Here is a 144,179-nt window from a genome sequence, read left to right as displayed (position 1 = left end):
GTAAGCAGAATAATTGTTCCCAAAAGATGTACATGTGCTAACCCCCAGAACCTGTGGATACATTATCTTACATGACAGTGAAGACCTTGCAGATATATTACATTTAAGAATCTGGGTATGGCAAGATTCGCCTGTATTATCTGGGTTAGCCCATTGTCATCACAAGTGTCCATGAAAGTGGAAGGAGTTAGCAGAGGTCAGAGTGATGGGATGTGAGTAGGACTTGACCTACTGTTATTGGCTTTAAAGATGGAGGAAAGAAGTAGAATCCAGACATGTAGCTGACCTCTAGAAGCTAGAATATTCAAGGACACAAATTCTCCCTTAGAGACTACAGACGGGAAGACAGCCCTGCTGACACCTTTATTTTGACTTGGACTCCTGACCTACATAAATGAAAAACAATTTTATATTTTATGCCACTAATTTTGTGATAATTTGCTATGGCAGCACGGGAAACCAATATCACAGAACAAAAGCCACTACGGATATCAAGGAGCTGACCTGGTGCTCATAGATAGAGCTCAATGTCCTGTTGAACACAATTTCTCAGAACATCAGCATTAGACAAGACCACTCTGTGAGTGTGATAGATTGAAACAAATGAAAAAAGACCACGTTATAATCATGTCTGAACACAGACAAAATTGTGAATCACATACCTAAGTCATAAAAATGACTAACCATGCTCCTTATTCTGGTTAATATGTTACAGCTTCTCCTTTTTGAATTATTATGTTAATTTTGCTTAGCCTTTGCTTCTAGATAAGTTCCATTAAAATGTTCAAAAAATTTTACTTCATGACAATATGCTATTCATAGTAAAGTCACGTCTTTAAACGTTCCCCCAAGTCACCTAAAACAAGCTCAAATCTGTTAATAGTCCCTTCTTACACACTTACTGAAATGTCTCTCAGTTGTTGATGAAAATTGTTTATCTTTCTGGAATAAATTTTAAAAAAAATTTGTTCAACTACAGATGTGATCCCAGAGGACTTGGCCGGGAGTATATAGGCTAGAAATACACACACACACACACACACACACACACACACACGCATTTTTAAAGCAGGTAGGTTTTTTTGGAATTGATTTTTATCCTATAATTAGAGGTCCAAAAAGTAACAAATTCTGTTAACCAAACTCCATAAAGAATAGCAAGGATTTTCTTGTACCTACTTTCTTCCACTCATGCAGATGTTAGTTTTGTGTCACCAATGGTGAGTAGGTTTGGAGTACACTAATCTAGTCTATGGATATGTCCTTATCTTGGAAAAAAAAAAAAAAAAACCTAAGAAACTACACCTATGAGAAGCCACAGTTGTAACTCAAAAGTGAAGACATATTTAATCCTAAAGTTGAAGTAAAGGTGCTAAAGGCAGCCAGATATCAAGGCTATTGGGCAAGAGAGTAAAGTGCTGTGGATGAAGTTTGATGCGGGTGTTGCATTTACTTTATTTGTTCAAGCTAAGAGAGAATTTATAAAGAGAGGTTGTATATTTGTGTGCCTGGTGATATGGTGCTCAATAAGTGCTACTGAGATAAGCTCTACTGCTCAGGGATATCAGGATGATGGCCTAAAATCCTACTGTGTAATGTAGGTCTCCATTGTAGAAGTCAGGTATCCCTAAATTTTTATGAAAGTATTCATCAGTCCAGTAGAAAAGATTCTGACTGTATAATATAAAAAGTAGATAATAGGCTACTAGTGCTGATTAATTGCAGTTCATATCTCATGTTTAAGAATGTGCCCTAAATGTTAACTAATTTGTATTTATCAGTAATGTCAAATGTTACTACAGTATATGCATAGTTTTAAGATAGTATATAATACCTCAAATTCAGCTATTTTAAAGAAAAAGATCAAGAATAAGTAAATTTTGAAAATATACAGTGGCTTGAGGAAGACAGTCATTTATTTCAGTGACATACCAAGGGTGGGGGTGTATGAATGGTATGCCCCGGTGGGAAGTAGTTTCCTCCCTGACATTGTTTAGTAATGCAATACACGGTGACTTTTTTTTTTAAAGGCAGATTGGATTTTAGTTGATTTTATTGTTTAGACATTCACTACAAAATATGTACCCCATTCGTACCTACACTGAGTAGACTAAACACATTGCTTACCCCCTCAGCATCTCACTGTCCATCTGTTTTATGGAAAAGAGCCAAGGTAAATAGGCCAAGCTGGTGGGAGATTATGGCCCAATTCGGGGACCAAGTTTATTCCCATATAGTTGCGTCTTCATCCCTTAGGGCGTTGTCATCATCTGCATGATAAAAGCTTGCTCTTATATATGTTGCAGGTGGGAATCTAAAATGGTACAAGCACTTTGGAAATTGTTCTGAGAGTTTTTATAATAGTTAAACATACTCTTCCCATAGCCCAGCAATTCTACATATTTGTTTGGGAAAAGTGGAAACATATGTTTATACAAAAATTTTAACAAGAATATAGTATAGTAGCTCTTCTCATTATAGCCATAAACTAGAAACAACCCAAATTCCCATTAATAGGGGAATAGATGAAAATGCTCACACAAAGAAATAAAAAAAGAACCTACTGAAACATGAAACCACATGGATGAAAAAGTGGCATAAGAAAATTTTAGAAGTAATGAAAATGTTCCACATCTCAATTGAGTGATAGTTAGATGGGTGTATATATTTTGTCAGAATGCTCCACTTAAAATTTATACATTTTACATTATGTAAAATATACCTCAAAAGTCAAAGCTAGATCATAGGCACATTACTGTTCTACTTTATGTAAACTAAAAAGAATGCAGGCAAGACCAAGCAATTTAAAACTTTTCATTTATATTTAATTAAATGAAGTCATAAGGCCCTACTTAGCTACAAGGAAGTGTGGGAAGAGTTTTCTCTAGCTGGGGAACATATGTCCAGAGTGAACTTTATGATCTTGGAAAAAATCAATGACAATTTTAGGTAACTACAAAATTTAGTAACTATACATTTATATGTGTGTAGATTTATAAAAACCTCTGTAGACTTTTTTTTGTTAAAATAAGGGCAATTTGTTTTAAGAGACCAATAGAGATTCATTTTGCCCTAAATAATATTTTGTGTACTAACCACAAAATTTAGTATTGATCTATTTAAAACAGACATTTCTAAATGCCTCATAAGTTAAACACTATGCCCTAGAGATCTTGTTAAAATAACATTTAAGTTTTAGCTTGTTTCAACAACTTTAGCTACTATTGTTTTGATAGATATATCTACCTTCCTTTACTTCATGGTGCCAGAATCCTGATATTTGCTACTTTTCAGAAGACTATGAAAATAATATTTATAGTGATTTTAGTTTAACTATGTTCAGATAGGTATCCTAAATAACTTTAAAGTTTTGTCTTCAAAACTGGCAAGCTGAGTTCTACACTTGGATGTAGCTTTTCTTTTGCACAGTGGGAATTCTTTTACAAAACTAGCCTCTACTGTTTTTATAATATTTAGAGAAAATATACAGAAAAAAGAGAATCAGTAAGTTTTGATAATTATGACTTTTATTTTTATACTTTAAATGTATATTTCAGATAACCTCATTTTTATTTCATAATAATGAATGTTCATCCCTTTGTTGCTTTTTGTGTTAGCTTATTGAAAGTTTCCTCTTCTGCGAGCTGTCGTCACTTCTTTTTTTTTTTTTTTTTTTTTTGAGATGGAGTCTCGCCCTGTTGCCCAGGCTGGAGTGCAGTGGCACAATCCGGGCTCACTGCAAGCTCCGCCTCCCGGGTTCATGCCATTCTCCTGCCTCAGCCTCCTGAGTAGCTGGGTCTACAGGCGCCCGCCACCACGCCCAGCTAATTTTTTGTATTTTTAGTAGAGACAGGGTTTCACCGTGTTAGCCAGGATGGTCTCGATCTCCTGACCTTGTGATCCGCCCATCTCGGCCTCCCAAAGTGCTGGGATTACAGGCATGAGTCACTGTGCCCGGCCGCTGTCGTCACTTCTTAGTCTTCCTTCCATTCCCCAGTTCCTTGCAATCTGTCTTCTGTTTTGGTCACTCTAAATAAACTACTTTCTGTTAGTTGCCTGGGAAAACCCTTTTAAATCTAAATCATGCTTTTTAGTAATTTTTCTTAATTGCAGTTGGTAGCATTTAACATTTTTTTTAAAATCTCTCTTTAGCTTCTTTTACTAGCACTCTTCCTCTCCTCCTAGCTGTCAGAATCTTTCTGCAGATTCTTTCTTTGGCTCTCCCTTCAGTCTTTAAGTGTTGTAATTCTTTAGGATTTTATTTTTGGCCCTTAGCCTTCTCTTATCCTCCACATGCCCCTGACTTTCTTTCTGGTATAAACGTGATTGACCCCACATCATCACCCTTGACCAGTTCTTGACCACTATCATCCAATACAGATGTTTCAAAGTATCCCAAGGTAATCTTGGATCTAAACTAGTTTTCTTCATGTATTTGTTGTCCATGCTAATTACATAATTTTCTCTTAAGTGTATCAACTAAAAGTCTAGAAATATCAACCCTTATTTAACCCCTAATCAAGATCTACCTGGAAAACTACGAATTTTTTTTTTAGCTGCTCAGTGTTCTCATTGCTTCTGTGCTATTTGAGGCCCTATTATTTTGTTTAGATTATTGCAACAACATCCTGTTTCTATACTCCCCAATTCATTCCTCAAACTATTAGAGCTATCTTTCTAAGATATGAGTATAATCTATCACAATCCTTAAAGATATTACTCAGAGATTATACATTTTAGGATAATATACACATGTAGTCATATTTATTTGATTAAGATTATTAAGAGAAACAGGTCAAAAATATGACTCTTGTGGCATTAAAGTGCTGTATTTATTTTCCTGGCAACACTTGAACATATTTCTTTTTGGTTTGAAGACTGTATCATCAACCATGAAGACATTGACAGGCAATGTGCCTCTTGACCCCCATGCAAGAGTGCTTCTGATCTCTGCAGCCTGACAGATAAGAGAGAAAAAAAGATCAACATCAAAACTTCTGAACTGTATTTATTGGATTTATAAAACATTCAGCATCAGTAAACCTGAGCTTCAGCAATGGGTAAGCAAGTTTCTCTTTTTGAAGAAGACAGCAAAACTCAGAGACGAGGTCAGAAGGGAGTTTGAGGCCAGCCAGAGGTTATATGTTAAGTATCTTACACGTGTGTGTGTGTGTGTGTGTGTGTGTGTGTGTGTGTTACAGGTTATATATTATCAAGGAATCATATCTAAGAACACATAATCTGGCATCTGGCACGTAGTAGGATCTCAGGGAGTACTTACAGATCAGAATCTGAACAGGAAAATGAAAAATGGTCATCTTCTGTTTTCATTTCATTTCATGCAGCCATGCATAAAAGGGATCTGGTTAACTCATTTCGGAAAAGAATTCCAGCTCTGGGAAACTCTTGAGTCATTAGGCTATAATTGTCTTCAGAAGCCTGTGAAAATAAGCCAGAAACCACTGTATGCTGGCAAGTAGCATCTCCCGTACAGGGCACTGAAGATGATGTGCATAAAAGCATGAACTAATGTGTAGGGTCAGTTAAATGCCATGAATTTTACATCAGCTAAACATGAAGTACTAAACAGCTCGGATAGACAGATTTACATGCTGAAAAAAGCATTTTATCAGGATAGAGAACTGTGCTGTACTTGTGCTAACACTTCCTAGATTGTAACAATAGGCAAGACTTGTCACTTTTCACACATGAAGTGGGGATAGATATAGAGTTCTTTTGAAGATCAAATGAGATAGGAATATTAAAACATGCTTTGTAAAACTCTGGAAAAGGGAATTACTGTGAACTGGTCCCATGTATAACAGTAAAGCTTGCATGTCTTCAAGGTGATTAGTAATGCAGAGATGAAAGTTGCTATGGAATTCTGTGCTTTAAACAAAAGATACTCTGTGATTTGATGAGCAACAAAGAAAGTACAAAATGTTAGCACATTCACCTCTAGGCAGGGAGATAAAGGGTAGAGTCTTCACTGCACTAACAATAAGCTTAAAATAATCGCCTAACAGCAATGCCTGTATTTTGAACCTATCATAGTAGCTGTTTGCAGTTTCATAAGTAGATGACCATTATTTCCTTCAAATGTTACATTACCGCCTACAGTTACAATGAACTGAAATCTTAAAACACAGCCAGATCATGGTGAGCAAAGAAGGGAAGACTGAAGTTCTTTTGGGTAAGCTCTACTGTGTATGTTCAGAGTCTTGACAGTGAGCCAAATAATGAAAGGCATGCTGATGTCCAGGAGAAAAGTCACAGCATTGATGGGAGCCATGGCAGTGTGCAAATGAGTGTCATGGGAAGCAAATGGCAATACACCTTTTCTTCAACAAGAAAGACAATGATGGGCCAGGCGCAGTGGCTCATGCCTGTAATCCCAGCACTTTGGGAGGCCTAGATGGGCAGAACACTTGAGGCCAGGAGTTCGAGACCAGCCTGACCAACATGGCAAAACCCTGTCTCTACTAAAAATACAAAAGTTAGCCAGGTGTGGTGGCGCATGCCTGTAATCCCAGCTACTCGGGAGGCTGAGGCAGGAGAATCACTTGAACCTGGGAGGTGAAGTTTGCAGTGAGCTGAGATCGTGCCACTGCACTCCAGCCTGGATGACAGAGTGAGACTCTGTCTCAAAAACAAAACAAAACAAAAATAAAAGTGGCATCTGCAGGCATTTCCAAAGCAGCCAATGAAATTATTGGAAATTTGGTGTATATCCATTGCGTTCTGTTGAGTACATTTAGGAGAAGAACCTCTCCATTTTTACACATATTTAGTTATCTACGTGGTTGTAACATTAGGAAGGCAGCCTGTCACAAAGAAAGCAATAGGCCCAAATAAAAAAAATCACTTTTATATAAAAATAGAATAGTCTTACTTTGTGTTTTATTTTTCCATTTATAACCCCAGGTGGGTATCAAGTATCTATCATCTAACATATGTATCTTCTAATGTTATATGTTGAAATGGGTAGATAATCTCAAATTTTGATCAGTAGAAAACTGGATCAAGATCTTGACTGTAACGGGAATTGGATTGAGATTTTGGCTGTTAATATTTTCTTCATGCAAATGATATCTTAGAGAAAACACTCAAAAACTTAGCATTCAAATATATTGCATAAAATATGCCATAGGATATGTTTAAAGGGTGTTTGAAGAACTTAGAATGTATACCAGAAACGTAAGCAAAGTCAAGGATCAATTGTTTCATTTTAGGTAAGAACTAATGTGGTTCTAACCTTTTGATCCATTCTGTAAAAATGTATCAACTCAATACTAAGATTCTGCCATACATGAGTTTCAGATTAAATTTAAATTCTATATACCTCTAAGCTCCCTATTATGATGTAAATTATGTTTTAAAACTTTTATCCCAGCTATTTAGTAGTGAGAATGCTGCAGGAGAAATGATATATTGTAAAAACACAAATTCCGTTATCTGTACTTCCTGACTGATCTCAATTATTTTCAAATTCTGCCAAATGCAAATTATTTCTTGCTTTCTAGATAGTCTAACACCTCACTCTCGAACCCCAGCATCACCCCAAATTGTATCATACAACTCTAAAATAAACTTTCCTTGTCACAAGCCTTTTTATTAATAGCACTTCACTTAAAATTGCAGTTAAAGTGCTATAGCAATTATCTGAGTGATAACTTGAATTTACTGCAGCTTTTCTTCATTTGGTAACCTTTCAGCACATGCAATAGACGGATGGCAAATCTGGCCAATTAAAATTGAGACAATTTTTTTTTTTTTGCCTTTTCATAACTGAAATAGACTTTGCTTGAAAGAGGAATGCTAGCCTTAGTTCCTGTCATTGCTTACTTAGGACATAGTAGCAAGTCAAATTTGAAAGAAAAAGCATAGGTTATAGTGAAAGTTTCCAGTTTTCAATGTGGACCTGTGCCTTCTACAAGCAGGTGGGGCTACATGTGTGGCTTCTTCCAGCCGAATGTGTGTTTCTACAGCTGCTAGTCTTTCACACCCGTCAAATGGTTCTGACATTGCTAAAGTTTGTTCTAAAAGAATAAATGAACACAATGATCAAATATCGTCCACCACATAAATCTTTCTTTATTCATTCTCTATGTGGTAATATCTCAAAAACTCTCTTGGAGAGCCAATTCCCAAGCAGAAAAACTTGGCTGTGAGAATTTTCTTTATTGGTAAAAACATATTTATTTAAAAATGTTTAGTTTTATCATCTTTTGATTGAAGTTAAGAAAATTTGTAGAACCCATTTGCCAGATTATTCCTACATGTTCTAGACAAGACATAATAAAGAGGTCCCCTGATTCAAAATTATTCTCCTCCTTATGCAAAGAATCATAGTATGTGGAAATTTTTCAGAAGCACTAACACTTTTCTAATTCAAACTGGTGTTTTCAAAGATGACAAAAGTGAGTCATGGTTAGAATGAGTGACATGGCGGTCAGTTTCATACAGACAGCTTAGACTGAAACTTTGTCCTATATGCCAGCTGCTTCTCTAATGAGTATAATTTAGGTTAATAATCTCCTTGTTTTAAAATAAAAATAATTATAGGGGTAGTTGAGCCTATCAGCCAGTCATTCTCTAATATGAATGAATTTAAATTATTTTCTTCTCAAATGATATCAGTTGCAGAAATGAGAAGACTAGCAAGCACTTTTCATGTGAGGAGAGGGTTGCTGGATCTTCAACAGAGAAAACAGAGTGTCAAAATCAGAGGAAGGGAAAAAGGTTGGAGTTTAAAATCTATCATCTATCAGTCTATATAGATATCTATATTTGAATCTATCTATCCATCTAAATCTATATAGATAAAACATTTTGCAAAATTGCAGAATAGATCTATATCTATCTAGATAGATAGATAGATCTAAAAAGGAAGGGGCCAGCCAAGGGCACCCAACACTAACTTAATCTATTTTGCAATTTCGCCAAAGGCTCTGATGGAAAACATATTTTCTGTTGAAACTTATTTATCAAATTGCTTTAACCACATGCTTGTCTTATAATGATACTATTCAATACCAACAAACACATTGTCCTTCTTAGAAAAGGATTTGGGGAGGCAGGCGCGGTCGCTCACCCCTGTAATCCCAGCACTTTGGGAAGCTGAAGTGGGTGGTTCACTTGAGATCAGGAGTTCAAGACCACCCTTGCCAACACAGCAAAACCCTAGCTGGCTGTGGTGGTACATGCCTGTAATCCCAGCAACTCGGGAGGCTGAGGCCGGAGAATAGGTGAGCCTGGGAGGGAGAGGCTGCAGCGAGCCGAGATCGCACAACTGCCCTCTATCCTGGGTGACACAGCAAGACTCCATCTCAGGAAAAAAAAAAAAAAAAGGATTTGGAGGAGAGGGGTGTAGACAGAATTAGGAAAAAATGAGAGTTCATGACACATGGACACAGGGAGGTGAACAACACACACTGAGGCCTGTTGGGGGGTAGGGGGCAAGGGGAGGGAGAGCATTAGGACCAATACCTAATGCATGGGGGGTTAAAACCTGGATAATAGGTTGATAGATGCAGCAAACTACCATGGCACATGTATACCTATGTAACAAACCTGCACGTTCTGCACATGTATCCTGAAACTTAAAACAAAATGAGAGTTGATGATGGCTACGGTTGAGTAGGTAGGGAGGATTGGGGATGACAGTGTAGAAGTACTGTCGTGGTGGGGCTCAGAACACAATACCCCTGATATGGTGCTTTGGCATGCTGAGTACTTTGAATTGAAGATTGAAAGGACCTCAGAAGCAAGAATTTCTCTTTCACCTTCTCCCAACCCTCCTTTTGTCTTTTTCCTTTTTCCCATTAAGTAGGTTATAGAAACTAGAATTCCCCTTTCTCAAGGTGAGTCAACTAGAACTCTTCTGTCCCAAAGCAAACCATAAAACCAAGAGAGGTCACTCTCTGCCCTACCTCCCTTGAATACTTTCATTATTATAAGGCCACATGACCCTCAATACAGCAGAGTCCTGTCCCATACTTGGGGAAGGAATGTTACACAGGCCAAGAAGAATCTGAACAAATAGGCCTTGCTGAGCTTCCCTGAGTTTGTCATCATTAGAGCATATACTTTTTGTCCAACCACATATCTACATAGCTGTCCATCCTTCATGAAACCTAAGCATAAAAATAGTTTTCCCTGGGTCTTTGGGTCTTCATTTCTAAAGGCTTGGTGTCATACAAAACTTTATTCAGTAAATTTGTTTTGCTTTCTTCTGGATAACCTGGATAACCTGCCTTTTGTTATCTGAGTGTCCACCATGACTTTTGTAATGGGAGCAAAATAAATAAATAAATAAATAAATAAATAAATAAATAAATAAATAAATAAAATAAACCCTTTATTATATACATACATGTAACAGCAGACCCTGAATTTTGGCATGTCTACATCTCATAACAATCTTAACTAAACAGAGCAGTTTAGAACAGTATTTTTCTTTGTGTGCTGTATTGAACAGTTAGTATTAATCACTAGCCAATTAATAAGTAACACTGAATCTGCTACAAAACTTAAAGAAAATTCATAAATTGAGTTTGGCTCAAATATTCCTGTAGTGGAAAAAAATGTTTTTTGAGAACTCCAAATATTTACCAAAGCCCTGATCTGTTTTCTTGTCTGTTTTAATTTTCATAACCTATTTAGTCTCCAATGTAGATACAACCACAGATAAGATCTTTTTTTAACTTAAAGGTTTGTTTGTGACTACTTGTGTTTATATTAGTGTCTAAAGAAATAACTTCCTACCTATGTCAGTTAACATGTGTTTGGCTGTAAGTAGCAGAAAGCCAGATGAATAGTAACTTATGTTAAAAGTTTAATGAATGAAAGCAGTCATTTAATTACTTAATAAATAAGACCATGGTTGGCAGTCCAAAGCAGGTCTCTCTATCCTTCTACTCCTCTATGCTGGCCATGTAGGCCTTTTGGGTTTGTGCTCATCTCTCCTTATAAAGAAAAGATGGTGACTATGGCTCATGACATCAGCATTTCATCCATAGGTGACAAGTAGGCTGCAAAACTTTTCTGGAAATGAAAAGTCTCCTAAATGATTTCTTCTTGAATATTGTTTGCCACAACTAGGTATATATCCAACTCTAGACCCATCACAGGCAAGCAGCATAGGGCCATAGTACTGATGGTTTTAATCTAATCGTAAACCATTCTCTGAAACTGGTCAAAGTTAGGTTCTACCTGCTTCAAAATTAGGATGTTAGTAGAGAAGAAGACAGAGGTAGATATAACCCCTTATTAAGCCATGACGTATTTACCATATTATTACTGAAAGGAAAAAAAGTAGTAGTAAAGGTAGGAAGTTTACTGTGCTTTGAAACAAATACAATTAAAATAAATGCATTAAGAGTTGAAGTTTGAATTCACTTAAGCAATTTTGATTTATCAATAGATTGGTTTCAACATAGATAAATTATTAGAATATATAAAATGTAAAAACAGTTTGAAGGTTGGCACTGCCTAAATATTTTATGTATCTTCAGGGATAGTTGATTATAGCCTTGTGTATACATAATTTAAATAATTGTTCACAAAAACAGCCTAGAATTAAACTGTGCAAGAATTACAAAGAAAGGAAAGAGCCATGTGTTGTAACTATTGTAACAAATCATACCTCAAAGCTGTGGGCGTGGTGGGGGTGGGGAGAGGTGCAGGAAAGAAACAAATTACCAGAAACTTGGTGATTTAAAACAATATGTTTATTTTCTTCCAGTTTTATAGAACAGAAATCTCATGTAGCTCTCACTGAGAGAAAATTAACATAATATCAGGACTTTGTTCCATTCTGGGTGCTCTAGGGGTGATATGGTTTGGCTCTGTGTCCCCACCCAAATCTCATCTCGAATTATAATTCTCACATTCCAGGGGAGGGGCCTAGTGGGAGGTGATTGAATCATGGGGGTGGACTTCCTTTTTGCTGTTCTCATGATAGTGAGTGAATTCTCATGAGATCTGGTTGTTTGAAAGTGTGTGGCATTTCCCCGTTTGTTCTCTCTCTCTCCCCTGTTCCACATGGTAAGATGTGCTTCTGCCATTATTGTAAGTTTCCTGAGGCCTTGCAGTTACACTTCCTGTTAAATCTGTAGAACTGTGAGTCATTTAAACCTCTTTTCTTCATAAATTACCCAGTCTTAGGTAGTTCTTTATAGCAGTGTGAGATTAGACTAATTTATGGGGAAAGTCTGTTTTCTTGCCTCTTTCAGGTTTTAGGGGTTGCATTCCTTGGTTGGTATCCTTCCTCCTCTGTCTTCAAAGCAAGCAATGGCAGGTTGAGTAATTTTCATATCACATCACTCTGCCATTTCTTCCATAATCATATTTCCCTCCCTGGCCACAAGTGAAAATGGTTCTTCAATTCTTCAATCAGACCCATCTGATTAGATAGGTCCCACTCATATAATCCAGGATGATCTTCCCTATCTCATGATCCTTAATTTTTGGTACAAAGTCTCCATTCCTGTGTAAGGTAACATGTCCACACAGGTCCAGGGATTCAGGCACGGATATATTGGGTGAATAGGGGAGTGGGGGTGGGCACCATTCTGCCTAGCACAATTGATTTTTTTTTTTTTCTAATCTCAATGAAAAAATATTTACCATTATTAGTCCATTTTCATGCTGCTGGTAAAGACATACCTGAGACTGGGCAGTTTACAAAAGGAAGAAGTTTATTGGCTTCACAGTTCCACATGGCTGGGGAGGCCTCACAACCATGGCAGAAGGTGAAAGGCACATCTCACATGGCAGCAGACAAGAGAAGAGAATGAGGAAGAAGCAAAAGTGGAAACCCCTTAAAAAACCATCAGATCCCATGAGACTTATTTATTACCATGAGAACAATATGGGGGGAACTGCCCCCATAATTCAATTATCTCCCACCAGGTCTCTCTCTCACAACACGTGGGAATTATGAGAGTACAATTCAAGATGAAAGTTGGGAGGGGACACAGAGCCAAACCATATCATTCTGCCCCAGCCCCTCCTAAATTTCATGTCTTCATATTTCAAAACCAATCATGCCTTCCAAACAGTCTCCCAGAGTCTTAACTCATTTCAGCATTAACTCACAGTCCAAAGTCTCATCTGAGACAAGGCAAGTCCCTTCTGCCCATTAGCCTGTAAAATCAAAAGCAAGTTAGTTACTTCTTAGATACAATGGGGGTACAGGCATTGGGTAAATACAACCATTCCAAATGGGAGAAATTGGCCAAAACAAATGGGCTTCAGGCACCATGCAAGTCTGAAATCCAGCAGGGCAATCAGATATTAAAGCTCCCAAATGATCTCCTTTGACTCCATGTCTCCTATCCAGATCATGCTGATGCAGGAGGTGGGTTCCCATGTTCTTGGGCAGCTCCACCCTTGTGGCTTTGCAGGATACAGTTTCCCTCCTGGCTGCTTTCATGGGCTGACTTTGAGTGTGTGCAGCTTTTCCAGGCGCAAGGTGCAAAATGTTGGTGGGTCTACCATTCTGCGTTCTGGAGGTTGGTGGCCCTCTTCTCATAGCTCCACTAGGCATTGCCCCAACAGGGACTCTGTGTTGGGGCTCTGACCCCACATTTCCCTTTCGCACTGCCCTAGGAGAGGTTCTCCATGAGGGCCCTGCCCTTGCAGCAAACTTCTGCCTAGGCATCCATGTATTTCCATACATCCTCTGAAATCTAGGCAGAGGTTCCCAAACCTCAATTCTTGACTTCTGTGTACTTATAGGCTCAACACCATTTGGAAGCTGCCAAGAGTTGGGGCTTCTGCCCTTTGAAGAAACAGCCCAAGCTGTACCTTGACCCCTTTTAGTCACAGCTGTGGAGGCTGGAATGCAGGGCACCAAGTCCCTAGACTGCACACAGCAGAGGGGACCCTGGGCCCCACCCACAAAACCATTTTTCCCTCATGGGCCTCCAGACCTGTGATGGGAGGGGCTTCCATGAAGACCTCTGACATGCCCTGGAGACATTTTCCTCATGGTCCTGGAGATTAACATTCGGCTCCTCATTACTTACACAAATTTCCTCAGCCAGCTGGAATTTTTCCTCAGAAAATGGGCTCTTCTTTTCCATCGCATTGTCAGGCTACAAATTTTCTGAACTTTTATGCTCTGTTTTCCTTACAAAACTGAATGGCTTTAACAGTATCCAAGTCACTTCTTGAATGCTTTGCTGCTTAGAAATTTCTTCTGTCAGATACCCTAAATCATCTCCCTCAAGTTCAAATTTCCACAAATCTCTAGGACAGGGGCAGAATGCCACCAGTCTCTTTGCTAAAACATAATGAGTCATCTTTGGTCCAGTTCCCAACGAGTTCCTAATTTCCATCTGAGAACACCTCAGCCTGGACAGCATTTTGGGCAAAGCTATTCAACAAGTCTCTAGGAAGTTTCAAAATTTCCCACATTTTCCTGTCTTCTTCTGAGCCCTCCAAACTGTTCCAAATTCTGCCTGTTACCCAGTTCCAAAGTTGCTTCCACATTTCAGGTGTCTTTTCATCAACACCCCACTTTACTGGTACCAATTTTCTGTATTAGTCCATTTTCACACTGCTGATAAAGACATACCCAAGACTGGGCAATTTAAAAAAGAAAGAGGTTTGATGGACTTACGGTTTCACATGGCTGGGGAGGCCTCACAGTCACGGCACATGAAAGGCACATCTCATGTCGAGCCAGACAAGAGAAGAGAACTAGTGCAGGGAAACTCTCCTTTTTCAAACCATCAGATCTCATGAGACTTATTCACTGTTATGAGAACAGCAGGGGCAAGACCTGCCCTCATGATTCAATTACCTCCCTTTGGGTTCCTCTGGCAACACATAGGAATTCAAGATGAGATTTGGGTGGGGACAGAGCCAAACAATATCACTGTTCCATTCTGAAATGATAATTTTAAAAGTGTGCTTTATTGTTTTGTCTTTAGAATCTGAAAAATATTTCATAATTTAAAAATAAATCTTATTAGATGCACATAACTTTTGAAATAAAAAAAGGTTTTCTCCCCCTGCTATGAATTATACTGGTATTTTATACACACATACACATACACAAACCACACAAGCATATACCACACACACATACACACTTCCTACCTTCACCTCCCACTCACACCTCTCACCACATATAAAATGTAAGGGCATAGATGAGGTTGAGCTTTATTTCTACATGTTTAATATGTTTTATGTCTTCTAGGCATTTATTCTGCATAGTAAGTCAGATTTCTGCTGTTGCCCAAATAAACAGAAGTGACTGTTCTATTGTTAGACATTGGAATCAAATAAAACATTAACCGTAAATCACCTCTGCCTTGTCAAATCAGGCCACTTGAAACATTCCAGCAGGTGATAACAAGTCATGCCCCATTGTGAGTTTAGTCTGCCATTTGGAGACACAGGAATTTCCTCATGTCTCTTTTCAGATAGTTTATCTTCAGAATTTGTCGCTCTGAATGCTTCTAGCCTTATTATACTTCTTGGGAAAAAAAGAAAAACAATTTTCAAATAATACAACATCAGAGAATAAGAAACATCATCATGAGTTTTGTTTTAGATGAAGTTTTACTTTTATTTATTTATTTATTTATTTATTTATTTATTTATTTATTTATTTTTTTGAGACGGAGTCTCGCTCTGTCGCCCAGGCTGGAGTGCAGTGGCGCGATCTCGGCTCACTGCAAGCTCCGCCTCCCGGGTTCACGCCATTCTCCTGCCTCAGCCTCCCGAGTAGCTGGGACTACAGGCGCCCGCTACCACGCCCGGCTAATTTTTTGTATTTTTAGTAGAGACGGGGTTTCACCGTGTTAGCCAGGATGGTCTCGATCTCCTGACCTCGTGATCCACCCGCCTCGGCCTCCCAAAGTGCTGGGATTACAGGCGTGAGCCACCGCGCCCGGCAATACTTTTATTTTTTATTTATTTTTAATTTTTTAAAAATGTGGCCAGAAGGGATAGAGTTTTATTTTTAAAAGTAGAATATTCTTGAGACAATAAATGTTTTTATTAAGAACATTTCAGAACTAAGATTTGTTTGATTAGATTTTCATATAAGACATAAGTGGTATTAATTTATCATGCCTTATAGTTAATGATTATTTGCTATATTTAATTGTGGGTTAGAGATGAATCCATATAGATTAAATTTAGTATTTTAACTAATAAGTTTGGATAAACATTCTTTATGCCTTTTTTTTTTAAATCTCTACTAAATATAGTAAGGTGAAATGGTTTCTTGCTTTTACATCTTGGTCAAAAACCACCTTTTCCCTAGAACATACACTTTTCAATAAATGGGAAACTGGGAAAATGACTAAAGTGCCAAACTAAACTGGAGAAATTAGCTTCTAGGTCATAGAGCGGCTCAGAGGGTAAGATTTATTTCAAGCATGGGAGAAGATAATTTGGAGTAACTTTCACTAAACAATCTGTATCAGAATTACTAGGAGGGAAAGTTTGTTAAGCATCCAGTATGCTTTATGCCTGGTTTCACTATACATAGTTTTAATAGCATTTGTCCCTCTAGTGACAAGTTCATGACAGAAGAAATACCACATGAGTGGTAAATTGTCTCAAATGAAGGATGTCAAAATTACATTCATCCTGACCTGTGTATGCCTCTCTTTTCATTAAATGATGAACACTCTTTCCACTCAGCTGGAATCTGGGTTAGCCCTGTGACTTGCTTTGACCAGTAGGACATGGTGAAAGCGATTCTGTGCCAGTTCTGAATCTGGGCTGTCAGAAGACTGTTAGCTTCTGCTTTCATGCTGTTGGAATCCAGCTGCCATGCTGTGAGGAAGCAAGTCTCAGCTAGTGGCAAGAGACAGGCCATGCAGAAGACAACCTGATGCCTAGCTGAAAGCCAGCACCAGCTCTGAGACATAGGAACCAGGGCTTCCTGACATCCAGACTTCCAGCTACACCATGCCTAGCTAAAGGCAGCTGCATGATTAACTCCAGCCAATACCATATGGAAAGAAGAACCTGCCACTGGACCCAACAATCCATGAAGAAAAGCAAAACAAAAAAAAACATTGTTTTAGGTAACTGTTTTGGGAGTGCTTAGTTACAAAGTAATATATAATTAATGTAACTAACCTGTGTAGTGGCAGCAATTTTCATTCTTATAACAAAGCCCCCTACCAAAAAATAGACAAAAATATTTTAAGAAAGCAAAACCTTAAAAATTCTTAGGCTGTTTCACCAAAATGTCTGTTATTATGCCATTCTCTTTGCCTCTTTTTATTCATATCAAACCCAATTCTCTCTTTTTGTGATTATTAACAATTTATATTATGGCTTATAGATTAGAAATTTGACTTTTTTTTCTGGTAACATGCTTAAATCATTAAAAGACTGAATAGATTTAAATACTGAAGTAAATTTTCCCTAAAACTGCATTTGAAACATAGTGACTATATAAGAAGGCCTAAGAATTTGCAAATAAAATCTCACTCTGAGACTAAAACAGAAAACAAGCAACTTACAGTTTTAAAAAGGCGGGCAGGGGAGGCTTAAGTTAGCAGCGCATACCCTAAGAGATGTTTTACAAGTGGGTTCATCGTAGGGACCTGGAATATGCCTTTGCCTGATCAAGGTGATCAGGGTTGTAGCCTCAAGTAGTCATGTCTGGAATGTGATTGATGTAAAAGAAAATTGCAAGCTATTCAATCGTGTCGTACCTTGCTTGACTTGACATAATGGTGCTTGTGGGCACTCGAAAAGAAAAAGAACACTGCAGAGCATGAATTCTCATTGTTTTCCCAACACTGTGCAGGAAAAGTAGTGCTCTAATTCAAGGGGCCAAAGTTCTTTATATAGAAAAATTCCTAGAGTGGAGGGCAATCCATCAATTCACAAAGCTTCATGCTTACACCCTGTGAGATCATCCAACTTTGCCTGTTCAAATTTTAGTTTCTCCAGTCTTATGACTTATACTATCAAATCTGAATGGACTGGTCCACTAACAGGGAGCTGTTTGTATACAAAATTGGCCCTGCTTTTGGGAAAGGGAAATATTTTTATTATGAAGAACTCTAAGCCATTGAATTTACTGGGTACGATTCACCCATAAAATGCCTCATGATGAGAGAAGAATAGTAGAGCCAATATTGAGGCATAGATGTGGTAAGCATAGTCAACTAGGATCACTGGCTAAAATAAATGGTTTACTCCCATATCCAGATTATAAATAAAATCTGTGGCTCAGCAAAACCATAATTTGATATATTTCATAGAGTGCTGGGGTCTCATATAAGTAGACAATAACATAAATGTTAAATCTATAATTACCAGAATTCTAGAGTATACACTGACATCTGATTGATACAAAGGCATGATTTTAAAATTGATTCGTGTTTCTTAATTTTGAACATCATCAAATGTATGCTTATAAAATCAAATTATACTGAATTGAATATTAATAGGACTTAATACTACCATTTGCCATCATCCTTATCTGACCAAACATGCAGTTGACACCTCTGTCTGCCTCTGTCCCTCTTCCCCACATATCCTTCAACATTGGTATGAGCATGATAAAATAAAAGTTTGACTTTTCTGAACTTCTATGCCCTACTTACCTATGTCTGAGAAGTGACAGTGGGTGAGCTGAAAACCTTTTGTTTGAGTCACATGAAATAAATTAAAATGCATTGGGCTACACTTTGGTCAATTAGATAATGGCATCAGCTTTAAGTGAGAGGGGGTTTAATGAGATTTCACAATTTTTTGGTGGCCAGGTATGAGCAATTAAATACTATGGTTATGCTAAAAATTGGTAGATTTGATTGCTTACGTATTGAGTGATTGTATACCCTAATTTGCCTGGGACAGTTCTGGTTTACACCTGCTATTCCAGCATAATATTTAGTAATGCTCTTTTTTGCTTTTGAAAATGTCTTATATTTGAGTAGATAAATTTGATGATCACTCTTGTTTTAGAAAAGTTGGAAAGTGGGTAAAGAGTGAATTAAAGTAGGTGGTAACAGTAAGTTATTGGTTTATCTTTCATCTATGTTAGAAAGTCATGCATGTGTTATGTTGAGTTAAATATCTTAAACAACTTAAGTCAGACTGTCTTCTAGGAACTCAACTACTCAACAGCTCATATTTCCTCCCAGTCAGTGTTTGCCCCATCAACACCTTCCCTTAGGCACTTCCAAGTTCTTGAAAACGCAAGCTGTTCCGACTTCTGATTTAAAGGTAGTATAGTCTAATACTGAATACTGAATAATAAAATAAGGGTTTCTTAACTTCTCACTGTATTAGACATAGGGCAGGGAGATGGAAAGAAACCAAGTAATAAGTTAAAAAATTCCAAAGAACCTTCTCTCCTCCCCTGAAACATGTAAAATCAGAGTTTATACATTAGATGACAGCATACTAATTTAAATTTCAAATTGCAGATAGTTGCAGGAATTCAAATTAAAGGCAGTACATATTTGTAATACTAACTTACCCTACATAATCATTTTTCATTGAATTTTCAAAATAATTATATTAACATTTCATTCTGCCCCAGCTTCCGTTTGTAGATGGTAGCATGTTGAAGGAATGGTGAAGCATTTTATGTAAGAACATGAATTCTGGAACCACAAGGCTCTGGTTAAGTTTCAGCTCTGCTACTTCTTCATGTATATTCTTGGACAAGTCATTAACCTCTGTATGCCTTGATTTCCTCACCTGTAAAATGGAAATAATAGAACCGCTGCACGGATTTGTTATAAACAATCAGTTAATATTTGTAAGAGGTTTAGAAGATTGCTTAGCATATAACATATATGACGGTCACTCTTTATCCATGGGGGAATATGTTCCAAGACACAAAGTAGATGCTTGAAACTGCAAATAGTAGTGAACTCTACGTAAACAGTCATGTGCCACAATGTCTTGGTCAATGATGAACCACATGTACAACAGCAGTCCCATAAGATTATAATGAAGCTGAAAAATTCCTATTACCTACTGGTGCTGTAGCCATTGTAATGTCATAGGGTGGTGCATTACTCACTTGTTTGTGGGTAATAAATCACATCACACTATGCATCTACTATACATGCAGTGCATATATACAGTAGATAATATTTGATAAACAATTATGTTACTGGTTTATGTATTTACTGTACTTTTTATTGTTACTTTAGAGGGTACTCTTTCTACATATTTTTTTAAAAGTTAACTATAAAACAGCCGCAGGCAGGTTCTTCAAGAAGTATTTTAGAAGAGGCATTGTTGTAGGAGATGACAGATCCATGTGTGTTATTGCCCCTGAATACCTTCCAGTGGGACAAGACGTAGAGTTGGAAGACAGTGATACTGATGATCCTGACCCTATGCAGGCCAAGACTAATGTGTGTGTTTGTGTTTTAGTTTTTAACAACAACAACAAAAAAGTTTAAAAAGTAAAATAAACAAAATAGCAAAAAGCTTATAGAATAAAGATATAAAAGAAAATATTTTTGTATAGCTGTACAATGTGTTTTAAGCTAAGTGTTATTACGAAAGAGTAGAAAAGTTAAAAAAGAGACTAAAATGTTTATAATGCAAAAACTCATAGTAAGCTAAGGTTACTTTATTATTATTTTGTATTAATTTAGTGTAGCCTAAGTATTTATAAAGTCTGTACTAGTGCAAAGTCCTAGGCCTTCACATTCACTTACCATTTACTCACTGACTCACCCAGAGCAACTTCCAGCCCTGCAAGCTCCATTCCTGGTAAGTGCCATATACAGGTGTACCACTTTTTATTTTTTATATTGTATTATTACTGTGCCTTTAAAGTTAAATATGTGTAGATACACAAATACTTAAGTACACTCTATGATGTTCAAACAGTGATGCATTTCTCAGGACCTACCTGAATCATTAAGGGATGCCATGAATGTACTTTTTTTTTTTTCATTTAATAACAAAGATGGCTACTAAGTGACTAAGGGGAATAAGTAGTGTGGACAGTGTGAATGTTCATGACAAAGGGATGATTCATGTCCCAGGCAGGAAGGAGCAGGATGGCATGAGATTTCATCATGCTACTCAGAATGATGTATAATTTAAAATTTATAAATTATTTTTGAAACTTCGTATTTAATTTTTTGAGCCATGGTTGACCATGGTAACTGAAAGCCAAACCAAGAAAAAAGAGGGATGACTGTACTAGAGACTGTTTGTTAAACAATAAAATAGCAGGCATTTCCCTTTAGATGAGCAGGGCGACTGACTGGAATTGGTTTTCGAGTGACACACACGTTATGGTTAATTTTGTGTCAACCTAACTGGGTTAAGGAATACCCAGACCGCTGGTAAAACACTATATCTGGATGTGTTTGTGAGGGTGTTTCTGCACAAAATTAGCATTTAAACCACTAGACTGAGTGATGTGTTAGACCTTGTGTCCCCACCCAAATCTCATCTTCACTTGTAATCCCCATAATCTGCACGTGTTGAGGGAGAGACCTGGTGGGAGGTGACTGGATCATGGGGGTGGTTTCCCCCATGCTGTTCTCATGATAATGAGTGAGTTCTCATGAGATCTGATGGTTTTATAAGTGTCTGACAATTTCTCCTTCACACACTTGCTCTCTCTCTTGCCTGCTGCCATGTAAGACTTGCCTCTTCCCCTTCTGCCATGATTGTAAGTTTCCTGAGGCCTTCCCAGTTTAATTAACTGTGAGACAATTAAACCTCTTTCCTTTATAAATTACCCAGTCTCAGGAATTTCTTTATAGCAGTGTGAAAATGGACTAATACACTGAGTAAAGAAAATCCGCCTTGCCCACTGATGTGAGCAGGCATTTTGAATTCATTGAGGGCTTGACTAGAACAAAGTCAGGGGAAGGGTGAATTCATTCTCTCTTCTGGAGCTAGGAGATTCATTTTCCCCTGCCCCCAGACATCAAAGCTCCAAGTTCTTGGCAGTTCAGACTCCAGGGCTTAAACCAGCAGCCCCCCTTTGATTCTCAGGCTTTTGTCCTCAGAGTGAGAGTTACACTGTTCAATCCCCTGGTTCTCAGGCTTTCAACTCAAGCTGAATTATACCATTAATTTTCCTTGTTCTAGGGCTTGACAGTGGAACCTCATATCTAGATATAGTACTCGTTTTATTTTTCTGAAGAGCCATAATATACATGTTTCTTCTTTTATCTCATTTTGATAAGTTACAAACACTATTTTGTAGGCAAATCAAGAATATAGATGTCAGAAATGAAACTGATAAAAGAGTATATAATATTAAAATGACAGATTTCTTCACTGCGGGTAGTTGCATTTTTTTATTTTCTGATTTCTGCTTATCTTTGAAATTAATTCTTATCTCTTTAAGGGGATTAAAAAAAATCTACTGATCAAGGTGTTTTATCGTTTTTGTTTTTGTTTGAGAAGAAGCTTGTATTAACTAAGTATTCAAATCTAACAAACTTTATAATTTAGAGAAATAATGACAAAGAGGGAAAGTGAAAAGTCTTGGCATTTTAACAGAAAGATATCAAAATCTTCTGAGGGCAATTTTCAAATTGAAGTGATTGCCACATTTTTGTTGATCAAAGATAATTCCGCCTTCATGTTTCTGCATGGTACTTAGCTCTCGGATAATGGTAAAAGGTATTACACACCCTCCCACCTGGTATTACAGCATGCATAGCAGTAATGAAGACGGATTAGTGCTATTTACCTACTGACACTGACAAGAGTAGCTTGTCTTTGTTCCTTTATTTTATCATGAAAGTCTTGTTTTTCAGCATTACATTGCCTGAAGACTGCATGCTGCCATCTTGAATACCAAAGGAAAAGGGTTTAACTAGCACTAATGGCCTGGATCACCCCCATTTGAAACCAAGAAAACTCAATGCTTTCCTCTGTCCATAACTTACATTTTTATAAAAATAAAATGGGCTTAAAAATCATTTTTATGATAGGGAGAGGTATACTCTTCTATATTATTATATTATTTTAAAAAATATTTTGGTGTATTTCATAGATCTCAACATTTCAATGATTATCTACATTCTTTTGTTCACCTGCACATTACTTTCTCACAGATGCCAGATAGGAAGGAGAGAAAGGTGATAGAAAACTTAAAATTTTGGACTCTGTTAAGAGCAATATTGGAAAAAAAATCCATTTTAATATTACTTAAAATTTCTTTTGGAGACTGCCAAATTTTACTGATTCATCTCTGATTACTCTGGGTGATCCAAAAATTGATACCTTTCTTTTTGTTGTTGTTTCCTCCCAGGAGAGTACCCAACTTACCTCAAACCCGTCTTTGATACAGAATATGAAAATCTTTGATAAAGCCCAAGTGTATTCTATCATCCTGCCTCATTCCTGTCAGCTGTCACTGTTATTTTCTTAAAGCAGTTAATCGGATATGTTCAGCTTCACCTCCACTTCTTTTTTTTTTTTTTTTTTTTTTTTTTCTGAAACGGAGTTTCGCTCTGTCAACCCAGGCTGGAGTGCAGTGGCATGATTTCAGCTCATGCAACCTCCGCCTCCCTGGGTTCAGCGATTCTCCTGCCTCAGCCTCCCAAGTGGCTGGGATTACAGACACACGTCATCATGCCCAGCTAATTTTTGTATTTTTAGTAGAAACGGGGTTTCACCATATTGGCCAGGCTGGTCTCAAACTCCTGACCTTGTGATCCGCCCGCTTCACCTCCACTTCTAAAACCCAGCTCTACCTGCAGAATTTTATACCAGTTCAAAAACTGTTTTGGCAAAGACAAAGTAGGCATTTGCCTGTGGGGTCAGGTTTATAGTAACAATAATTTCAAGACTTTAACTATAATTTAGCTACAATTTAGTTGGAACTATTGTCAAAGATCATAGCTTGAGGTGGGAAATTGCACTGACATTGTTAAAGTTCAGACTGACAATCAAGTGTTACACTTTGTCACAATTGCCCAATCCCTTTCTCTCTTCATTAATGATCATTGAACCATCATTTCCCCCTTTATTATATCGGTTTAAAGTTACATAGTTTTGTTGTCTGTCTTGAGCTTTATTTCAATATCTTCTTGATCACTTTGTGGTAGAGACTGTATTTGTTCCTAACATAAATCTTAGCATTCTAGAATTAGAAAGAACTTTATTTTTTCAATGGCTTTTGAATAAGAGTCTACATCATACCACAAGGGTGAGAATACTCTAGCCACACAAATTAAGGGTGGAATGGGAGGAGCAGATGGTCTTGTTAGCAGTGAAAGTTGGCTGAGTCACATGGCACCAAAATACGTTAGAGGAGGTGAATCCATATGGGTCTGCAGCAACCTCAATTCTTGCCTCCTCAGAAGAAAGAATTTGATTGAGGGACAAAAGGCAGAAAAAGAGACCAAGGCAAGTTTCAGAGCAGGAGTTGAAGTTTATTAAAAAGCTTTAGAGCAGGAATGAAAAGAAATTCAAGTATACTTAGAAGAGGACAAAGTGGACATCTTGGAGGTCAAGTGCCCCATTCGACTTTGAACCTGGGATTTTATATGCTGACCCACTTCCAGCATTTTGCACCCCTTTTCCCTTGATTCCTCCCTTGGGATGAGTTGTACACATGCACGGTGGCCTACTAGTGCTTGGAAGGTGAGCGTGCGCAGTGTGTTTACTGGAGTTGTACGCACGCCCACCTGAGGCTTTCTCCATTTTCAGGTGGAATGCCCCCAGAAGGTCGTAGTCCACCGCTCTGCCTCTTACTGCTCATGCTGAAGCCCACTTGCCCAATTTCTGAAAGCTGCTGATTCCCAATTCCAGGTATTTTTATGTATTTGGAAACTGCCTCTCCCTGGTGCTGGCTGCAACCAATTATTATTTTAGAGAGGCAGTGTGACAACTGCCTGACCATCACCTGATGGTTGCCTAATATCCTTGGTGTATAAGGGGAGCCCTCTCCTGTCCCTGCTCATGCCTGACTAGCTACCTATTGTAACAGTTTCATGGCAACTTCCTAATTGGAGCTAATGCTGGAAGTATTATTAGTTTATCCACAAATCATGTCATCCCATTTCAGGAGTTAGTATGGGTTCCTTCCTCTATAGTGGCCATGGAGGATAACACAGTCTTTAAAATTTCAGGCTTTAGACAAAAAAATCTTGTTTTAAATCCAGTATTTTATATCTTACCTAGTTATGAGCAAGTTATTAACTAATGTAAGCTCCAATTTCATGATCTATAAAATTTGAGATAAAATATTACTCACTTGACAAGACTGCAATGTGAATAAAAAGAGCTTTACCTGGTAAAGCATTTGGCACATTGCATAACACATACTAATTGTTTACATTTTAGTAATTGTTATTTGTTCAGCAATCATTTTACTGTTACTAACATTTTTTCTTGTAAACATAAAACTCTGTATTGTAGAGATAATATAATCAAACACATAAAAGGCCAGTTTACTCACCAAGCTACAGGCCATCTAGTCATTTTTTTTAGACTTGCTGTTAGACAGTAAAATGTTTCTTTTAACCTGAGTTTCAGTTGCATGTACAGACATAAAATGTCTTGAGTGAGCTATTCCCCTGCCTTCAGCATAACCCTAACCCATCACCTAACACTGCACACAAACTTGTCCTCCAACCCACATTCTCACCTTCTGAAAACAGACAAGAAAAATCCACTTATTGTGATGTTTTGTTTTGTTTTGTTTTTTACTTTTTCTTGGAAAAGGATGGCAGCAGATGAACTGCATTTCTTAAAAGGGCACAGAAGTGAGTTATATGATTTGTCAGATTCTCAGTATTTGGAAGGTCACATAGTAGAGAACAAAACGTGACTTATGCTACAAATCATAGGCATGAGATGAGTTGATGTTGAAAAATTGTTTTTATAAGGTAGACAATGAGAAACTTCTGGAGCTTAGTGGTTCTAGAAGAAGAAAAGAAATTTTTACTGAGTGGCCATCTACCATGTGCTTAAAGCTACTTAGTTCCAAAGAGATGACTGTAAAAATTTTCTTTTGATCTAAGTCATTTAAATGGGATATTTTTTGATATTAGAACATGTGGGGGACATAGTTTTACAAGCATTACACAGTCTGTAACTGAATATTTGAAAGAAACATCTCTCACACTGCAGAAACATGGAATAAAACATAGTGTCTGCAGATCTTCCCAGAAAGTCATGCCAGTAGTAAGAAAAGTAATATCATATCTATAAAGAGGGGTCAGGAAATAATTTACAAAGTGTGAGAAAAGATTTTTACACATGCGAAAAGAATTTTACAATTTAGCATGATGATGATAAAAGTGTATTTATGAAATCTCTTTCTCAAAGGTGTTCAGCTATTCGCTTGCTTTGAAAGTTATATCTGATTAATCACTGCTCCAGGGTAATGTATAGTCCCTTTCCAAGTTATGAGAATCTGCTGTGGAGGAGGCACAGACTGCGTGGGCAAATGCTATAATGTATTTTTCATCTATCCACTCACACCCTTTGTTTCTGATCTTGTTTTGTGAGATATATAATTTTTAGATTGTCAATGTAATAAGATTTGTGCAATATTGTTCTTTTTTTCCAACTGGTTTCTATTTACAAAACTTGAAAGAGATATGGTAGTCTTTAAATGAATTATAAATAAGACTGACTACTATAAGTGTATATTTTTATAAATTGTTCCCTTCCATCAATCTTTAGGAAAATTTAAATAATAAAGAAATACTGATTATGTTTCACAGCAGGATTGGTTGATTCAATCCCCTAATCCCTACCTTCTTTTAGAATTCTGAATATTAATCATGGGAGTAAATCACTGAAACAAATTAGTGAGACAGGCGTATTTTGAAACTGTATATTAAGGAAGTCCTTTGAAGACACTGAAGCAATATATTTTCCATTCCTAAATAGTTTCTTTAGCAAGACTATTTGAAATGGAACAATCTTAACCACAAGCAATGAGAAGCCGGATATAGGATCTCGCACCTCCAGGTCAGCAGTTCAAATCTGGCCTAGATCAATGAAAATTGAAAATCATTACCAGTGAATGCTCTCATAATGTTCTCAACAAATGAGTCAGTGGACTTGGTTGCACTCTCTTTGCTAGTTGACAAGTGCCCAGGTGACAAATCATGTTACACCATTCGTGACACACCCTTGATCATATTGGCACCAAATGATACCTTTGTTGGTTATTTTATTAAACTGGTTCAGTAATTACTGAAGTGAAACCATATAGTCATGATCCCTTCACAAATAATATCCATCAATGTATAATCTGATTTTGTTGAACTAACAATGTAAATATTTCATACTTTGGTGAGTATCCTTATAACCATGATACTAATCAGCCTAAATTAAATTTTCTGTTTCACTTGGCATACTCAAGAAAGACCTTGGCGAATTTCAGGCTTGGTTTGGATAACTGAAGTATTTATTTTAATTTATAGATTTATTTCAATGCATGGCATGATCTTATCATGGGAAAACTGCTTTTTCTGCTCATTTTCCAAGCTACAACAGGAAAGGAAATAAAATTTTTCCAAAATCTTTCCCTTGTTCTTTCAATAATATTTCAAAGAAAATGTTAATACCATTGAGGACTATTTTGTGGTTTTATGTGTGTAAAATGAGTTTCAGTGGAAAATCAAGGTAAGAGTTGTTTTTGGAAGACATCAAAATGGCACATCATTAAACTTCTGTGACGTTATGGGAAGGAAGGGTTGTGATAAGTTGAGGGCGCTACCCCATTTTGCTTCCCCTGTCCCAAATGAAACAAGAGTTCAAGCCAGGAAGAAGGAATCCAGAAAGCACACTGTGCCATCCATCACATACCTCCAAAACCGTGTTTCTCCAAAGAAACTGCCAGAGATTTTTAGCTTTCTTGATCACATCACATGGATTTCTCATCTAGGCCTTTTTTTCTCTTATACTTTGCCTTTATAACCAATTTGACATAGCGGACTTTTATGTATATTTTCTTAGTTAATTTTAAGCCTCACGAAACTAAAGGATCTAAGAGGTTAAGTAATTTGCTTCAAGTTATACAACCGAAGGGGAGCATATAATTCAGCACTCTTTTCTCTCCTGCTGTTTCCAAGTTGTGGCCTTCAAATATGAGGGTGTGGGTAAGGAAAAGAACTAAATAGCTATTTCAGGGAATGTTAGACTCTAGACAGATAGAAAGTATAACCTGTTGGGTGACTACACAATATATCCTTATCTGTACAAATTGTCAAAAGTGGATAGATCCTATTGTCTGATGAAATACTATTATACTTCAAAATTCTGGTGTGTAAAAATTTTGTAGTCATGTATTTTCTTATAAACACATCCTAAAACTACAGAAATTATGTGGGAGCTCATTTTTTTTCTTTCATGTTGTAAGAGTGTCATTGTATATTAATTGGTTGGGAACTCTGGCACTCACTATACCTTGGTGTCTCTCAGCTGTATCCATGTGTTGCCTAACATCGGCAGTGTCACAAAGAAATTCCAAACTGGGAGCTTATCTTGGGAAACTGTTGCTTTTGGATCTCCCTCCTAATTCCCCTCCCAACCTCTGCAAACCAGGTCATAGGAAGCAATCAGCAAAGGAGCAGAATAGCCTGTCCAGGAAAAATGTTCTGTGGAAGCAGTGGCAGAGACAAGGAATGAAAAACATTCTAGTTTTTGAAAGCAGTAGGTTGATAGCACCTAAGGAACAGAAACAAGCAGTGGGGACAATCTTACTGGCTTCTGCACAGACATTTGGGGTCTTATATCTAGTGGAATGAATTAATAGACCTTCTTCTACAACAGCAAAGATTAAAAAATGACATTTTAAGGGATGTGGGGTTAGAGATACATGATTGTCAAATGAGGATGGTAAAGTAATCATTCCCAAGTTAGGGGGATCCATCTTTGCTCAAAGGTATAAATGTGGTGGTGTTACACAGGCTAAAACATAAAACATATGTTCATAACTACTTAACAACCATGTGGAAATAGAATCCGAACTAGCGTTGTATGTGGAAGGTGGATTTGCAAAATAAGAAACTTGGTTGGAAAGAGGAAGAAAAAGATAAAATTATTTATTTGCTTGTGTTACAAAATGAGCAATTTGTATTCAGAGCACATAACTGAAGTGAACATGATTAAGGTTAAGATGTCTAGGAGCAAGGATTAGAAATTCAACTGGGAAAACATTAGGGGAATATAAAATATGGGTGTGGAGATAGAAATCTGTTATTCTAAACAGTAATATTCCATTAAGTAAATAAATAATCATTAAATTTTGATGTGATGTATAGACTAGTTATTAGGAGACTAGAAAGTGGTGGTTAATAAAGAAATATGTTTAATTTAAAAATATAATATTACTGAAAATTTTACATAAATATATGCTTTTAATTTTAATGAGAAATGTTGGCTTTTTATAGGAGATGAATGACAAACACAATGTTAAACTTAACTCTAACATTTGTTATTTTGTCAGCTTTCAGACAAGATACCCAAGAAAATGGCAGAGCTCCAAGGGTCAAAAGAGGGTGACAGTAGGGGGAAAAAATGACACACACACAGTTTGTGCAGCCCGAGGGGTTAGTCTGCACACAGTAACAGTAATAATTATTTACAACATTGATCTGCTGGGTTTCTTAAAAAATGAACTTGTGAGAGCAAAATGTCAGGTATAATAATAATAATGAGGGAAGTTTGTCACTATCATTGCACAACCACAAAAAATGAATTCTTCTGGGCCTTATAAACACTGCAGGAATAAATAGCTCTGGTGGATTTTTTTTTAAATCGTGGTAACATTTTTATGAGATAAGGGAGGAATCTGAATTTCTGTTAATACACTGAATTGTGTCCTCCTAAAATGTATACATTGAAGCCCTAGCCCCCAAAGTGACTCTGGAGATGGTACCTTTAAAGAGGTAGTTAAGGTTAAATGAGTTAATAAGGGTGGATCCCTAATCCAATATGACTGATGTCACTATAAAAGGAGGAGGAGACATGAGGGATGTGCAACCACAGAGAAAAGACCACAGAAAGATGAAGCAAGAAGGTGGCAATCTGCAAGCCGTGGAGAGAGAACTCAAGAGAAACCAAGCTGCTGACACCTTGGTCTTAACCTTCCAATTTCTAGAACTGAGAGAAAATAAATTTATATTATTTAAGCCACCCCATCTGTGGTATTACTTTACTGAAGCCCTAGCAAAAAAAAAAAAAAAAAAAAAACTACAACTGCAAATACACACACACACACACACACACACATTCATACATACATGTATATGATATAAATTGCCTTTCTCTTCAAATAGATAAATTATCTTGCTGTGCATTATAAAAATAAACTTGGATTAAAGTATCACATTATACTTACATTGAAATTATTTATATCATTTGGGAATAAAAAACGATGTCCAGTTTTAAAATTCTTCCTTCTACCTCATAATATGTTAATAGTGATGTGTATTTATGTAATTGGGGTTTGGTATTATGTTGATCCAGCTTTTGTAAATAAGTAAATATTTTCATCACAGAGCATTCTGAAGCCATTGATGTAGTACAATATATAAATAATAAATAAGTATTTGACTTCTAAATATCTAATTGTTAAACTTTCTTTCATTTGCCAGATAGTTTTGTGTATTTACCATTTGGCCTGAATTGTATTAGGTGACAAGACAAGGGGGCATGATATGGTTTCGCCATGTCCCCACCCAAATCTCAACTTGAATTGTATCTCCCAGAATTCCCATGTGTTGTGGGAGGGACCAAGTGGGAGGTAATTTAATCATGGGGACCAGTCTTTCCCATGCTAGTCTTGTGATAGTGAATAAGTCTCGCAAGATCTGATGGGTTTATCAGGAGTTTCTGCTTTTGCTTCTTCCTCATTTTCTCTTGCCGCCACCAGGTAAGAAGTGCCTTTCACCTCCCACCATGATTCTGAGGCCACCCCAGCCATGTGTAACTGTAAGTCCAATTAAACCTATTTTTCTTCCCAGTCTTGGGTATGTCTTTATCAGCGGCATAAAAACAGACTAATACAGGGCACTTGGGTGTGAAATTGATGGAACTCAGAGACTAGCACAGAAGATTGGTATAAGACAAAGTGAATGCATAATTAATAAACTGGTGGTATAGAGGAGGAAAAGTATCTTTCTTTCTATCCTTCTATGCTCTCAGTCAGGGCCACTGTAACAAAAGACATATTAACAATAGAAAAGCATATAAATGCATATAACATCATTTAATATCAGTTTTACATGACCCAGGAGACTTCATAAGAAACAGAGACCCAAAGAAACAGTTGAGCTGGAATGTGGTTATGCTAGGTTTGGTAGAACCTAGTATAAAAAAAGAAGAGTGGAGAGTCAAGGCAAAATGTGATAAGACCAGGAGCATGAGCTGAAGGTAATAAACAGGGAAACTTAGCAAGGGCTGTCTGCTAAGACTCCTGTCATCCTGTTGGAGTCCCTGTGTCTTTGGAGATAAGAATGCTCCTTTTCTCTGGGAATAAGGAAGGCATCTTTCACATAAGAATCTTATAATCTGTTTCAGGGAATAAGGGAAAGGAAGGGCAGAGTCTTCCTGCTACTTCTCAAATTCCTTCAGTTTAAAATATTCAATATATCAAGGTGTGTACATTTTGGGGTAGCATGTCCTAAAGCCCATCAATGGCAATTGTGAAGAGTGCATTAGGATTATAAATAGGGAATTCTGGTGTAACTTGAGGGTTAAGTGGAGAGGAAACCGAAGGAAACCATTTATGCTTAAATATGAAGCATAAAAACATTATAAAGACAGGGTTTGAAAATGGAGCTTCCAGAAGGAAGTAACAGAATCCTCTAGGCTGTCGAGTGGAAGTTCCTGGTGTTTTGGAAGACATAGTAGAAAAGTCACTGTGGCTAGAGTAGAAATAATCATAGGAGAAAGGCCATGGTAGAGAGTTGGACATCCTCCTATAGCAAAGGGAAATCACTGATCACTTATAAATAAGGAAAACCGATGAATAGATTTGTATTTGAAAACATCATTTTGGCCTCTTGTAGTGAAAAATGAGAAGGAAGTTTGAGTGGATGAAAGGATACTAGTTAGGAATTTATGTGATTAATTTATGTAGATGAATCAGAATGATGGGATGAATTTAGTATAAAGTGAATGAATTCACAATTTTTTTCGGCAGCAGAGCCAGTAGGACTTTATGAGAACACACACACACACACACACACACACACACACACACACACACACACACAGCCCTAAGGGAATTTTTGAGAACACAGGTTTCAATTAAAGGAAGTTGATAAAGGCAATGTATGGAGCAGAAATGAGAAAATGTAAAAACTAATAGCTAACGTTTATTTACTTCTTAGTAACATGGAGCTAAGAATTTTATAATGCCATCTAATCATCACAGCAGCCTACACAGTGAGTGTTTTGGTAGGGATTCTAGGAAAATATCCTTTCTGAGGTCCTGAGATCCCTTTCATCAACAGTTTTGTGAGACTTTCTCCCTTTATGACTGGACTGTTCCATAAATTAGTTGAATTCTCTATCCTTACACTAACAAGCACCGGATTCAATTTGACTACAAATAGCAGTTGACTTTAGACCAAAGGCTATATTTGGACTGTGAAAGTGTGATTTGCTTTTTTGAATTTATAATATAAAAGGATAGTCCATGGGTACCCTGCAAAAGAGCTATGGCTTTCTCTCAGAAACGACCCCAGGTAGTAGGAGATAAACCCAAGCCAACCTATATGGTTATATTTGCTGAGACCTGCCTATGGAATTCCTGTCCAGAGGAATCGCGGCGAGTTCTGCAGGGACGCACAAGCTGCCAGAACAATGCCCACTAGGAGATCTACAGCTAGCAGGAGTGAGAAATTGTAATAATGATTTCATTGGAGCTACAGATCCTGCTGTTTTCTATACACTGTCAAAGCATAACACAATGTGGCACCAAAGAGATGATTGCATACAAACTTACAGAGATATTTACATTGATATTTACATAAGATATGTATGTCTCCAGGTTAATACTTGCTTGTATTAAGAAATTAGACTATAATGAATACTGTTTATATTGAGCTTATTTGTTCAATCTTAGGTTCAGACTTAGTATTAGGTATCCAAAATAAAATTTGCCGTTAGAACTTGAGTTTCATGAAGACATGAGATACGTTTAGTGATTAAGTACATAGTCTTTATGAGGCAAATACGTGTTTAAATACTAGGTCAATCTCTTTACTTTTGTAAACTTTATTATTGTAATCTAATAAGTAAAAAGTTGTAATAGATTATCACAAAGGATTTATGAGATTTAAATATGAAAAAATATATAAAGTATTCAGCACAGTGTCTTTTACCTGCTATGCTGGAATAAATTATTGTTATTGATGTTCAATTATCTGAGATACATTAATAAGCTCCTAACTGTGATAAGACCAGGAGCATGAGCTGAAGGTAATAAACAGGGAAACTTAGCAAGGGCTGTCTGCTAAGATTCCTGTCATCCTGTCAGAGTCCCTGTGTCCGAGGAAGCCTTGCAGTCATTCTAACTTTAGCGTTTGTTCCTTTAGTATGTGATTAGCTTTATTACTATGAAAGTACCTGTAGTTATCGAGTCCAGGAAATAGTATTCAAGTTGTTTAGCAACATGTATCTAAAATATAGAAACATTTTTAAGCATTGTTTATCATATCCTTTTAGTACTATCTCTTATAATCAAGTACTTGTGATGTTTCTCTGGAATTATTACTAGAAAGTCTGTGCTTACAGGCATGAGAAATGAATCTTTAACACACAAACCGAAATTCATCCTCATATATTAAAGACCTGAAAAACAGCTGGTCTGAAAAACATCTGATTTTAGAGTCTATGGACTTTTCAAAGACTGTTCTAAATAGGTAAATGGTGCGGCTGTGGGAGAATAAGTTAGGGAGTGAGAGATATGGCAGAAAGTAAAATAAAAATATATCTATTTTCATTATTATCATTATTGTAGATGTATTCATATAATATAGTTCTCTTCACATATAGGTTCTTATTGCATATATGTAAATCGTATTGTGAGACAGAAATATCACTCAAGCCAGGTGTCTTGACAACCGTATTTTTTTAATAAAAAATCATAGACATAGAGAAATTAAAGTATATACATCATAAGTATAAAGCTCTGTGAATTTTCACACGTTGAATACGTTTTGTAACCTGCTCCCTGAAGCTGCCCGTCATCCTTCTTCCTACTACTCTGACTTCTAACGGCATAGATTATTTTCACTGTTTCCTTTTATACATGGAATCATATAGTATATAATCTTGTGTGTCTATTGTTCAATATATTTGTGAGATTCATGTATATTTTGTATACTGTAATGTAAAATCCATGTATTTTGTATACAGCAATTATCATTGCTGCACAGTATCCCATTGTGTGAATATACAATAATTTATTCTTCTTTTGGATTATTATGAAAATACCTGTAGTTATTGAATCCAGGAAACAGTATTTCAGTTGGTTATTATGAATATTGATGTGATTTACTATTCATCATGAATAGTTGCTTCATATGAATAATGATTCATAGTTTGTTATGAATAACCAATAGCTTTGGTTATTATGAATAGTGATATGAACATTTTAGAACACGTCTTTTAGTGAACACATTTGTGTGTTACCGATGCGTATACACCTAGGTGTGAAATTATTCAGTTATAAGGTATGCATAGCTTCACCTTTAGTAAATACTGGTGAATTCCAATATAGTTGTACCAATTTACACTTCCCACTAGCAATGTAGGAGAGTTTCAGTTGCTCCATGTCCTCACTAAGAGTTGGTTTTATATTGCTTTTTTCATTTTTGCCATTCTACATCACATTTTATTAGTTTTGTTAGCAGTTTCATGATGTCTAATAGAATTTAATAATTGTTAAGTTTATTTGCTATTTTGACCACCATATAGTAAACACAAATTATAGTACCTTATGAATATAGAATCATAAACAGCAGCAAGCCTGTGTCAGATGGACATTTTGTCTTTTCCATGTTTTATTTTTCGTCCCTTTAAGCATTCTTTCATTCAATATACCTATTTTCAGAAGCTGTTATTTTTATCTATACTTATTCTAATCTCAAATCTTTGATCCATTTATCTACCTAGATTTATATGTATTATGTTTCTGTAACTCAGCATATGTTGCAGTAAACTGTAAACTACATAAAGAGAAGAAAATGCAAAGAAGAGTAATGGAAAATGACAGTTCTATTTAAAATAGAATTTGAGGTTTTCATGAAGTATTTATTTAAACAGCTACTTAAGGATTGACAGTGAGCTTTCTTTTTCTGAATTCTATAACTGATGAGAGAATTCTGTTGTCTAAAGTCTATATTTTGTTCATATTTCCTTAGATTTTACCTGATTTTTTTTTCCTGTTCCAGAATCCCATCCAGAATATCACGTTACACTTAGTCATTACATCTTCTTAGGATCCTGGCTGTGAGAGTTTCTTTGATTTTCTTTTCTTTTCTTTTTCTTTTTTTTTTTTTTGAGATGCAGTTTCACTCTTGTGCAATGGCACAATTTCGGCTCACTGCAAACTCCGCCTCCCGCGTTCAGTCGATTCTCCTGCGCCAGCCTCCCAAGTAGCTGGGATTACAGGAGCCCGCCACCACCCCTGGCTAATTTTTTTGTATTTTTAGTAGAGACGGGGTTTCACCGTGTTAACCAGGATGGTCTCAAACTCCTGACCTCATATGATCCACCTGTTTAGGCCTCCTGAAGTTCTGGGATTATAGGCATGAGACACCACGCCTGTCCTAATTTTCTTTTTTTAAATAATTTTGACAATTTTTAGGAATATCACTCAGTTATTTTGTGAAATGCTACTCAATTTGGATTTGACTAATTTTTTTAATGAGTCATGATTTGACTAGAATTATAGGTTTGGGGGAGGAAGGAGGAAGACAACAAAGATAAAGTGTCATTCTCATCACATCATATCAAATATACATATTATCAACATTACTTACTACTGTTGATGTTCACTTTGATCACTGGGCTGAAGTATTATTTATCAGAGTTCTCCACTGCAAAACTACTTTTCTTTCCCTCCTTTTTTCTGTTTCGCTATCTAGAAGGAACTCACTATGTGTAGCCCGTACTTAAAGAGAAGGGAGTCCTGTTCTGCCTCTTACAAGGGAGATTTGTGTATTCTTCCCCATTTACTTATGTATTCATTCAATCATATACTTGTATTCACTATGGATGCATGAATATTTATTTTATAATTTGGTTTTTAATAGAATATTTCTCTATATATGTATTATTTTAGCCTTGTATCTTGGGAGGTCTTTTCGCTGGCTTCCCTTTCTCTTTGACATACTGTGGTAGGAGTTATTAAGAAATTATTTTAGGCAGATAGAGAGAAAAAGGTTTTGTTTCTTTTAAAGCTGTTCCAGAAACGTTTCTTATCTAGAAGGAAAGCCCCGGCTCTTAGAGCAAGGCAGGCAACCTTTGATATGCAAATGCAGGTCTTTGAAAACTGGGTCCACCCCACATGGCGATTCCCTTGTGTTCTTGCCGTTGTCCCACATGTGCCTGACAACATGGCTGCCCCCACGTATCCCCACGTGTGTAGAACAACATGGCACCCTACATTGGCATATTAAAAGGCTACGGTGGGAGGGCTAGTTTTTTCGAGGGCTACATGAATGTCATGCCTGGTCAAACCAATCCCCTGAGACCTATGCAAATCAGACACCTCCTCCTCCAGCCTCTATATATACCTGGCTGGTTTACCCCCAACTTGGGGGTCTCCTCTCTCTGCTTTGGAGCCCCCCTCCCTCTGTCTCTGTATGGGGGAGCCTCTTCCTTCTGCCTTCTGCCTTCTCTTTTCTTTCTTGCCTATTAAACTCTCCGCTCCTTAAAACCACTCCATGAGTGTCCGTGTGGTTTTATCTAATCCGACTGGAGACGAAGAATCTGGCATTCCTCCAGTCACCGGAATGTATCAATACTATTAGTGTGTGTGTGTGTGTGTGTGTGTGTGTGTGTGTGTGTGTGTGTGTGCGCGCGCGCACTTGTGTGTGTGTGTTGAGCACTTGCTTACTTTCTGATACTACAAAATGCTCCAGGCCCATCCTGTATATTTCCTGCCTCAGTCCTAAAATCAACCACTTCTTTTTTATATTGGAGGATGATATTAGAAAGATTGGGTGTTGATCTACTTTATAGGCAAAAATGTTACTTATACTTTAAGAGACTACATATAAACCTGAGAAATAAATTTGGAAAAATTAGTATAAGTTAAAGAAAAAATTTAACTGTGTTTTTCTCCTGGAATAGCAAATATTTTAGAATTTTTAAAAATAAAATGGACTAAATAAATATGCATAACTATGTTTCTAAAGTTACTTTTTACACCTATTAGAATTAATGGTAAGTATTTAACTTCAGCTAGACGTTAGTCCATTGATATGGCTTACTGATGGACTTTTTAATTAAAAATAGGTTAGGCTGAAAATATCACATGCTGTGAAGGGCATGTATATTCTGTTTGCTGAGATTTTCTTTTTTTCATCTTAATGGAACTGAAGAAAGGAAATGATTATGACTGTTGCCTTGAATGGTAAACATTTATCTTTTAAATTCAAAACTCAGTGGCTTGAGAGACAACTTTGGATGTACACCACCAAAGGAATGTATGAAGAGAAATTAGGGAAATTATCTTACTGAATAGATGCAGACGTAGAACTTTAGCTTCAGAGAAGATGGCTGTAAGTTATAAATGTATTTTTCTGTTAATTATGAAAAGGCCCATCCATGTTTATCTATAGTCTCTCAGATATGCACATAAAGGTCCACTTAATGTTAAAAAGTATTAAGTAAGTGTTAATAACAAATGTTTTTAGATTGTGGGAGGCTTAGATATCAACTGAAGGTGACTCTGAGTAGGACAGTAGATTTTACAAGAGAAAAATAAAGATAGAATTTACCTATGTGAAATAAGACATGTTATATCCTTTCCATTAAAACAATTAATTATTACATTTGAAATATTTTTTAGAAACATCTTCTTTCTCTATTTACTTACATTTTTCTGACTATCCTTTAATAATTTTCACATTCTAACTAAATAGCATTACTAGAGTTCATAGTCCTACTCTTTATAGCACTTCTTCAATGAACAGAAGTCACACCTGCACCCCACCCTCATTTTAAATGATAGCTGCATACACAGTGGCAAGGGTTGGTGGATCCAGTTCTTGGAGTCTGAGGTTTTCATAATTCGTACAGCCCTCTCAAAGAAAAAGAATAAAAGATTATTCATACATAATTAATGACAGGGCCTTGGAAGAGGTATATAACTCAGAAGTTTAAGCTTCATCAGATTCATAGTAAATCTGCCTCTCTGGGATTGCTCTGTTATCTACCCCTACCTGTTCAACCATATATGGGCTGCCCTTAAAAATGGAAATAAAAACTGTTTAATGTACCGCACATGGGTTTCTGACATAGAACCAGAAAGGGCAAGTTAGGAGACAGTTCTACGTGGGTTTCTCATGCTTCTGCAAGTCTTGCCAGCAGAGGCGCTAACTGCCTTTGCCCAATTATCTTTTTAAGGGTATCTGGACAGTGAACAACTTTGGAAGACAGAGGTACTGTTTTTCCTGGAGCAAAGGGCAGGTTTTCTTTTTTCTTTCTTTTTTTTTTTTTTTTTGAGATGGAGACTCGCTCTGTCACCTAGGCTGGAGTGCAGTGGCACGATCTTGGCTCACAAGAGCAGATTTTCTTAGAGTATTGACAGACAAAGTTTCTTCTCCCAGAGCAAAAGGGAAGGTGTGCTCCCTACTCATCTTAATATTATTGTTCTTGAAGCCCAGAGTTTCTCTTTTCTAACACAGCTCCCACTGCAATGTGCAGGTATAGCCTGGCCTTCTTGTGGGAAATTTGGCTCAGGAACTTACAAAAGTGCTGACACTCTCACTACTGCTTTTGCTGTGAGTAAAAAATTGACCTTTATGTTTGACGCTGGAGGCTTTTGTCTCTTGATAGTATCCAGGAAATGGCTCAGACTAACTCATCACTTTCTAAATAGGGTAAAATCTTAAGTCCTTAGCAGTTCTTGATGAAACACTCCTGATTCCCTATTCTCCATTAAGTTTATACCCAGCAAGTGATCAAAACTGTTGTAATGTTTGATTCATGTACAGTTGATCAGTTATTTCTCATCTGTATTCTTATAGTACATTATACTTACTTGAATTTTGTAGCTTATATTGTAACAGAATTTGAGTTTTTGTTTTTCTTTTTTCCTGCCCTCCATTTATTTTGCAAATAGTTATGATTCAAGCACAGTGATCAGTGCTGAGAGTCAATGGGATTCAAAAATACCCAACCCCTAAGGTTACAGAGCTTAGAATCGGCTCTATGAGCATGTCTCCTTCACGAGACATTGACGTTTGATAAAAGCTGAGTGTACTAGGCTGTTCTTGAATTGTTATAAAGAATTACCTGAGACTAAGTAATTTATTAAGAAAAGAAGTTTAATTGGGTTATGGTTCTGCAGGTGGTACTGGAAACATAACACTGGCATTTGCCTCTGGGGAGGTCTCTGGAGGCTTACATTTATGGTGGAAGGCACAGGAGCAGGCATCTCACATGTTGAGAGCAGCAGCAAGGAAGAGAGAGAGAGGTGCCACACACTTTTAAACAATCAGATCTAGCAAGAACTCAGTATTATGAGAACAACACCAAGAGGATGGTGCAAAACCATTCATGAGAAACCCACTCCGATGATCCAATTACCTCCCGCCAGGTCCCACCTCCAACACTGGGGATTTTTTTTTTTTTTTCATTAGAGAGCTATTGAAGAAAAAATGAGGAAGTAAAAGATATTATCTGACCTGTGTTTTGGGAGAAGTTACCCAGGAATCAATGTGAAGGGCAGATTAGAGGAGATCCGGTTTGGAGGCAAGGAGACCCTAGGGAGGAGTCTTCTAAAGTGGGTTGGTCAGTTACTGTGGAGGCAGAACAGGAAGAACACAGACACATTGCCAAATGAAAATCAATATTATTTGATGCTTGGGAACCTATACAGACAAAAAAGTAACAATAATAAGAAAATGTCAAAATGTATTTCCTTAAATCACAGTGCTACTGTATATGCCCTACCCACAGGAGATATCTGTGGAGTTAGAGACCTAGTTGGCATCTAGAGATAGTGAAATATTTCAGAATATTCACACTCAGTATAAAATATAAAGCAAACTTGGAGGGGAAACAGGATCCCTGAATGGCCCTGAGTGTACTACTGAGGTTGCAGTGTTCCTATATAATGGGAACAACTTGTGTGGGTATATGCTATTTATGAGCATCATTAACTAGTGAATTAAGAGAGACACAGTAATGTTTGGGAAAGAGTATGGACTTTAACTTTTGGCTTCAACTTTCACTAGTTGTGACTGTTAAGTACATCTCTTAATTTAAAGCCTAGATTTGTTTAAAATTAATGTGAAAAGTGAAAAATGCAATCTACCTAATACGTTGTTTTGGGTTTGTTTTTTTTTTTTTTGTCTGTTTGTTTTGTTTGTATTTAAATAAGAAACTACAAAACACCAGTCATAGAGATACTATACCTACTTAACCCCCTTGAAATATCTGTTTTATTCCTGAATGAAAAATGGATCTGAAACAATATGGCAAACCTTTCTAGTTCTGTGAATGGAGGAAACATTCTCTGAGAGGCCAATCCAAAATCCGATGCATGTTCTTGGGACTTGCCTTGTATAAATGACAAGTTTGAGGCGGCGTTGGGAAAGAAGCAAGACTGTGTTCACCTCAACGTTTTTATGTGTTTAGGTCTGCTGGTATTATTTTGTCACTACCATGTGGCAGGAAGCTAGCGGCATTTCTTCAGAACAAAATTAGCCAAGAAACATCAGCCTTTCCATACAAATCAAGATTCTTCAGATATAAAGTACAAGATCTACTTCAAGCCCTCAGATTTTTTCCACTCTGTAATTTTCCGAAAGAATAACTGGTGGTCCAAGTAGGGAGGTATAAGACTTTTTTCCCCCTCCACTGATCGGCACGCCATGTGAGCTTTAAATATCCACAACCTTCCTAGGACATAAATATCAAAACAATGTGAGGGCCATTGGGTCCCTGAAAATAGAGGCAGGAAGGTACTCTGGATGCATTTCCAGGAATGTTTCTGTATTTACTAAACCTGAGTATTTGCCTTTGAGATAAGCTCAGTTTTATGGCTGCAGGCGAGATACCGACTGGGCCATCATGAGGAGAAAGCCTTCCTGAAGGGCAGGTAGGAGGTGAATTTAGCACAGCAAGGACGAGAAAGTGGCAACTAAATGTGCAGTATTGCTCTTCCTGACCCACAGCCAATGTGCTCAGGACTCTTGGGGAACAATTATAATCAATGAGCTTAATTGCTCCTACGCATTTCTTTATAGTTTAGGAAGTATGGTCACATTAATTATCTCTTTATCTTTAGTATTTAATAGATCTCCATGTTTTTCTTGGATGTTCTCACTTGATCTTTACATCACTCCATAAGATAGGAGGCCAGAGTTTGTTATCTTCATTTGAAGGAAACTGAGGCTCAGATATCAGTAACTTACTTAAGGTCGCTGTGAATTTGCAATGAAGGCAGAATAAGAACAGATTTCCAGATTTCTGGGCTTGTCATTATTTTTACAGAAAGCATTGTTTTGAAGAAGCAGAAATGCGGTGCCTGACCTAAATCTATGACCACATAAAAACGACTCTGGAAAAGCATTTCCTTCTGGCCGCCAAGCATGAGCTGAGCTCCAGGAGGAAATGAAGGAGAGGAACAAATTGGTGCTTCTCGTTCCTTCGGTGAATACAATTTATGTGTTCCCAATTGCCACCTGGGAAGATTTTTGTTCATGAGAAAAATTCTGAAAGAAATCTTAAATATAAATTTTATTAAAAACCTAAAGCAAAAAGATTGATAAATTGTTCTGACAGCTCAGATAAAATAAATACATCTATTAACTTTCTGGGGAGAAAGAAATATCCACTTGGAAAAACTGAGGCTGCCTGAAAAAGTACAGGAGGGAAAAGCCAAAAAAGAAATGAACAATGACTATTATTGAATCCTGAAGAAATTATAACTCAGGGTGGCAGGGGGCAGGGAACATAATTGGAGGGACTGGAACATGACTGGAAGTTCCCACAGGAAATCAAATCCCTGTTCTCTCAGCTGGCATTGGATTTTTGCCCTTGCTATATTTTGTGTCTCTTGAGGGTTCCAGTGACCTAATGCCCCATGGCCTTCTAGCCAAAAAACAGTAGTGCCACAATTTCCACTTCAGTTGAGGAGGAAGCAAGAATAGCTAGGCTGTGGGGCTGAGGATGCCCACCCCAAGAAAGACGTTCCACTCCATTTCCGTACGCATGAAAGAGGGTGAGGGAATGGGCCACAGTGGCGTGACTGTCCTGCCCTCCTGAAAACATTCAGCCTCAGTGCAGTCTCCCCTGCTGTGAAAATGTGGGCAACCATCCCAATGAGAAGTGGGGCTGTAAAAACCCAAATTCCAACTTTTTCTTGCCCAAAGTTAAATAAGTTGTTTCTTATTTCTCAATGAGAAAAAGTCTAACTCTTTGGAAGCAATGGTGCATGTAGCATTTCATCCAACAACCAGAAAGGACAGTAAGTCTTAGAAACAAACGGCTACTACAAGGACCTTGATGTTCCCTCTGTAGGAGAGGGACAGTAACACCTTCAGGCCTACCCCCAGGCGATTGATTAAAATAAAGCTGCTGGCGTAAGGAGTCCCCAGGATGTAAAACTCCCCAAATCAAATCTCTGCAGTCAGTAGCTATTTACTCTAGGGGCAAAGAATTTGACATGCCTTAGTGGCTCTTGAGGGCATTATAACCTAGTACAATAAATGCTAATAAATGTTGTCCTGAGTTAGCAAGAAAAATACATTATGTGGTATAGCATATTAAGAGGATAAGAAAACACGTAATGTATTTTAAAACCACCCAAATTTTCAATCAAATCAATTCAATCAACATAAATTTGTTGTTGAATACTCTGTGGATTAACAAAAACAAAATGGAAATTTTCTCTTGCCTCCATATGCTTGCTGTTATTTTAGGGACAAAGACAGCTATACGTGAATACACTTAGTAGAAGACTGTCATAGGTGCTATGATTAACATTTAAACAATCTTATGACCGTATAGGTGAGGGGATGAATTTTGAATAGTGACGTTTGTGACTGCCTTGTAAGGAGGTGAGATTTTGTCTAAGTCATAAATAAATCTACTGCATAATTTCAGATGAATGACAAAACTTGAGTTAAGATCAATTAGGAAAAACATATTGGACAGACAGAAGGAATGGCAAATAGATAACAGCCACATGTGATTTGGTAGTTAGGGCACGCGAGAGTAGAGGTAGAGGGAGAAGGTTGAAATATAGGTTGGGTTCATATAATGGAGATTTTTAAATGTTAGGCTAAGTAATTGGCATTTATTCTAAGCAATAGGAAGTGAATGTTTTACAACAGGGTAAGGGCAATAACTCTAGCAGTAGTGTGTAGTATTGATTGGGGATGGAGACCAGTAAGGTGATCATTACAGCATATAGAAGAGAAATTAAGAAGGTCAGGACTAAGTTAGCAGTGGTAATAGAAAGATCTACACAAGAGATAGTTTGGAAATTATTCAAATTTTATAAATACCTAAAATCCCTCATAGGCCAAACCCATACAGGTGTGTTCAGTAGAATATTTTGATGGTGGTTTGAATGTACAGAATAAATTGTATTAGGAATGAAGCTTCATCCAAAGGAAGAGAAATAGGATAATAACTCACCATTAAATAAGTCATTTTAAAAACTGCATTAGACTGTGTGTGTGTGTACAGATAACAGGGTGTGTGTAAAGTGGGAAAAATTAAATTGCTTAATTACACATGATGATGCTTTGGACAAGTTCATTGATCTCTCTGAGTCTCAGCATCCACAAATTTGAATTAAGAGTATTGGGTCCAGGCACGGTGACTCACACCTGTAAAACCAGCACTTTGGGAGGCAGAGGCGGGAGAACTGCTTGAAGCCAGGAATTTGAGACCAGCCTGGGAGACAATGCAAGACCCTGTCTCTACAAAAATTAAAATAATTAGCTGGACATAGTGGTGCGTGCCTGTTGTCCCAGCTACTCAGGAAGATCACTTGATCCCAGGAATTCAAGGCTGCAGTGAGCTATGATCATACCACTGTACTCAGCATGGGTGACAGAGCGAAGTCCTGTCTCTTTAAAAAAAAAGCACTGGACAAAATAATTTCAAAAATTATATTCTAATATGCATATTCTTTGCATATAAGAAATAACTTTTTATTGAACAGGAAGAGAGAAAATCCTAAATTAGAATATCTTCCTAAAAGCAGAATTAAAAATGTTCAATAGAATAATTACCCCTAATTGGTCTCACATATTGGAGAATATGTGCATCTGGTATTTTAATTCTCCCCTGTGTCTATAACCCCAAAGCACAAGGTTTACATACATTTCTAAAGGGATGATGAAACCAATCTAGGAGTTTTTATATTTTAACTTTTACTGCTCAATTTTATGGTCAGATATATTTTATGAAAAGCATTACTCTTGGAATCAATACTGTGTTTACAACATTAATCAAATAAATAATGAAAAGACCCATTAAATAAGGCAAGCAGATTAAACAATTTATAAATAACCATTTTAAAGCTGTAGCTGAGTGATTGATTATGGCATAAACTTATTTTTGCCTTTAAAAAATGTTCTAGGTCTCCTAAAAAAGACTGCAGTTTTCATAAAAGAAAAATTATGTGTGTTTGTCAAAATATTACTCAAAAATTTCTGCAAAAATTTTAGGATGCAAATTATTAAATCATCCAAGCATTATTGACTTTTTCTGATATATGACCTGTTTGAGGCTAGTGTAGTATCAGGCCTTTAGAAGAACTCAATTTCATAAAAATGAAACAAGCAGGTAGAAAATATGTGTATTTTTGGAAATTGTTTCCCTGGCTTTTGTGTCTAAAATAATCCCAGGAAGTTAGGCATGTAGAAATAGTTTTGATTTGCAGGAAAAGTACCAGCATCGTATTTTTGTCTTTATAAAATGACTTCATTAAATGAATATCACAGGCCATTGAAAAAATATAGCTAGCCATTGGGTAGAATGAACAGTAGAAGATAAAGATAAGTCAATATTGTTTGCTTTGTTTATAATTTTTCACAAATTACATCATTTCCTCCTAACCTCTGGTTTCTTCAAGGATGCTGCTTATATCTCCAATGGTTTCAAAATTTAAAATAATGTGTTCCATGTCGTTAGTATACACAGTCCCCGAACAGTCCCCGGAATGAAAAGAGATTCAGCCATTTTTATTGTATATACAATACTAAATAAATATCTAGAAACATCTGCATGACTAATCAAATATTTCTCTTTCCATCCAGGTGTCTGGAATATAATGATCTGAGTTTAAAATGGAATATTTTAAAAATTCATTAATATCTGCATTACTGATTGAGTATATGCATTAAGTTGCAAAAGACAAATGGTGGTAGAAATATAATTTGATTCCAAGTACTCATTGCTGACCATACACTTCCTTTTAGTTGTGACTGTCCCCTGTATGGTTCTTAGAGCCACTGTTGCCCTGGGGCTTGTGGGTAGAGTTGTCAAAACAGACGAGACAACAAAAGTGGCAAATTTCTACCCTTTAAGCTCAAATGACCTGAGTCAGCAACGTCCCACTCCCTTCCCATAGGATATAAAATACCTTCTGTTTGGGGCAGATGAAAAGAAGAAGGTGGAATATTCCACAGGTTAGAGGCAGACATCCTACCTCCTCTCCACAACAACTACCTTCACTCATAGATAAGTCTGAAAGACAGAATAAAATTACATAGTATCCTTTTTAAGTTTGGGCATCACAAAGCTAAGATAATATGTGCCCACTTTCTAGATGAAAACTAAGGAGATGACAAGCTTCATAGGAAACTTTCATGTGTTGTCGTGGTGTGTGTTAGTCACAGAATAGAAAGGGTGTCACAAAATATTTAGGCACAAGAGGGTCAAAGGCAATCCCCCGTGTCTCCCATGAGGCATAAGTGGCAAGGGAACCGCACTCCACTGTTTCTAGGTGCAGCAGTCCCGCAGGGGATTAGATGAGGACATGGCTCACTCTCAGCCAACAGAAACTGGGACAAGTTACATCCAGAGCAATGGCCAACATTACTCTGGCCAACATTTAATGGTGTAAACCCATTAAACCAATTAAACACCTATTTCAGGATTTAGAGGTAGAGATTCCTTCCATATCTGTGACTCAGTACTATTTTCATAAAACTCCTAAACCCCTTACTCAAAGGTTAACAGTTTAACATCAACCCAGGGACAATTTTTGAGAAAAATTAAGTTTTACAGCCAAGATAATTTTAATATCTGTCAAATTTTCTGAATTTTTCCAGTTGTAGCTAAATTATCAGTCAGACTGAGGGCTAAAGTTAGATATTAAATCTTTTATAGAATAAATGAAAACATTTATAAAGTTGTACATCTCTTATTCTTATCATGCACTTCATATCTTTCATAAAAGAAATAGAGATATTGATCAGGGTATATATTTGTTTATTACATAAAACTTTTATCTCTGCATAATTAGATGCTCAAATTTGTCTGTGTCTGAAAAGCTATCTAGGTACCATTAAATAATTTGGGGTACAAAGGTTGCTATTTTCCACAATATTTGTAAATTTTCCTCATTCTCATTGGCAAAGCTGTATGGATCTTTGGATAAGAACTTGTTTAAATCACAGGTACAAGTTATATTGCTTTATGTAGGGAATGAACTGAGAGTAGGTTGCCTGATTTCACCGAACCTATGGAAAATAAGAATATCAATATTTATCTTATAATAGCTTATGATTGCTGTGAAATTAAATAATATTATGTAAAGACAGGTGTTTAATAGCTGCTCTTTTTTCTCTCCTTCCTTATAACCTGAACTTTAAGGCATACGGCATCTGGAATGGTGCTTTGCAAATGGTTGGATCTTGACAAATACTGTTGAGTAATTAGACCAGTGCAGCTCTCCCTAGCATAGTGTAGCTAGTGTTACTTTTTCCACCTTCACCTCTTTCAGTAGCCTCCCACTGTTAGCCTTTTGCTTAGCTGGTCAATCCATGATAGCCTTTTTACTTCGTGGCTTTGTTAAATATGCTGATGAACTCCTGCCTCACCTAAAATTTCCTGAAACAAAATTAAAATATTAAAGTGAGATATCAATTCACCCAACCCATTTTATTCTAATCTATTTGATAACTGCTTTCTCTACCCCCCTTTTCTTCTCTCTTTTTCTTTTTTCTTTTTTGAGACAAAGTCTCACTTTATCACCTAGGCTGGAGTGCAGTGGTGCGATCTTGGCTCACTGCAACCTCCGCCTCCCTGGTTCAAGCGATTCTCCTGCCTTAGCCTCCCAAATAGCTGGTATTACAGGTGCCTGCCATCACGCCCAGCTAATTGTTTTGTATTTTTGGTAGAGACGGGTTCACCATGTTGGCCAGGCTGCTTTCAAACTCCTGGCCTCAAGTGATCTGCCTGCCTCGGTCTCCCAAAGTGATAGGATTAGAGGCGTGAGCCACCGCACCTGGTCTCTACTTCCATACACTCTCAGAAGAGTCTATTTATTGTGCATGTAGGAATATTAGACTGTTATTTAAAGAAAAATAAAATATCTTCTGTCATGTAAAACATTTCAGCTCTATGCCAAGGTTTTACGTCCCTTCTAAAATTGACAAAAAGCCAACAGTACATCATGTTTAACTTTGGATAACAAATATGATTACTTCATTGCTAACAAGACTAATAAGTAAAATCTACTTATGTAAATAATGCGCCAGAGATCAAGTTAGAAAGCAATTATGACCTAATGAGGGTGTGGTTTTGTTTTCGGTCCCAAAATCGTTCCAAATTTAAAGTCCCGTGTGAGACCAAAAGCAAGACTCAACAAATAATTAATAAAAGCATTAATCATTGATTTATGACAACAAATATAATTTGCTCATGCAATTCTACTATAGCCTTAAGTCTAACAGCATAATGCAATGATACCTACTTGAGTTATAATGTAAGTCCTTACAAGTTTCCATCAGCTCTTTGCCCCTGTCAGAAGTTTCAACACATAATACCTAACAACTCATTTAAGGACAGAGAGCAAACACTTTTTATATGCTCAGGTCTTTTTCACATAGATTGAGAACAAGTCATAGCACTTTTTCAGAACATAAAGTACTTTTAAAAATAGCTGGCTGTACAAGTATAGCTTCGGTTTTCTGACAAATATATGTATTAGTTCATTTTCACGTTGCTGATAAAGACATACCTGAGACTGGGAGGAAAAAGAGGTTTAATTGGACTCACAGTTCCACATGGCTGAGGAGGCCTCAGAATCATGGCAGGTGGTAAAAGGCACTTCTTACATGGTGGCAGCAAGAGAAAATGAGGAGGAAGCAAAAGCGGAAACCCCTGATAAACCCATCAGATCTCATGAGACTTATTCAGTATCACAAAAATAGCGAAGGAAAGACCTGCCCCCATAATTCTATTGCCTCCCCTTGGGCTCCTCCCATAACACATGGGAATTCTGGGAGATAAAGTTCAAGTTGAGATTTGGGTGGGGACACAGCCAAACCATATCAATATATTTGTAAGGTGCATATTTATAATGCAGATATGAAAAGCAAAGACAAAATATGAATTACAATAAACATCATTATTTTTAATGCCCAAGAAAATGTTGGTTGGGTTACTTTAATATTTTCTTTTCCTTGGAATAAAACAAATTTTAAAATCTTTGCACAATATTTGTTATTATCCTTCAACCTAAAATCCCTCTTTTGCCCTTGAGATCCTTTAAATAATAGGAGCTGTTTTTCCCCCTCTAATAAACCACAAGAACCTTTTGTTCATTTTCTTCTAGTCTTCAAAAAGTGCCTCAGGAGACTCTTTTAAAGGAAATTGGGTAGATAATTACAAAAACAATTCTACTGGAATACAAATGCTCAAAAATCATTCTCCTGTACATCTTCTGAAAGAACTTTTCATTCGGCATGTTTGAGGGCTCTTGGGAATCACTGCCTTTGCTTGCAATTTGGATTTGGATTTGGACTTTAAACCATGTTGCAATGTGTGGAAGGAAAATCTTGGGGCCCCAAAACTACTAAGCTAAAGAGAAAAGTCAAGCTGGGAACTACTCAGTGCAAACCTTCCTCCCATTCTATTCAAAGCCATCCCTCTGTTCACTGAGTTAGATGCCTATCAGATTGCCTCCTTTGGAAAGGCTTATCAGAAACTCAGAAGAATGCAACCATTTGTCCCTCACCTACCTGTGGCCTGGAAAGCCCCTCCCTGCTTCTAGTTTTCTCCACCTTTCTGGACGGAACCAATGTACTTCTTACATATATTGATTGATCTCTCATGTCTCCCTAAAATTCATAGAACAAAGCTGTGCCCTGGCCTCCTTGGGCACATGTTCGCAGAACTTCCTGACACGGTATCACTGGTGCGCATCCTCAACCTTGGCAACATAAACTAACATAAACTTTCTAAACTAACTGAGAGCTATCTCAGAGTTTCAGTGTTCACAAATGCAACCAAAATTCTATGTAGTGCTAATTTGTGCATTTTTGGTATTGGAGGAGGAGAGGGTGGGCTGTAAGGAAGACATCTCCAAGTGAATGTGTGGTGTGGGTGCTGTGTCATTTTTATGATTTTCACAGGAATTCCATCTGAGCAGATTGGCGAGCTGTTAATTTCACCCCCCTCAGACAATCCCGCAGGCAGCTACCCCCTCTCTCCCACCACTTAGCTACTTGGGGTACAGTATTTCAAAACTTCACAACCTCAGGAACATTTTGGTGTTGTTTTCATTAGAAAATTAAACTCAGATGGGATGACCCTGTTCTAATACAATGGCAGTTCCTGGGATAAACTAGTAGGCTCCATCTATTAGCATCATCTAGTTTTGGATAATAAAATCTCTATGTTCTTTTTTGACCACAGCAAATGGAAGTCAGTCTAGCTTTCCCCTTGCTGACCACATCTATCTCCCATGATGGTGAAAAATTAATTTCTATTCTATTCAGTATTAAAAAGTTACTCTAACTTCTGGATCTACTAAGTAAGTAAAATCCTGCTCCTCACGCAGACCCCAACAAGCCACAGAATAGGCTTCACCTTTAATCCAGGATAAAAAGGTCTTTCAGTAGTTCATTGAGGATTTTCTTGGATTTTAGGAGAGGACATAAGACGGAAGATAAAGAGAAACATGGAGGGAGAGAATGGCAAGTAAAAGTTTGAAGAAATGTGAAGCTGCATATGGTTACTGTTGTAAATTGGCACAACAGTTTGTGGGTGGTAAGGGGATCAACAGAACTCTTTGTGTCTAACACAGGCAGGAGTGATTCAGTAAGGTTGGTTGTTAATTGTGTGTGAGTGTGTGTGTATCTGATTGTGTGAACATGAAAAATACAATGCCCTTAATAACGCCAAAAGGTGACCAATCTTCTGAGACCATAAGCTACTCAAAGGAAGTACCTTGGGCTATCATATCAATCCATGTTCAAAGTGCCTAGTATGCCTGATGAATAAGGGTCACTTATTAAATGTTTGTCAAACATTTAAACAACAGCTCAGAAGAGCTTCCAGACTTTCAGTCCCCAAGTGCTTGTACCCCTACCAATTCAAAGAAAAGAAATTTAACAAATTCCCCTTTGCCCTGAGACAACTTATTGCATTTTCCTTGTAGAGGAGGAGAACAAAATCCAAGGTGTGTAACGTGCCTGGGTTCCTCTTCACAAACTGACACCCCAGAGAGCCAAAACCTTGGGTCGCCTGAGGATCATTCACTGAGGGGGCAACATCTGAGTGGCTGCCCCCATGCAGCCTAATTTTTAAATATCTAATTTTTAAGATTTAAATTGGTAACTCCTAATTTTTGAAATGGTATTGACTTTTATATTTTCTTAAATCTGTAATGGTTTTTGAGATATATAATTTTCTTGCTTATGATGTCCACATTCAATCTTCTATGAACTAGAGTGAGCATATTTTCTGTAGATGTTCCTTGTTGATATATAAATATTAAACTATATAATTTTTATGCCAGTGCACTCAACCGTGGCAGAGAGCAATTTTGCTGACATTCAGACTATGGTGTTAGGGATATATTTATGCTGGAAGCTAGAAGTTGAACCTAATATTATAACATTGTAGAGTCATTTTCTATCTTTGGTATGCTTATATCTGGACACTTCCCCAACCTCACAGACCTTATCTAGTGCACATATCCATGAAAAATCTAGCTGGAGAATATTGCATTTGAATATGTTTAGAGTATCTGAGGAAAATACTATCAAACCCTGGTGTCTGAATTTCTCCAACTCACTGAGAGCATCTGCAGTTTAGCTTTCAGTGGAAACCTTTTCTAGTGTTCAGGTACATTGGTTGTTAGTTGAGAGCTTGTTTCTTTAACAGAGTGTTTAAATATAAGCTAAAAGACTAAAAGTTTTATCTTTGCCAGTTTTCTTATTTTAGAAATGTTTCCTTTCTACAACAGTTATTTGCTGACCCAAAAGATGTTACACACCAATGGACAAAGAAGCAAAGAGAAGAACAAACACCTTGCCGTAAAGGGAAATATCATCACTAAAATAAGAATGCACTGAAGAGAGTTTCAAGATTGTACATACAGGTACCTTAAGGAATACTAGTTTAATCCTTGGCCTCTCCCTGACTGTCAGACTAGAGAAGAATATCAAAGTTTCTCTTGACATGTTTATTATGCTCTCCCACATGACCTTCAAATCATCAGGGCCATAGCATTTCCGCCCACCACCCCATTTTTTTCCTCCTCCTGCATTACCCATTTCAGTAAATCATGACATATTAATTATATGTTGCCCCATAACAAATTATCCCCATAATCAATGACTGAAAACGACAAACATTTATTTCCTTCACCGTTTCTTTGAGTCAGGAATTTGGAAGCAGCTCGTTGGAGCGATTCTCTCATGAGGTTACAGTCAGGATGCTGTCCAGGCCTCGAGGCAGCCAAAGACTTAGAGATGCTATCGGATTCCATTCCAATGTGGTTCACTGATGTTGCTGGCAAATTTGGGAAAAGCCTCAGGTTCTCTTTACATGGAACTGTCCTAGGCCTGCTTTATTATTCTTACAACAGGTTGTTTGGCTTTTTCTTTAGAGCAGAGCATCAGAGAGAGAGATCCAAAAGAGAGAGAATCCAGTAGAAGCTATGCTCTTTGTGACTTAGCCTTGGAAGCCACACAGCATCACTCCTGTCACATTCTTTTCATTGGAGAGGAGTCCCTAGGTTGGGCCTACAACTAAGGCAAGAGTAATTAGGCTTCACCTTTTGAAGGGAGGAGTGTCAATAATTCGCATACATGTTTTAAAATGAGGACAGATGAGATTCAATAAGTCATGCTGATTTTACCTACTAAAGGATTTCTATAGATCCTTTTCTGTTCATCTGTTTTCTCTCTCTCCTACTTTAAGTCCTTAAGATACCTTACTTTTTAACAGGCTCCTTATATCCTATCTTGGGTTTAATATCTCCACAATGCACCAGGGAAATCTTGCTAAATCTGATCATGTCCCTCTGCTCCTTAAAACTCTTAATCTGGTCTCTGTGACACAAAAACAAACCACAAGCACCTTACCCTAACAGCCCTTCATGTCTCCAACCTATGACTATATACTCAAAAACTCTTCCCTTTTCTCCTTTAAATTTTATATTTTTTATATTTAACATTTGTAATTTATTGAATGTATGATAATATATAAGATACTGTTCTCTGTAAACCAGAGGTCAGAAAACTTTTTCTGTGAAGGCACAGCTAGTACATATCTTCACCTTTGTGGGCCATTCTGTCTCTGTTATGACAACTAAACTCTGTTGTAACAATGGGGCATGACTCTGTTCAAATAAAACTTTATTTGTAATATAGGTAGTGGCTAGATTTGGCCCATAGGCTGAATGAAGTTTGCTGACCCCTGCTGTATACTAGCCTTTTCTTGAATTACATGCCCTAAAATGACATGTTATTTTGTCTAGATAACATTTATGATTGACCTTCAAGAGGCACCTCAGGTGTTGTCTCCTATATGATTTTTTTCAAGTGCCTTTATGTTGGAATAATGGCCTTTGTTCTGTGGTCCCTTAGCAGCCTGTGTGTACTATTATGGCATTATCACCCAAAAATGAATGTCAGCTTTCTGAAAATCTTCCTCATTATGCTGGCAGATCTTTTTCATTTTTGAATTCCCATTGCCAAGCATAGTTCCTGGCTAATGTGTTGAACTGAATTGAGTCAGAGAAGGACTAATGCACAGAAGATTCTTAGCAAAATATAATTTAGAAAGGGATTATATCATATAACAAGTATCTTTTCATTTTCTGCCAAACACAGTTTGTTAATATTCCATTTTGTTTTATGCAAGTAAAAGCAATAGGGTCTGAGGACTTTGGAGTGAGAGATCCAGAGTTGAATATATGAAAATTTTCTACCTGTTGATTCTCTGTTACAAAGAAACATTCTGTGGTGGCTCACAGCTGTAATCCCAGCCTGTAATCCCAACATGTGGGGAGGCAGAGGCAGGAGGGTGGTTTGGACCTAGGAGTTTAAGGCCTCCCTGGGCAATACAGTGAGGCCCTGATCGCTACAAAAAGAAAAAGAATTGGCAAAAAAGCAAAAAACAAAGAAACATTCGGCCAAGGAGTATGATCTATACCAAGATGTCTCAACAGTGTCTGCTCCTTTGAATTAGGTGTAGAATTGGTGTGTGGGTCTGCATGCGCGCACCCCCTGTCCACCCGCACACACACCCACGCCCAGAGATTTCCATTCAATAGGCCTGTAATGGGGCAGAGAATTCTGATTCCAGAGGACAAGTAAGTAATTCAAACATACACTCGGGATTGAGAATTACTGAGTTATAGTTCACATCTAAAAGTATAAATCTTGATATAGAAAAATTGCAAATAATATTTCAGATATGATATCATAGAGGAAAAAAAGCAAACTGCATAGGAAGAATTAGAATGCCTGAGAGTGACTCGTGGATATATTATGCTGCATAATTGTATGGCTGTAAGTAACTTACTTGCTGTGAATTCTCCCAGGGTTTTCTCACCATTAAAATGAGATGATTGGATGATACTTCTATTCTATTAGTTTATCCCCTCATATTTCTATTCTACTAGTCCTTAATTGGTTACCAAGTATCATATAACTAACCACTCCAAAACTTAATGGCTTAAAACAATGACACATATACTTTGCTTACTCATATGTACTTTGGGCAGAGCTCAGTGGGGACAGCTTTGCTCCGCTCCAGTGTGTATCAGCTGTGATAGCTCAAAAACTGGAGTTTATAATCATCAGAAGACGCACTCATTTACTAATCTGATGATTGATACAGTTAATTGGGACATTTCAAGCAGCTAAGGCTGTGGTCAAAAGACTTATTCATGGTTTTTCCACACGACTCTCTTGCAACATTGCTACTAGGTTCCAAGGTCAAGCATTCCAAAAGAGAGAGAGTCAGGTGGAAGCTTTTTGAGCATTTGTGACTTAGTTTCAGAAAACCTTCAGCATTGCTTCTACTTCATTCTGTTCATCAAAATAGTCACAAAGACCCTTCCAACTTCAAGGTAAGGGAAATAGACATCCCCTCTTCAGGGAGTGACACTTTTCTGGAAGAATACACAAAACAAGAAATGCTCTTGCAGCCATTTTTTTTAATGCAATTTACGACAGTGTAAAGTTTTTGGTTTTTTAACTATGGTTGAACATATTCTTGCAGTAAGGTTTGAGAGACAGTACGTAGAGAGCTAAACAGGTTTTACCGAGAAGTTAGAGAGAACACACTGCTTAAATTCATAAATAAAAAGCATAATGTAACTCTAGTAAACTGCAAAGTAAAATCTTATGTTTAATATAATAGGTGAGAATGTTGCTCCCTAACTATATTAAGGAACAGGACCAGGGCGATGATAGTTGGGCTTCAAGAGTGGTATCAGTGGCACTTTGCAGAGGAAAGTATATGAAAGTTCTTGGCAGAGGTTCCTAGTTGCCCGCTCCATTTCCCTCTTCTTCTCTTAGGGAATCCCAAATTTTAGCTGTGCACATGACCTAATGGAACAAAGGCTCTATTTATAAGCTTCCCTTGTAGTTAGGTGTGGCAATATGATAAAGTGCTGCCTAAAAGTGCTATGCACAACATCTGGAATGTATCTGAGATGGAGGGAGACACACCTCGCTCTGCACTCTGTAACTGTCAGTCTTTCTGATAGCTTGAACGTTACAGCTGCCTATTGAAGAGTCATGCTGGAACATGAAGCAAAACACTAGGGATGGATCTCCAATGATAATAAAGTCACCGTTCCAATAAGGACCGTGTCCCTCTCCCCACATTTCATTTTCACGAAAAAACAATAAGACTGTGTCTTAGTCGATATTGTTACAGATTCAGTCACATTCTGTTGAACCTAATCCTAACCAATACAGAAACTATGTCTTATTCTTATATGTAGTGTTGACTACATTATAATTATTGCTAAGTTTTTGGTGTTGTCTTACATGCCATCACATTGACAGTACTGATTAAGGCCCACAGAAGCCTAAAATTTATGCTATACTATCACCATGTCTGCTATTTGAGGTTTTGATTGTTCTACATACAATCCAAAATTGAATACACTTTATAACTTTTGGTTAAATGGTTTGAGCTATTCACATTCAATTTGAGTTTTCTATTATGTAAAACAGAAATAGTCTATTTCATAATATTTTGAGGAAAATCACACGAGATAATAGAAGAACATATCTTGTGCAATTGCCTGAAATAAGAAATAGCTATTATTATTATTATTTTTGTGTTAGTAATGGCTGTGGTGATTCATAGCTGTTTTTCAATAATAACTTCTTTCTGAATTGATCACATGGCGGTTGTAAACATTGGGGAAACATATAGTTTCAAAGGAGAAATGATGACTGCAGTCAGGAACGCATGTCTGTTCTCTTTCACTTTCACTTCTCATCCTTTTGCAGGTAAATCATACTCCGGCTACAAGTCCAGGCACCTAACAGAGGGGTGCATGCTCATGAGTGGCTCAGAGGACCTCATGCTCATGGCCACAGAGACTGGTCCAGAAAAAGGCACATGCACATAAACCAGGTAGTGCAATCAAAATACTAATCAGGAATTTGTTGCAGGGGGCTGAGCAGGGATAGAGAAAATTCTTGTAATTATGTGCAAATAATCAGCCTCTGGGAGCCGCTATCTACCTTATATGGGAAAAGTCTATCAACAACAAAAGAAAATGAAACTTTGTGCAGAAAAAATATCCATGATGTGGGCATCTATGAGACAGACAGAAAGAGAGATGGGGACACACACACACACACTCTTGGTATTTATTAAGTCAATGATACCAGATATTTCTTTTATACCAGTTCACTGTGTACCAATTTTATGAGCCAAAATTTTTGTATTTTGCTCGAATTCCTTGCATTGAGTTTCTAGCTCTTGTAATTAAATGAGTCCTGGTTATGTCAATGAGGAATTAGATCAGATGAGCAGAGCTACTGGGAAATAAATATTAGGTGAATCTCATTATTTGGAGAGAAAAATGGGTTAGAAATATCGTCATTACATTTTGTATGTGTGCATGTGTGTGTAAGGGCAGATCATACAAATGGTATAAACACATCTAGTAAAAACAATGTTTCTTTTTCTAAATTTAAACTTTAGATTTTACCATATTTTCCTAATGTTCATTTATTCAACTACCTGAAACCACAACATGTAAGCCATGAATTTAAATTCCAATCAATCAACTTATCCAAAAGCCTGATTTGTGTTATAAACAGCAGCCTGTAAGGTTATTAAGGGCTAGTTACATACCATGCAAATATTAAGAACGTGCTCATATTTTCCTGCAAGCCTCATGCAGCAAGTAGACAGCTTGGCTTTGAAGATCAAAGTCAGTCTTATCTTTTGATTCTAATCTTTTATATTCCTCATAAAGCATAATCTTTAAAATTAAGAAATCATTTTAATTTTGAAACTTTTACAATACTTTCAAAATGGTTTCATAGAAATCAAAATAAGCCCTTTCTTACTGAATGGGGTATTAGTGAAGGAAGGCTTACATAGCTATTGTGAAAACAGTCTGTTTTAGATAAGAAGGGAGCAAATATTAACCTCAAAGATTTCATGTAGGAATTGCATGAATCAAAATCCAAGTATACAAATATATGTCAATTTTTAAATGTAGCTAACCCTTTTTTAAGGGGAAAGAATCTTGCACGCATATGGTGCTCCTCTTTCAGTGACGTGTGTGTGTGCATGTGTGTATGTATATACATACATACATGTGCGTATATTTATATGTAATTACAAGATATGTATAGATTTCATATGTATACATGTGCCATGTAGGTGTGCTGCACCCATTAACTCATCATTTAGCATTAGGTATATCTCCTAATGCAATACCTCCCCCCTCCCCCCACCCCACAACATGTACCCTAAAACTTAAAGTATAATAATAATAAAATTAAAAAAAGATATGTATATATTTCTTTTAATACACTGATTTATAGTTCTGTAAAACAAGTAAAAATATTTCCTTATTACCCTAAAATAAGTAAATTATCACTTTAACACTCAAACCTGGATGGACCACTGATGTTTTATACTCATAAAATGATTCAGTCTGGCCTAGACAGTTAACCAGTCTAGATACACACAGTCATATTAGCCATGAAAAATCCAAATGTCCATTAAGATTGTTACTGGGTAACCATTTTTCCCAGTTGTCTCATACTGAGACTCAACTATAAAATCTTACAGTTCTTTCTCATCCATTTCTTCTTTCCTTTCTCCTCTTTTCTCAATTTCTTTTTCACTCTCCATTTTCTACCTCATACTCGATTCTCTTATTTACTGTATTTTTGTTTTTGCCTTCTTCACCCCTTCTTTCGTTTCTGTAAAACTGAGTGTACTAACTTCTAACCACTTGAGCTTCCTCTCGAAGTCTTTTGTGATAGCTGCAAGCTGATTATGGTGCTGAGCTTTCTTTATGACTTTCTGATGTGCTCAGAGTTCTCTTCCCATTTTTTTCACTCCGCATCCCCATTCCTAGGGATTTACTTTCAGCTCTGTTCCAGAACAGATGCTCTTTTCCACTCCCCACAGAGATCAAGAGCTTGGAGCAGAAATAATAGCTCTCCTCACAAAAAGACAAGGTAAACTATAATAAACTAGGCAAGCCATTTAGCAAAATTCTGAATGTTTTCTGTGCTTTAATTGCTATGTAAAAAGCAAATGGTTTCTGCCTTGAATAAGGCTATAAATGCACGGAAGTGTATATAAGCCAGGGTTTGAAATGCAAAACACCAGTCATTGCAACACGTGTTTGATATAAATATCAGTACTAAACAGTACATTTTTGGAAGTTCTTAATTGTTTTTCCCTCATTGTGAGTGTTAACAGTTTAATCTTTAGTAAGAGATACAGATAAGCAGGTGGAATTTGAATGTGTAGTGGATTTAAAAGGGAATCCAATTCCTATGCTAAATTCAAACATCATTAAAATGGAAACTTGTCACTGTGCAGTACAAAGGCAAATACCACCTCATGGTTTAAAGAAATCAGTGTTTGTATATACTGCATGTTTGAGCATTCCAAGCTTCTGAAAGATATAAAAAATTGAGCATGTGGGGGTTCTATAAAGGGAGATGTGTGATATCTCTCCTTCAAGAAAATTGAAAATGACAGTATTGATTTAGAAGGTTAATGTGTTTTATGTCATCTCTCTTCTGTTATATATTAAAGAAAATATAAGTATTTTCCTTAACTAGATTTTTAAAAATTGGTTTAAGTACCATATTTTGAGGAGACACTTCCCCAAACATAAAAATGAGAGGATTTATGCAAGACAATGACATTCTCATCTCAAATAGAAATCTTAATAAGGCTCACAAAGTCTCAGAGGGAGTCAGGGGAAAAATTAGTGAAAAAAGTACAAGTTTGACAGATGGAATTCGGGTGACATAGGTAGAAGGTGACAAGATGATGCAGACATTACACCAGAATGGAACAAAGCCAGAAGCAAAATATGAAGATGAAACATTAAGTAACTTGAGACAGAAGCAACAAATATATAATATTGCAAATTGTTTCATATAATCGTTAGTTTCCTGAAATATTCTCCAAACAATGTCTTATGGTCAAATATGTTGGGGAACGTTGTATTTTTGTCTCTTTATTTCAGGTTCATGTAGTAAAATCTTATAAATTTTGAGGATTTTGGGAAAGTTTAACTTAGTTTAACTTAGTGTTCTTAGTAATCTTTGCATTTTATAGAGAAAACCACTCAAATTCATTAAAACAAAAAAAGACATATTTTAAAAACTACAAGGGTTGTAACATAAGGGTCGAACGTACAGTCAGGCCTTACAAAGATTTCTATTAGATATTTCAGTATCCCACTTCCAGTTTTTAGGAATGACAGTTTGACAGGTCTAGGTTGAAAGAAGTTTCCATTTCTTGTTTAGCTACAGCTGAATTTACATTTTCTGATGCTGAAACTTATTTCATAAACTCAAATATATCGGGATAGCATTTCCACATATTTTCATTATATTCCTACTGCTCTGTTTTAATATGTTTGTCTTTAAAAAAATTCCTTTACTCCATATCCACCTCTGACTATTGCTGCATTGTTTTGCAACTGTTACAATAAAATTTCTTAAATGAAATTTTTATCCTTATTATCCCATGTTATAATGCATTTTTTTACCTCTTTTGAATCTGGCTCCTCTCTTCAAAACTCCACTGAAGCATCTAGGTCAGCAACAATCTTCATGTCATGCTTCATCATAAACAACGTCTTAGTACTGTTGGATAGAGTTGATCAATCCCTCCTGGTCAAAAACAAACAACAACAACAACAACATTTTCATCATTTGCCTTCTCATAATATCATCATGGTCTTCTCTTTCCATCTATGTTCGTTTCTTCTTCAATGGCTCTTTGCTTAATATCCTGTCTTTCAATGCTGAAATGGGCCCATGTCTCTTTTCACTAAATGATTCTATGATCTCATCCATTCCCACCACTTTAAATCTATTTGTTGATGACTGGCAAACCTCTCCGTCTCACTTACCTCTACTTAGAGCTGTAGATGTCATATTACTTGACATCTCCAATAAATATCTATTCAACATTTCACATTTAGAATGTTCACAAAGGAGCTCATGATTTTACCACTTTATCTTTATATCAGCAAATGGTAGTAGCATCCACACAGCAGCTCAAGCCGAAAACCTAGGAGTCATCTTGAATTCTTCTTTCCCATTCAGAGAATGTATTGCCATCTTTTGTTTCCAATTCTCCCTTCCTCCACTCAAGAGAATGCATGAATAATTTCTTGATCTGAACCTCGTTAGTCTCAGAGCAATCACCCTGCTTTTCTCTTTTAGTTCTAGTTGAACGGTACTAGAGAGAAGTTGGTCCCTTTGCTGCTGTGACTTATTACAGTCTGCAATAATGGTCAACACATTTGGATATTGTCATATTTAGCCACCAAATCTCATAGAATATGATCTGGGGTCTACTAGACTCTTGGTAATAGATTAACTGCCCTTTTAATATTTTGCTAGCTCACACAAACTACCAGTTTCCCCTTTTGGAGCAGATGCTTATTTCTGGGTTATAGAAATTACCTGAGATTCATTTATATTCAAAATGCAATGACGCTCCTCCTTCCAGTTGTCCCTGAAGTGTCTGTCGTTTCCATTTTTTCAGCCACATTCCACTTGCTCTTGACATACTGCTCTTTTTCCTTCTCTAATCTGTGGTATATTCTTTCTACTCCTTTTTCTTTTTACTCTTAAGTCAATTTCTGATCTTGAATTTTGCTCCTTTTGGTTTGCATAAAGTTGTTTTTATGTGATGAAGTATAAGCCCTAGAAACAATACATTTTTACAGAGGGGTCATAAATATAGAGACAGGTTAATTAAAATTAATAGTTGCAGCTCTATGAGTAAACGGACAACTCATAGCAATCCATTTAGGAAGTTATCCCATTTTAAGGCTGTCAATGCCTAAGCAAGAAGTATTCATACATATCCATAGACCTGAGAATATGTACATTGCTTCAATCTCAAATATAGCAGGCAGGTGCTAGGGTGAGAAAAGGAAAGCAGAAGTGTCTAAGCCAGCAGGCCTGTAGGAGCTGGGGAAACGTTCTCAAACAGAGGAAGTGTGTGCATCCCAACCTTATGAGAACTATAAGCCCTCGAATTCTGTGACTTTTTACAAGAAGGTATTTGTAAGCAAACTGAAATGAAATGGACACATATGATATTATTCAGAAAAATAACTGCTTTTTAAAAGTTGTCTAAGTGTATCAAGTGATAATGGTGGCTCAGAAATTCCCAAAATAATAACTGGAAAGACAAGTCAGGCAAGACACAAGGAAAAAATTTCTGCTCACTGCAGTTTATATGTCATGTGGCTGCACTCTATGGAGCTGACAGAAATCATGTGCTCAGTGGAAATTTATAGATTATACCTCATTGCTCCAAAAAGTCCCAGGAGAAAATACTTGACACTAGGCAGTGACAACATTTCAACTAAAACCTTGATTGTGTTTAGATACAGGTGAATTTGTAAGGACTTTCAGAAAAGAAATGATCACTGATTGAGATGCTAAAATACTGTAAATAATTGGTAGGATAGCTATCTCGGTTTTCTTCAAAATTTTCTGCTAAATCTTTATAAGTCTTAATAGTATTAGGTCAGTGCAAAAGTTAACTGCTGTTTTTGCCTTTGAAAGTAATGGCAAAATATTTATTACTAATCTCACAACCAATGGCCCTTTCATAAACATTGACTAATGAAATACCAAAATGATTTTATGTCAGTTCTTTCAGATGGGTTTTTATGTATTTATCAAATTGGTTTTGAGACTGCTCCTGAGAAATGCTATAGGTACTCCCAAACAATCACAATTTTCCTGGCCTGATATCCATTAAATCTTCAAAACCATCACAGCCGCATATAGGCTTTATTTTCAGTTTGTTCTTATAGAATACCTGTGAAGATCTTGATGAAATGGATTTTACAGTTATTTCCTAAATGAGTGAGAAGGGGAAAAAATAAAAACTTAGATTTTAAATTTGCATTTTTGTTTAAGAAAATTGCAAACCTCTCGCATTATGCAATTGAAAGCAATATAAAAAATTCATGAGTAATAGAACTGAGATTTTTGTCATGGTTGAAAACATTTTTTGAAGTCCATATCAGCATGTTTCAAGTGAAATGGATAAATGAGACAGTTATACATTATTACTTTAAAAATAAAAAAAAATCACTTACTCCAACTTTTGAGACTTTTTAAAAACCTAACTTGTTCTAAATATTTTTAGGGGTCTGTACTTTATTCATCAATGACCTAAACTAAAACTATTACAGAGGTGCAGAGAATTTTCTGGTGGGTATTGGGCTATGGTGTGGGGTTGAGGGAGGCAGTTTCTTAACCTAGAAACTGGTACCACTTTTCATTTCACCTTCATTTCTACACGGGTTTTATATACCATTTGAATTTGCCCAGTTGGTCTTAAAGAGCACAGGTGTATAATATGGGCTTTTGCTATCTCTACTAAGCAATATATTTTTATTTTCATATTTATTCAAGAGTGGAGAGAACCACACAATGTCTTTAACTTTTGGGGGAAGAATCAAGAGCTCTAAGACAAATCACTTTATGCACCTATCTCTACAGTCTTTGCATACATGGTAAGTATGAATAAATTTCACCTCAGATATTTAGCTGAGAAAAGGATGCAGAGAGCACCAGGATGACCTCATTTAAAACAAGTAATACTTGGACACTCTTTTGTCCTTATGGGATTACTAGATTGTTGAATCAATATTACCTTGTGGGAGTGAGCTTATCGCCATATCATCTCTAAAATGAATGGTAAGAGGCACTGCTCCATAGAGCTACATGTTATTGAAATAATGAGATTTTGTTTTAAATTCAAACTGTTTTTCTCATTTGTTATTAGCAGAAGGAATTCTGAGATAGTTAAAATGATTGCTATAAAAATACAGTAAAAAGAAAAAAGGTAACTAAGAATTTTGCCATTGTAGACTCATAAGAAATGTAGTTGCTGTTTTGTACCTTAGATATGCAGATTTGAAGATGTTCCAAGTCCTATTCCTGACCATAGTTTTACAAAACTGTGGTGTTGGGAGAGAGCCAAACATTTTTGGTGTGGCTAAACCTCCTCTATTGATGATGGAAAATTAGTATCCAAGTGCATTCCCAGTTAGACAACTGTACGGTTTAGGGCTGCTTTGTTTGACATGATCTTCTTCTACCTTACAAGGCTATACAGAGGATCTACAAACTATTGAAAATAAAAATACTGAGTAGGATCATGGATCATAAGGGAAATAAATGGCATGTTGCCAAATCATGGGCAATTATTAATGAATACTTACACAGTTGTCTCAGGCCTTTCTGCCTGCAGAACAAACTTTTGTGTCACATCATGTCTTTTAACTAGGGGAAGAAAATTTACAACTCAATTTCCAAAAGTAGTTCTGCTTCATGAATTCTTATTCATTGTCCACATCCTGTCAATATTATGCTAGTCTTTTAATGTTGCCAAAATCTTGTTCTATGTTAAATGATTTGTCTTTCCTGGTGATGTTGACACCTTTAAATACTTGTAGACAATCATTATCCTGCACATTGTTTGGTGCTTAGCTCTACTTTACATATTTAATAGCTTTAATATTTTTTTCCCTTTGGAGACAGAGTCTCGCTCTGTCACCCAGGCTGGAGTGCAGTGCCATGATCTTGGCTCACTGCAACCTCTGCCTGTCAGGTTCAAGCGATTCTCGTGCCTCAGCCTCCGGAGTAGCTGGGACTACAGGTGCATGCCATCATGCCCAGCTAATGTTTTGTATTTTTAATAGAGATGGGGGTTCCAACTTGTTGGCCAGGCTGGTCTTGAACTCCTGGCCTCAAGTGATCTGCCTGCCTCAGCCTCCCAAAGTGCTAGGATTACAGGCATGAGCCACTGAGCCCAGCCAGCTATAATATTATTTATAAGTAAATCAGTCTTATATTTTTATTTCAGTGAGAAAGGTGCTTAAATATGACCTATCAGTTCAAGAAGTTATGGAAACTAAATGCTACCCAAATATAAGCCAAGGGAAATAAGTTAGAATTTGCAAAAAATGGGGTCATTCAATTGGCTTCAGAGGTGGTTAAAATATATGTAACAGATATATTCCTTGCTCATATTTGGTTTCAACAACCAATGTCTTCACATCTCAGGCAGATTTAGGGGTAGGGAATATGTGATATCAGACAATTTATTTTTTTGGCTTACAGTTTATTCAATTCAGTCATTTATATATGTTGTAATATAAACTTATTCTCTCTAATAAGAATGGGGCTTAGTGAGTACTCAAAAATTTTAGACTTGTATCACAAAAACAGGCAAATAAACAAAAACATCTGTTCTTAGAAAAGGGTAAATAAATATGATAAAATCTTGTCTAACTCTCTCAAAGAGAGAAGACTTGGGTATAAAAATCTATAGCAAGCTTACACTTTGCATAAATAAAAAAAGATTTTGAAGTTTCATTCTCAACTTTTTTTTCTATAAAAGGCAAGGTAAATGTATCATGTGAAATAAAATAAGACTGTCAGTTATAGGAAGTAATGAAAAATATGTAATTAAATGAATTAGTTATAATTGTTTGGAATACTTTCTTTATTTTAAATTCCACCAAAAACTCTATGTCTATTGTAAAATGACTAATAAAAATAATAGTGCTACTTCTCTAACTTTAGAAGGCTATTGAAATAATTTCTAAAATATAAGTGAGCTTTTTATGAGAAAAGTGTATTAAATAAGACAATGTTGCCTGGCGTGGTGGCTTACACCTGTAATCCCAGCACTTTGGGAGGCCGAGGTGGGCAGATCACAAGGTCAGGAGATCGAGACCATCCTGGCTAACACGGTGAAACCCCGTCTCTCCTAAAAATACAAAAAATTAGCCGGGTGTGGTGTCGGGCGCCTGTAGTCCCAGCTACTCGGGAGGCTGAGGCAGGAGAATGGCCTGAACCCGGGAGGCGGAGCTTGCAGTGAGCCCAGATTGCGCCACTGCACTCCAGCCTGGGTGACAGAGTGAGACTCTGTCTCAAAACAAAACAAAACAAAAAAACACCATGTTTACATCTCACAAGATTAACGAGGTTTTTTTTGTTTTTTGTTTTTTTACTATAGTATGTTTCTAGTACTACTGTTTTTTGCTTGCTTGCTTGTTTGTTTTTTGAGACAAGGTCGTGCTCTGTTTCCCAGGCTGGAGTGCAGTGGCACCATCATGACTTACTACAGCTCCAACCTCCTGGACTCAAGCCGTCCTCCCACCTCAGCCTCCTAAGTAGCTGGGTTTACAGGCATATGCCACCATGACCAGCTAATTTTTAATTTTTTTCTAGAGATGGGGTCTCACTACATTGCTCAGACTGGTCTTGAATTCCTGTACTCAAGTGATCCTCCTGCCTTGGCCTCTCAAAGTGCTGGAATTACAGGCATGAATGAGCCTCTCTGTCCAGCTAGTACTATTGTTGATAAACTTCTTTATTTTGAAAGCATCCAAATATTTCCTTTTAACAAAAGAATTTATATAATGTTTTCCTCCATTTTTCTAACATTTTATGTAAGTTTCTCAAATATTTAATTCAAAGTATTGAATTAAAAAAATGCAAGTATGCTTCTCTTCTGTATTAGAACTAGGTAACAGGAAAAAATGAAAAAACAAGACAAATAGTTTATACTGCTTCTACCGAAGTTAAAGATAAGAGAAATTCGTATTTTAGAAAGATAGATTTTCTTTAGAAGGATAATGTAAAAAATACCTGTTTCTTTTCTTTCTATATCATACCAGAAGACTAATTATTGACATAATTTTCCTTATCTCTCTCTCTCGTGGACCTACTTTTATTACCCCTTCTCTTTTTGAGGTAACCAGGTATCCAGGTTAATCACGCTACCCTTGGTTATCATCACATGTATTTCTGAAATTGTCTTTTACATATATCTTTTTACTTGTTAATGTAAGACATAAGAACAGCCTTTATCTTGTTGATTATGGTAATTAGCACATAGTAATTTTTCAATAAAAATATGTTGGAAAGTAAATGTTTAAGTACTGTTTTATGTGTAATTGACTCAGAACAGTAATTAATTCAAAAGTTTATATCCTAGATTGTTGTAATTTTTTTTTTCTTTATTTTCTCTTTTCTTGGGAAGGAAAAAAAATTCTTACCTAAAAGGTGGCATCTTTTCTGGTAATATTTTAGTCAATGTGGCACCTGAGAGGAGAGAATGTAGGCAAATAGCTTTCCATAAAATTTCTCAAATCCAACAATGTAGACCTCCTGTGCCTAACTTATTACTGTTTCAGGGTTAAATATTTAAAATGGCCATTTCTGCTACATTTTCAAGTCTATTCTGGAGTTCCATGGTTTTCAGATAAAGAGAAGAGAGAAGATAGCAAGGAATGGGTACTCTTGAAATCACCATAAAAAACTGTAGGCCTATCCAGCTTTGGGATTGTGGGAACTGGACATATTTAACAGTTCGTACCACTGATCTGGTCTAGTACCAACTGTTTGAGAAACTTTTAGAACATGTCTGCAATTGTACCATTGTAGCTCTGTTCTCCTATTCTTTCAAAGGTTTAGGTTAGTGATACTTCACTAGTGTAAAACATTCTAGATTATTTTTGTTTCTGTCATAAGTCTAATGCCGCAAATTTCTATGCATCTCATTTTCGTTCTCAGTTTGTACAACTAAATTGATTAGTTGAGAACTTCCTTGCAACTCTTAAGAAAATTCTTTACTTCCCATTGTGCTCAGAATAAAATCAAAGTTCATTTTCATCACCTGTAAAGCCACAGCTACTTCTCCATTAAATGAATGAAAACAAACAAATACAAAGTCTTTTGACTATGAAGTCTATATGTTTAAAATCTTCTTTTCCAATCCTGGTAATTGATTATATGGAGTCAAATAAGCCATAGCAATTAAGCTCCAGAATTCACTGGGGAAAGAAAAAGGGAACTGACTTTTACTGAACATCTACCATACTCAATTAGTGTCAGGCACGTTTGCGTACACATCAACCTTGTGAGGCAGGTGTTATCATTCTCATTTTCCGGTTAGGCTAATTGGGAATCATAGTGGTTGACTGATTTTTCAAGTTAACTAGGTGAGAAGTAAAAGAGCATGAATTCAATCCTAGATAGGTTTGAAGAGCCAAAATTTATGAAATTGAAATGTATTATCTTACAGGTATAGCCAGTGTTTATAATACAAAGTGTTTGATCCTTTTTCAAGAAGCTTATGATACAGTGGAGAAAGTAACTCCTATGTAAATATCTCTGGCCTACAGAACAAAGGTTGCAACTGCCATGAACAAAGAGAGGGAAAAGTTGCTAAATCCTGAAGAAGCTGGGGTGGGGGTGGGAGTCAGATGTTAGCTAGGGAAAGGTTCCTGGAGGAAGCACTAGTCTAGTTAGGTCTTAGAGGATGAGTAGTACTAGAATATTCAGAGGTGGGAGAGAATGGATTTCTAGTCTGGCATAGTAAAGCCTGGCATATAGAGGGTGCCATGAAAGAGAATAGTTATTAAAGAGGAACTTCATCCATGGGTAAAGATAAACTAATTCCAAATTAGGAAGTTTCTTTGAAGATGGCATTAAGTAGGGATTACTCCTGAAAGAGGGGTCATCACTAGGAGAACTCTACCCATAAACATGGTAGAGTTGCAGAAATGAGACTCTTTCTGGCAAAGTACAAAAGTACACCTGAAATGAGTTGACTGAGATTTGCATATGGAAATAGGCAGCTTTGGTACAATTGAAATCATTAAAAGGCTTCCTTTCTCAGCTGTGGGTATTTTCATCTCCATGTCCAACTGTTGGGGGAAGGAAGTGTCTTACTGCTTTCATTAGTCCGTTCTGGGGCACCCTAAGAAGGGAACAGTGCAAATAGGCAGGGATAGAGGTGGCGCGTTTCACAGTTCTCCCGTAATGCTCAAATCCTACCACATTATTCACCCTAGGAAAGAAGCACTTGAGATTTCCTCATATAAACCATGAGAGCAACTGCCCTTTGATGCCTCTATGGCTTCCAAGATCACATCATTCTGTTGCTGTGACAAAGGCTGGTGAGAAAAGAAAATTTGGGTATCTGAATGCTGGTTTTCATGTGTCTTATGTATTAACCACCTCCTTCAAGTTGTATACCCTGCCTTTCTTACTGGTTTGCTCCCTGTGGTTTTGAGAAACCTCTGTCTATTCTTCTTCTGATGCTATTGTGAATGTGTAGCATTTTCATTTGCTGATCACATTCTTCCTCGTCACAGTGGCCAGTATTTGGTTGTCTCTATGATTCTGGTTTTGCTCTGCCTGCACTGAGAGGTACAGATGAGTGCCATAAATGAGGTTCTTTTCCTCCCTTCAGAACTTTTTGATTTGGAACAATAAAGACTCTAATCTTCGGGTGACATCTTTAGATATAGTGTCTGTTTTCTGAATTCATCCCTTGTTTCTCACTTTATTTCTGTCTCATATGTTTAGCCTTTCATTTTCTCAATAGCTTTTTGAAATATTTATGATGTCTGGAACCTGTTTCTTAGTACTTGCTTCATGAACATTCAAAAAGTGCTGTCATGCTGTGGTAACAAAAATGTGGAAAAAGATGTCCACATAGCAGTTACCAATTTGTGCTCTACAGTTCTTCCGGATTTTAGTTTACCAGCCACCCACTGTCACCTGTCATTTTTCTAGGTTCACTGTAGCTTTTCCATGATACAACTTTTTGCTGATTTATAGCATCTAAAAGATTCCAGAAGAATTAAATGTGTTTCAAAAAAAATAATAATAAACAAACAAACAAAAAACCAGGGGTCTTTCTTGCTCTCTTGGGAAATACAGACATGGTAAGAATGAGACTGATCCTTTTTGTTTGAAGTCAGTTCTCTTCTGGGATCACTTTACTGGTCCCTCTGCAATTGCTTCTTTTTGCTAAGTGCCTCACTATTTGATCAGAAACAGCCTGCTTTTGATTCAACTGGAAAATGTGACTGCTTTTGTGCTTAACATTTAGTTTTGTGTTTTTCTTCTTATAGTCTCACATTGGCTTTCATTCATCCATTCATTTAACATTTAAGGAACACCCACAGGGGGCTGGCACCACTCTAGGTTCTGGAAGAAATGGGGAGAAGAGGGTCCTGTCCAACACAGAGGAGACACAGCTCCTATATTCAGTTGTTTGGGAGGCACTTATTCTTTTTTGGCGTCCTGGATAATGAAGACTATTGAAAGGGGAAGCTCCCTTCAACTTCAAAGGGCGTTTTGTGCATATGTGAGGCTCCCTCAGGGGCCAGTGAAAGAGAAATAGAGCTAGCATTAGAGTGAGAGTGGGTGAAGCTGAATGTAATAGAGAAAAAGTCGGATGTTAAAAATATCTCAACAGGAATAAACAAACAGCATCAGCTGTGTCTTATTATATTGTCGTGAAGACTGTAGAGGGCAGGCAGGGAAGAGAAGTGAAATAAACACTGATTAATATTCGGGAGGCACAGGGGATTCACAATCTAAATAGAAACAAAGGGATTATCTCTGTGCTGCTGGTTTTGGGACCAGCCAGAAATAGGAGAGTAAGCTGAAACCTCCCAATGCATTCATGGCTGTTAGCAAATCCGTTCCAAAAGCAGCAATATGACTTTTATAAACCAACAAAGTATCGCATAACAAATTTTTTTTTATTCCTCTGGGAAGCAACTTACAATTGCATCCAATTGTTACAAAAAAGCATTGCATTAGTCAAAAAAAAAAAAAAAGAAAGGATTTTTTAGAAATCTATATTTTACAAATCTATCATGGTAGATTTATAAAAATCCTTTCTTTTTTATAAAAATAAAATACTGTTGTAATGAAACAAATAAAACATTAATGGACAAATACTAGAATATAAAGTAATTTGCCTAGGATGTAAATATTTTTATATACTACTAGAGAATTGTAAGTATACATACTTTGAGAGTTTAAAATTAGTGCAAAGGTATCTGAGCAAGTAAGCAGATGTGTAAGAGAAAGTTTCAATTTCTTCACATAACCCATAACCCATTGTCAACAGTTACCTAAATTGCAATTCAGTATTTTGGCTTTTATGAGACTCTGTGACTGTCATTTGAATGTGACTATCGCATTTGCTTTCATACCTGAAAAAGAAACATTACATGCTTGTAACCTGGCTTCTAAAGAAAGTCTGAAAGACTTTTGTAGAGTTCTACATATTCTTTATATTTTGCAAAGGATTAGGTTTTCATTTTATTGCAGCAATGCCAATATATTTTGGTAATTTGAAGAAAAGAAAATTAGGAACTGATGCAGAAGCAAAACAAGTACATATAGAATATTATTAATTTGTAAAGAGAGAAGAACAGAGAGCTGGGAGTTAACCCAATAAACAAACTCATAATTTTGGTAAGCCTCAATGCTACCACAACTATGGAAATTTAACCATATACAATTTTACCTCCACAAACCACAGCAATTATAGTGAATATATTTTAAACCATCGAAATTTGGGAGACAGTCAAATACATTCAGACAGAGTCTGATTTTGATATTCTGAAGACTCCATTATAAAGTTTATAAATCTACTCATTTCAAGGAAGTAAAACAAATGCTGCAAATGTTGTAACTCCTCAAAATGTAACAAGTATATGTGGATACAAATCAAAACACATTTTTTACTTCCAAGTTAGTATTAAACATTTTCAAGTATAGGAATTTTTTTCTTTGCTCAGTGCACAAATTCTAGAAAAAAAATGTTAAATCTATGCAATGTATATTAGTTTCCTATAACAAATTATCACAAAATTCATGGCTTAAAGCAACACATATTGCATTCTATTATACTTTTGAAGGTCAGAGGTTAAAAATCATTATCACTTGGCGGAGGAATTGAGGTGTCAGCAGGGCCAAGCTCCTGCCTGAGGCTCCAGGGAAGAGTCTATTCCTTGCCTCTTCTAGGTTTGGATGGGTGCCAGCATTCCTTGGCTGGCACCAAGGTGCCACAACAGTTCAATCCTCAAGGCCAGCATCTTCACATCTCTCTCTTCTTCATCTTCTTCTCACATTCTCTTCTGTGCTTATGTGTGTCAATATCCCTTTGTTTCCATATAATAAAGATGTGTATGGTTACATTTTTCAGGAAAGTTTTCTCATCTCAAGATCCTTAATCACATCTGCAAAGACCTCTGTAGTTCACGTAAGTTAACATTTAAAAGGTGCAAGCATTCAGACTTGGATATCTCTTGATGGGCCATTGATTAGCCTACCAGAGATTTACATAATAATTGAAAAATGATCATTGAAACCTAGACAGAAGAGTCCAGATTTATGTAATAATTAAAAACCCTTCAATAAATATTTACTTGACAACAGCTACCATGGTAGGCAGAAAGGATAATTGCAAAGGAGACAGGTATGATTCCTGTTCTCACAGAGCTTACCACCTTGTGGGTATTGATAGCTTCCAGTTTTCCATGAACTAGTGGACAGACATCTTAAGAAACTGGATGATAGTTGGTAAACTGGAAGTTTCAAAACAAGTGAGAAAGTTGGAAATTGCTTTTGTGGGAAACAGAAGTCAAAGAGAAAAGATTAAGGACAAGTAGGATTTGAGGGATTCTCTGAAGATCCAGGTGCGGTAGCTATTAGCATTCTTCGTCCTGTATTTCCCCAGAGTTCTTCTCCCTCTGAGCCCATGGCAGACTTTCACTTCTTATTCCCCACGTAACTGTTTCCAGACAATGAATTTATTGAGTGTCTGAGTGCCACTTCTAGAAAGAAGATTTAAATGTCCAGTGAAAACCCTCCAAACCTCTCTTCTCCTGTCACAACAACTGACAAATGCTCCAAACAGTGGCTGCTGTGTCTTGAGTTTGACATGGAAAAGAACCCACACCAATGAACCTAAAGTGTGAAGAAGAAATATGCTTTGCTTTAAGCAATAGAGATTTTAGAGGTATTATTGCAAACTAACCAGGAATTTATAGTGACGTTCATTAAATAAGCTGTTTGATTCTTTTTGTCCATGCTCAGGAGCAGAGGCAAAATAAAGCAGAACGTAGGTAGCTCAGATCATTCAAAGCTGTTATGTGCCTAAGCAGGGAGGGCAGTGGGGGGTGTACAGGATAGAAGACATAGTTAGTTACAAAGTTTTTAGCTCTAGCATTTTGTATTGTTGTTGTTGTTGTTGAATCCAGTTACTTTAGTTAGTAACAAAAAGAATAACATCAAAGAATTTGGCATGACACTAAGGGTTTGCAGACCATGAAAATAATACATATCTCCTTTGATCTTCATATTAACGATTTGATCTAAGAAAATGTTTCCATTTTTATGGAAGAGTAATTTGTGGTATTTTGATAGAAAGTAAAATTTCCAAAATCTAATTATTTAGTCAACAAAGCACCTACTTATTCTTAGCTACTGTGCTAGCTGCCAGGTATGGTACCATGGTGCCCAGAAGAGTCAGCAGTAAGTGAGACAAGCTTAGTACAAGATCTCATGAAGCATATGGCAAAATGGAGACAAAATATTTTTCTGAATCCTGGACAAAACATCTTTCTTTTTATTTCAGATTTTGTGTTTTTATGATGCCATGTGTCTTATTAATGACTAAAAACTCTAATTCAACTACTAGGAAGAAGAAGTTTTAGAATGCCTTATGGAACAATCCCAACATCATTTTATTAGGTTTATTCTGTACTACATAAAATAGGCATAAAGCAATAACAGAAAGTGATGTTTTTTCCTTATCATTATAAAGATAAACATTACAAGTCTATGGGGAGAGTAAACTGCAAGCGTAGGAGTTACAGAAAAACCTGACACTTCTACTTTTGCACTGAATTCTGATATCTGATGGTTTCTATAAGTCTCTAAACGTACTGACAGAGATAAATAGCTGTTATGTAAGTCATTGGGTTATTTAGAGGTAGGCGCTGTAAGCCTAGGCCGCTGAATTTTCATGTCTTTCTCCTATAAGTGTTCCTTTCATTATCTCTTATAAAAACCAAATGGAGAGGAGGAAAAATGTTTTTTCCTTCTGCCCTTCTAAGTTCATGGCTGAGGCCTCTGTGACAAAAGACAAACTAACAAGTGAAAAGCGTAGTTTATTTAATATAAATTTTACATATATGGGAAGCTCCAGAAAAATGAAGACCCAATGAAATAGTTAAACCTGGGTATTTTTTAAACAATAGGTTTGATGAAGAGTGAACAGTTGTGAATAAACACCATAGGACAGAGTATGAACTAAATGTGGTATACTGGGGGAAACTTAGCAAGGCTGGTTGGTTCAGTTTCCTCTGTGTTCTTGGAGCTAAGGATGCTCCTTTTTTTTTCTGAGTACAGCAAGGACACCTCTCATATGCAGGTCTCATGACTTGCTTTGGGAAAACGTCAGAAAATCCTTTCTAGGTTTTATAACCTGCTTCAAGGGAAAGTGTCAGGGGAAGGTCTGAGACCTTCCTGCTTCTGCCATTTTCTCAAATTCAATATGCCATATGCCAAGGTGCCACATTTTGAGACAGTATGTCCTGAACACTATCACTAATATGATTTCATTATTTGAAATATAAAACTAAATTTCCTAGATTTGTTAAATTGCTGACATATTTCATTATAGAGAGGAAACAAGGTATTTTACCTACAGTTTATGCAAACAAACAACATTATCACCATCATCTGGCATTTGCTTGAGGAATTGCAAGCCCAAGTACCATTATCAGAAGCATAATAGTTGGATATACAAGATCTAGGGAAGCTTGAGATCTGAGCTTCAAATCTGAATTTGGGAGTTGTGTATATTTGGATGTTAAAAAAAGTATGATCACTGAGGTCTTTTTGAGAAACAGTGTTGCTTACAAAGAGATGAGAATCTAGCTCACATTTGAGAAAGTCCAGTAATTAAGACCTACTGCAAAGGATATTTTAAAAAGTACCTAGAAGGATCTATTTCAGAAAGCAGGAAGAAAACACTGCTCCAAAAGATCATGAAAATTGAGCATCTTTAGATTTTTATTATGTCCCTACACTATGGGGTCAGGAAAAAAATATATAGGTATAGGAAACTTGTCCCTACATAACCTCTCGGTAGTTAGCTTCTTGCCATGCCCTTGCTACAAATAGTCAAGCACATAGCTGCTTTTAAAATCCTTACCACACTTTGACATGAGCAAAGTATTATTAACTGACATTTTTTGTATGCTTTGTTAGTTCTTTTCTTATCTTCATAATTTCAGACTAAATAGTGAATATTTGAAAACTCCAGGGAAAAGTTTTTTTGGAAAAACCCATGTCTTAAAAGTCCCCTCTTAAAATAAAAGAAAATCCTATTTTGTTTTATTTTCCAGATTTTGTTTATTTTGGTTTTCCTTAGGCATTGAGTAGGAAAAACTTAAAAACTGCCTTGGGTGGCCTGCTTTTATTACCTTATCTGGACCCACCCACATCCTGCTGATTGGCCCACTTTACAGAGAACAGATTGGTCCATTTTACAGAGAGCTGATTGGTCCATTTTGACAGAGAGCTGATTGGTGCGTTTACAATCCTTTAGCTAGACGGAAAAGTTCAAGTCCCCACCCTTCCCAGAAGCCCAGCATGCTTCACCTCTCACTGGCACTCGCCCCAGGACTTTGCAGCACCTATCCCGGGCACTCTGGCAGCCCAGAGGGTGCTCGTCCCCCGCTCAAGCCCTGCAGGCGCCGACCGGCTGCACCGAGGGCGGGGCCCGCCGAGTCCGCGCCCACCTGGAACCTCCGCAGGCCTGCGAGGGCCGCGCGCAACCCCGGTTCCCGTCTGCGCCTCCACACCTCCCCGCCAGCAGAGGGAGCCGGCTCCCGCCTCGGCCAGCCCCAGAGAGGGGCCGCCACAGCGCAGCGGCAGGCTGAAGGGCTCCTCCAGCGCGACCGGAGACGCCGAGGCCGAGGAGGCGCGGAGAGCGAGCGAAGGCTGCTAGCACGTTGTCACCTCTCAATAGTTTTCTGGAAAGGTAATTATGCCAGATCCACTAGGTTACCACACTACTAGCTTACTAGTGTCTGTGTGAGTTAAAGAACATTACAATGAAGTTTTTGTAAGTACCGTAATCCTTCGTATTTCTTCGTCTTTCTACATGAATAATGATCTCTGTTTATACCTGTATCTAGAATATATTTTCTTGCTACAGTCTTCCTTAGAAGAAGAAAGTGTTAAAATAAAAAAATTTTATTTGTCCTTTCCTTATCTAATGATAAGGAAGCATCTAGTGTATGTTTATCATATCAGTGAATATCGTTTTCCAACACATAGCAATAAAAAATTGATTGTATATCATTACATGCAATTATTAGATATGCATTGTTTTAAAAAGAAATATCAAAGTGTTCTTAAATATTTGTCTATCATTTTTAACGAAAAATTCAGAGGTGAGGTACGTGAAGATTAGTGAAAGTGTACTGCTAATATTTTAGAATTTCAACATCTGTGTGTGTTCTGTTTCGTGTCTATTTTTAACCTTGTCTTTGGAAACATGATGTATATTTCTAATGTGTTACACATTCAGAGAATACTTTAGCAGATATGGAAATTAGCCAACCCCATATATCTACTTTTCAATTCCTTAAAAATTTTGTATTCATTAGCAGCCCTAGGAAAATACTAGGTAGAAAAAAGAAAAAAGATGACTCTTAATACTACTCCTTCCCCTAATTAAAAGAAATATTTGAGTAAGTAGAAAATGCCAAAAACAAAACATTGGTTTGAAGTAGAACCATGAATTTAATTATCTAGATTTTTTGAGCTTTCCAAATTTCATCCAATGACTTCATAATCACCTAATTCTGCCATCCAAAGTAGCACCTTTGTCTTACATGTATTCTGTTCTCACCTTTTCTTTAGACTCTTTATATGCCAGAAGAAACCAGATGCTCCACACATTCTCTCACTGAATCCTTGTAACATTTCTGTCATACTGGAGGGGTGAAATAATATTTTGTTAACAATATTAATCCATTTTTTTACCCGCCTGCATTTTGCCCTATTCTTCTCCTCTATTCAAGCAAATGGCATGCTGTAAGCTCTTACCTGAGGGAAGGAGTCTGGTAGAATAACATGCAGAGAACTATTTTGTTGATTTCAATACCTCAGCCTCAGAGTGTGAAAGTTTTCCCGAGCATTGATATATCAGCATTGTAGCTCAAAGCAGGCCGAACGTGAGAAGTGTTTCCACTCTTGGCTCTCCACTTTCTCCTTACTATCAAGCAAAGCAAAGAGAGAAAGGTGTGCCCTATTGTCTTGCACAACACCTAGAGAGGCAGCAAAACCCAAGAGAAGAATAGATCTAGACCAGGATTTCTCAACCTGGCTTTTACTGACAATTTGAAATGAACAATCTTTTGTTGTGAGGCTAGTCTATACATTGTAGGTTGTTTAGCAGTAATCCTGGCCCTTACCTAATAAATGTCAGTTTCACCCTCCACCCCACGTGTGACAACCACAAATATATCCAGAAATTACCAAATGTCTCTTGAGTAGGGGTGGTGTGGCAAAAGCACCCTTAGTTGAGAACCACATAAGACAAGGTAGATCAAACCTTGAAAAGTCCCAATACAAACTCCCTTTGCCTATGCTGCTGAGTGCTTAGGCCTGGTTCAATGTCTCTCGAAAATGCTTGAAGGACAATTTAGGTTTATAACTTCCCAGGTGAGCAAACTTATAAAGTAAGCCAGCTCTCAGTATGTCTTCAAAATGTGCCTGTTATATTTATCCTGCCCAGGAAGTCATTAGCTTTCTTTTAAGACTCACCAACAAGGTATGTTTTTCTCTAGTAACTGAAGACAGATTACTGAGGACTAAACACTATTTTTGTAAAGGGAATTTGTATGCATTGCCATATGAACTCTAGGGAGCTTAATACATATAATTTTAGCTAAGAGTTTTTGAAAATATTGTCTTGGACTGCGTTGTCCAATCCATTATTTTACTTGGTTTTACTTCTTAAAATTTAAGCAGTCTCTACCACCAGAGCATATTCAAGGTGATGACTAATAAAAACCACTACATAAAATAGCCACTCTAAACTGAAAGATAAAAAGAGATAAGAATTTGTATAGAAGAAATAGAAAATTACTTGTACCAGAGACTACAAGTTAGCATTGCCCACCTGAGTTTTCTAGAAGGTAGGGAAAAATAAAAATGAGACATTAAAAAGTTATCATCCCATAATCAAATCATTTTTATGGTGATCCAGGAAGGCTAAAGGGAGAGATGGATTTTGGCTGGTAAGACTTTTGGAATCTTTTTGTTTTTTTTTTTGAGATGGTTTCACTCTTGTTGCCCAGGCTGGAGTGCAGTGGCACAATCTTGGCTCACTGCAACCTCTGCCTTCTGGGTTCTAGTGATTCTCCTGTCTCAGCCACCAGAGTAGCTGGGATTACAGGCGCCTGCCACCATGCCTGGCTAATTTTTGTACTTTTAGTATACACGGGGTTTCACCACGTTGGCCAGGCTGGTCTCGAACTCCTGAACTCAGATGATCTGCCTGTCTCAGCCTCCAAAAATGCTGGGATTACAGGCATGAGCCACTGTGCCCAGATGGGATCTTTATAATCACACTGTTGTCTACTCTGAAACAATAGGTTTACCCATGTAACCTCATCTTCACTCCTATTTAAAAATAAATAAATAAATAAATAAAAGACAAGGATTAGCTGCTCTCTCATTTATTGACATATATATATATATAATATTTTTAGTTTGTGAAAAAGTCATTAACACACTGACAGCTCTATTTTGTTCATAATTAAATTTTATGAATTTTATGAATAGGAAATATGTGCATGGTAAAAATGTTCAAAAGACATAATTGTGTACAAAGTTAAAAATAAGTCAACTTTCCCTTCTTAAACCACTTCCCAGTTTCCTTCCCCAGAAGCAATCATTGTTACCAGCACAAGTTTCTTTCCAGAGATACTTTATGCATAAACAAATACACACACACACACACACAAACACACACATAATGTCTTTACACACATGGCATTGCCCTATATATAAAATTCTAACAAATGAAAAAGTAATTGGATTTTTGAAGTAAAAATTAACTTTGATTTATAAGCCAGATTTTAAATAAGACTCACATTTGACCATTTAACCCCGCTCCTGGGACACATTAATCTTGGGCATACAAAATAGGGACATATTCTGAGTCATGTTCCTTATTTTTCTGTTTTTTTTTTTTTTTTGCCAGCCTGAATTTCTGTGCTTCTAGCTCCCTTTAAGTCCATTTCACTTATCTTTTGTAGTCCATATGTGGTGTTTCACCTGTGTGGACAAACACATCTCAGCTTACCCCAGCCACCCAGAGTCTGCACGCTTCAGTCACTCCCATTGAAGCTGGGTGAAGAATTTGGACATTTCTTCTGTTGCTCACAAATTAGTCTCTGCACTTTCTTACCCTGTTCTCCTGGTAAAGACCTGTGTTGCCACCAGATGTTGTTCTACTCGCCGCTCTACTGGGGCATGGCTGGTGAAACCACGTGTCCTGTGTTCTCTGCAAAACTTAGAAGATGCTGATTCACCTTTTGGCTTCTCACAGGCTTTCTTTGCTAACCACCCAGTTTCCCTCCAGATTTATTCAGATTTAGTCTGTCACTTGGCAACAGCACTTGGAGGTTTCTTTTTTTTACTGGACATTTACAAACATCTCGGGCATTTTGGTTGGACAACACCTATGTGCTAGGTTCTCTTTCTGGGCTGTCCAAGGAGGCATGTTGTTCCTTCAATAAAAAAGCTCCTTATGCATTCTACCTCACTAGGCCACCAGCCATGTCTAGATTTCTGTGACACTTGAAATAAACACAGCTTATCCTCAAAACTAAATTTCCCAACTATTTACACAAATGACCTCCTTGCATTAACCTTCATGTCTGCCTCTTTCTTTTTCCTCTACTGTTTCCTTGTCCACTACTATTTGAAATAAGAGAAGAAGCCACAATAACTTTGGATTCTCTTCTTCACTTTACCTCGCAACTTCAGTTAAAACTCCTGGTTTTGCTAGATGTTTACATATGTTTATATTTAGACCACTTGATCTAACTTTGATTTCCTTTTTGCAGTAGGTAGACATGTTTTATAGTGATTGTTGTACAGACAGCCTCAGGATATTTTTGCTTTCATGGTAATCTAATGTGACATTTTCCAAAGTTATTTATCTATGTAGCACTTTCAAAATTGTACCAGTTGGTGGAATGCTAGCTAAGATCATGAGTTATGATTACATCTAGCAAACTACACTCAGCATACAAACTTAGATTTTAAAAAGTTTTCTATTAAAGTCACAAGAAAATATTTTGTTGATTTTAGTTGAATTCTTTTTTCATTTGGTTGCTAGTAAATCAGTATGTTTAGTTCCCCTTAATGTATCCTTTTAGCCTTTTGCCTTCAAAGTTTAGCTATAAGGTTTATAGCCCCAGTAATGCAGAGTTCCTCCTACAGCAAAATGATCATTTTTCAGTATTTCACAGCTGACTTTCTTGATAGAAAAACAATGGTCTTACCTGTGTACTACACATCCAAACTGCATTTGGTTCTCCCAACAACCCTCTCCCTGGCCACCTCTTTGGCCTAGGGATGCTGTAATAGTCTTCTACGTTGCACAAAAAAATACCACAAACTATACCCACAGTTTCTTTTAGCAACCAAATGAAAAAAGAATTCAACTAAAATCAACAAAATATTTCCTTGTTAGTAATCAAGGCACAGTTTAGCCGGGTTCCCTGAGTAGGAGTTTACCATCATGGCAATTAAAGTGTCAGCTTAGCAGCATCTTCATCTTCAGGCATAAATGGGGAAGGATTCGCTTCCAAGCCCCTCAGTGTGTTGAGAGAATTCATTTTCTGGAGGGTATAGGATTCATAGTTTGTTTTCTAGAAGGCAATAAGGAGAATAAGGCTTTCTTATGAGTCAGGTAGCAATGTCTAATCACTCCAATCTAACCTAATTAAATCATGACAGTGATATACCACCACTTTTGTCATATAGCATAAGGTAATCATATAGTGACATCTCATTGCCTTTGTCATATACTCTTTTGGTTAGAATTAGTCACAGGTTCCTCTTACAGTCAAGGGGAGAGTGTTGGGGATTATACAAGGTGTGAACACCAGAAAGCATTGATCATGTGGCCACTTTAAAGTTTGTTGGCTCAGGTCTGTACATAAGTGCTACAGACTCTGCCCCTAGAAGGATGGACCAGGCGAAGAGACTTGTGCTTGGAAATGGTCTCAGGGCCCATTTGGTCATGGAATTCTGAGATCCAATGTGCTTATACTATGTTTTAGAAGGTGAGCACACAGGCTCATGCCTCCATCACTCAATGGACTCCTCAGCCCAGGAGAGAGGTGCAGTTAGAATAGGTCCAGAGTGGAACTCTTTAAGGTATAGGCAGGACACAAGGCAGAAACTTTAACTTTTCTGGGACTAAGATGTATTAGCCACAACTTTGGGGGCCTCACACTTGGGTTGTGTGTGGTGTCACTGCCCTAGGGCAAGATGTAACAAGGTGACAAGGGCTACCATCATTGAAGAGAACATCAAAGACTCAAAGGGCAGCAAAAGGATCTAAATGTGAATGTGAGGCCCTCTGTTTTACCTTCATAAAGACTCAGTAAGCTCTTTTGCAGAGCAAGATGGCATCTTAAGAGGACATAGAAAGAAGCAGCAGAGTGAAAGAGTCAGCATTTACCTGAAAGGGATTGTTTAAAGTCTTCATATACCAGAAGAGACAGTGAGAAAATAAATGGATAAGATAAAGTTTTGCTATTGTTCAAGAGCTTGAGAAACATATGAGGAAAATTGCATCAGCTATGGAAAATTAAGTTGCATTTTATTTGCTTTTTTGATGTGATGTGAATACGTATTTTGATCCTATAAAAGGTTGATATATCAACCTTTGACTGAGAGTGTCCAACTCAGTGTGTGTTGGTAATTTCATCCTTGGCCATTCATGAGTCCCTCCCTGAACCTGAGCTATCCTAGGGTTACAAAGTACTGTGCAAGGACAAGTTATTTGAAAGTTCTTGGCTGCCAGTGATATGTGAATATGCTTTGATCTGCTTCTGTTACCTCAACTCTTTTTCTATGTCCAATTCTATGTTTTCAGTTCTGTCTACTATAAATCCTGCTGTTTATAAGATGATTTTTAATTTCATGTTTGTTTTTTCTTTTTTTCTGCTGACCTTTCATTTACTTGGCTTATTTATTTTATCTCCCTTTTTATTATTTTTATTTGATTTTTATCTTTTCTGTGATATTTTGTCTTAAAAAGGCCTTTTTGGCCGGGAGCGTTGGCTCACGCCTATAATCCCAGCACTTTAGGAGATTGAAGTGGGCAGATCACTTGAGGCCAGGAGTTTGAGACCAGACAAGCCAACATGGCAAAATCCCATCTCTGCTAAAAATACAAAAATGAGCCAGCCATGTTGGCGCACACTTGTAATCCCAGCTACTTGGAGGCTGAGACATGAGAATCGCCTGAACCCTGGAAGTGGAAGTTGCAGTGCGCTGAGATTGTGCCACTACACTCCAGCCTGGGGGACAGAGTGAGACTCTGTCTTAAACAAACACCTTTTTAAGATTTCCTTAATGTCATTTATATAAAATATTTTAAATTTTTTCTTACAAACTCTTATTCTAATCAATAACCCTTCATTTGTCCTCCTTTTACGTTAAAATATCTCTAGTTTTGATGCAGATTCCATTCTGATTTTGTCTCATTTTCTAGTGGGGCCAAAAGAGCTGTTTGGATAAGCTCTTTGCCGAAGAATAACGTGAGAAGGAATTATGTCTCTGAATACTTTCTTACCCCATCAAATATGAGCAGGTATGTACACCATCATCAACTCATTGCTTTGAGCATTTCAGGTGAAACGGAAATAAGCTTGGACTAGAGTGAGTAATTCTCTCATAAGCTTTTGTTTTCAATTACCTTAGATTTTTGCATTTAGTGTTTCAGGCTCAGCTGTTGTGACACTGATTGTCCCCTTCACTCCTTCTGTGTGCAGCATGTTCTTGTGAATATGTGTGGACGACTCGTTTGGCCTCATTTTCTGCCACCGGGCAGTGTGGAATAAGGCTCAAGGATTTTTTCATAACCCATTCAGATCATTAAGCTTCTCATCTCAAATAAATGATGAGTCATCCTCAACTATTTAGGGTTACAGACATTTCGGTGTGTACCATCTAGTTTGGTACATATTAGCATATAGATGTAGATGTAGATATAGACAAAGAGACACACAGACACAGGCGCAGACGCAGACATACAGAAACAGACACAGATATATAGAGATCTAGTTTAGGCCTCATGACACAAATTGGTCCCAAGATCACTGTTTTGGGCAGTTATTTATAGATTGAGGCTTGCAATCAGGTTGGTTTTTCATGCCTTCAGTGAAGATAGAAAATCCTTATTTGAGCTTCATGCATTTTGTAGTTTTATAGGTTTCAGGGAAGAAAGTGACATAGAAATGCCTTTATTCTGTCACCTCTAACAATAAGATTCTTTTACATATATTTAAAAAATTAAAACTAAATTGTTGAAGAAAAACAGATCTTACCTAAAATTTCTTGTTAAATGTTTATGGCATTCTTATCGACATAAAGGACAGTATGGTTTAGAAAGTTATTTAAAGGACCAAGTGGGCAGTCTGGAAGGCCTTAATTATCATAAACTATGTGCAGTAAGTGATGGGTTTTTAATGTTCCAAATGAGCCTACAGTGCCAGACACTGACTGACACCTGATTCATTCATATTAAAGTCATTTTTCCTTAGCTACCATTCTTAAGCAAATTCCATCTTCGACTATATATAGTTATTCTGGGTGATCTAAGAAGCAGTATACAAGGATCTCAGAGGTCTTTACTGCCTGTTCACTAAAGGAAAAAAAAATGTACTTTGAATAAGGTTACCTGGTCTTTTATCTCTGTGCAGTCAAATGCACAGGAAACTTCTCCTTAGGGTGCATGGCAAGAGGTAATCCAGGGCCAAGGACTTAGTGAGCTCCATGAGAAAACTTCCAGTAATTTATTCTGAGATTGAATTTAAAGATATGAATGCAAAGACCACAAGCTGCTATTTTAATTCGATGTATTTGGACCACTTACTGTTAACTCTTTATTTGTGAGACATTAACTTACCTTCCTTGATGTTACTGGTTTTATTAGAATAAGGTACATTTCCATGATGTATCCTAATAATATATCAGCAGAAAGACAAATTTTAAAATGACCAGTCTGCTACTAGGTTTAATACATATTTATTATAATAATCCCTTTTCTTTCCACAAATAAGAGAGCAAATATTCATGTACTCATTTCTCCTCCGCTGTAGTGTGGCACAGTACATAATATTACATTAATACTCTCATGCTTTTAAATTAAGATTTGAGTTAGTAAGTCCCATTTTTATTATCTTGCATGAACATTAAAAAAAACCATTTGTGCTCTAGTTTATGATTACCATCTTATAGATAAAAAAATTAAAGTTCAAAGGTATTAGGTAACTCCCCAAACATTACATTGCTAACAAGTAGCAGCACTGGGTTTCTAAATAAGCTAACTATAAGCTGTAGCAAAAAGAAGTCTTCTGTATTTTGAGCATTGTAGCCAGAGGAAATACTATAGGAGAATAAAGCTCAATTTAACACACATCTTGTGAAAGACATTGAAAATAGGCACGAGAACTAGCTAGTTATCCCATTTCCCACTGTTAATGGGTGGTTGCTAGTTGCATTGAGAATAATATTCTGTTTTAAACTTGTACAAGAACTTATTGTTTAAGGTAACTGAGTGTAAAGCAAGAATATTACATTGAGTCATAGAAACCAAATCCATAAGAAAAACCCATCTTTGTAATCCTTTCATTGTTTGTAACTAGAGATGGACCACACTTCTCAGAGAATGTGTCATTAATAGTTTTACTCAGTATTTATATTAAACTTTGCTTATATTCCATGCCTAACTTTATAATATATGAAGATAATTATATCTGCCTTATAGTACTTTATAGCCTCTTAGTATGGAATGAGTCTTGTTGTTCAATATAATTTAAGTGTAAGACTAAATTTTAGCGGTCGGGGGATGGAAACAAAGATAAAAGGGGAAGGAATAGCAAATAGGAAGATTTCTATCCATTTGTCAAACTCTTAAAGGCATCTAACACACTCCTCTGAGTTTAAGGAGTCTTAAAATCACAAAACATTAACAGGGTAGAATGATAATGAATTCATAGTTGCTGCCACACTTTTATTGTATAACTATAGGTATTAAACCAAAATGGAAAGCTATAGCTTCCATTTCAGCTGTTTACTGTGTTCTCATTCTGACTGAATCATTCCCTCAACTTGATATACTTGAGTTTATTGTTCTCAAAAGCCTATTTTTGTTGCTTCATTTATAGTTGACCATTCTCTCTTAGGAATGGCATTAAAAAGTCAAGATATTAAAGTAATTAAGTGATCTACTTAAAAGTGTTTATTCACTCTTGTTTTCATAGTTCTTTAAATTAATTTATGGACTAAATGTACTGTGTACTAGTTACCTATCGCTGCATAACATATTACCCCAAAATCTAGCAGTTTAAGTTGATACAGATTTATTATTTCACATGTGGGTCTGGAGTCTAGGTGTGGCTTATCTGGGTCCTGTGGCTCTGGCAATCTCACAGGGCTGCAGTCATCTCAAGGCTCTTCTGTAAAGAATCCCCATCATTGGCAGGACTCAGTCTCTCATGAGCTGTTGCCTGGAGGCCTTTCTTACTTCCCTGTTCTTTGAGCTTTTCCAGAGAGCATCTTACAACATATCAGCTAGCTGAGGAGAGGGCATAAAAGGGAGTACCAGTAAGAGAGAATGCTAGCAAGATGGAAGCCACAGAATTTTGTAACCTAATCAGAGAAGTGATATCTATCACTTTTGACCTATTCTTTGTTACAAGCAAGTCACAAGGTCCAGTTCTTATTCAAAGGGAAGAGATTTTACAACGATGTGAATACTATTAAGCAGGTGGGAATTATCGTGAGCCAGTTTATAAAGTTGCCTACCAGGTGATACATGTTTATAACTTTCAGGAAAACAGAATGTGATTTCATTGTTTGTAACTTATCTCTTCCTTAATTTTAGACTATAAAACAAGCATATAGTGTCAGTCTCTAATGCCAAAAAGCGACAGTAAATATTTTCCTATTTTGAAATAATAGATATGTTTTACCACACTGACAGCAGGAGAAAAAAAAAAAAACTGAAGAAAACGGAAAAGTTTCAGTCTTGTGGTTTCCATAGAAGAAAAAGTCTCTGAAGTTTGTTATTTAAGAATCATATATGCAATTTTATAATCATTAAGTTTTTTATGTTTACTTGTTATGTTATATGAGATTTTTGGATTTAGTTTTATCCATCACATAATTATAAGACCAGGTTAATATTTAGCATATTATAAATAATACATGGGGCAAAAGTAGAGAGGCATTATTTGCTCTTACCTTAATCAAAGATTGATTCTCTGATATTATAAAAAATACAGCTGAATTCTTGGCTCTGTAATTTTTTTGGAGATCTCACTATTCCATAAGTTGATTTATTTGAACTTTTCTTGGGGATAAGATTAAAGGAGTAAAGATCTACATGGATATCATTCACTTTCTCAAACACTTTCCAGTGTAATTGATATTAATACATATTCTGTCTTCTAAATATTTTTGGGAGTTTTGGCAACTGTTCACCAGCGCTATTGCTACTACCCTGTTTTATGACAGCACTGCCTCTCACATAGATTATTGCAATTGCTTTCTCATTTCTTTCCCTGATTCCACTCACCTGCCCTCACCCCACAATCTATGCTCAATAGAGCAGCCAGAATAATCCTCTTAAAATGTAAGTCAAATTATCACTTCTCTGTCAGTCTGTCCCATGCTTTCTCACCTCACTCAAAGTACAAGCCTGTCTTTCAAAGGTCTATAAGGCCCTACAGTTAGGGCCACCGTTATCTCTCTCACCTCATCTTATTATTATTTTGCCTCTTGATCACCAGGTTCAGTACACAGTTTCTTTCTTGCAGTTTCCTAAATACCCCAGGGATGTTCCAGCCTTTGCGTTGGCTGTTCATTTTGCCTGGAATGTTCTTCATCCAGATATTTGTTTGACTCATTTTACCTCCTCTTTCAAATAGTACTGTAATGTTTCATTTCATTACTACTGTGTGATCCTATTTAAAAATGGAATACCACATCCACTTGAATTTCTTTATCCACATTTCATTCTTTTTTCTTCTTTTCCTTATTTTTATAATCGGTAAATATTTGTTTAATTTTTCTGTTATTTCTCTGATTGTAAGCTCCATGCAGTGAGGAGTTAGTTTGTTAGCCTAGTGACTAGAATACTGACTGGTACATTCTATAATTGGTACTCAAAAAATTTTTTGGGAATAAAATTTCCACTTTCTATGTTTAGTAAGATAATTGAACCCATGTCCACTCTGCCCTACCTCTTCCACAAAGAGAAAATTTGCATTGCTTTATTTATTTACAACAACACAGTCATGCTAATTCTTTTACTTTTTTGAAATTGATTAAATGTACAGAGAGACCTAAATTTACATACGGGCTCTTTTCTCTGAATGGTGCATGGATTACGTAACCTGCTTTTCCTAAGATATCTTATATTCAACACATAGAAATACTAAATTCTGTGACTCAATATTTTGGATTTATATCTAATAATTATACTGCTGACTCATAAACAAGTATTATAATGATAAGGATTTAACTTTTTCTAGGTTCATACAATAATTAACACATAGTTGATTAAATTATAGTGCCTGACACTATATTTTCCTATTTTCTGCTATACACAAAAGCACACACACTTTCCAGTCTAAAGGCTGGGAAATAATTCTCTTCCTCTTTTTATTTCATTTCTTTTTCAGATTTTCCATCAGCAAGTAAAAGGTAGGGTTATTCACAAGTTGCCTATTTTTAAAGGCTTCTCGGTCTTCATTATATCTTGCTTTAGTTTTCTTTTTTTTTATTATACTTTAAGTTTTAGGGTACATGTGCACAATGTGCAGGTTAGTTACATATGTATACATGTGCCATGTTGGTGTGCTGCACCCAGTAACTCGTCATTTAATGTTAGGCATATCTCCAAATGCTATTCCTTCCCCTTCCACCCACCCCACAACAGGCCCCACTGTGTGATGTTCCCCTTCCTGTGTCCATGTGTTCTCATTGTTCACTTCCCACCTATGAGTAAAAACATGCGGTGTTTGGTTTTTTGTCCTTGTGATAGTTTGCTGAGAATGATGGTTTCCAGTTTCATCCATGTCCCTACAAAGGACATGAACTCATCATTTTTTATGGCTGCATAGTATTCCATGGTGTATATGTGCCACATTTTCTTAATCTGGTCTATCATTGTTGGACATTTGGGTTGGTTCCAAGTCTTTGCTATTGTGAATAGTGCCGCAGTAAACATAACGTGTGCATGTGTCTTTATAGCAGTCTGATTTATAATCCTGACCTGAGTTCCCACTGTGCCTTGACCTGGTACTTTGGTAGGATTCTCTAAGAAAGATTAGATTAAACCCAACAAGAGCAAATGTAATCAAAACAGATGTGATCAATTGTTCTAATTTAGGTACAGAACCCTACTTAGGTTACATAAGATAGAAGTTACATAATTTGACTTTAGTGATTTTAATTGGCAAGAAATTACAATACAATGTGGTTTTTAAAAAAGGTAATTCTAAGTTTAGATTACACTAATTGTAATATAATGCGTAGAATATATGAAATGTTGATATGATTATGTCCTATTCTGCATGTAGCTGTATGGATTTAGTGGCTTATATGTCAGGAAGGCTGATAACCTAGAGCAAATTGATAAGAGAAAGTTTTACCACTGGGTGGGTTGCTTAATGACCTGTGGTGTAGGTGAGGAAGTATTTGGAGCAGATAGAGGAAAGAAGATATAAGAACTGTCTTCAAGGATGTTTTAGGACAGATGACTTAGAAGTTCTATATTTCTGGAAAGGTACCAAAAAATGGATGAAAGTAACAGTTTAAGTTTTGCTACAAAGTTAAATCTTTTAACAATAAGAGACTTCGGAAAGAGGAATGTGTTGTTTAGTGGGGAAATGAGATCCGCATTGCAGGACATGTTTGAGCAGAACTCCAGATGTTCAACATTAAATAGAACCTGAGGTTGATGACTTTTAGTTTCCTTCCGATCTCAAACTTCCACGTTTATTAAAAGAGAAAGATAGAAGAAAGCCAATGGATAAAGACTGGAGTTGTGTTTAATATTGAGATGATATTTATTTAATATGATAAACTCACTGCAATTTCCATTCCCCTTAATGTCATAGGAGAAGCAATCTAAAAAAGCAAATAAAACTTAAAAACTTGATGAAAACATACAGTGAAATATAGGCACCAGCAGTATTTTTAATTTAGGGGAAGGCAAAAAATAAATCAAGCAGCTAAAGAAGTCTGGACTCAAATCTCCAAATAATAAACTCAAGCTGAGAGAAGCCCTGGCTTCTGTAATATCACATAAGTACATGAGAGAAGTTGTTGTTCACTGTGACCTTCATACAATCTGGACAAAGAAAAGGCAAGAACAGCCTGTATCCTGGTATAAATCACCACTCAGTATGTTGTGCTGTCCAGAAAGGCGGAACTGAAGGAGGTAAAGTATTAAAGAAAAAGTCATTAGATTTATAGGAGAAAAGTTCCAGCTGTGTGTCTGTTAAGATGGTATCAATGGGCTGACTTTGAAAATGTTTCAAAAAAGCAGTATTTTAAATGGTGATTTTTTAGGAGCACATATTCATTCACCTTGAAAGTTTTAATGAGAAAAGCAAGAACAACTAAATCATCTCTTGGCGTGACTAGGCATTTCTAGAATCTTCTTTCCTAGTCATGGGTATGTGTCCAGGACTTTGGCATTTAAGGACATTGTCCTTAATTGGCATTAAGACATTGTCACAGAAATGTCTAACATCGTTTTTCACTGGTTTCATTTACTTGATAAATAAATACATCAGGAAGAAAGAAACAAATATGAACAAAAAATGGTGTTTCTTCCATAGTATTGAGTGATTGTTTTCCTTTGGATCACAGCTCGGTAGAGACAGCAAAGAAATTTATCCTATTATAAAAACCAGAGATATTTTCAATATCTGTTTAAGTATTATATTATTGGGAAGGTTTAAAACAGACCCTAATAACTGAGGTAATTGAAACCGTTTACCCAATATAAGATATAGTGTCCTAAAGTGCCATCCACTCTAGGGAAAGCCCCTCGTCTCTGATTTATAGTTCTCTACCATTTTGCATTCACTTATGAGATGATAGGACCAACTCATTATCATTTGTTTTTTCTTTAGTCATAGGAATACTTTTCCTTCATCTTTCTCTGTTTTACATGTAGGACTTATTTTGACACCCAAATCATGTATTGATGTTAGCCTTTTGAAAGAAAGGAATAAACAGACATGATAGCTTTATTTTCAAGATGCTGAAAACACCAAATCCATCTAAGATTTTATATATGAGAGAAGTTGCCTGAAGTCTGTAATAAAGTGAAATTATCAATTTGCAATCACAGAGAGGAAACCATTCTGGAATTGGGCTAACGTGTGCATTTGCAAGCTTGGTTCTCTTTGAATCTTTCTGGAAAATGCATTTATTAGTTTCCATTTAGTATGAATTGTGCTAATAAGACAAGAAACTGGGAAAATATTCCTATGGCAAAATATATTTTAACATGACATATATTTTTGCACTTTTGAGCTATCACATTGTATTTGGATAGATAAGACATGATGAGAGTCTGCGCTTTAACAATGGCAGTAAAGTTGGCAGATTGTGAGAAAATTAGGTAATTAGAATAATCTTTTTTATATTGACTTTCAGAATTTCTTCTAGTCTCCCCCTTATTTAAGTGTAAGTTCCAGGTTATATGGCAATAAAATTGGGATGATATTTTGCAATCAGGATGAAAATATTTTTACTGTTTTTTTAAGTCCTTTAGTTATAGAACTTACAATGCCCTTTTTAATGTATTGGGGGTAATTTTTATTTCTAACTTCGTATTCATGAAAATAAAAGAAATTGCCCAAGTGTATTAACAACCCTAGTTAATGGTTTTTATATGGCATTCAGAAAGAAGGAGAACTTGGCAAGTTAAAAATAGAAAGAAGAATGGTAAAGGTAAGGAAAGTTTAGGATATATTCCTGTAATTAGCTAGAACCAATCACATTTGTCTCTCTGGGTCTTGAACCAAAGAAAGAAATGTGTTAAGAGAAGATTACAGACTTTCTTCCCTTTAACCTTTCTTGAGAACTTTCAATTATTTAAATGTGTTATTTACCTTTTACTCCCTCCTCCTGCATGAACAGCCAAGCTTTTCTTTGTTTGGATTATAACAAGTCTCTAAATGAAGAGAAAGTCTGTGATACAGAACCCTCAATCATAAAATTATTAGCAAATCTTTCACTATGGTTCTGTTTTATAACAACCAATTTCATATATTCTTTTTTTTTCACTTGCAGCCAATTTACTATCATATCACAAATCTGGAGCTCTCCCCTCAAAATCTTATTAAAATAGCAGTTTGAATCTCTTCTCCCTAGATTCCTTATCACCAAGAAAACATATGCAATAGCAGAGATCACAGTGGAGCTGTCTTCTTGGATTACTAAAATTTCATTACTTCCGTAAAATTTGTCATGGCACATTTACAGATAGATAAATTATCATTGAATACTACACCTGTCAAAATAGATGATATGGGCTCCTTTGAAGATTGGACTAGGTAACCTCATTATCCCTTCAATCCCAACTTTCCTGAGATTCTGTGATAAGGCTGACACGAGGCCTTAAGGAGCTTCATTTCTGAGGAAGAATGTTGCAGGAACGACAATGAGGCAGCAGGTAGACCACCTAGAAGCCAGTTGAATTTAACCAGGAGGTAACTACAAGCGTAACTAGACTTAGCAGAAATAGAGTGATTGTCTCATTCAGTGTGTTTACTTTTCCTAGATGTCTACTGAGGATCATAACCAGTCAAAATTGCCAATTATGAAAAAGTACTTTTTCATTTACACATTTTTAATGATTTTAATTAGCATGTTTTAAGAGTCTCTAAACTAGGGATTATGCTAAGTGCTTGGGTATTGGGGCACTCAACTGAAAGAGAACCATTCTGCCCACAAGAGCTTATTAACTGTTTTGTTTCCATGCAGCATATAAAAGCTGAGAAATAGGTATTCAGAGGTGAAGAGGGACAGAAAAAAGATCTCTAATTCAAATGTAGAAGTCCAGGAACATTCCTGAAGATATGACATTTGAGTTGATAGCTGCAAGAGTGGAAATCAGTCAGGAAGATGAGATATCTAGACTGTGGGGCATGAAAGAATGGATACTTAGAAACCTCTAAAATATACTACAAACTTCAAGTAGTTCAGTGTTGGGTAGTACTGAGCAGAAGCTGGGCTCCTAAAAGTGAAGAATTTTATAAACTAAGCCCAAGGCATTTAGACTTTATCTTGGACGCTATTGGAAGCTGCCAGTAGTATTTTAAGGAAAAAAAAATTAATAGGGACATTTTCCTTTAGCAAGGTCCATTTCAGTCATGAGAGTAGAATTTGGAGGGATAATAAAGTAGAAGTGAAGGATCAGTTCTAGTTCTATGTTGAAATCTGAGAGATGAAAGACTAAACTATGGTAGAGGTAAAGGAAATGAAGGCAAGTCCCTGGCAAAATTGTTACCAAAACAAGGGATACTTAGAAATCAGGGCACACAGGATTTAATAACTAACTGTCTATTTAGATGGGGAGTAATTCACTAGGTAAACGACAGTTTCACTCTCTGAAGTAGACATAATATGAAGAGGAGCACTGATGACAAGTTTTTTTTTAACACTTTGTTTTTTATTCGTGTGTAGAACATTCCAGAGAAGATATCAAGGAATTATTTCAGGAGGTAGCAAAGCCTGGCAAGGTGAAGAAAATGTGACTGAAGAGATTGAATTAATGTGCTGACATTCACACCCTTTAACCTTAGAGATGTTATTGGTTCCTAAGCTTCAGTTTCTTTATGTGTGCAAGGAAATAATAATATCTACCTCAGACACGTTTCATTCTCAAACAAAGCTCTCTAGTAGAGAAAAGGAAAACTAGTTTCTTTGTTCAAGGCATCAACCACTTGTCACGCCATCTCTAGATGTCCTATAGGATGGGCCCAGGGGAGCTATGTGCTGCCTATAGAGTAGTTATATCTGTTTTAATGAACTATGTCTAATAAATGAACTCAACTATCCAAAATTTCAGAACATAATGGGTTTTTAGATATATGTTCTCTTCTTCTTGTTTCCTATAATTATTCCAGAATTTTCTTGGTAACTAGCTAAGTGACCAGATGATGTCATCTACCTCATAGCAGTAAATCAACAGAGAAATATGTGAGGATTTTAATGACAGTTTTTAAAAAGGGTACAAAGTGAGAATTTCATTAGCCTTCGCTAAAGGTGATAGAAGCCAATTTTACTAGATTAAAACATTTTTAAATTTCTCTCAAGCTAACTGTATTAGTCTGTTTTCACACTGCTGATAAAGATGTACCTGAGACTGTGTAATTTACAAAAGAAAGAGGTTTAATTGGACTCACAGTTCCACATGGCTGGGGAGGCCTCACAATCATGGCAGAAGCAAGGAGGAGCAAGTCAAGTCTTACATGGATGCCAGCAGGCAAAGAGAGAGCTTTTGCAGGGAGTCTTCCGTTTTTCAGAACCATCAGATCTCGTGAGACTGATTCATTATCATGAGAACAGCACTGAAAAGACCTGCCCCCATGATTCAGTTACCTCCCACTGGCTCCCTCCCACAACATGTGGGAATTCAAGATGAGATTTGGATGGGAGCACAAACCATATCACTAACCTTCAATCATTGATTTAATAAATTTTGGCCAACTCTGTTCAATGTGCCAGGTACTGTTGTACCTTTCCATTGGGTGGGAAAATAGGTCTCTGAGGAGATTACAGTTAAGTGGAGAGTTAAGTGATGAGAAGAAGCCTGACACAGAGAACTGGGGATCAAGTATTCTAAGCAGAAAGGAAAGCATGCTTTAGGCAGAAGCCAGTCCATTTGTTTTCAAATAAGAGAAAGGCCAGTGTATGCAGAGCTTCAGGGGGAGATCTGGTGGGAGATGAATTTGGGAAGGGAGCAGGGACAAAATGTATATGACCTTGTAGATCCTGGTAAAGAGTTGGATTTTTTGTTAAATAAAATTAACAAAGGCCGAGGTGGGCGGATCACGAGCTCAGGAGATCGAGACCATCCTGGCTAACACAGTGAAACCCCATCTATACTAAAAATACCAAAAAAAATTAGCTGGGCGCAGTGGCGGGCGCCTATAGTCCCAGCTACTTGGGAGGCTGAGGCAGCAGAACTGCTTGAACCCAGGAGGCAGAGGTTGCAGTGAGCTGAGATCATGCCACTTGCACTCTAGCCTGGGCAACAGAGCAAAACTCCATCTAAAAAAAAAATAAATAAATTAAATTAAAAAACCATGGCTTAATGTTAACCAAAGAAACATGTAATTTAATAAAAGGAATTCTTTCCTGTTAGAAACTATCATTAAGTCATTTTTTAGCATCAGAGGAAATCCATAAAGAATGTTTATTTCCCCAGATTCAGCTGTACATTTGATTTTTTTAAAAGTCACACTTTAGAAATAACAGCAAATGTCTGCTTTTCCCTCTTTTGCCTGTATTCCATCCACAAAAATATAATGGGTTGTGACTTGTTCAAAGCATTCAACTCTTAAAACTAAATTGCATTCCAACATTTTTATTTAAGAGCTAAGAAGTTAAATAAAACCATATTTTAATCTGAAGGAGAAAAAAGTACAAGGAATTTATTTAAATAAGATCATCAACATAAATCTAACCCATTTATAAATTGCAATAAACAGATTAACTGAAAAATCACTGGTGAAAGTTTGTTAACTGCAATTTCTGTAGAAAGAGGGAGGAAAGTGAAGAATGAATAATATTTTGACACAAAGCAATCATTGAGCAAAAGGTATTTAATAAAAGTAGGACAAGCTTTCTGATAGCATTTTATCTGAAACTAATCATTTAATTTAAACATGACATTCATTTAAATGTCAAAAATATCTAACACTTCTACCAAAATTAGGACACAACATAAATATCCAACAAGAGGGGAATACATAAGTAAGTTTTAGTACAGAAGGTCCTTAATTAAATTAAAAAATTTGGGGCCAGGTGCGGTGGCTCACACCTGTAATCCCAGCACTTTGGGAAGCCGAGGCAGGCAGATCACCTGAGGTAGGGAGTTTGAGACCAGCCTGACTAACACGGAGAAACCCCATCTCTACTAAAAATACAAAAATAAATAAATAAAAATAAATAAATTAGCCAGGCATGGTGGTGCATGCCTGTAATCCCAGCTACTTGGGAGGCTGGGGCAGGAGAATCACTTGAATCAGGGAGGTTGAGGTTGTGGTGAGCTGAGATCACGCCATTGCACTCCAGCCTGAACAACAAGAGTGAAACTCTGTCTCAAAAAAAAAAAAAATTGTAAGTGGAAATTGAACATTTAAAGTGAATCTATATAAATGGATACTAAAATGTCAAAAGATGTTATTTAGAAAATACTATTTGGAAATATCTTGAAGATAATTTAAAATCAACTACATTTTATTATATTTTGTTAACATTTAGATTATAAATGCCAGTATGTTCACATTATTAAATTGAATAAAAGTTATTCATGTGTGGCTTTTTTAGGTTTTAGCTTTAAAAAGTTTTTAATTCCAGTGAGTTGTTTAAAAGAATGATACTGTGCTCTTCATTTTACAAAGGACTTTAGCACTGTGTTCATAAATCAGGACATTTACTTTTCCAAGAGTGTCTCACAGGCTCCTAAACGATTCTAAAGCATCCAACGGCATTATCATTCTTTTTTTCATGTCGTTGATTTGTCCTAAACATTACCATAAAACTTGAGAACCATTTTTTTTCCTACTTGACTTTTTCATTTAGATGACCAGTGATAGACATTTCAAAATTGAAATGTCTAAACTTGAATTTCTTATTTTCAGCATCCTTTCTCCGATCAAACCGATTAACTCTGATTCTTTGCCACTCGGTAAATGAGAACACAGCCTGTCCGCATGAGCAGAGGATTACCAGAGACTTGTCACCCAAACCCTACTCTCTTTCGCCCACATTCACCAAATCAATCCACCTACTTCTTTCTGTATCTACTGTTAGCATTGCAATATAAGCTGTGCTTATTTCTTGAATAGATTGCTACAACCCCTGAATAGGGTCTTCATTTCCCTTCCTGTTCAATAATCCATTACCCTCTTAGGAGCCAGAGTGATCTTTTAAATAGCGATATTAAAATTTAAAAACATGAATGCTTTTCCAATAATTCAAAAACTTTTTATCCTGGACCACATGGCCTGATTTTCATTCACCTGTCTAATATGGACGCTCACCAAGTCCCACCAACCGCACACTTTTCTGTTCTTCTAAAACACATAAAACTTGTTCCTGTTGACAGTCCTTCAACTAAAAGTCTCAGACTGGATTTCTCTTCACCCTGTTTTTTTATTTTCTTGGCCTTGCTCCTTCTCATCATGTATGTTTCAGTTTAAATATCGTCCCTTTGTAGAGGGTTTGCTGAACTACCTTTCTGTTGTTAATGCTCAGGCATGTTCTGTCATCACATTGCCCTGTTTGATTCCCCAGATAGTACTTGCTACTACCCCATACATTCTCATAAGACATACAAGTGCTTCGGGAACAAAGATTTTGTCTGTCTTGTTGCTGTTGTACACTTAGTCTTAGACTACTACCTGGCACATAGACGCTATATGTATGTACATGTATATACATGTATATACATGTATATTTATGTACATATACATATGTAAATGTATATACAGATATATAGATAGACCCACATATACATACATATGCATATATGTATATGTGGGCATATCTGTCTATCTGATCTAATGGTTATCTATATATCTGGATTCAAATAGATATTTGGATCCAGTTACAGCCAATGACATTCAAACGTCACCTTTGAAGTTCCTCAGTATACTACATTTTATGGTGGTTAATTACATCTTGTAAAAATGTGCTATTTAAAAATATGAATATAATTTTGAAAAACTTGTCATACCAAATTTGTAGAACCCTGTAAAGATTGCTGGGTTTTCATTTATGGATTCCTATTTGAGAGACACTGAGTTAGCAGAGGTGTGTTTCCTCCTTCCTATGCTGCAAGATTCCTATTATATTTGTATCAATGTTTCTTTTTGATAAAAGGTCCAAATGCATTGCTTGTGAGACAGCTACTTTTGCCCTCTACCTCTGATCCTTAATTATTTGGCTTTCTATCTTCATATATCAAACTGCTTAGACCAATTGGAACACTCCTCTCTAGTTATAGTCCATCATTGAGCAATTTTTACTTTGGACTTTTTGACAGCTTGATACAAGTAAGCATCTATTAGTATTGACCACCATCTGCACAACTTTAAATACAATTTAATGATGGTTGCAGTCTACATTTTACTAGGGGAAAAGCAGCTAATAAAACCGAAAAGCATGACAGGTGTTCTCAACTATTTTGAAGTCTTTTTGGTTTGCCCTCTAATAGGCATTTTCCTTTCCTGTTTAATGATGTTCCTAAGTGAGGGGAATAAAACCTCCCTCTCCCAATATCCCATTTGCTTTTTAATTTATTTGATTAGCAATATGATAACATTTAAGATAGAAAGCTTGAAAGTCACAAGAAACGAACCCACCAGACTATTTGTAAATCCTGAAAATGTTTTTGCAAAACCCTCATAACATTCAGAGAGTAATCATTTGTCTGTCGTGAAAGGGGGGGAAAAGTAAAACTGTAGTTTACTTAATTGGGATATATGTAATGTGAGGTTTGATAGGACTTTAAATGCTATTTGGCAGTAGTTCATGCTATTACCTACCCTCTATCTAGACATCACAAGAGCATCAATGTTATGTACACTTACAGGGAGGGAAAGAACATGAATACTACTCTTATTTTCATTTACTTACCCTGTTTGTATTATATACTTCATTTTCCTTAGACTTGTGTGTTCATTATACAAAGTTAACATAGATGAAAAATGAGTTCTTGGCTTAAAAAGTAGGGCAATGAGGTAAAAGGGGAGTAGATGTAAGATACATGAAGTTATAAAACAGACAAGGGAATTATAAATGTACATTGTTTTCCACCTAACAAATTCATTTGTCAGCAGGGGGAACTGTTTTGAGGGAGGAAGATTATTTTCACTGCATACGTGTGAAGTATGCATAATAAGTCATTTAAATCAAGGTTATACATTGTCTTTAGGCAATTATTCTCTTCAGTATTTGTCAAATGTAAAAAGCCAACTGTAAGCAGTTTTGAACTGTTACTTTGTTGCAATTATGCATGCCTTTGACAAAAGATAATGATTTATTTTCCAAAAAAAAAAAAAAAGGTGCTACAGGGTTACCTTGTGGAATTTGTAGTATAACAGGGAGAAATAATTAACCAAACAGGTACACAGGAGAAAGAAGAATGCTAGTGTACAATCTGAAATGAATCAGCTCATCTAGAGATTCATATATGCACTTAAGGTTTTTCATAATGACTTTAGGCTTCCTTGCTAGCATCTGGGCACAATATTCATCTAGGATGAAAATTTAATTTTGACCTTTTCCTATCCAATGAGACTACTTCTGGGAACAGAGACAGGTGGTACTATTTTTTTTTTTAATGCTGTTTAGAAGTTGACATTCAATGTGTAGAGGCCAGAAAGGATAAGAAAATAGATGATATAATGAACTCAAGCCTAAACGGAAAGGACAGGAAATAGTCATGGTCAATGTCAGCATGTCACATTGTGCACATGCTAGGGCATTCCTGGGGAGAAGCATGTTTTCCAAAGACGGTGTCAGCCAGGGAGTTTATCATGAAGTTCTTATGAAAGTCAAAGCCCAACAGAGAATCCTTCTGCTGATTTTTAAACTCACACTTATGGCTCAGAAAAGTTAGATTTTTGTTAATTTGTTATTTTTTTAATAATTGAAAGAAAATTAAAAAATTAATAACAATGACATTGTAATCATTGTTGCACTTCTTATTTTACATGTGTAACACATACTTTTGCATTAGACAATGGGGCAATGAGGAAAGGTTGATCACAACAATAATAATAGCAGACACACTTTTTGTCTGTAAGTTCTTCCAAGAAGAATTGTTGAAATTCTAGTTACTTCTCGTAGTTTCTCCCATTTCCTATAAGGGATTTGGGTGGCTGGCTGTTTCTACTTACCAGCCTTTGATGTTTGCCTGTGGGTATCACTTTTTCCCGTAATGTTACAGCCAAGCTCTGTTGCTCTGCTCTAGCTTCTTATTATGTGGCCCAAAATATTTTGCTCTAACTGTAGAATCACCTTTTTTTATTATTACTGATAGTAATCTGCTAACCTTCATCACTGCTTGTGTTTCTTTTTCTAAAACAACAAATGGTTCCATTTCTACCAAGGTGTTGGAATCATGCTTGAGCTCACTATAATGATAGAAGTTTCTGATTTTTTAACAGTATTTTAAACAGAAGAGCATTTATATTTATTGACTTTCTGCAATTTCTTAGAGCTCCTGTTTTTGTTAAACTTGTGTACAGTTGCCTCAGACTTGAATAGGAAAAAAAAATCAACAAGTTTCAATCTAAAATTATTCTTCTCATTCTGAAATCAACTCACATTCATTAAGTCTTTTCTGCTTCAGTGAATACATTTCTTACCTGAGACAATAAGAGAGCTTCTACCCACCTTCCTTCATGGTAGTCTAAATGTGATGTCCAAGGACTTGAGTCCAGTGCAGTGCAGGTCAAGTCTAATCCCTTTCCTATTTTCTCTCCAAAGACCCCCCAGACTTCTTAGCAAATATAACATCCACTCTATTCCTCCAGTTATCACAGTGTGTATGCCAATTCTCTTTCATCCCTGCTTTCCAAACTTAGAATATTACCAAATATTCTAAGTTCATTAAAAAATATTATTTGCACTTTTAGATAATATAGGAACTACAGTTTAAACTAGGAAAATATGTGTAATATAGGTGTGAACACATTTTTGCAATTTAAAAATTGTTAAGAAAAATATTTTAGTCTTCAAAAATATATATAGTTAAAATTTGTGGAGGCATATCTTATTTTATTGAACTTTACAGATACTGTATTTTTTTGCAAATTGAAGGCTTTTGGCAACCGTGCACTGAACAAGTCTATGAGTGCCATTTTTTCCAAAAGCATGTGCTTACTTCACATCTATCTGTCACATTTTGGAAATTCCCACAATATTTCAAACATTTATTTTTATGATGATTGATTATTATTATACATGCTATGGTGATGTGTGATCAGTGATTTTTGATGTTAAAATTATAATTGTTTTGGAACATCACAAACTGTCCCCGTACATGTTGAATAGCTTAATAAATGTGTGTGTTCTGAATGCTCCATCCACTGGCTGTTTTTCCAGCTCTCTTTCTCTCCTTGGGGATCCCTATTACCTAATTTCAACAATATTGAAATTATGCCAATTAATAACCCTACAATGGTCTCTAAGTGTTCAAATGAAAGGTAGTTGCAAGTCTCTCACTTGAAATTAAAAGTGAGGCATGATTAAGCTTAGTGAGGAAAGCATGTAAACAGCTAAGAGAGGCCGAAAGCTATGCCTCTTGTGCCAGTTAGCCAAGTGGAAAAGTTCTTGAGGGAAATTAAACGTGCTGCTCCAGTGAACATACAAATAAGAAGGCAAAACACTTTTATTGCTGACATGGAGAAAGTTTTACTGGTCTGCATAGAAGATCAAACCAGCCACAACATTCTCTTAAGCCAGAGCCTAATCTAGGGCAGATCCCTAACTCTTCAATTATAGGAAGGCTGAGAGAGGTGAAAAAGCCACAAAAGAAATGTTTGAAGCTAGCAGAGGTTGGTTCTTAAGGTTTAAGGAAAGAAACTGTTGCCAAAAAGTAACAATGCAAAGTGAAGCAGCAAGTGCTAATGTAGAAGCTGCAGCAAGGACCTAGGAAAGATCATTGATGAAGGTGGCTGCACTAAAGAACAGACTCTCCATGTAGATAAAACAACCTTGCAAGAAGATGCTATCTAGGGCTTTCATAGCTAGAGAGGAGAAGTCAATGCCTGGCTTCAAGGCTTTAAAGAACAGACTCTCTTTTTACAGGCTAATGTAGCTGGTGACTCTATTTGCAGCCAACATTCACTTTTCATTCTGAAAATGCTAAATTTACTCTTCCTGTGCTCTAGAAATGAAAGATAAATGCCTGGATGACAGCACATCTGTTTACAGCATGGTTTACTAAGTATTTGAAGCACTCTGTTGAGACCTACTGCTCAGAGAAAAGGATACCTTCATAATATTACTACTCATTGGCAATGTACCTGGGCACCAAAGAGCTCTAATGGAAATATACAAAGAGATTAATGTGATTTTCATGACTGTTAACACAACATCCATTCTGTAGCCCAGGGTACAAGTAATATTTTTGACTTTCAAATATTACTATTTAAGAAATACATTCTGTAATGCTATATCTGCTATAGTGATGTTTCTGATGTATATGGGTAAATTAGAAACCTCTGGCTTAAAGGAGTCAAGGCAGGAGGCGGCAAGATGGCTGACTAGAAACAGCAGCAATCAGAGGCTCCCATCGAAAAGAACTATCATAAGCATGTGAATACTTCACCAGCAACCAAGGTATCTAGGTTCTCTCATCAGAACTGACTAGGAGGCTGGTGTGATCCACAGAGAAGGAGGAAGAGCAGAGTGGTGTACTGCTCACCTGAGAGCCACACAGAGTAGGGGAGCCCCACCCCTCAGCCAAGGGAGGCAGTGAGTGAGCATGCTACCCAGCTGGGGAAGCCATGCATTTTCCACGGAACTGAGCAATCCTCTGATCAATCCACTGATCAGAAGATCGCACTCATGAACCCACACCACCGGGGCCCAGCCTCCTAATCCTGGAGCCTCACAGATTCTCAGTGGTCTCTCAGCTGGAATCTGCTCAAGCCTACTGAGCTCCCCGGGGGGAAGGGCGACCACCACCACAGCTGCAGCTGCCTGCTGTCTAAGCCCTTTGAGCTCTTTGGGAGAGGGGCAGCAGCCAGCACTGGGACTCACAACTGCTTAACATGCTAATCTCCCTGGATGGGGGAAGGGCGACATTCATATCTATAGCTCCAGGCCACGCTTTTCCCTTGCTGGAGCCAGGGAAGCTGGACAACTTGGTCCCAAGACATGTTCACCACATCCCAGCACACTGGCTGTGGCCGACTGTGGCCAGAGTGCCTCTTCAGGCCTGAGCCTCACTCATCCTTCCTCACTGGGTGGGGCTTCCCTGCAGCAACTCCAATAACTCCAGCCAGGGGCTCAGGGACAGAACCTGGGTCTCCCTGGGCCTGAGCCCCTAGGGAGCCCCTCCACCAAGGGACAAAATGCTTTGTTAAGCAGATCCTGTTCCCTGTGCCACCCAACTGAATGAGACCCTCCAAAAAAGGTGTCAGACAACCTATACAAGAGTGATCCTACCGGCATCAAGTTGGTGCTCATCGAGGTCAGAGATCCCAGAAGAAGGAGCAGGCACCCATCTTTGCTGTTCTCCAGCCTCCTTGAGTGACATCTCCAGGCACAAGAGTGAACCAGATGAATAGAGCCTGAAGTGAATCCCCAGCAAACTGCAGCAGCCCTACAGAAGGGGGACTTGACCATTGAAAGAAAAAGAAACAAACAGAAAGCAACATAAACAGTATCAACAACAACAACAAAAAGCCCCCACAAAAGCCCCATCCAAGGGTCAGCAGCCTCAGAGATCAAACCTAGACAAACCACAAAGATGAGAAAGAATCAACAAAAAAAAACACTGAAAACCGAAAAGGCCAGAGTGCCTCTTCTCCTTCAGGTGATTGCAGCATCTCTCCAGCAAGGGTGCAGAACTGGATGGAGGATGAGATGGATGATTTGACAGAAGTAGGCTTCAGGAGATGAGTAATAAAAAACTATGCTGAGCTAAATGAGCATGTTCTACCCAATGCAAAGAAGCTATGAACTTTGATAAAAGGTTAGAGGAGCTGCTAACTAGAATAACCAATTTAGAGAGGAATATAAATGACCTGATGGAGCTGCAAAACACAGCACAAGAACTTCATGAAGCATACACAAGTATCAACAGCCAAATTGATCAGGTGGAAGAAAGGATATAAGAGTTCAAAGACCACCTTGCTGAAATAAGGCATGCAGACAAGACTAGAGAAAAAAGAATACAAACGAATGAACAAAGCCTCCAAGAAATATGGGACTTTATAAAAAGACCAACCTACAATTGATTGGAGTACCAGAAGGAGGTGAGGAGAATGGAAACAAGCTGGAAAACACACTTCAGGATATTGCCCAGGAGAACTTCCCTGACCTAGCAAGACAGGTCAACATGCAAATTCAGGAAATACAGAAAACACCACTAAGAAACTCCACAAGAAGATCAACCCCAAGACACATAATCATCAGATTCTCTGAGGTCAAAATGAAGGAAAACATTTCAAGGGCAGCCAGAAAGAAAGGCCAGGTCACCTACAAAGGGAGGCACATCAGACTAACAGTGGATCTCTCAGCAGAGATTGGGGGCCAATATTCAACATTGTTAAGGAAAATAATTTTCAACTCAGAATTTCATATCCAGCCAAACTAAGCTTCATAAGTAAGGAAGAAATAAAATTCTTTCCAGACAAGCAAATGCTGAGGGATTTCATTCCCACCAGGCCTGCCTTGCAAGAGCTCCTGAAAGAAGCACTAAATATGGAAAGGAAAAACTGGTACCAGCCACTACAAAAACACACCAAAGTATAAAGACCAATGACACTACAAAGAACCTGCATCAACTAGTGTGCAAAATAACCAGATAGCATCATGATGACAGGGTCAAATTTATACATAACAAAACTAACCTTAAATGTAAATGGGCTAAATGCCCAAATTAAGAGACACAGACTGGCAAATTGGATACGGAGTCAAGACCCATCAGTGTGCTGTATTCAGGAAACCCATCTCATGTGCAGTGACACACACAGGCTCAAAATAAAGAGATGAAGGAAAATTTACCAAACAAATGGAAAGAAAAAAAAAAGCAGGAGTTGCGATCCTAGTCTCTGACAAAACAGACTTTAAACCAACAAAGAGAAAAATAAAGACAAAGAAGGGCATTACATAATGGTAAAGGGAACAATTCAACAAGAAGAGCTAACTATTCTAAATGTATATGCACCCACTACAGTAGCACCCAGTTTCATAAAATGAGTTGTTAGAGACCTACAAAGAGACTTAGGCTCCCACACAATAATAGTGGTAGACTTTAACACCCCACTGTCAATATTAGAAAGATCAAGGAGACAGAAAATTAACAAAGATATTCAGGACTTGAACTCATCTCTGGATCAAGTGGATCTAATAGACATCTACAGAACTCTCCAACCCAAATCAACAGAATATACATTCTTCTCAGTGCCACATGGCACTCATTCTAAAATAAGCCACATAATTGAAAGTAAAACACTCCTCAGCAAATGCAAAAGAACTGAAATTGTAACAAACAGTCTCTCAGACCTCAGTGCAGCCAAACTAGAGCTCAGGATTAAGAAACTCACTCAAAACTACACAATTACATGGAGACTGAACAACCTGCTCCTGAATGACTCCTGGGTAAACAATGAAATTAAGGCAGAAATCAAGAAGTTCTTTGAAACCAATGGGAACAAAGAGACAATGTACCAGAATCTCTGGGACACAGCTACAGCAGTGTTAAGGGGGGAAATTTATATCACTAAATGCCCACATCAGAAAGCAGGAAAGATCTAAAATTCACACCCTAACATCACAATTAAAAAAGCTAGAAAGGCAAGAGCAAACTAATTCAAAAGCTAGAAGAAGACAAGAAATAACTAAGATCAGAGCAGAACTGAAGGAGCTAGAGAAATAAAAACTCTCCAAAAACAATGAATCCAGGATCTGGTGTTTTGAAAAAATTAACAAAATAAATAGACTGCCAGCTAGAATAATAAAGAAGAACAGAGGGAAAAATCAAATAGATACAATAAAAATTGAGAGACTCCACAGAAATACCAACTCCCATCAGAGAATACTCTAAACACCTCTATGCAAGTCAGCTAGAAAATCTAGAAGAAATGAATAAATTCCTGGACACATACACCTTCCCAAGATTAAATCAGGAAGAAGTTGAATTCCTGAATAGACCAATAACAAGTTCTGAAATTGAGGCAGTAATTAATAGCCTACTGACCAAAAAAAGCCCAGGACCAGATGGATTCACAGCTGAATTCTACCACATGTACAAAGAGGAGCTGGTAACATTCCTTCTGAAACTATTCCAAACGATGGAAAAGGAGAAATTCCTCCCTAAGTCATTTTATGAAGCCAGCATCATCCTGATACCAGAACTGGGAAGAGACACACCAGAAAAAGAAAACTTCAGACCAATATCCCTGATGAACATCAATGTGAAAATCCTCAATAAAATACTGGCAAACCGAATCCAGCAGTACATCAAAAAGCTTACCCACCACCATTAAGTCAGCTTTATCCCTGGGATGCAAGGCTGGTTCAAACATATGCAAATCAATAAATACAATCCATCACATAAACAAAACCAAAGACAAAAAACACATGATTATTTCAATAGATGCAGAACAGGCCTTTGATAAAATTCAACATTCCTTCATGTTAAAAACTCTCAATAAACTAGGTATTGATGGACCATATCTCAAAATAATAAGAGCTATTTATGACAAACCCATAGCCATTATCATATTGAATAGGCAGAAATGATAAGATGGACATAATACTATTGCACCCTTACTAGACTACAGTGTAGTATAAACATAACTTTTATATGCACTGGGAAACCAAACACTTGGTCTGACTTGCTTTATTGCAGAGGCCTGGAATTGAATCCACAATATCTCTGAGGTATGCCACTATTTAAACTGAATAAAATTGGTAGATTATACTTTCTGTTTTTACTTCTTCAGCAATCATAACAAATTTTGGTGTATTTAAAGTATAGCAAGGTAATTCTTATCATCAAAGAGCCCCTAAATTAGTGGAGGAGAGAATACCTATAAAAATGTAAAAACAATGCCGGTAAATAATGACAAATGGCATAATAAGGGAATAGGTCCAATGGTTAAGAATTGTACAAAAAGAAAAATCACTCTGTATTGGGAAGAACTGGAAAAGGCATAAGGAATTATATCTTATTTTAATAAGATATAAAGAATTTGTAAAATTCAAAAGGCTGACATAAGTGATAGGCTCTGGGTATATGGAACAGGCTGAGCAAGAGTGGCATGTAGAAATTTCCCAGAGAATTGAGAAATAGTTTTATGACTTGTATATCAGACAGCACATGGCAAATATAGTGCAATGTTAAGACTATAGATTTGGAGTTAGACGTTTCTAGACTCCACTCCTGGCTCTTTCTTACTGATTAGCTGTGTGGCATTAATGAAGTCACTTAACATCTCTGAACTGGAGTTTTCTCATAGATGGAATGGGACTAGTGATGCAATTGATTTATAGCTATTGAGATATAATTTTTAGTTAGTAGAAGAAAGAGATGGATGGATAAAAAGATGAGATAAATCTGGGGAAAGAAATCAGGTCTTTTAGAGATGTACATTAGGGATTTAGAACTTCTTGCAGAAGGCATGTAAAATTTAACTTTGATTACATGAACTGGTTAATGTACATGATACAATTATTTAAACTAATTAAATTCAAAATAATTATTAATTTATGCTTACTAGGTTACCTGTGACAATGAACTTTCTGACATTGAAAATTCAAAAATGAATAGCTACAATGTATTTTCAGATCCATATATAGTTGATATTTTATTAGATTCTACATGTTACTAGAACATTCAAATAAATATAGTAAAGATAGAGCAATGAGAATAAAATATTTCAAAATCTAATTTTCCCTAATAACATTAATTTAATGTGATAATGTTAATTTATTTTATACAATTAATATCATATAATAAATTTTATAATAAAATATTCTGTATGATGACAAAACTCTCCTTCCTTGACTGAATTTACAAATAGATAATAGCAGTTATTTGCCCTTGACTCTTGTGGAGACCACAGTCTGCTTGTTTACATTATTAATTTGTTTAGAGACTCATTTTCCTAATTAACTGAACAGAGGCAAACTTCACAAGTTCCAGAAATTAATGATATTTTGTTGGCCTAGTATTCCAGGTAAAAAGGGAATTTTTGCTAGGATGATTTAGATAATTGTCTCAATTTGCTTCATAACTTCCTATTTATTGATGCATCATTAGAGTTTAAGAGAGGTAGTTAGCAACCATGTGTGTATTCTAATAGAGACAGGTAATCAGTTGAATATATCTAGGTAATTCAGCCTGTATTAAGTGCCTGCTAAGTAAAATATGTGCACATTATTGGATAGTTGAAGGTACATTACCAATGAAGATATCATGAAATTGCAAATCAATTCATAGATTTGTTAAAAACACTCAAACTTTTTCTTAAGAAGAATAGCTTTTTCTGTGTTTTAATTTTTTTTCTCAGTGATAATGTTAGCTTTAAAAAGACACACTGAGGTGCCTTGATGCTTCCTCTCTTTGTAAGTTGTTTCTTGGTAAGTATTCAGAACAAAAAATAATCATACAACATTTTTAAGCTTCATTTTGGTAAAAGCTAAGACACAAATACACACACACTAGCCTAGGCCTACACTGGGTCAGCATCATCAATATCAGTCTTCTGTCTCCATGTCTTGTCCCACTGGAAGGTCTTCAGGAGCAATGACACACATGGAGCTGTCATCTCCTACGATAACAATGCCTTCTTCTGAAATATTTCCTGAAGGACCTGCCTGAGGCTGTTTTACAGTTAGCTTTTTTTTTATAAGTAGAATGAATGCATTCTAAAATAATGTTAAAAGTCATAGTATAGTAAATACATAAACCAGTAACATAGTTGTTCATTATCATTATCAACTTTTATGTACTGTACATAATTATATGTGCTATACTATTACATGACCAGGAGCTCAGTAGGTTTGTTTATGCCATCATCACCACAAACACGTGAGTATTGCGTTGCGGTACAAGGTTAAGATGGCTGTGATGTCACTAGGCAATGAGAAATTTTCAGTTTCATTATAATTTTATAGGACTACCCATGCAGGCCATCGTTAGCAAAATGTTGCTATGCAGCACATGACTATGTTATATTGGAAGGCAACCACCTGGGGAAGGAGAGGCGAAAGAAAAAGGAAAGTGAGCTAGGGAAAAAATCGGAGCAAATATAAGATAATGCATTACGGAGATGTCCACAGCTTTTCAACAAAGCACAGCTTGTACTCAGTCATGCATGCTATCTCCAGGCAGCCTCCATGGGATGCTGCATTTTGGAAGAGTCCATTGGTAAAGAAATAAAGGGAGAGAAATTTATCTGCTGTCTTCTGGCTGTCTTTTTCTCTGACTGATCAAAATCTACTCCTAGGGGAAGGTGTCCCTTTGCACTTTGGGAAGCTGCTGAGAAAGGTAGTATATTTGCACATCCATTCTGGCGAATATGCTGCTGTGGCAGTCTTTCTTTGTTAATTGATGTAGTATTGTCATCTTTGGTCTACATAGAAGTGCGTGATATTTGTAGCGAACGGCAGTGATACTTTACTATAAGAAGAGTATGAGTCATCATTAGGGTTGTTCACCCAGGAATTAAGACACGCAACTGAGCCCCAGGTAGCAGAAAGACCAGCCTGAATCTGGGGTATACATAAACTAAATCTGTACAGGAGACAATTTGTTTTATGGGAGTCTCATGAAGTAAACACCTTGTGAAAAGGGACATGTCATCACAAGCCTTCGGGGCACAGCCACAGGCACATCTAAAGTACCAGGGATATTAAAAAAAAAGAAGGTATGGCTTGTTTGTGGGACTGAAATTCTTCACTCTGGCTGGATCTCAAAGTTTTATATCAGTGGGGAGAGTTTAATCTAAAGAGGAAAGTAAAGCCAGATGCAAAGGGTCCTGTACTCTCATCTTGTACACCTCAAGAGCTGGGACTTTATATTAATATTGGTGGCAAGCTAGGGGTCCTGCAAGTGTCTCAGAAGATTTTTGTATGGACTTCTGCTGTGGCTGAAGCAGTCTTAAACCAGTTTCCATTTTAATTTTGTGCCTCAGAATTATGGCATCATAATAAAAATGAAGATTTAGTTGGAATAATTACGCATGTAAGAGGTTTAGGTTTTTATTTTTAATAGCTGACTTTTTTCAATGCTTCCTTAGTGTCTAGAAAGAAATAAAAAATATTCTCATTGTCTTTTCTACCTTTTTCTGGTTCTCTTTTCAACTTTTTCAGCTTCAGTCTTCATGTACAGAAATAAATTTTATCTACAGTTATCTCCTGGCGTTCATTTATGGACATGAAAGACTAGCTACCAACCCTCAGATCCTAAACTTGGATTTTAAAAAAATCACAGTGGCTATGGCAGTGTGAGTTTTTGCTCATTTCTCTGGCTTTAATATTTTCTTCTTCAGTGCTGAAGCCTAGGGATTTAACTTTTCTTCCTTTGAGATTGTTTATGCATTTAAGCATTTTTCTTGTTATACTTCATCCATCATTTTAGTGTGTTTGTAAAAGAAAGGAGGGTTCATATCAGCTCAGTTCACTATATTTCTGGAACTATCAATCATTGCTTATAATACCAGTCGGTCATAAGAAGGAAAAGACAAATGATATGAGACTGTCTAGGAGAAAGGAGCTAATCTAATCTGGTGGATAAGAGTGGCCACGGAAAGGTAAATGTGGTTGGAGTGCTGAGGGCAGATTGTAAACGATAATGCCAGAAGCTGAAGAGTTTGCTGTAGTACAGAATATGGAAAGACATGTTAAAAATGTCTTTACCTGAAGAGTGATGGGATGACAGTGAATAATTGTAAGAGGGAGTAATGCAATTCTATTTTTATTTTTTAAATGTAACTCTCTTGAGTGTTGATAAAAGCGTGGCCAGATTTGATGAATGTGGGAAATTTTAGAAGACGATTATATAGTTGATAATTGACCAGGCAGAGAAATAATACAGATTTTAAATTCTGAAATATGAAAGTACAATAATTATTTTGTATTTTTGGCCATAATCAATTTTGGCCACTGTAATAGTGACTGAGCAGCAACCTTCATCTACATGTTACAATGGCTACACGGACTACATTACTACAAGTAATATGTTACTCCTGCCCCCAATATCTGGTCTTCCTGACTCCATCCTTGCATTCTTGTAGGTAACCTGTGCTGCTGCAGCCAGAGGGATTGCTCTAAAATGTGAAGTAGATCATGGCACCCCCTTACTTTAAACCTTTCTACAGCTTGTCACCAATCTCAAGAAAAAAAAATCCATAATCTTGAGGTTTACAAAGTGTACAAAATGCGTGTACAAACCCCTTTGCATCTGGTTTTATTTTCCTGTTTACACTCTCACGATTCACATCAAACTCTGAGATCCAGCCAGAGTGAAGAATTTCGGTCCCACAAACAAGCCACACCCTTTTTAATTTCTGGTTCTTCAGGGGTTGCTGTGGTTATGCCTCCAACACCGCTCATGGCATGCCTTCCCCTCCATCCCACATCACACATGAAAACATGATTTACTGGACTAATGGTTGCTAATTTTTGAATCACATGTTTTACATTATTCTTCCACTCCTCTAGAAAGATCTACCATGCCTGGGATTGGTGATTCTCTGTCATCTCAACTATCACCATTTAATTGTAATTGCCTTACTTACACTTGAAAACCGCTTCTAGGTTTTCTGTGAAAAAGAATATAACTTTCTTGTTCTCAGTTGCATTCCCATACCCAAGCACAGTTGGTGCTTGATAAATAATGGTTGAATTAATGAGAAAATGAATGACCGAATGTTTAAAGAAATGCACAGATTTAAGCATTTTATTTCACCTCAACAATATTCAATCAAAACTTTGTCAATTAGGAACCATATAATCACAACAAAATGACTTACAGCCCATTAATTGTTCCAGGCCAGATAGGAATGGATGTGGATGTGGACAAGCATTTTTTTACCCCTTAAAATTAAGGCAAGGTTATGAAACTGACTGGATGTAAGGGTGACCCAGGCACGATAGCTAAGAAGGCAAAGTCGCTTGTTCTATTAGCTGTTTAGGCATCTTTGCAGCCATCCTTGATTTGCAGTTTTTGATCTTGATCTAATTCTATCCCTCAAAACCAGCCCTTACGATCTCATGTGCCCACCTCTTCCATGACAGTCCTTGGGCCTGGAGGGAGGGTGATTGTATAGTTTTAGCAGCAGGGCATTTGCAGTGAAAAACAGATTGGGCCCAGTGGGATGCCAAATGAGAGAGGGTCGCATCTCTGGCCTTCAGAATGCCATGATTTTTGTTTCCTTGGAAGTAAAACAAGGTTCAATCAATAACAGTAATATTTTGACAATCATAAGCATATTTGTGTGTCAGAACAGAAATAGAAACCTATTCCATTAGGGCACCAACAAAAGATATGAAGAAAAATTATAATCTGGTACTCTCTAGAGAGTTATTGTAGCCAAGAAATAATTTATGATTCAATCTGCACTCAAAAAAAAAAAACACTAGGGCTAAAATCTTGTATCAAGTGTTACACTTTTCCTTTGAAACAATTTCTGTCTTTCATTCTAGCATTCCTTTTCTATTAAAGAGAAATTACAGTAAGACCAATTTGTGTGTAAAATAAGTTTTGAACTTATTATACTTTGCCTGATTATTCATATACAGTACAGCAATAATTGAATGCTTATATAGGCTCCTCTTGAGTTGGCTTTGCTGGAATTTTACCTTAAAATATGCTATTTTAGTCAAAGTCTTCATAAAATAAACAGCGTCTCCAAATGTTCTGTTCTAAAAGACTCTTACTAAACTTACGCAAATAACTATATTGTCATAAAATAACAATCAAAATTTTGGAGAACTCAGATAAAGAGAAAAGTAAATTTGCTTACAAAAACGTACTTTATTCAAGTGCTCTAAACTATGAATAACTTAATTTTTAAAAAAAATTGACCCTTTTTAAACCACAGCAGCAGCCTTTCAAGCAAGATGTTGTTCACGTAAACCTTCAATGCTCAGACACTGAAGAACATCTCCTAGCACTAACACCATCCAGGAAAACATGACCTCACCTCACCAATTGAACTAAATAAGGCATCAAGGACCAATTCTGGAAAAACAGAGATATGTGAACTTTCAGACAGAGAATTCAAATTAGTGGTTTTGAAAAAACTCAAGAGAAATTCAAGACAATGCAGAGAAGGAATTTAGAATTTTGTCAGATAAATTTAACAAAGAGATTACAATAATAAAAAAGAATCAGGTAGAAATTCTGGAGCTAAAAAATGCAATTGGCATACTGAAGAATGCATTAGAGTCTTTTAATAGCAGAATTGATCAAGCAGAATGAATTAGTGAGCTTGAAGACAGCCTATTTGAAAGTACACAGTCAGAGGAGACAAAAGAAAAAACAATAAAAAGCAATAAAGTACACCTACAGGAGCTGGAAAATAGCCTCAAAAGGGCAAATCTAACAATTACTGGCCTGAAAGAGGAGGTAAAGAAAGAGATAGGAGTAGATAGTTTATTCCAAGGAATAACAACACAGAACTTCCCAAGAGAAAGATACCAATATCCAGGTACAAGAAGGTTATAAAACACCAAGCAGATTAACCCAAAGAAAAGTACCTCAAGGACTTTAATAATTAAACTCCCAAAGGTTAAGAATAAATCAAGTATTCTAAAAGCAGCAAGAAAAAAAAAAAAAAAAAGAAATAACATACAATGGAGTTCCAGTACATCCGGCGCAGACTTTTCAGTGGAAACCTTACAGGCCAGGAGAGAGTGTCGTGACATATTTAAAGCACTGAAGGAAAATAACTTTTATGCTAGAATAGTATATCCAGTGAAAATATATTTCAAACATGAAGGAGAAATAAAGACCTTTCCAGACAAACAAAATCTGTGGGATTTCATCAATACCAGACCCTCCAACAAGAAATGCCAAAGGGATTACTTCAATCAGAAAGAAAAAGTCACTACTGAGCAATAAATAATCACCTGAAGGTACAAAATTAACTGGTAATAGTAAGTACACAGAAAAACAGAATATTATAACACTGTAACTGTGTGGTGTGTGAACTACTCTTATCCTAAGTAGAAAGACTAAGCAATGAACCAATCAAAATTCATAAATATAACAACTTTTTAAGATATAATCAATACAATAATATATAAATAGAAATAACAAAAAGTTAAAAAGTGGGGGATGAAGATAAGGGGTAGAGTTTTTATTACATTTCTTTTTGCTTGTTTGTTTGTTTATGCAAGTAGTGTAAAGTTGTTATCGGATTAAAATAATGGGTTTTAAGATAGTATTTGCAAGCCTCATGGTAACCTCAAACCAAAAAACATACAGTGGTTACACAAAAAATGAAAAATCAAGACACTAAATCATATCACCAGAGAAAACATATTAACTAGAGGAAGACAGGAATGAAAGAAAGAGAAGACAACAAGAGAACAAATAACAAAATGGCAGGAGTAAGGTTATCAATAATAACATTGAATATAAATGGACCAAACTCTCCAATCAGAAGACAAAGACTGGCTAAATAGATAATAATAAAAAAAGACCCATTGATCTGTTGCCTACAAGAAACACCCTTCATCTATAAAGAAACACATAGACTGAAAAGGGGATGGAAGGAGATGTTCCATGTCAGTGGAAACCAAATAAGAGCAGGAGTCACTATACTTAGACGAATAGATTTCAAGACAAAAACTGTAAGAAGAGATAAAAAGGTGACTATATTAATGATAAAGGGGTTAGTTCAGCAGGAGGATATAACAATTTTAAATATATATGAACCCAACACTGGAGCACCTAGGTATATAAAGGAAACATTATTAGAGCTAATGAGAGAGATAGGCCACAATACGATAGTAGCTGGAGGCCTCAACACCCCACTTTCAGCATTAGACACATCTTCCAAACAGAAAATCAACAACAACAATTAAAAAAAAATCAGTCTGAATCTACATTATAGATCAAATGGATCTAACAGATATTTACAGAATATTTCATCCAGGAGCTGCAGAATACACATTCTTTCCTCAGCACATGGATCATTCTCAAGGATAGACCATATATTAGGTAAAAAATGAGTCTTAAAGCATTCAAAAACTTTTTGAAATAATATCAAGCACCCTCTGTGACCATAATGGAATAAAACTACAAATCAGTAACAAGCAATTTGCAAAACTATTCAAATACATCAAAATTAAACAATATTCTCTTGACTGATCAGTGGATCAATGAAGAAATTAAGAAGACAATTTAAAAAAAATCTTGAAATAAATATTAATGGAAACACAACCAAAACCTATGTGATACAGCAAAAGCAGTACTCAGAGGGAAACTTATAGCTATAAGTGCCTGTATCTAATAAGAGAAGAAACTTCAAATAGAAAATCTAATGATGTATCTTAAAGAACTGGAAAATGAAGAGCAAACCAAAGCCAAAATTAGTAGATGGAGAGAAATAATAAGGACCAGAGAAGAAATAATTTAAATTGAAATAAAAAATACAAAAGATCAATGAAAGAAAAAATGTTTTTTTTGAAATGTTAAACAAAATTTGACAAACTTTTAGCCAGACTAATCAAGGAAAAAGAAGACCCAAATAAATAAAATCAGAAATAAAAAAGGAGACATTATAACTGACACTACAGAAATTCAAAGGATAATCAGTGGCTACTACAAGCAACTATATGCTAATAAATTGGAAAAGCCAGAAGAGATGGACAAATTCCTTGATACGTAAAACCTACCAAGGCTGAATCAGGAAGAAATAAAAAACCTGAACTGACCAATAAGAAGTAATGAGATCAATGCTGTAAGAAAAAGTCTCCCAGTAAAGAAAGCCTGAGACTTGATGGTTTCACTGCTGAACTCCACCACACATTTAAAGAAGAACTAATACCAATCCTACTCAAACTATTCTGAAAAATAGAGAAGGTGGGTATACTTCCAAGTATTATCCTGATACTAAAACCAGACACAGACCCACAAAAAAACTGCAGCCCAATACCTCTGATAAATATTGATGCAAAAATCAACAAAATGCTATCAGATTGAATTCAACAGTACATTAGAAAAATTATTCATTATGACCAAGTGAGATTTATCCCTGGGATTCAAGGATGATTCAACATATGCAAATCAATAAATGTGATACATCATATCAACAGAATGAAGGATAAAACCATAACCATTTCAACTGATGCTGAAAAAGCATTTGATAAAATTCAACATCCCTTCATGATAAAAAAGAAAACCAACCCCCAAATAACTGGATATAGAAGAACCATACATCAACATAATAAAAACCATATATGATAGACCCACAGCTAGTATCATACTGAGTGGGGAAAAACTGAAAGCCTTTCCTCTAATACCTGGAACATTACAAGGATGTCCACTACCACCACTGTTATGCAACATGGTACTAGAAGTCCTAGCTAGAACAATCACACAAGAGAAAGATATAAAGGACATCAAAGTCACAATGAAAGAAGTCAAATTATCCTTGTTTTCTGATGATATAATCTTATCTTTGGAAAAACCGAAAACTACACAAGAGAACTATTAGAACTGGTAATCAAATTCAGTAAAGTTGCAGGATACAAAATAAACATACAGAAATCATTAGCATTTCTACATATCAACAGTGAACTATGTGAAAAATAAATTTAAAAAGTAATCCCATTAAGAATAGCCAAGCATAAATACCTAGGAATAAGTCAAAGAAGTGAGAAATTTCTAATATTTAAAACTATAAAACATTGATGAAAGAAATTGAAGACGACACAAAACATGAAAAAAATGCACCATGTTCATGGACTGAAAGAATCAATATTGTTAAAATGTCCACACTACCCAAGGCACTCTACAGATTGGGTACAGTCTCTATCAGAATACTAATGACATTCTTCACATAAGAAAAAATCCTAAACTTTATATGGAACCACAAAAGACCCACAATAGCCAAAGTTATCTTAAGCAAAAAAACAAAACTGGAGAAATCACATTTACCTGACCTGAAATTATACCACAGAGCTAATAGTAACCAAAACAGCATGTTATTATCATAAAAACAGACACATACACCAGTGGAACAGAATAGAGAACCGAGAAACAAACCCACACACTTACAGTGAACACATTTTTGACAAAGGTATCAGGAACATACACTGGGATAAAGACAGCCTCTTTAATAAAACTGGAAAATAAAACTGAAAAAACAGGATAGCCATATACAAAATAATAAAACTAGACCCTTATCTCTCACCATATTCAAAAATCAAATTAAAATAATTTAAAGACTTAAATCTAAGACCTCAAACTATAAATCTAGTATAAGAAAACTTTGGGGGAAATTTCCAGGACATTCGTCTGGGCAAAGACTTCTTGAGCAATTTCCCACAAGCACAGACAAAGCAAACACAGATAAATGGAATAACATCAAATTTAAAAGCTTCTGTACTGCCAAGGATACAATCAACAAAGTGAAGAGACAACTCACAGAATGTGTGAAAGTATTTGCAAACTATTCCTCTGAAAAGGGATTACTAACCAGAATAAATAAGGGGCTCAAACAACTCTATAGGGAAAAAAAATCTGATATTTCAATCGAAAAAATGGGCAAAAGATTTGAATAGACATTTGTCAAAAGAAGACATACAAATGGCAAAGAAGCATACAAAATGGTGCTCAACATCAGAAAATGCAAATCAAAATACCACACCACATCTATTCCAAAATTGACCACATATTTGGAAGTAAAGCTCTCCTCAGCAAATGTAAAAGAACAGAAATTATAACAAACTGTCTCTCAGATGACAGTGCAATCAAACTAGAACTCAGGATTAAGAAACTCACTCAAAACCACTCAACTACATGGAAACTGAACAACCTGCTCCTGAATGACTACTGGGTACAGAACGAAATGAAGGCAGAAATAAAGATGTTCTTTGAAACCAACGAGAACAAAGACACAACATACGAGAATCTCTGGGACACATTCAAAGCAGTGTGTAGAGGGAAATTTATAGCACTAAATGCCCACAAGAGAAAGCAGGAAAGATCCAAAATTGACACCGTAACATCACAATTAAAAGAACTAGAAAAGCAAGAGCAAACACATTCAAAAGCTAGCAGAAGGCAAGAAATAACTAAAATCAGAGCAGAACTGAAGGAAATAGAGACACAAAAAACGCTTCAAAAAATTAATGAATCCAGGAGCTGGTTTTTTGAAAGGATCAACAAAATTGATAGACCGCTAGCAAGACTAATAAAGAAAAAAAGAGAGAAGAATCAAATAGACACAATAAAAAATGATAAAGGGGATATCACCACCGATCCCACAGAAATACAAACTAACATCAGAGAATACTACAAACACCTCTACACAAATAAACTAGAAAATCTAGAAGAAATGGATAAATTCCTCGACACGTACACTCTCCCAAGACTAAACCAGGAAGAAGTTGAATCTCTGAATAGACCAATAACAGGCTCTGAAAATGTGGTAATAATCAATAGCTTACCAACCAAAAAGAGTCCAGGACCAGATGGATTCACAGCCGAATTCTACCAGAGGTACAAGGAGGAGCTGGCACCATTCCTTCTGAAACTATTCCAATCAATAGAAAAAGAGGGAATCCTCCCTAACTCATTTTATGAGGCCAGCATCATTCTGATACCAAAGCCGGGCAGAGACACAACTAAAAAAGAGAATTTTAGACCAATATCCTTGATGAACATTGATGCAAAAATCCTCAATAAAATACTGGCAAACAAAATCCAGCAGCACATCAAAAAGCTTATCCACCATGATCAAGTGGGCTTCATCCCTGGGACGCAAGGCTGGTTCAATATACGCAAATCAGTAAATGTAATCCAGCATATAAACAGAACCAAAGACAAAAACTACATGATCATCTCAATAGATGCAGAAAAGCCCTTTGACAAAATTCAACAACGCTTCATGCTAAAAACTCTCAATAAATTAGGTATTGATGGGACCTATCTCAAAATAATAAGAGCTATCTATGACAAACCCACAGCCAATATCATACTGAATGGGCAAAAACTGGCAGCATTCCCTTTGAAAACTGGCACAAGACAGGGATGCCCTCTCTCACCACTCCTATTCAACATAGTGTTGGAAGTTCTGGCCAGGGCATTCAGGCAGGAGAAGGAAATAAAGGGTATTCAATTAGGAAAAGAGGAAGCCAAATTGTCCCTGTTTGCAGATGACATGATTGTATATCTAGGTAACCCCATTGTCTCAGCCCAAAATCTCCTTAAGCTGAAAAACAACTTCATCAAAGTCTCAGAATACAAAATCCATGTACAAAAATCACAAGCATTCTTATACACCAATAACAGACAAACAGCCAAATCATGAGTGAACTCCCATTCACAATTGCTTCAAAGAGAATAAAATACCTAGGAATCCAACTTACAAGGGATGTGAGGGACCTCTTCAAGGAGAACTACAAACCACTTCTCAATGAAATAAAAGAGGATACAAAGAAATGGAAGAACATTCCATGCTCATGGGTAGGAAGAATCAATATCGTGAAAATGGCCATACTGCCCAAGGTAATTTATAGATTCAATGCCGTCCCCATCAAGCTACCAATGACTTTCCTCACAGAATTGGAAAAAACTACTTTAAAGTTCATATGGAACCAAAAAAGAGCCTGCATCACCAAGTCAATCCTAAGCCAAAAGAACAAAGCTGGAGGCATCACGCTACCTGACTTCAAACTATACTACAAGGTTACAGTAACCAAAACAGCATGGTACTGGTACCAAAACAGAGATATAGATCAATGGAACAGAACAGAGCCCTCAGAAATAATGCCGCATATCTACAACTATCTGATCTTTGACAAACCTGAGAAAAACAAGCAATGGGGAAAGGATTCCCTATTTAATAAATGGTGCTGGGAAAACTGGCTAGCCATATGTAGAAAGCTGAAACTGGATCCCTTCCTTACACCTTATACAAAAATCAATTCAAGATGGATTAAAGACTCAAATGTTAGACCTAAAACCATAAAAACCCTAGAAGAAAACCTAGGCATTACCATTCAGGACATAGGCATGGGCAAGGACTTCATGTCTAAAACACCAAAAGCAATGGCAACCAAAGCCAAAATTGACAAATGGGGTCTAATTAAACTAAAGAGCTTCTGCACAGCAAAAGAAACTACCATCAGAGTGAACAGGCAACCTACAAAATGGGAGAAAATTTTCGCAACCTACTCATCTGACAAAGGGCTAATATCCAGAATCTACAATGAACTCAAACAAATTTACAAGAAAAAAACAAACAACCCCATCAAAAAGTGGGCAAAGGATATGAACAGACACTTCTCAAAAGAAAACGTTTATGCATCCGAAAGACACATGAAAAAATGCTCATCATCACTGGCCATCAATGAAATGCAAATCAAAACCACAATGAGATACCATCTCACACCAGTTAGAATGGCAATCATTAAAAAGTCAGGAAACAACAGGTGCTGGAGAGGATGTGGAGAAATAGGAACACTTTTACACTGTTGGTGGGACTGTAAACTAGTTCAAGCATTGTGGAAGTCAGTGTGGTGATTCCTCAGGAATCTAGAACTAGAAATACCATTTGACCCAGCCATCCCATTTCTGGGTATATACCCAAAGGACTGTAAATCATGCTGCTATAAAGACACATGCACATGTATGTTTATTGTGGCACTATTCACAATAGCAAAGACTTGGAACCAACCCAAATGTCCAACAATGATAGACTGGATTAAGAAACTGTGGCACATATACACCATGGAATACTATGCAGCCATAAAAAATGATGAGTTCATGTCCTTTCTAGGGACATGGATGAAATTGGAAATCATCATTCTCAGCAAACTATCGCAAGGACAAAAAACCAAACACTGCATGTTCTCACTGATAGATGGGAATTGAACAATGAGAACATATGGACACAGGAAGGGGAACATCACACTCTGGGGACTGTTGTGGGGTTGGGGGAGGTGGGAGGGATAGCATTAGGAGATATACCTAATGCTAAATGACGAATTAATGGGTGCAGCACACCAGCATGGCACATGTATACATATGTAACAAACCTGCACATTGTGCACATGTACCCTAAAACTTAAAGTATAGTAATAATAAAAAATAAATAACTAAAAAACTACAATGAGATATCATCTCACCCCACTTAAAATGGCTTATATCCAAAATACAGGAAATAACAAATGCTGTTGAAACAAGGGAACACTTGCACACTGTTGGTGGGAAATTAAATTACTGTAATTACTATGGAAAACAGTTTGGTGGTTCCCCCAAAAACTAAAAATTGAGCTACTGTATGCTCCAGCAATCCCACTGCTGGGTATATATCAAAGGAAATGAAATCAGTACATCGAAGAGATATCTGAACTCCGACTGTTGTTGCAGCATTGTTTACAATAGCTAAGATTTGGAAGCAACCTACGTGTCCATCAGCAGATGAATGGATATAGAAAATGTGGTACATATACACAATAGAGTACTATTCAGCCATATAAGAGAATGAGATCCAGTCATTCTCAACAACATTGATGGAAATTAAGGTCATTAGATTAAGTGAAATAAGCCAGGCACATAAAGACAAACATCGCATGTTCTCATTTATTTGTAGGATCTAAAAATCAAATCAACTGAACTCATGGACGTAAAGAGTAAAAGGATAATTACCAGAGGCTGTGAAAGTTAGTGGGGGGTTGCGGTGGAGATGGGGATGGTTAAGAGGTAACAAAAACAAACAAACAAACAAATAGAAATCAGAAAAAAAGGAAAAATACCTTCTATGTGATAGCACAATAGGGTGACTACAGTAAATAATACCTTAATTGTATATTTTAAAATAACCAAAGTAATGTAATTGGATTTTTTGTAACTCAAAGGATAAATGCTTGAGGGGATAAATACCTCATTATCCATTAATCGCTTACTTCACATTGCATGCCTGGATGAAAATATCTCATACACCCCATAAATATATGTACCTACTATGTATCCACAAAATTTTTAATAAATAATAGAAAAAATTTAAAAAATATATTTAAAAATTTTTCCTGGCCCCTGGCTTATATCCCCGTTCTTTAGTTTTATGTCTCGGAATAAATATATTTGAGGTTTCTGTCTTATCCAACTTTGGCTTCGGATTAGTTTTCAGAAGACCTCTGATTCTGCACATGATATGTTTTGGCCCTGCATCCCCACCCAAATTTCACCTTCAATTGTAATAATCCCTATGTATCAAGTGTGGGACCAGGTGGAGATAATTGAATCATGGGGGTGGTTTCCCCCATACTGTTATTGTGATAGTGAGTGAGTTCTCACAAGATCTGATGGTTTTATAAGGGGCTTCACCCTTCACTTGGCTCTCACTTCTCTTGCCTGCCACCATGTAAGATGTGCCTTTGCTCTTCCTTCACTTACTACCATAATTGTGAGGTCTCCACAGCCATGTTGAACTATGAGTCAATTAAACCTTTTTCCTTTTAAATTAACCAGTCTCAAGTATGTCTTTATTAGCAGCATGAGAATGGACCAGCATAGTAAATTGGCACTGGTAGAGTGGGGCATTGTTGAAAAGATAGCTGAAAATGTGGAACTGAATTTGGAACTGCGTAACAGGCAGAGTTTTGAACAGTTTGGAGGGCTCAGAAGAAAGGAAGTTGTGGGAAAGTTTGAAACTTCCTAGAGACTTGTTTAATAGCTTTGACCAGAAAGCTGATAATAATATGGACAATAAAGTCCAGGCTGAGGTTAGAAACTTGTTTGGAACTGGAGCAAATGTGACTCTTGTTATGCTTTAGCAAAGAGACTGGCAGTAGTTTGCCCCTGCCAGTCTCTGTGGAACTTTGAACTTGACAGAGATGATATAGGGTATCTAGCAGAAGAAATTTCCAAGCAGCAAAGCATTCAAGATATGAGTTGGGTGCTGTTAAAAGCATTCAGTTGTAAGTATTCACAAAGATATGGTTTGGAATTGAAACTTATGTTTAAAAGGCAAGAGGAGCATAAAAGTTCAGAGAATTTGCAGCCTGACAATGCAATAGAAAAGAAAAACCCATTTTCTGAGGTGAAATTCAAGTCAGATGCAGAAATTTGCATAAGTAACAAGGAGCCAAACATTAATTGTGAAGACAATGGGGGAAATGTCTCTAGGAGATATCAAAGGTCTTCATGGCAGCCTCTCCCATCACAAGCTTGTAGGCCTAGGAGGAAAAAAATAGTTTCCTGGGCTGGGCCCAGGGTCTTGTTGCTTTGTGAAGTGTCTTGACTTGGTGCCCTGCATCTCAGCCATGGCTAAAAGGGGCCAACGTAGAGCTCAGGCCATTGCTTCAGAGGGTGCAAGCCCCAAGACTTGGTGGCTTCCACATGGTGTTGAGCCTGCAGTTTACAGAAGTCAAGTATTGAGGTTTGGGAACCTCCGCCTAGATTTCAGAGGATGTATGAAAATGCCTGGAGTTCAGGCAGAGGCGTGCTGCAGGGGCAGAGCCCTCATGGATAACCTCATGCAGAAGGAAAATGCAGGGTGGGAGCCCCCACACAGAGTCCCCACTGAGGCGCAGCCTAGTGGAGCTGTGAGAAGAGGACCACCATCCTCTAGACCCCAGAATGTTAGGTCCACCAACAGCTTGCACCTGGAAAAGCCACAGACAATGCCAGCCTGTGAAAGGAGCCAGGGGAGGGGCCATACCCTGCAAAGTCACAGAGGTGGAGCTGCCCAAGATCATGGGAACCCACCTCTTGCATTAGCATGACATGGATATAAGTAAGGCATGGAGTCAAAGGAGATAATTTTGGAGCATTAAGATTTGACTGCTCTGCTGGATTTCTGACTTGCATCGGGACTGTAGTCCCTTTGTTTTGGCTAATTTCTCCCATTTGGAACAGCTGTATTTACCCAATGCCTCTACCCCCATTGTATCTAGGAAGTAACAAACTTGCTTTTGATTTTACAGGCTCATAGGGGAAAGGGATTTGCCTTGTCTCAGATGAGACTTTGGATTGTGAACTGTTGAGTTAATGCTGAAATGAGCTAAAACTTCGGGGTATTTCGAGGAAGGCATAATTAGTTTTGAAAACTTGTCTCACACAAGACTTGGGACTGTGGACTTTTCAGTTAATGTTGAAATGCATTAAGACTTTGGGGGACTGTTGGGAAGGCATGATTGGTTTTGAAATGTGAAAACATGAAATTTGGGAGGGGTCAGGTGCAGAATAATATGGTTTGGCTGTGTGTCCACACCCTAATTTCACCTTGAATAGTAATATTTCCTATGTGTCAAGGGCAGGACCAGGTGGAGATAATTGAATCATGGGGACAGTTTCCCCCATACTGTTCTTGTGATAGTGAGTTCTCGCAAGATCTGATGGTTTTTATAAGGGGCTTCGCCCTTTGATTGTCTCTCACTTCTCATTCTGCCACCATGTAAAATGTGCCTTTGCTCTTCCTTCATCTACCACCATGATTGTGAGATTTCCCTAACCATGTTGAATTGTGAGGCAATTAAACCTTTTTCCTTTATAAATTACCCAGTCTCAGGTATGTTTTTATTAGCAGCCTGAGAATGAACTAATACAGCCCAGGATACACTTATCGTCCCCTAAGATATTTGAATAAAATCTAAGGTTTATATTCAGTTCAAGCATCTGATCCAGTTTGCTGCCTAATACAACACCCTTGTCAGCATCTTATTTCCTAAATCTTGTGACATGATTCAGCTATGATATATTCTATTGGTTCTTGATATTGATATTCTTCTCTGTCAGCTTTGGAAACCTGGATGCCCTTTGGAATATCTGAAAAGGAATCTAATAGCTTGTCAAGGGAACATGACCAGACCCCAAGGTCAGACAGAGATATAATTAGAACAGAATAAATAGTTTTATCTTAATTATCTGAGGAGTTCAGTGTTCCTTGCCTGTTATGTATATCCTGTTGTCTCTGCTTGTTTCAGTTTTAGAGTCATGTTTATTCTATTAACCTACTACATGTTTAAAAACTGCAGAGTTATATACCACTGTTTGTGCTTTCTAGCTTTGCCTCATTAAAAATATATCTTATTTCCTATTTACATATAATACAATTTTTCTTTCTTTGCTCATTTCTCTAAGAATATTAATTTTATACTAAAGATAACTAAAAAGAGTGTCTCATTTTAGTTATATTTACGTAATACTAAAATTTAAAAATCTTTGGTCACAAAATGTGATACCAAAAATGTATAGTATACCTAAATAGTGGAAGATTTAATTATAATAGAAAGCAGAGAGAGGATTCGAGAGGATTCAAATGATATAATAAGTGGTCTTGTTATATATGATGTTATTCTGAATTAATTTCTTGATTTATTTAGATTTATACAAATTGTCCAAACATGAAATATTTGAGAGATCAAGAAACATGGGAATAAATTTTGAGTAGTTTTTTACTTAAAGCTACACCTTCAGAGAGAATAATAATTATTCATTAATGTAGATGTGTTCTGATATAACTTATGAACTTGAAATTATTCTTAATAGGAAAATCTGTAGTTTTCATCCATATAAAAGATTGTCAATATTTTAATGTTATTAGAAGTATCATATCAGTATAAAGATGTCTTATACAGAGAAGGTTCTCTAGAATATTTCAGCAAATTTGAATGCTTCACAATCTTTTACATTAACCATTCATTATGAATTGTGTTTTATAATTAAATTAAATGCTTTTTGTTAATTGCTGAATCTGTATCTTACTTTTTATCTCATGAAATAAAGATATTTTATTGCTTTAGATTTCTGTTAATATTTCAAGTAAAATTCAAAAGTGTCTACTATAGAAAATCTAAATTTATTTAAGAAATAAATGAGATTCATTTATTCTCCTACTACTCATTGATTATAACTTTTAACATAGGAGCATATTTTTCATCTATTTTTAATATTTAACAATTAATATTTTACTTTTTTAAAAAATTACATTTTTACACTTTCTCAGTAGATGAACTTTTGAACCAGTGTTTTAATTTCCCACTGGGATTTTGATTGGGAAGACATTTAATTTAAAAGTTAATTTGAGGAGAAATGATATCCTTACACTGTTGATTCTTCCCTTTCTAGAACAGGTTGTATCTTTCCACTTTTTTCAGATCCTTTTTATAGACCCATATATTAAGAATAACAATTATTATATAGTAAAACATGCCTTTTTGTAGATTAAAATTGTATTCTACTTTACTGATATTAGAAGTTTACTACCTCATTTCCACAGCCCACACACATCTCCTAGGTGGATTCATTGATTTTTTTTGTTGTTGGATGTGTTGTTATTATACTATTTGTATTAGTTTGTTTTCACATTGCTATAAAGACATATCCAAGACTGGGCAATTCTTAAAGGAAAGAGATGACATGACTCACAGTTCCACATGGCTGTGGAGGCCTCAGGAAACTTATAATCATGGTAGAAAATGGAGGAGAAGCAAGGACATTCTTTATATGGTGGCAGGGGAGAGAAGAAAAGCAAGAGAGAGCAGGGAAAACTACTTTATAAAACCATCAGATTTCATGAGAACTCACTATCATGAGAACAGCATGAGGGGAAACCACCTCCATGATCCAATCACCTCCCTCCTTAGACAGATGGGGACCACAGTTCTAGATGAGATTTGAGTGGGAACACAAAGCCAAAACATATTAGTATTTTTATCTAGATACCTACGTCTACTTCCTAATTTGTCTTGTTTTTTTTTAGTTGATTGAGTTGGAAATCACATTACATAAAAGACATAGTTTTATCTCAATCCTTACGAATTTCAGGACTATTTTTAGTTATTGATATAAGTGGTGATGTTGAAAAAACAATGTTGAAAAGTAGAAGTAATAGCAGACATCCTTGTTTTATTCTAAGCTTTTAAATATTAGAAATTAGGGAATGTTAGAAAATATTTAAAATATTAAGAAATATCTGTAATACTTTTATAGGTATATTTATCATATTCAGGAAAACTTTTTCTATTTGTAGATTACTAAGTTAACTTTTTATTCAGTAATAGGCATTGAATACGTAAAATGAACATGTTGGAAATACAAGGGAGATTATTTCTCCCTTATATGCATATTCATAAATATTTATGAAGTCTAGAGAAATGTGTATTTAAATGTATATGTAAATGTATATATTTTAAAACATATTTTTAAAGACTAAAATTTCTACGTAAATCTATTGGTTATAATGTGCAATTTTTCTAATATATTTTTAGATTTGGCTTGTGAATTAGTTAAAATACTTTAGGCTGAAAGTAGCCACAAATTGATTCAAACAAAACAAGAAGTCCAAGTAGGACCTGCTAAAAATTAGGTGAGTTAAGTGTTAAACAACATTGTTAAGAACTCAGTTCATTTTCATCTCTTGTGCCCTGCTCAACGTTGTAAATACCATTGTTAATAGCCAAATTCTGTTCTATTCCATGAATGACCTAGAATTATTTAACCATTACTTTTGTATTCTATATTTAGATTATTTCTAATTATTTGTACTTATCAATGACATTAAGAAAAATAAATTTGGACTTGTCTTCTTTACATTGTGTTTCTTTTTCTTTAAGTTAGACTCAAAGAAGTTGAAGTGCAGAATCAAAAGACATTAACAATTTAAGGCTCTAGTCTAGAAATAGTCTCATACCTTGTAAGCAGCTGGGGTATGAGAATTCCTGTCCCACTGCTTGCTGTTTCTGTATCATCACCAGAATTGAGTGTTACTAAAAAGGAAAAGAAAAAAAAAAGCTGTAAGAGGGAATATGTATATGTGTATGCTAACTATATAATTTCCACAAGTTTGACATCGTGCTCATTCTGCCTAATTTATCTAATAGCACTTAGTTTGGTTCAAATATTTCATCAGTTTTTATTATTTGGGGATAAATAATTTTGGTGAACAGGGAGTTTTTTTTGGTTACTCACATTCCCATGATTCAATTCTCCTTTGAATTTTCTTTTGTCGTAAGGACAAAAATATTAATGTGCAAGTATAAACAGCCCTTTCCACCTTCTAAGCAGTGACCCTAAAATTTTATGTGTGAAAGTCTGGTTAGGAAGAAAAGGAATTAAAGTGCCACAAACTGAAGGAAGCGAAAGAGTGCTCAGTTTGTCTGATGCGAGAGACAAAGGAATGGAAAAGTACATAAAGGCTGAGGCTGGCTGAGAAAAACAAGGGGAACATAAAGAATTTTTAGGGATTATGATTCCTTCATGGTATTTGACAAATGTAAGTAAGGGATTTGATTTATGTTGAAATTATTTTTGATTGCATGGATTATGTTTTATGGTCCACAGTGCCTCTATGAGACAGAACCACATCATTTTTTGCTAAACCTTTTCATACACACTTTGATTATGCCCAGCATGGCCATTACTAAATCCAAGATGGCAAGTCAGGTTTTTCAGCATTTTAATATTTACTCTTCACTACTCACTTCTTTCTCATTTCTTATCTATAATGAAAATGCTTCTTTAAATTCCCCATCAGGCAGGACAACAAAGCATCTGTTGAGCACCAACCATACGTGAACTATTGTGCTAGTCTCATGATGAAGGGATATCAGGAGTGTACTTAGAATCACATGGAGGGGACAGAACCACAGTTGTAGAAAGCATAGCTATTTGCATATCCTGAATCTGTTCCCCACTTTCTCCTTCCTAGTAGAACCTCGATTTGTTAAGATGTTGGTGACAAACTAATCAGCCCATTTTATTTTGGAGAAGCTGGGTGGTTCCTGATTTGCTTTAATCAACAAGCGTATGCCATTTTCCAGATTATTAAAATTCTGGCTATTCAACCTATGGCAAGGGCCACATTCTCTGAGGAAGGAAGAGATTCCTTTCTACTGGATGTTACTAAGAAAGCATATTCTTGGTTGCTGCTGAGATCCTTTATATGATCCCAAGGGTAACTAGCCTTAAAATGAAGCCAACAATGTGAACAGCAGAGCCAAGAGATGGAGAGAACTGAAGTCCCTGATGACATCATTAAGCTAGTGAATCCACAATCCATGACATCTGTCTTCTTCTTGACTTCCTGTTAAGGAAGCTAATGATTTTTAATACATTTTGCGCTGGAGATTCTGTTTGTTATAAAAAGCCTCCCCACCGACATGGCAGTTAAAATTTAAACAAAAAAATTCTGATAATCCTTACAGCATTTCCACCTGGAAGCCTTTATTTACTGCTATGTAGATATATACTTTCTGGGGTGCGTTATTATTTTTAGTGCAAAGGAAAAAGTTTTCTTTCCAAACATACTTGTTTTTGATTTAATAATTAATACTTCTTTGCAAACCTACTGACACCTCCTTCTCCTCTCCCTTTCCTCCAATTAAACGCTATGGTTTGAAGATAAAACATAACCTAAATGTTTATGTGAGCAGACTTGAAAGACAACTCTCTTTGGCCCTTAATGAAACTTTAATATAATATTGACTCTTGATAAATTGAAATTCTCTAATACTATGAAATATACTAGTGTATTTTTCAATAGTCAATTAATTTGGTAGAAAATTTTATTTTAATGTATGTGCAACTAACTGGTTGCTGCGCTTCGATTTATGTGATCTAAAGGTTTAAGAGGCCATGTTTGTATGTTAATTAGTTATGATAATCAGTGATTAAAAATTTCTCAGAGTTTTCAATATCCCTTATTGTTAATTTTTACAATAAAATATTAAAATAAAAGATTCTGGTGAGGAGATCAACTTGATGAATCACCAATAAAGAACAACAGAGTAAAGACTGTTTTCTGTTTTGCAAAATAAAATTCAAAATTGCAAGATGCCTTAGTCTGAAAGAGATTAATTGTTTTTATGCAGCAGATAAAACATGCAGAGAGCCAAATAAAACCTTCAACTATGTAAAATTAAATGTTAGGGTATTTACTTGACTTTTTATAACCTTTGGTTCCACCCTGATGCTCCTCCAGCAAAAATTTGCATCAGGAATGAAGGCAAGTGGGCCAGAGGAAAGGCAGAACTATATATTAGCATAAGAATTATATTTAGATATCAGGCACTTGCTAAGATTACCTGATGATAAACTTGGATTTTAGTAGAGTAACCTCTAAGTTTCATTCTTTTCTAGAACATGAAGAGGGCATAAATGATGAAGATACTGGTTTTACACACTCACAGGGTAATCCATAAGGAAAATGGAAGATAATAATAAATAATTTCATAGGGCAAACAAAATCTTTCTGTATTGCAGTACAGTGAACAAGCAGAGATGATTCAGAAATGTTTAGTCTGGTTATGGGCTAAGTCACCATAACATTATCAGATATAAATAAATACATTGATAAATAGAAAAAAAGATTTGTTTGTACATGTTTTCAACATCCTCATGAAAAACATGACTTCATAGATTTTGTCTATTGAGAAGAGAGCAGAGATGTTTCCAGTGGAAAAGTCAAGGCCATTGCCTTGTCTCTCATGTTTGCTTTGTGTGCTCAGTACCTAGAACAATGTATGGAACGTTGTAAGTACTCCATATGTAGAATATGTGAGTAAATATTAATATTTGAAAAAGTGTTATATATGATGATCTGAGGTCCTTTTCAGCTGTAACACCTTTATTGATGACATTCATAAAGACAATACCTTGCTCTGGATATTTGCTTATATTGCTAATCAAAATATGTTTAAGAAAGTAAAACATAACAATAAGTTGTAATCATAGCAAACATTAACCACACAGGATTTTGGCACAAAAAATAGAGGCTTCCAACATGTGTAAATGCGTAATGGTCCCTGTAACTCTATTGTATTCAATCAAAGGAAGTATATAATGTTTAATAAAAAACCTTTAATTCACCTGATATTATTTTAAAAATAATTTGCATATTTGATTATTAGTACATGTGATTTTCTGCACACCTCACAATTAATGTCAGAATGTTGCTGCCGATCTTCATATTTTCATAATATGCACAACAGTGCAGCCCAGTTTTTTCTTCGCAAATGTGAGATCTAAGACCATGAACTGCATTTGTATTACTATGATTCATGATTTTGTTTTAGTGCCTGACAATGACTTGGTTTTACTAGTCTTTACCTAAAGAGTTGATGGTTCTTAAATTGTAATCCAAATGTTTTGACCTTGCTATCATTGCAAAAATGTATAAAATGTAAGGAAAATTTAGTCCTCAATTTTCTGATTCATTTACTCATCAAACTATCTTATTAAAGGCACTTCATATTCAGGAAAATTCTTAGCAAATTATTTCCAGCTTATTTCAGAGTCCCAGGAAAGTTGACACTTACAAACCCAACTTAAATCCCTATAGATTCTCCTCGGTATATAATTCAGAACTCACACAGATTTCATGTTGCTACAATTATTGGGGAGTTAGGCCTCCAGATCCTCCATAAAGCATTTATTGTAGGGAATTCAATCCAAATTTTGTCAGCTATTCACTTTCAATAATCCTTTTCCCCCTACATTTAAGGAATAATTTTTATTCTCTTTTGGTTTCTCGAATTATGTTGTCTAACATATTTTTGAATCTTATTCAAATTATATGGTTTCTTTAAAATTCAGTATAATTTACATTTCTTATTATTTTTGTTACAGGTAAACTTAACTCTTTTCTTTACAAAACAGTATAGCTCTAGTCTTTTTATCACTTTTTTTTCTTAAAAAAAGAGAAATAATCTAGGCCTTGATTTGTTCAATAGAAATAAAATAATAATTTCAGGAAGACCAACCAAGAAAAATGGTAACTGTACACACAAAGGAATCTGATTTAACTAGTGCCAGGGGACAAAAAATAAAGGTCACTTGACAACATGTTAAATTCAAATTGAAAATCGTATGATGAAAATAAATGAAAGAAAATAAAAAACATATTCTGGGTCATTGGACTAAGATGACCTGGAAGGGGTGGAAGTATACATGGATGTACAGAGTATTGAAAGCATAATTTTATGAACTGGAAATCTATAGGATTTTTATGTAAATTCGTTTGGAAAGATGAGGAGAGGGATGAAATAAGACAACCATAATTTACCAGAGTATTATGGGGCAGCAAGGTCATCGTTTTTGCCAAATTGATTGCAAACAGATCGTATAAGCTCTAGGTATGTAGTGGCTAGCCAGTAGTATCATAAACTGCTAGCAGTAAAAACAATAGAACATATTTTCTTGAATGTTTTGGGGATATGGTAATTTTTAAAGCAAAACAGTGTAATGTTGAGTAAGACAGAAATTCAGATGTATTTGTGATTATTGGAGTGACCTTGTTTTTGATCATATGCCAGCGAGCATACTCCAGGGTCTGGAGTATGGGGAATTTCCACAGAGGCACGAGCCTGAAATTTAGTTTGCAATGGAATTGGGGTGGTGGGTTCTCTTTCTCTTCTATCCACTTCTCAGTTAAGTCCTTGCTCTCACTTTATTGTATAAATACATAAAATAAATGTGCTGATTTCAGATGTGCAGTTTTGAGTTTGAACAAATGTATATGTCCATTTAATCAATGTTCCTATCCAAAACAAAACATTTCTATGATTCTAGAATGTTTTTTCATACTTACTTTCTGTCAATCTCCTTTTCTTCTTCTGTTCAAGCTTCCTGTTCTGATTTCTGTATCTATTCATGTATTTTTCCTTTTTCTGAATTGCATATAATTGGAATTATATGGCATGTATATATGGAATTATATGGCATGTATATATGGTATGTATATTTTTCCTTTTTCTGAATTGCATATAATTGGGTTTATATGGTATGAATATTGTGTCAGGCTTCTTTTGCTCAGTGTGATGTTATAAGGTTCATCCAGATATATCAGTGGTTCACTCTTTTTTTTAATCACTGAGTAGTATTTCATTATATGATTATAACAAATTAGTTTATTCAATGTCCAATGTCCAGTTATCATTCATAATGGATATTGGGGCTGTTTTCAGTTTGCTGTAACTGTTATGAACATTAATATTAATATACACATCTCCTTGGACAACCCTCATTGTTTAATTTTTTTTAATTATACTTTAAGTTCTGGGATACATGTGCAGAACGTGCAGGCTCGTTACATAGGTATACACGTGTCATGGTGGTTTGCTGCACCCATCAACCCGTGATCTACATAAAGTATTTCTCCTAATGCTATCCCTCCCCTAGTCCCCCACCCCCCTACAGGCCTTTGCGTGTGATGTTCCCCTCCCTGTGTCCACGTATTCTCGTTGTTCAACTCCCAATTATGAGTGAGAACATGTAATGTTTGGTTTTCTGTTCCTGTGTTAGTTTGCTGAGAATGATGGTTTCCAGGTTCATCCATGTCCCTGCAAAGGACATGAACTCATCCGTTTTTTTATGGCTGCATGGTATTCCATGGTGTATATGTACCACATCTTCTTTATCCAGTCTATCACTGATGGGCATTTGGGTTGGTTCCAAGTCTTTGCTATTGTGAATAGTGCTGCAATAAACATATGTGTGCATGTGTCTTTATAGTAGAATGATTTATAATCCTTTGGGTATATGCCAAGTAATGGGATTGCTGGATCAAATGGTATTTCTGGTTCTAGATCCTTGAGGAATCGCCACACTGACTTCCACAATGGTTGAACTAATTTACACTACCACCAACAGTGTAAAAGTGTTTCTATTTCTCCACATTCTCTACAGCATCTGTTATTTCCTGACTTTTTAATGATCGCCATTCTAACTGGCATGAGATGGTATGTCATTCTGGTTTTGATTTGCATTTATCTAATAACCACTGATGATGAGTTTTTTTTCATATGTTTGTTGGCTGCATAAATGTCTTCTTCTGAGAAGTGTGTGTTCATATTCTTTGTCCACATTTGATGGGGTTGTTGGTTTTTTCTTGTAAATTTGTTTATGTTACTTGTAGACTCTGGATACTAGCCCCTTGTCAGATGGATAGATTGCAAAAATTTTCTCCCATTCTATAGGTTGCCTGTTTACTCTGATGATAATTTCTTTTGCTGTGCAGAAGCACTTTCGTTTAATTAGATCCCATTTGTCAATTTTGGCTTTTGTTGCCATTGTTTTTGGTGTTTTAGTCATGAATTCTTTGCCCATGCCTATGTCCTGAATGGTATTGCCTAGGTTTTCTTCTAGGGTTTTTATGGTTTTAGGTCTTACATTTAAGTCTTTAATCCATCTCGAGTTAATTTTTGTATAAGATGTAAGAAGGGGTCCAGTTTTCTGCATATGGCTAGCCAGTTTTCCCAACACTATTTATTAAATAGGGAAACCTTTCCCCATTGCTTGTTTTTGTCGGGTTTGTCAAAGATCAGATGGTTGTAGATGTGTGACATTATTTCTGAGGCCTCTGTTCTGTTCCATTGGTCTATATATTTGTACCAGTACCATGCTGTTTTGGTTACTGTAGCCTTGTAGTATAGTTTGAAGTTAGGTAGCATGATGCTTCCAGCTTTGTTCTTTTGCTTAGGATTGTCTTCACTACATGCACTGTTTTTTAGTTCCATATGAAATTTAAAGTAGTGTTTTCTAATTCTGTGAAGAAAGTCATTGGTAGCTTAATGGGGATAGCATTGAATCTATAAATTACTTTGGGCAGTGTGGCCATTTTCCTGATGTTGATTCTTCCTATCCATGAGCATGGGATGTTTTTCCATTTGTTTGTGTCCTCTCTTATTTCCTTGAGCAGTGGTTTGTAATTATCCTTGAAGAGGTGCTTCACATCCCTTTAAGTTGTATTCCTAGGTATTTTATTCTCTTTGTAGCAATTGTGAATGGAAGTTCACTCATGTTGTTAGCTTTGATATGTTCATTATGTAGTGTCTGCTGGGTTTCTCCAGATAAAGTTATTTTTCACTTTGTAATTGATAATATCCTTTGAAGAAATACTTTACAATACTTTTAGATTATGCAAATATCCACGTCTTCCTTGAACTTTTTCTCCTTGATGTCATATCTACCAGTTGGATATTTTTCCTGTTATATTTATTAATATAGTGTTTTCCCTAGGTGATTTTCTATTTCTTTCATTTCTTCTACATTTAAAAAAAAAATGAATTCATCTCTAATGAAGAGCTGTTTCTTCTCTAAAATTTATATATTTATTTTAATTATTTACATTGGTATGGAGTCGCGAATATGGTGGGATGCTGAAAATTTGCTCTTCTCCAAAAACAGATATCCATGTCCTTATGCCTGTGCATTAGTAATGAATGGTTCTACAGACAGAGCACCAATAGGAAATTACACACACAGACACACACACACACAGAATCTTTTCTTGACTCACATGATATATTATAAGGTATTTGTTTAAATGATTATGGACACTGGAAGGTCCCATGATATGCCATCTGCAAGTTGGAAACCCAGGAAAGCTGGAGGTATCATTCAAAGGCCTGAAACCTGGAGCTCCAAGGGCAGGAGAAGACTGATGTCCCATCTCAGCAAGATAGACAGAGTTAATCTGAACTTCCTCCACCTTTATTTTCTAGTCAGGTCAGTAACAAATTTGGTAATGCCCACCTGTACTGGAGAGGGCCATATGTTTACTTAGTCTGCCAATTCAATGCCTGATCATTTTCAGAAACATCCCCATAGACAAACCCAGAAATAATGTTTAACCGGCTTTCTGGAAATCCTGTGACTCAGACAAGTTGACACATAAAAATCAACTATCACACCCTGGAGGCAAATGATATCTTACAAGGCCAAAATACGTGATTACAGTAAGGACATTGAGATGATAAGTTATCCGGGATAATCTCAGTGAATCCTAAATGTGATTACATGCATTCTTAGAGAGAGGAAGAGAGAGATTTCACACTCACAGGAGAGAAGGCAATGTGAAGACAGACCATACCTAGGTGTTCTTACCACTATCAGGAAGCACTACTCCCTAATTCTTCTCAACAGAGTTGGAATATATGTATACTAACCCATGCATAGCTATAGATCTATTTTTTCTGTGTGTGTTTTTGTTTAAAATAAACCAAGAGTTCATATTTACATCTCTGATTTCAGTCCTACACTGTAGAGATAAAGTGGGCTTTCAGTTTCTTTTCTCGTTTTTCCTGTTTTTGAGACAAGATCCTGCTCTGTCACCCAGGCTGTAGTGCAGTGGCATGTACATGGCTCACTGCAGCCTCAACATTCCCGGCTTAAGTGATCCCCTCCCCTCAGTCTCCAGACAGCTGGGACCACAGGCGTGGCACCACCACGCTTGACTAATTTTTAAAAATTTTGTAGGGATAATTGTCTTGCTGTGTTGCCCATCCTGGTCTCAAACTCATGAGCTCAAGCAATCTTCCTCTCTTGGCCTCCCAAAGTGCTGGGATTACAGGCAAGAGCCACCGTGTACTGCCGGGCCTTCATTTTCTACAGTAGATTTACCTATGAGTTCAATCTTATTATACACATCAGGCAGTTAGATAATTGTTAACCTTATCTCTGTATGGTTTACTAACCTGACTACAGTATTTTGTACAGTTATTCTTTTTCCTTTTTGTTTTTTTAGTCTTCCGTCTTTTCAATAAAAATGTTTATTGTCCCCAAAAATTACTTAGATAAATTATTTTCTTCTCCATCCTCTTCAGTGTGATAATATTATTATTCATTTCTAATATAATTAGGTCCATTTTTTGCTGTTCATATCGTGCAACCTGGCCAACCCTGGTTTCTTTCAATTATTTGTTATTATGGGCATGTGAAAAATTACTGAAGTCTAAGAGTTAAACACAAACAAAGAGGTGTACTTATAGAAGTGTGGTTTCTACTGCATACCTACTACCATATTCCTATTTCCCCCCTGCTTTCTATTCCATTCTCTGCCACCCTCTATAGGGAACAATTTCTTGAGCTTCTGGTTAGTGCTTCCTGTATTTATTTTGCATAAATTAGAAGATCAATATGTATTAGTAGATTCTCATGCTGTTATGAAGAAATACCTGAGACTGAGTAATTTATAAAGAAAAGGGGTTTAATTGACTCACAATTCTGCATGGCTGGGGAGACCTCAGGAAACTTACAATCATGGTGGAAGAGTAAGCAAGCATGTCCTTCTTCATATGGCAGCAGGAGAGAGAAGTGCTGAGCAAAGAGGAAAAAGCCCCTTATAAAACCATCAGATCTCGTGAGAACTCACTCACTATCATGAGAACAGCATGGGGGTAACCATTCCCATGATTCAATTACCTCTCACAGATCCTTCCCACGACATGTGGGGATTATGGGAACTACAATTCAAGATGATATTTGGGTGGGGACACAGCCAAACCATATCAAATGTATTTTCTTATACTTCTTTCTTTCTTGTAAGAAGAATAGGATACAATTATTCTTTTGCAATTAGTTTTTATTTTTTTTACTTAACAATATATCATGGAAATGATCTCATACCAATTTACAAAAAGTGTCTGTATAATCTTTCATTTTGTGTGTATAACATAACCAACGATTTTTCCATATCTGAGTATTTAGATTGTTTCCAGTATTTTGTGATTATAAACAATGTTGATATGAATAACCATGTGCATATATGTAGTTTCATATTCTTTGAGGCGTACATTTAGGGTAGATTCTTTGAAGTGGAATTGCTGGATGAAAAGATAATTGCATAGTATCTTATTTTGTTACATATCACCAAAATTCTTTCCAGGTCAGGCTCCAGAATCAATGCTCAAAGCCATCAAATAAAATACGTAGGAACAAAGGGTTTGATTTTCTGAATACAGAAGATTATTTATCTGGAAATATAAGAAACAATCAAACAGCAGAGCTATACAAGATATTTTTAAATGTCTGTTCACTTTTTTCCAGTGAGATTGTTGAAGTAATATAACAATGAGTGGCTTCATTGCTTAGTGTGTGATGATGGTATAATCCATCACCCTATAACAATTTCTTGAGTAAATTATTTGTGGACTAATGTGCATAATATAGACACATTGAATCATAGAGTCTTTGAATCATAGAGAATTAAATATACAAAATAGAATATAAATATAAATAGAACAGAATATAGTGAGTTGTCTTGCTGGTATTTTAAACTTCAATAGTCTCTGTTGGCTGGAATATTTAGGAAGCAAAGTATTGAATTGCAATTATGTTAATATAAATATATCCAATTTCTTAGCCAAGATAATGTAAGGCAACAAAAACTCAAGCAAACACATTTAAAAGTTGTTTGGGGCTAGATCAAAACTTTTCAAATGTGTATCTCCTTTGTAGCTAAGAATATCCAAGTTTGTGAATGATTGATTAGTCAGATTGGGGAGGACCTGGATTATACAGGTAAATGAGATGTCACTGCAGTAAATAATTACATCATAATCAGGAATAAAGCCCTCAGGTCCCTTTGATCATGTTACTTTTGTAGTACATAGAACACCGTAGGAAGTTGATGTGGAAAGAGGAGATGTCATCCATCTCAGGAGACCAAAGACAGCACAGTAGTAACCTGAGATGAAAAGAAACACAAATCAAGTGGGCAGCCCAGTGTGAAGAAAATGCAGCATGATACTGAGAAGTCAGAAGGCTGTGTGCAGCAGGAAGTATGAAACATTCCACTCAGTGCTTTTAGAACTTTCCATGAAAAATTGAAGTGATCTGCGAGTATTTTCAGTGTGGAGAGTAGCCACTAGAAAATTTTTATGTTGACACTGTTATAGAAGAAATAAACATAATATAGCCTGGAGAAAGGGGTTGTACTACTTTAATTGAATAAATAAAGGTTATTGAATCAGGGAGAATTTTGAACATATGAAGAATTACTAACTGCTAAGAATTATTCTGCTAATTAATTATATCAGCATGTACCAAAAAATAATTTCGAATTTTATTCTGAAATACTTTAAGACTCATAAAAATATTTATTGTATTTAAATTCCTACATATAATAAAGAAAATATTCCAATAAAAAATATTGTAAATGACCAGGTGCAGTGGCTCACACCTGTAATCCCAGCACTTTGGGAGGCTGAGGCAGGTGGATCACTTGAGGTCAGGAGTTTGTGACCAGCGTGGCCGATATGGTGAAGCCCCATCTCTAATAAAAATACAAAAATTAGCTGAGCATGGTGGTGCACACTTGTAATCCCAGCTACTTGAGAGGCTGAGGCAGGAGAATCCCTTGAATCCAGGAGGCAGAGATTTCAGTGAGCCAAGATCGCACCACTGTACTCCAGCCTGGGCGACAGGTGAGACTCCAAAAAAAAAAAAGAAAGTCTTGCACAATATTGATTCATTTGTTTATTCTCCTTTACTACTGGTGGTCATGAAAATTTGTACAATCACTTGTCTGTATTTAGAAATATTTTAGATGGACATAACCTGGACCAGCAATTCCACTTTTATATTTATATATATAGTCTGAGAGTATCCCAAATATGGCACAAGATGTCCCTACAAGAATGTTCATTTTAACATTTTTTTGTAATAGAGAAAAATTAGAAATCATCTAAATGTCTAACAACTGGAGAATAGATACTTATATTGGGGTACATTTATATAATTGGAATAGTATATAGCAGTTAAAGTAAAAAACTAAAACTACACAAATCCCAAATAAATATTTTAGGAAAATAAAAAAAGTCAAGTTGTACAATTGTGACTATAGTGTGATACCACTTATAGAAATTTAAAAATATAATACAAAGAATCCATACACATGTATGGATTCTTGAATATGTTGTGCCGTATTCAATTATAAATAGTGAATTTAGAATGTTTACCTTTGGGGAGCAAGGAAAGGCAGTGGAGTCTATTTGAGGCACATAAAGGGCTTACCTTTATCTGTACAATTTACTCACTAAAAATATGATATGAATATTGCTAAAGACTGAATGTTTATTTCCCCAAAATATGTTCACTACTAAGCCCAGTGTGATGGTATTTAGATGTGAAGCTTTGGAAGATGATTAGGGGATGAGGTCATGAATGAGATTAGTGCCTTTATAAATGAGATCTCAGAGAGCTTCCCTCCTTGTCCCTACTGCTTTCTTTTTATTATTATTATTATTATACTTTAAGTTTTAGGGTACATGTGCACAACGTGCAGGTTTGTTACATATGTATACGTGTGCCATGCTGGTGTGCTGCACCCATTAACTCGTCATTTACATTAGGTATATCGCCTCATGCTATCCCTTCCCCCTCCCCCCACTCCAGGACAGGCCCCGGTGTGTGATGTTCCCCTTCCTGTGTCCAAGTGTTCTCATTGTTCAGTTCCCACCTATGAGTGAGAACATGTGGTGTTTGGTTTTTTATCCTTGTGATAGTTTGCTGAGAATGATGGTTTCCAGCTTCATCCATGTTCCTACAAAGGACATAAACTCATCCTTTTTTATGGCTGCATAGTATTCCATGATGTATGTGTGCCACAGTTTCTTAATCCAGTCTATCATTGATGGACATTTGGGTTGGTTCCAAGTCTTTGCTATTGTGAATAGTGCCGCTATAAACATACGTGTGTGTGTGTCCTTATAGCAGCATGATTTATAGTCCTTTGGGTATATACCCAGTAATGGGATGGCTGGGTCAAATGGTATTTCTAGTTCTAGATCCCTGAGGAATTGCCACACCGACTTCCACAATGGTTGAACTAGTTTACAGTCCCACCAACAGTGTAAAAGTGTTCCTATTTCTCCACATCCTCTCCAGCACCTGTTGTTTCCTGGCTTTTTAATGATTGCCATTCTAACTGGTGTGAGATGGTATCTCATTGTGGTTTTGATTTGCATTTCTCTGATGGCCAATGATGATGAGCATTTTTTCACTTGTCTGTTGGCTGCATAAATGTCTTCTTTTGAGAAGTGTCTGTTCATATCCTTCACTCACTTTTTGATGGTTTTTTTTTTTTTTTTTGTAAATTTGTTTGGGTTCTTCGTAGATTCTGGATATTAGCCCTTTGACAGATGAGTAGATTGCAAAAATTTTCTCCCATTCTGTAGGTTGCCTGTTCACTCTGATGTTAGTTTATTTTGCTGTGCAGAAGCTCTTTAGTTTAATTAGATCCCATTTGTCAATTTTTGCTTTCTAAGAACACAGACAGAAGACAGCTGTTTATTAATCAGGGACTGGGCCCTCATCAAATGGAATCTGCTAGCACTTCGATGTAGGATTTCCCAATCACCAGGACTGTAAGACATAAAATTCTGCTGTTTATAACAACCCAGTCTATGGCCCTTTGTTATAGCAACTCAGATGGACTAAGACAAGTGAAAAAAAAATTTAAAAGAATTTGTACGTAGTATTCATTATAGTGATTTTTAAAAATTCCTCTAATTTAAAATATTTCAAAATAAATATTAGTTTTTAAAAATCCACATTCCCAACGCTTTTATTTCTGCATCTCCAGTTCAGTGTTCCATAAAATTATAGGCTCTCTGGAAAAAGGGGCACATGTAAGAAATTTTCGGTCTCATAGAATTTGATTTTTTTACTTGAATTTCTATGTCAACTACTTTAAAATATTACAGAAACTGCTCTTTGTGGCTGAAATTAGAAGATGCAATTACTTATTTTTTGTATATCATATTCTGTTCATCTGTTCATTAATAGTAGATAGTAAATAATAGATGACCTACAATAGCAGATAACTTTTGTACTAATGATCACATCCTGTAAAATTTTTGTGTGATTTAACATGTTGATTTTAAAATAATGACCTATATCTATATATCTATAGCTGTCTATATGTTTAAATATACACATGTATGTGTGCATATATACATACATTAAAACTATATGTGTGTATATATAAAATATAACTATCATCCAGCCTGGAAGTCAATTTTAGAGTAGTAAGAAATCAACTTATCTTAAAAAATGCTATAGACAGTGTGCCAAGAAGATAATTAAGAAGGTATTATATCATTACATAAAAAGGATGAAAGGAATGAATAACAAATTAGTAGAATTTTTGAACATTTAGGGAATTATTCACCAAGAACTTTTATTAGAATTAAGAATATATAATTTCATAAGGTTTAAAGGTCAAATTTGAAAATGTAAGCTTTACAGAATAAATTCACTAGCTCAAGTAAAAAAAATAGAATCCCAAATATGGAAGCCATATTGTCATGCTAAAATGAAATTTGGCATATTCAATTATAGTGGTGTAAGACCTTTCAAACCACAACTGCTAATAAAATTGCTATCACAAGATTTTCAATATAAGTTCCATGCAATTCTTAATATAACTGAGATTTTATTTTGTATATCTAAATATCATCAATAAAAAGAAATTTTTAATATTTCAGTAAATAATTAATTATGTTTTCCATTTGGAATTAGTTGCCAGCAATTTTTTATCATCAACTTGTAATTCACCTTTGAGTGTATTTACCATTACACTTAAGGCATGGAATGTCTTTTTTGTCCATATTTCATGATTGGAAGAGCTTAGATTATCATCCATTTTGTGGCTCATATTTTAAAGTGTGTAGATATATATATATTTTCGTTCTTTGAGGTTTGTCCAAATGCATCATGATGATAAATGCCATTTATATATAGTCAATACTCATTTCACTTGGAATCATAAAGCAGAATGCAAGCTGTTATTCAACATGTAAATGAGGATTACCAAGAGATAAGACAAGTATTATGTTCTGGAGGTACAGTAGTCATTAACATGATGGTAACACTGTGTATAGACTAAAAATGCCAGGACACAGCAATCAGAAGATAAAAATGTATAAACGTATAGACATTCAGCCATGAGGGAATAATGGTACTGAACTTGTTATCCCACTGTACACAAATTTTTGTTTTGTAAACAGAATCAAAGGGGGCAATATTTATGCAACAACTGTTTTCAGACATTGGGAAACAATATAAAATTAACCACTAAGGGAAGGAAGAATGCACTTTACATACAAACATGCAATAAGTTAACAGTGAAATGATGGGAGAAAACTATACCAAGCAAACGCTAAACATAAGGGAGTTGATTTGCTATATTAATATCAGACAAAGTGAAACTTAGAAAAAGAAATATAACCCGGGATAAAGATAATTTTATAAAGATCAAAGGATTAATTCTTCAAGAATACCTAGGAATTCTAAACATTACACATGGAAAACAGCTTTAAACCACATATAGCAAAACTTGACAAAGCTGAAAGGAGAAACTGACATTTCTACAATTAGAGTTAGAAACTATAGCACTCCTCTCCCTGTAATTGAGCAAACAAGTAAAAAAATATATAAAGAATCTCAACTATGTGAACATTATTACTTAACATGAACCAATTGACATTTAAAGAACACCTCATTCAACAGCAATAAAATATACATCAGTTTCAAGAGCACACGTACTATTCCCCATAAAAAATATATATACAGCAATCAAACAAACTACAAGAAATGTAAAAGACAGAAAATTACACCAAATCTGTTATGTGACATATACATAAATATAATCCAGATTGGAAAAGATGGGTAAAATTTTCTTTATTTGAAGGAAACATAATGTGTACATTTAAAAAAATCAAGTTTTTAGAAAAAAAATTACTACTAGAACAAATATTTGAGTTTAGCAAAGTCCCTGGATGAAAGATCAAGCTGGGAGCAGTGGTTCATGCCTGTAATCCCAGCAATTTGGGAGGCTGAGTTGGGAGGATCACTTGAGGTCATGAGTTCGAGACCAGCCTGGCCAACATGGTGAAACTCCGTCTCTACTAAAAATACAAAAAACTAGGGCTTGGTGGCAGGTGCCTGTAGTCCCAGCTACTCCCAGCTACTGGGGAGGCTGAGGCAGGAGAATGGCATAAACCCGGGAGGCGGAGCTTGCAGTGAGCTGAGATCGCGCCACTGCACTCCAGCCTGGGTGACAGAGCGAGACTCCGTCTCAAAAAAAAAAAAAAAAAAAAGAAAAAGAAAAAAGAAAGATCAATATACAAAATTCAGTTAGATTTTTATATTTCAGCAATAAAAGAAAAAATGAACTTCAAATAACTGTAATAATATCTAAAAATTAAAGATTTAAGTCATATATAAATAAAACAAATATGAAAGATTTTCAAGTATTTACAAATTAAATGTTGTAAGTCTGTGAAACTGATAAGTAAAATGATAGCTCAAGAGAAATTAGAAAATATTTTACCCTAGATAGCACTGAAAACAGCCTATCAGAAATTATGAGGTGCAAATAATATAGTGCTGAAGGAGAAACTGATATATTTAAATGCTTCATTAGAATACAGAAATTGTCTGAAATTAATGTTCTAAGCTTCTGCTTTAACCCCACCTTCCAAAAAAGGTAAAAAAGAAAAGTAAAAAAGAAAAGAAAATCAACCTCTGTGTAAATAAACAGATGAAGTCTATGATGATAAGAGTGGACACAGTGAACTCAAAATTAGATAAACAATAGAGAAAATTAGTGAAACCAATGGCTAGCACCAGAAAGAGTAAATTTTACTGTATGTAAACTTAAAAATAAATAAAAATTTGGAATGCTAGAAGTGGTTTTGTGATAATGCATTTAATAGAAATATATATTTCATGAATTAAAAACAAACCCCATATTGGAACTTCTACTTCTTTCTATCTTTCCACTTTGCCCCATCTTGGCACTTAACTCCTGTAGCATGTTTGTGTCTCAGGGAATGGACCCAGCCCAGCCCAACCGTTCCTCACTACCTACTCAGTTTAATACAGGCACAGACTTGGCAGAAAGAGACTGCTGGGAATTTTTTTTTTAGCTTTTAAGATTTGGGTGTTAAGCTTCAATGCTTCATTTATTATATTAACAAAACATTTTGTGTTTATTTTCTCTTGACAAAGTTCTTTTGCATGTTTTTACTGGAGTCCCACTGTATCTCTTTGAATAGGATAAGGCAAGTCATACTATTCCTCCTTTATGGAGAAGCAAAGTAAGGCTCAGAAAAATTAAGTGACTTATCCAAGGTCAGTAAGATGGTAACTTGAAAAGACTCAGTACTCCTCTGTAATGCCCAGCTTTGTTCTTTTTCTACTTTCTGGTAAAATCCTAATAAATCTTGACCATTCCATCTAGGTCAATGCATTTCTATTAAAAAGTAAAAATTCAGGACTGTGAATGTATTGTTTGGGAAGTATAGAAAATAGTCTGTATTCTCAAGAGTTTTAGAATGTGGATATTCACACACAAATGAGTGTGAGAATGGTGGGAAAGAACACTCCACAAGGACACAGGAAGCCCAGGGTCTATTTTTCATTCTTTTGCTTATTTTTTTTCTTCATGGGCAACTTATCTACTGCTATGCATAATAACATGGATGAATCTCAAAAATATATTAACCAAGAATCCAAGTATATAAAGTATAGTTCATATGATTTTATTTATATGAGATTCTAAAACAGGTAAAGTAATTGAAGGTAGTAGAAGTTACAAGAGTGGTTAACTTTGGGGGAAATATGGGCTGGAAGATGATAAGATAAAGGCTCTTGATTGCTGATAAAATTCTGTGTCTGAACTAGGGTGGTGGTTATGAAAGTATATTCATTTGTAAAATATTCCTGTGGAATATGTTTAAGAT

The sequence above is a fragment of the Pan paniscus genome, chromosome 2 (genome assembly GCF_029289425.2).
Source record: "Pan paniscus chromosome 2, NHGRI_mPanPan1-v2.0_pri, whole genome shotgun sequence".
In the NCBI taxonomy this organism is placed as follows: domain Eukaryota; kingdom Metazoa; phylum Chordata; class Mammalia; order Primates; family Hominidae; genus Pan; species Pan paniscus.
The sequence above is the reverse complement of the archived record's forward strand: the minus strand, read 5'-3'. Positions refer to the sequence as shown.